The sequence below is a fragment of the Corvus cornix genome, chromosome 1A (genome assembly GCF_000738735.6).
Source record: "Corvus cornix cornix isolate S_Up_H32 chromosome 1A, ASM73873v5, whole genome shotgun sequence".
NCBI classification, from domain to species: Eukaryota; Metazoa; Chordata; class Aves; order Passeriformes; family Corvidae; genus Corvus; species Corvus cornix.
This window is the reverse complement of record NC_047057.1, coordinates 22,130,645-22,236,016: the sequence shown is the minus strand read 5'-3', so window position 1 is coordinate 22,236,016 and position 105,372 is coordinate 22,130,645. Positions and strand designations below refer to the sequence as shown.

The window sequence follows — 105,372 nt, the reverse complement described above, 5'->3', positions numbered from 1 at the left end:
CAGACCTACGGGTTCCTCTGCCCGCAGTTCCGCTCTGCCGCACCCGGACCCCGCTACACCCCTCGCAGCCGCTCTCGGTGGCTCACAGCCCGAGAGGCAGCACCGCAGGGGCGCGGCCGGGCGCAGCGGTGCGGAGGGGTGCGGAGCCGTGCGGAGCGGTGCGGAGCCGTGCGGAGGGGTGCGGAGGGGTGCGGAGCCGTGCGGAGGGGTGCGGAGCGGTGCGGAGCGGTGCGGAGCGGTGCGGAGGGGTGCTTTGTGCAGAGGAGCCCCCGCCGCGCCCCCGCCCAGCCCGCCCCGGCCCGCCCCGGCCCCCGGGCGGCCAATGCACGGGCGGGGAGGCACGGCCGGGGAAGGAGCCGGGGAAAGCATCAATCCCAACTTTCTCACCTTGAAGGGAACCGAGCGCTCCCGATGTGTCCCCTCCTGCCGCCCTCCCTGCCAGCCCAGCCTCCCCAGGAGGGCCGTCCGACGGCCCGGGCTCGCCGCGCCAGCTGCCCGCTGTCCCTCGAGGGGGGGAAACCCGAGTAGGGGGGTGCCGCTGGGGTGCAGTCCCCTCGGTCCCTGCTGCCGGGGCCGGGCCGCGGGCAGGGGCGGCTGCGCGGCGGGGCTTGATGCGGCTGCCATGGGGCGCGGGGCTCCCCTCGGACCGTGCCTGCTGCGGACACTGCTGCTGCTCGCCCTCTGCCCCGCCGCCGGCAGCACCTGGATGTGAGTAGCCGGGCGCGGGGTCGGGGTGGGAGGGCTGCGCGGAGCCCGTCCCCTCGTGTCCGTCGGGGCCCGGCGCTGACGGGGGGCTGCCTCTGCAGTTGGCTGGGCATCGCCGCGGCCGGCGGGCCCGAGAAGCCGGGCTGCGCCAGCCCTCTGCTGAGCCGCCGGCAGCAGGACCTGTGCGAGCAGAAGCCGGAGCTGGTGCCCGCGATCCGGGAGGGAGCGCGCCTGGGCCTCCAGGAGTGCCGCAGCCAGTTCCGACACGAGCGCTGGGACTGCCGCTCGCCGCCCGCCGCCCGCCGCGGGACCGCCGCCCCCACCGCCTTCGGGCAGCAGCTCAGCAGCGGTGAGTGACCGCCCCGGCGGGGCCGCTGCCGGCACGGCGGGGCGGGGGACCGGGGCTGCCCAGCTGCTCTGGGTGTGCGTGGCCACGGAGCCCCGCGGGGCGGCGACGGGCACCGTCCATGCGTCCCGTCGGCAGAGCCGGGCACAGCCGGGACGGGCGGGCACCGCAGCCGTCCTGGGAGGTACCGCAGGCACACGGAACGCACCCAGCAATCGAAACCTGCCCTTGTGCTTGCAACGTTGTTGTTGCTTCTTGTGATTTTTGCATCGTTCGTCCGTGGATGATACTGCCCTAGGTAGATCCACTTAACTATGTTGAAATGTTGCTCTTAGACTTACTTAGGCTGGGTTTATGCCCTTGTGTCATAGTTACTAAATGAGTGGGCTTACAACATAATATTTCGAAAAGGTCACTTGCAGGTAAAAAAGTCTGCTCAAGGCACCAAATACAATGTAAAATGCCTTAAAATGTATCATATGTGCCAACTTACGTGGTATTGACCGGCACAGCAAAACCAAAGCTGCTCTTTTTTTGCATAGAATAATTGCTGGAATTTCCACTGAAACAAGGATGGGTTTTTTGTATCAAATGTCACACCAAAAGCTTTCCTGCAAGTTGCAAGGATTCTGCAACTTTATTTTAGCTCCCTGGTCACTGATTGTGTGATGAATGTGACTTCAAGTATTGTGGTACTTCACTTGGTGTTCACACAATCTTCACTTTGTACTAAAACAGTGTAAAACCCTCAAGCATTAATCGTGAAAAGATAAAGTAAGGAATAAAAAGTGATGCATAATCCAAAAAGGAAAGGGAAAAAAAGAAAACGAGAGAAGTTTTCCCCACTGTATGGAGCTATATGTATCGTATGTTAGTCCTTCTGTTCAACAGGAAGGACTGTTCCTGAAGACCCATAAATGAGTGGCACTGCTGACCTACAAAGCTTCACTAGTGTGTGCTGTGGAAGCCTTTTATGATGGTACCAGCACCACAGACTAAGAAACAAACAGGAATTTTCCTGTTCATGAGCAGGAACTTGAGAGACTGGAAATGGTTTTCACAGCAGTGAAAATTGGCCCATTTCAGCAAAAATTCAGCTACATTTATTAACCACTCACTGACTTTCAATTTTCTTAGAGTATGCCTTGCTTAACACAGTTTAAAGCTCTGTGCCACATTATACCAGAAGTTTCAGAGAATGGGACAGGTGTAAGAAGCTCAGGCAGGTCCCTCCATGATTCTTCTGAGATATAGTCTAACAAGTAAAGGCCTTTCATGCTGCTGTCTTTCCCATGGCCAGCTTATTCTAGGAAAAGCACATGGCCTCAATCTTTGTGCTAGCCTGATTTCTGCCTGGCTTAAGATTTTTGGGGCTCTTTGCAACCTTTGTGAATTATAACAACATCAATGTTTACTAAATTTAGCATGAGGTAAGTTTTGGCCCTATACCAAAGTAACCTGGGATCATGACAACTTCTCTGAGATTTAAACTAACCTTTTCTTCTTCAAATCAATATTAATAGTGAAAAGCAGAGTGGAGAGTAAGGGGTTTGGAATGTGGTTAGTTTGGGATTTGATTTTTTTTATTTGTTACTAAAACTTAATTGACTTGAAAATTTCTGTGGCAAATAAAGTTCCTAATCAGATTTAGAAAGAAGTTACCAAAAATTGCACGGTATAAGTAGCAAGAAACAGCACCATTAATAGCATGGTCTTATGAGGAGGCCCTGAAGTCATTTTGGGATGTGAACATTCACTGCTTTGAACAAGTTAACGCTACAGACTAAGCTGTGATGACTTTAAACTTGTAACTGTTCTCCTTTAATAATCATCTGTCTTGTAAAGTCCCTGTCTATGGCCCACCCAGGAAGGTAGTCGGAGGGAGTTAGGGAGTAACATTCCCACGCCTTGCTGTGTAGGCACGAAGGAGACCGCGTTCATCTCAGCGGTGACGGCGGCGGGGCTCGTGCACTCAGTGACGCGCTCGTGCAGCGCGGGCAACATGACCGAGTGCTCCTGCGATGTGACCCTGCGGCACGGCGGCTCGGCCACCGAGGGCTGGCACTGGGGCGGCTGCTCGGACGATATCCACTATGGAATGGCCTTCAGCAGGAAGTTCCTGGACGCGCCTTTCAAGAACATCACAGGCAAGAGCGGGAGCGGGCTGGTGGCGATGAACCTGCACAACAACGAGGCTGGGAGGCAGGTAGGTGTCATTCAGATATGGCAGCAGCTGCTTGATCACCTTCATTGGCAAAATGGCATCAGCCAAAGGAGGCGGGTCCTTGGCTGCAGGTATTCATGGGGCCAGTGGCAAGAACAGCAGTAACATCACCAAAGAAAGCATGCGCAAACTCTGAATCAGAGCTGGTTTTAACCAACTAATCTCTGTAGGTTAAAATAAAATCCACAAAGTAAGTAATAGATCTACAGTGCTTAAATAATATATTTATCTTAATTAGATATTTGATATTCAGTTGCAAACTTGAAATAGTACTGTTATTAGCATAATACAATATGATTTTTGTCACTGATTATTCTGTTACTATCATGACCTGCATTTTTAATTCTCTCTAACACTAAAGGAGAAGGCCAGCTGGACACAAGGCCTCATTACTTATCCTCAGTCTGCAGTCCACACCTGAGAGCGCAAGTTTAACATTGTCAGAGGGGAAATCAAGAGTTAATATTTTCTTTAAAAACATGGGATAGAAATGACACCTCCAAAGTAGCTCATTGGTTAGGACATGCATCAAAGTGAAAGGAGACTGACTTTGGATGGTTTTTCTTCAGCCCAAAGGACTTCCAACCCAGGGTTGCTGATGAAAAGTGTGTGTTTTGCTGTGTGGCATTGGATTCTCCTTCCTGTCCTGCAGAGGATTTAAAATGGGGGCAGAAATAGCCTATACAGGGAGATGTGAACCTGTAATCTAGTGCTTGGAGCTTACATCTGGAATGGCAGAGATTTGGATTCTGATTTTTCCTTTAAAATAACTTTCTTTGCTTTACCTTGGAAATTTTAACTTTAATGGCTCTCTCTGGGCCCATAATACTTTTAATCTGTTCTACGTAGTGACACAGCTTTAACTAAAGGGAAAAAAAGAAAGGGAAAACCTCTGGTTTTGACTGCACATATTGATGGACTCCATTGTAACTCCAAAATTTCCTGTAGCTAGAAGCAGCATCAGTGGGTTTAACTGTAATCAACTTTCCTATTTGCATAGACAAGGAATAGCCATAGTAAGTCATCGTAAGAATGATACTGGTATAATTGAAAATTACTTTAATTTGAATTTTTACAGGTAATATGTGTTATTTCTTTTAAGCTAAGTAACTGGAAAAGCAGAAAATCTTTCAGATCTCTTCCAACCCAAACCATTCCTTGATTCTGTGGTACTATGACATAGACCCTTTTCATAACTGAAGTAGATGAAGCAAGCTTTAAACCTAAGTAAATGCTGAGAACAGTTACTGTGAGTTTAATCAGATGCCAGTCAGCTAAATCATCTCCAAGGAAAGGTGACTGGTATCTTGTAGTAGGAAATGTTAATAAGAGGAACAGAAGATTAAATTATTATTTCCTTAAAGAAAGACCAAAGTGTTGTTTATCATGTTTGTAGAGTGAGATAGTTAAGGCAGAAATATATAGTCAGCTTCCATGCATAAATACTTTGTAATTTAATGGCAAAATGTAGGATAAAGCAAATATTTTGATCACTGTCCAGAATGAAAAAGAATGTTTATTGTTGGTACTTGGGATTTCTAGAAACAATATTATCTGAAGTTTTAGCATAACTCTTCCTTTTTGTATTTTCAAATTTTAACTAGGAGATGCGAAAAATGTTGACCTTCATGTTTTGGGGCTTACAAGAAGGATGTTTTGATATCTTATGACCTTTTATAATAAACACTATCATGTATCATTTGGTGTCTTGCAAGAGCAGTCTAACAGGGACAATGCTTCTGTGTTTGTTTGGAGTTAGTAACAGAACTGGTATGTGCAGAATTCTCTTGTTTGTCTCCTGTTTCAGTACAAAATGTTATTTTACACTTCCACATCTCATACGTATCATATCAACATATAAAAATTTTAAAACTGTGTGTCTTTTGAGTTGTCCACCTATCTGACTCTCAGAAGATTCAGATTGCATCCTTATTCTGCTACAAGATAAACATTCATCATCTTAGCACAGCAATTTTCAGTACTTAGATGTGCATATGTGATTTGGGCTCTTCTGCTCCTCATACAAAAGGATGTGGGGAGTCAGGCACTATGGTTTCACTATCATTGTATTAGTATTATTTTACTGCTGGAAAAATTGCTCACTTTTCCACTTGTGGAAATTTATTTGATGTGGGACTTGTGTTCTCACATTGAAAAAGCCTGGCTCATTGGAAAGTTTGTTTTTACTGACATTTGTGGATTGGTAAGAGACTCACCAACAGTTTGGAACTGTTCTTAAGTGCTGCACCTCTGGTAGGACATGCTTGTCTTCATGAATAATCACATTAGTTCTACCAGTGGCTGAAATTGGGACGTTTGATTACACGCATCGGTTCCTATTACAAAACAAGTATTGGCAGTCCTTGTCTCACAGCTGAGAACAGTGCCTGCAAACAGAAAGCTTAATTGGAGATATTAAGCATTAACTGCCATTAGAGGGTATGCAAACCGTGATTCCATTGACACTCTTCTTTGCTGCAAATCAGTCTCTGCTTTCTGCCCATCTGTCTGTTGTAGCCACAGATCCCCACCCTGTGCTGCTCTTTCTGTTAATTGCATTGGATCAGTGAAAGGAAGACAGTTTAAAAATTATCTTTCTCTCAGGTTTATTTTTAAAAAAGAGCAGTGTTCATCCCTGTTCATCACTTAACCCTGCACTCTTGTTGTGCTTGTACCACCAAGACTGAGTGGCAATAGGGCCAAGAGGAATGGCTCAGATGGACTTGTGGATGACCACAGCGTTTGTGGACCCAGATCAGTTCCACACTGATCATTTCTCACAAGCTATCAGTCAGTTCTATAACCCACCTAAGAAAGCCTGTCCCAGCTTGCTCAGAACGACACATCTATCCACTAGGTTTCTGCAACAGTGCTCCTCTGAAGTTCTCCATGAAATTTTGTTTTACAGGGAGAATCCTCTCACTATTTCATGAATAACTGAACAGATTCACCCTATGCATCGAAAGTGTGAAACAGAACACTGGTTGTGGAGTCAGCCTGGAAGTCGTGGTCCCAGTAACTGTGCACCCCAGTCCCTGTGCACTGCTGAGACACAGGTGTGTGCTGCAGCTGTGTCCCACCAGAAGGCCACATTGACTCTACAGGCACCATCTTAGGTTTCCTTGCAACATCAGGAGAAGATGCCTAGTCCCTAAATTTTGCCAGATGTTCAGTTATGGGAGTTTTTTCATTGAAGTTCACATGGCAGACTGAGATCCAACAGCATGTTCTATGGTCAGACAAAGCAAAATCTCACTTCCCTGTGCTGGCAACCCAAAGTATATTGGAGTCCAGGCTGAAAATTTGCCCAACCTAGCAGCTGGGAAGCAACACACTGAATCACATTTGTAGTTCTTGCATTCATCTGATCATCCGTACACTGCTAATGTATGCTGCATTTTTGTATTTTGATATCAGTCTAAGACTTCAACATCAGTTTCTGCTCCTGTTTCAAAACTCTGTCTCCCTCTATTTTTGTTTAATTCATCCTCAGAGAAAGACTCTGAGTATCATCTGCTGGGCTACTTGCCCACATGGAAGTAACTCACCCTTAGCACCTTAGCAGACATGTCCAGAGCTTCCTCTGACAGTTTCTGGATCCTTCTGCCCTTAGTAAGTACCTTACTGTACTGCAGTGAAAACAAGGATTACATACGCACGATATGATTTAAAACTAATTTGAAATTCTAGTTACTTGATGAAAATAGCCAATCATTCAAAACTGGAAAAATACTGTCAAATTCTCTCTAAGTTGTGTGTAAAATTTATCTTTTGATATTGTGTTTCTCTTTTGCTTCACATTTTCATTAGGTCATCTGTCTTCTGACAGACTTTCTGTCCTTGGATTTTAAAATCTCATCTGCCTCAATCACTGTTACATCTTAATGATTAATATTCTGACTATGCAGTGATTTCCTTATTGACAGATTCTTGAGATATGAGCACAAGGTCAAGTCTGTCTATTAAAGAGAAACTAGTCTGTGTAGAAGAGATGGTAAGTATCTACCAGTATTAACTAGCAGTTGATTTGCCATTGAAAGAGTCTGTGTGCTCTGGGGTGAGAGTTTGCTTGTTGCAATGTTCTTATTTCTTCCAGTAGTGCAGAAAAATCTCCAACTGCAAAAGCAGCCCACAGCATGTGGAAGTATCTCCTGTGCAGGTGCATCTCTTCGCCAGGTGTAGTTTGCAAAGGCTAATGGCTGTCCTAGGTCAGGGCATATGCCTGCTCTTTATTGCTAACGTTTTTTGTGAATGTCTTGCGTGTTTGGCTTCCTTAGTAACCTCCACCAACAAATAGGTCCTGTTTATTCACCAGAGATGTGACTCCAAGCAAACATTTTGGTCATGTGTTTAATATTTGTAGAGATTTATGCAAATGCCAGCTCAGGCTTGTGTCAATAGTTTTGGGGCAGAATGTGCCAGGAGGCCTCAATGCCCACTGAAATCAATGGAGTAACCATGCTGGACTCATCCCAAACTTCGGTGACCACAGTCACCACGATGGAAAGTCCCAGTTTAGCACATAGGTTAGAAATAGCTCATTTGATTTACCCTGTGCCTTGACTAGTTTTGGAACTTTTGAGGACAGCATTTGTGCTGCCTGAGCTACCAATATGGAGTCTGGGACTAGAGTTTATTTCTGGTCCTGCAGAGGGCCAGTGGGGCTCGGTAGGATTTCCAGTCTCAGATCTCACTGCAGAATCAAATCTTAGGAACTGGCATAAATGACACTACTTTCTCAGGGGCAACCAGAGGAGGGTGATAGATTTGTCTTCTGTTTTTTTAATTCAGTTTGAGAAAGACAGAAATTGACAGCAGTTAATATTTGTGAAGGCTGTGGGATAAGCGAAGGTTTAGGATGAAATTTAACAAATATTGTGTCATTGGGGTGCTGGGGGTTTTTGTTTTCCCCATGTTTTGCTAAATAGTTGTTCCTCCAAAGAGGATTAATTTGAATATGCATTGGCCTTGATGCACAAGAAGTTTCAAGACAAACTTATTATTAAAATCCACACTCACTGTTTAATTTCCCAATTGCTTTTGATTTGCTTTCCTTTGGGAAAGGTCAGTAAAATGGAAGATTTTGGGCTTTCCACGCTATTAACCAATGGCCCATATGAGTCTACAGGATGGCTCCAGAAGGTACAGTAATGGAAATGTAAAACAAACCAAAAATTATGATATTTTGTCCTTGTGCTACATCTGTACACGTGTGATTTTTCAGTGCCTTTTTCAAACTCTAATGTGAGAGCTGTCACAAGACTAATTGTATGATTTTATACTATGACTATTACATGTTAGAGAAGTAAGTATTGTACTGATTGCTGAGTGTTTGAATCAGTCTCAGATAAAGAAAGTTACTGCTTGTTTTCGGATTTCAGTTATTTGAGGCTTGATCTCCTATAAACTGAGCCAAAATTGTTGTGTGTTACAAAAGCTTAACACAGGCTTCAGATTCCCATTGTTGGTCAGACAGTTACTGTTCAGCCCAGCCCTTGGTTCTGCATGGGCATGGAAAAGTAACTCATCTAAAAGTATTTTAGTGTTGGTAATGACTGTGGAGACCTTGCTAAAACATTGACAATTATAAAAGTAATATGAATGCAACTATCTAACTGTGTTAAATAGAGCCATTATGAAACTGGAAACACTAGGAACCCATACTAGAACTAGTATGCCTAAATTAAAAGAAGAGGGCTGAAGACTATAAGTGAGAAGCACACAAGATTTACTACAGAATACCTGAGTTGAAGACACCTCTGCTAAGCCATGGCGGGTCTTTTGACAGACTTTCTGTGAAGCTCAGAGACGTGGCCATCCTCCTGCTCCTCCAACAGAGTTTGTCCTGAGGTGCCTCCAGGATGTGCTGCTTTGGGTTCTGAGCCACAGTGGTTGCCCAGCCACTGTTGTGTGACCTCAGCCATTCCTGTGGCCTTAGTTACAAACTGGGTTGTGAATGTTTAGTGGTCTTCTTGGTAGCTGTAAGGTACCCTTAAAAGGCAACGCAACTGGGCACTTACTTGCCCAGTAAGTGTTTTCCGGCATAGGAGGGGTGCCGTGACCTGCCCTATCCCTGCTTTCCCCTTCTGCTATTCCCCGCTAGACCCTTTCACCCATAAGAGCCTTCTGCATTCCAGCAGTGGGAGGAGCAACACAGGACATGTCACTTCAGGTATTTAGGATCCTCCAGAATGAAAAGCCATCCAGAAATCACAGCTTTCATTGTTGTGATTCAATGTTGCTACATTATGGCCATTGCAAACTGCAAATGAAGAGCACGTCTGAAGATCATGCCTCTCGTAGTGGGGGTCCAGGATTGGAAACCTGGTTCCTAACATGTGCTCTGACTTCCCTGTTATGGAAATGGCAATGGCAGCTGTAATATCAAATACTTTGAGACCTCTGTGTTACCGATGTCAGGCAGCATTACTAATGAATGAAAGACCGCATCCAAATGTTGTTCTCCCTTTACTTTCAGGCTGTAGCAAAGCTGATGTCTGTGGATTGCCGTTGTCATGGTGTTTCTGGATCCTGTGCTGTGAAAACTTGTTGGAAAACCATGTCCTCCTTTGAAAAGGTTGGCCGGTTTTTAAAGGATAAGTATGAAAACAGCATACAAATATCAGACAGACTGAAAAAAAAGCTACGCAGAAAAGAGAAAAGCCAGAGAAAAATACCAATTGGGAAAGAGGACCTGCTTTATGTGAACAAATCACCCAATTACTGTGTCGAAGACCAAAAATTGGGGATCCCTGGAACTCAGGGAAGAGAATGTAACCGCACCTCGCAGGGACCTGACGGCTGTAACCTGCTGTGCTGTGGGCGCGGGTACAACACCCACGTTGTCAGGCACGTGGAAAGGTGCGAGTGCAAGTTTGTCTGGTGCTGCTACGTGCGCTGCAGGAGGTGTGAGACCATGACTGATGTGCACACCTGCAAGTAAGATGAAGTACAGGAAACATGGCCAAACCATCCACCCTGTGTGGTGCACACAGCTCCCGCAGGCGCAGCAATCACAGTTACCATGTGGGATTTCAGAGGGATCAGCCTCAGGGGGAACAGGTACTGCTGGACAACGGGTAGTCCAAGCATGCGGCGACTGAAACAACAGCTGAGTAAACATCAGGCTGCATGAGGGGACAGCTTAAAGAGCAAAAAGGACTCCTGATGACATGTTTGAACGTGTCACTCCATGAGCAGGGACAGATGCTAAACTTTTCAAGTATTTAAGAGCCACAACATCCTGAAGATCCATGTGGTGGGTAGGTACAGTGGAAAAATCTCAAGATCTCATTAGCCAGAGACTGAAGAGTTAAAAGAGTCCGTAAGACACATTAGATATAGTCCTTATGTCTGTGCTTTTAAAACTGGGACGAGATGGATCCACTAGATAGTTCATTTCTGCTGACTTCAGAAAAACCCACAAAGATAGGGAAAGAGTTCAGCTGTTGACCACGAAGCATTTGCTTTGCAGGCGTTCGGAAATCTGCGTCTGGAACTGAGGAACGTGTGTGACTGCAGAGAGCTCAGCAGTGTCTGCCTGGAAAGGGAAGGTCAAGCTGTGCCCAGGGGAGAGAGGCAGAAGCACAGCTTGGTGAATGTGAATGGGGTGCCAAATAGCAACCTTGGGATTTTTAACAGGCTGTCCTTCAAATACACAAGGGTCAGGCCTGAGAAGGGACAGAAACAGAGTTTGATATTTGAAGGAAATAAAACCCCCTGCAGGCATTTCCTCAGTATGTGAGCACACATTTTGTGAGTCAGCTGGTCATCACCCCACTCTTGAATTCTATGCAATAACCTGCCACATTCAACCATCTCACTGGTGGTTCAACATCATTATCAAAATTAACCACATGAGATTTAGCCCAAAGGAATCTGCCATAAAGCAAAGGATTTTTTAAAACATATTTTCTTTATAGAATCAGCAGCTAGAATTTTTCATTAGGTTGCATCCTCAGTAAGTTCAATGCACAATGTAATTTATGGATTGGCTCACAACACTAAAATATTTAAACTGTTAATGATAACATTTTCTCTGCCTCCATATGTTGGCTTGATTTTATTTTACATCTGTGAAAGGTTGTTTATTTTTATGCAGTGATTTAATGCCTGGCTTAAAAAGCATCATGTGAAAGGATTACTGTTGTTTAATTGTGCAAAGAACTATTTTTGATAAGACAAGAAAGTTTATATTTTGTAAATATTTAAATTATGGAAGCTATGTTAAAGGTTTCCAAAACTAATGTGATAAGACTACAGCTCTTGAGATTTGTTGGTTAGATATTTGTTAATATTGTAGTAGCCTTTAATTGATTTTTATTTGCATGTGCTGGGGGAAATTAGTCAGAGAACTGCATAAATGTTGGGGTTTTTTACCATCAGGGTGGTTATAACTGATGCAGTTACTATACACTGATGAGAAACTTACTGTGATTTTCTAAATGGTCAGTTAATTAGTATTCTGCATACTTTCTTTTTGATTATTCTCTTAAATGCATTTTACAAACACTGAAATCCCAGCTCCAGCAGTAAGTACTCCCACTGAAATCAAGGGAACTTGGAAGGGTTTGCAACCCCTTAACTTCTTCCATACTAACAGCCAGTTTTTAGAAACTTGGATAGTTTGGCTGAGGCTTTCAAAGTTACTTTGAAGAATCAATTTCCTAGCTGTCAATTATTTTCCCAGGAAAGATGGTGACCAGATTCTGAACTGTCTTTATTGAATGTGTAGGTCAGGAAGAAGGAAAACCTTCTGTGTTGTGGTATTTCACTGCCTTATGTGGATTATTTTAGGAACATCAGTTCAGCAACAATGAAGTCCTTTATCTGCTGGTTCTATTTGGACCTTTACTCCACATTTGGCCAGTCCATACCCATTGGTCTGACCAAATTATTACCTTGAGACCACAAAAGCTGCTGTCTGTGGGAAAGGTGCTCAGCATGCCAGTAAGGCACTGTCACAGGATGTTTCAACACCTTCTCTGTGAAAACTTGGATAGGGAGGACACATTATGGTGGAAAACCCTGAAGAGACAGTTGTGACCCCAGGTTGTTTCAGTCTTCCAGCAGTGAAAGTAAACCTACAAGTTCTTCAGGCTGTGCCACAGGACTGATTGGCAGCATGGATGGGAGATGACTAAACAGCACTAAGTTCAGACAGAATGGTATCATACTGAGACCATGCTTGGGATAATACAATTTTGACCATTTAAATAACCTTGAAATATTACTTGAGCTCAGCAGTTTGTTGGCTTTTGGGTTTTTTTTTCCTGTTTGCTGATTGTTCCATAAATACAATGCTAAGAAACACTCTAAACCTCTTGCACTGTAGTGCAAGATCAGCAAGAGGAACAGAATTAATTAGCTGCTTTGGCTGCCTTCAGGGATCAGAAACTTCCCAGAGGATGGAGTGATTTCTGTGCATTTTACATAGTAGACAATTAGTTGGACTATTACAGTGCTCTGTACTGATGCCTACTGATCTCTCCAACGCCCTGAAACAAAGTTTTCATATCTGCATTCTTCAAATGATAATAAAGAGACTGTGTTAATTTTATTAACTAATATACTACAAAACTTAACACAAGGTGCAGTTATCTACATGGTGGGTTAGGTCCTTTTGAGGCATCTATGAGGACTAAGATATAAAAGTAATAAATCAAGACCTCCACCAAGTTTTTCAATGGGATGATTCAGCTGCCAAGATCTGGGAACTTGACGCTGTACTGATAAAAACAATGCTGAAATATTCAAGGCTGAAAAGGATAACTAGAGAAGACTGCTGGAGCATTTGGTAGGAAAAAAACATTTGCAAGCTATGTTCCACAGAAGATAGCACTCTCTTCCACTACCATCCATCAAGCTCAAAGAGGAAACACAATTCCTCCTCAGCTTGGAGTGCCTTTTTTCATGGTTTTGCATGAGCCTGTAGCTATATCATGCTATGGACAACACCATAAGAAAGGAACAGACCTTTGAGGCAACAGGTGATTACAGATTTAGAGATTATAGCAATTGAAATGCAAGATTAAATGAACTGGTTTGCATGTTCTAGAGAGGGGAACATAGGGCTAGGAAGAATGTAAAAAGATACCCAAGTGGAGAGTCATCCATTTTTAACTTGCAGAAAAGTAATTGTTAATTTTCAGCTAAGAAGATTTGGATGGCACATGAGCCAATCTAGCTAGATGGACAGTTAAGCATAGGAAGAGATATCTGAGGAATCTGTTTCAACCTGAGTCTATGAGGGATGCCTTAGATCTTTGTAAAGTTGAAAGGGCTAACTACAGAGGCAGAAAGGAGGAATTAAAAGTGGCTTTAAACTAATGTTATCAGAAATGCAAAGAAACATTGCAAGTAGAGCATGTTCTCTCTTGCCATTCTTCACTTTTTCACCCCCAGGGAGGCAGGAGCAGGACACAGCTGAGCTCAGGTGTTTGTGCCCTGCTGGCCTGTTGCTCAGAGGGTGAGAAACAGGGTCCCTTGTATTCCTTGTACAGCATCAGGAGCCACTGACACCCCACGATATCACTGCACAGGTCAAGAGCTATTCTCACACCTGAGGCTGAAGCAGGAAAAGTTCCCATCTAGCCTCAAAGGTTTCTTCAAGTTTCTTTTGCAGGCCAGTTGTATTAAGATTAGGCTATGGCCTTACAGCCTTAAAACTGAAGAGGATTTCATCAATAAAAAGTCCTTTGCTTAGTCTCCACCTTAGCCATGACCCAAGTCAGGTAGGGAGGGACTGCAGCCCTTCCCATCCTTACACAGGAAAGTCAGTCAGCACTTATGATGGCAATTTCCCGTTCTGAAATTACCCACCTGGCCTCTAATTTTATTAATACACCTATTCTTGAAAAACACTCAGACTGCAGAAAACCCAAACAGTTCAGGAGACATTACATACACATCAAGCATTTAGCAGTCACTTCAATGTTTGAGGAAACTAAGTGCCACAGTAAGACCTCTGGAAAGCAAAACATGCTGAGCAAAATAAAAGCTTTTTCCAAACTGGCAACCAGGAAACTAAGGCTGTAAAGGGGTCTGTTTTTTCCAGAGGAAAAAAGAAGAAGTTGGATCATGAAAGACACTAGGAAAAACTGAAGACACATGAAAAACTGAAGAGACCCCCTTCAGTTTCTTTCTCAGGACTCCTGTTAATTCATATAAAGCACCACTAATAAAGCAGTTGAGAGCTGTGGTTTACACCGAAGTCATCTTCAGCTGCCTTGAATCCCAGCTGGGTGTTCCTTGGTCAAAATTTAGTTGAAACCTTCTTGTGTCCTTCCCCCTTCTCTTCTCACAGGTTGTGGGGTATGTCTACCTCAAAACGTAAAGCTTTCTCTTCCCTTCCCTTGCTGCTCGGTTCTTAACAAGTCTGCAAGATGCTACAAATGTTCCCATCACCTTATATAGGAAAATATGGATCCTGGAGCTTTGTCACACACAGGTATTCATGTACAAACACCTTCATTGTTGCAACTGATTTCCTACCACCAGCTGGAGAGGCCAGAATAGTCATCTTTGTGCTTGGCAACTCAAATGAAATGCAGATAGATTACCAGAAAGCCTCGCTGATAAAATTCAGAGAGTTCACCTCAGCAGCAGGATACTGTAACCTGCCCACTCAAGGCAGAGAGGGCATGGCCAGATCTTGCAGCAAGTGAATAGGTCATGACGATGGACAACAGCAAGGATACCCCATTTGTGTGGCCATTCCAGTACAACTTTTAAATATCTGACCAGAGTCCTATTTAATATGATAGCATACAGCTGTGAGGACATGCCTTAGAGAGTAAGAGGAATATTTCCAAAAAAATTTTAAGAATCAAGTTATTTAAGATGTAACAAAAATAATCCTACCATTTTATTGTTTTAAAATTGTTTAAAAGGTTTTTTGCAGACTTTAAAAGGTTTTTGCAACTTTAAGGGGTTAAGAGAATCATGATATATTTACTCAACTTGGATAGCTAATAAAGGCACATATTCTCCATTTAATTTTGTAGAGGAACTCTGAACTTTTTGATTTGAAGATGAAATATTCATTGGCATTCAAAGCCAAAAGAATGAAGACAAGTGTAGTCCAGGGAAACTACTAATGCAGCCAAATAGGGTTTCTTCCTCTTAAGACCCTGCTGAGTAACTTCAAAATTATTTTGATGTTATTCTGGATAGCAGCGTAGCCAATACTGGCATATACACCAACGGAACTGTATTTCTGTGAAAATTCCAGGACTTACACTGTTAGTTTTTCACAACAGCCTTAAGTAATGAAATAGAATTTCAAACTGATTAGAAAAGGGGATTTTACTTCAATGAAAAAATACATACAATTTTAACACATTCTCCTACACAGGAAAATCTGGAAGATTTAACAAAAGCAGTTTCACTGTGTCAGGTGCATTTTATGGAAGTTTTACATGAATATTGATGGAAACCCACATTATTTAAAAAGCTAGTTAAACATAGAGAACAACACAGAATCCAGTCTTACTCTGGTATCAGAGATTATTTATTTTCCTAACAAGGTAATTCTCAATATTGCTTGAAATTTTTAGTGCACAGAATTTGTCTCAGAAAACATCAACAATAATACCATTCCTAACACCTCTGTGTTAAACTCACTGTGGGCTCCTGAAAAATCCTTTTTGGCTTTTGCCCCATAGTACTACCTTGAAGTTTTTTAAGACTATACCAGAATTCATGACACAAAGCTCCAAGAGATTACAGCCAGTTCTATGTCAGCCCTAATTTTGTGAATATGGACACAGTCAGTTACACCATACTAATTTAGTTTCAGGAAAAGTTCAAGCTGGCCCTACTTAGAAGAAATACAAGTTTAGGAATAAAGCAAGGTCTTCTCATAGCTCTGATATAAACTAAAGAATAAGGCCACTTAAACTTGGTCCTTTTTTTTCCCCATTAATAAAAAGGATGAAGGAAACATCATCAGTTAGGTTTACAAGTCACACACTGCATAACCCAGGACACAACACTCTCTCTAACATTCCACTGAAGAAGAGATTGCCTCGGCTCATGAGAAGTAATGTTGCAGTAAAGGTGCACAACTGTGTACCCTGAAACAACCCTCACTAGAAGGCAGACTGCTTTCTAACAGGCTCTTTGTGATGAGAAATTTATTCCTGATGTTAGACCTAAAAGAGGAAGCTCTTCCATTAGGCACATTCACTGCGTGACCAGCCACTGCAGATGAACAGCCACAGGGAGAATCAACAGTTAAGCAGTGGTACAAAAACTGCAATAAAAAAGGAAGAAATTAGCCATATTAGCCATAGTACTGCTGCTTAACGTGCCAAGTCCCTTCTTTGAACACTTTCAAGTTAAGTACAAGTTCTTCCAAGCCGCTTTTAAATATCACACACATTATTCATATATTTATCTCAGTTCATCCCCAAAAGATTAAAAAAAAAAAAATCTATTGTGCTTTTCATGGCATATTATCATGTCTTCCTTTCATTCAGTTATATCATTATTCAGTTTTGATGGGGGACTACAAAATAAATTTTTGGAGCACTTGGTATTAGAATAACCAAATAGATTTAATAAAAATGGATGCTGCCATTAAAAAGGCAGAGGATAAAAAAAAATTAAAGCTCCTTATTAACGCATCACTAAAATCTACAATATTCCATTAAGTTTACGTAGTCACAGCAACATTGCACTGTTAAGAGGACAGTACATTTGTCAGGATCTGTTTATTGTCCACATACGTAAATCATTAGCCAGTTATCTACAAGTATCATTTACCACAGGCAAACTAAATACTGTGCTTTTAAGAAACCGGCGTAGAAACGATTGGATGTTTATTTTATTTTGGACATATTTACAAAAAGAATTTCTATGTGTTAGCAATAAATAATCCCAATATTCAAAATGTCAGTGCTCATGCACACACTGACAAGATGGCTGCATGCTTCAAAAATAATTTTTACAGTACAATCTCCTTCATAGCCCTCTCTCTAATAATAGCAGAAAGTGCATTTTCTTTCATATTCTTTCTCCTTTTCCTCTGTTTTCATTTAGTCTTGCTTCTGAGGGATACAGCCTTCCATCTCAACAACTTCTGGCCAGCCTTCATACTTGTTTGTGTCCTTGTTATTCTTTATATGCTATAAATGGAAAATATCAATCTGCCATTAATGTGGAGTCCTTTATCCTTTTGCTTTAACTCACAGGTTTAAGACATGTACTTATTTTCAGGCCATGGAAAAAGAAAAAACATCATGATTAACTTCTTGTGCTTTGAATCAAATATAACAATCTGTCAGTATTCACCATTTAAAGAAACTTGCTCAGACAAGTGTATGGTAAAAACAGTTACGCCATACTGGGAAAAAATTTTTAAATTTTATTATGGATGTTTGCTTAGGAAGAGAGAAGCAAGGAAATGACCAACTGCATTAAAGCATGAACCACTAGGTAAAAATAAATAAGGCTACTAAATTTACAAGGCAATGAAAGCAAATAGTGAGATTTTAAGGAACATTTTATTTTTCCACCAAGGAACCATCTGCAGTCAGGTAAGACATTATCGCCTCCAAGAGTCTGACACTGTTTCTGCACTTAGTTTCCCCTCCCTTGCAAAGCTGGCCGAAGAAAACACATCTTCCTTACTCTCCTTACTCAGTAATTAAAGGCAACATTGACACATGCTGAATTGTAACAGCTAAAGTATGGGAATATATTCTATTTCAAAATTTGGCTATGGCAGCAATTTGAGAGAAGATCAAAGCCAACAGCTGGGAACACGAACACCTTAACTATTCACTTATGTCTTGGAAGTTCACCATTATTAGTGCATCTAAAATACAACTCGGGGAGAAAGTTTTGAATTCTTCAGTTTAATTTAATCCATTAAAAAGATAAATTATCTAGTTACGGGCATAATAAGATCTATACCATATAAGATTTTTTTTCTTATTTATGAGTCACCAAAGAGTCCTTTGTGTGTTTAAAAGGAGGAGGCTACTCAAGGAAAAAGCCTGAAAATAACTGTGTGCCAGTACTGCAATAGATACCCATCTTGAACAAATGCATGGCATTTATAAAACATGCTATGCCTCTATTAATGCAAGCTGTTAAATTCCAGGAAGCTACATAATCACAAACCTGTTCAAATGGACTTTTGGTCTTAATTCCTTTTCCACCGCAGAAGACCCAGTTGTCTCTGAAGCCAAGGTTAGTAACGGATGTGCTTCCTAATTCAGCGATCAGTTTCCGTGCTTCCTCATTAAGCCTTGAAAAACCAGAGAAATTCAGTGTGTCAATAAAATACATGCCCTAAGAGCTTGCATTGCTCAGTGCACCAGTCTGCTTTGATCTTATTTAATATAGTTTAAGTCAGTCAATATTGGGGAAGATCTATCTTTCAGAATCAGGTAAGGTTAGTTCTGAAATCACCCAATGCAATGAGTGCTGCTTTTCATACTATAATCTCAAGGAACCAGGATATAAACCTATCACTGCATCAACAAAAGCCAAGAACCCTCTGTGGGAATTTATACATATATCTCCAGTCCTGTTAGCAATTCTCCAAGCAACTAAAAAACTCAGCCTTTAAGTAAACCTTGTTTGCAGGCTCAAGCTGAAGTCTAGATAAAGTAAAAGCTATATTTTAGATTAGAAGAATGAAATGACTATCTGAAAGAAGCTCTCATCTGCTTGGGGCAGTTAATTCAAAATTCAGAACGCTGCCTCACAGCATGGTTCAGTGCCTGTAAACCCAAGTAGGATAATTTTAGTATCAAAAGGAAAACAATTCTGTAGGATAAGTTATCATTCCAAAATCTCCATATAGCAGCTCTTAATTTCTTCCTTTAAGTTACTAAATGTGCCAAAGTTACTAAATGATTACCAAACAAAGACACAGACTTCTGATTACTACCCCCTATTGAGATATAGCTGTATGACTATACACTTTAGCCAAATTTATGAAAATTATTAAATACTGTGGAGGTTATTTGCCCAACCCATACTCCAACTTCCTCAAGCATTAGGGCAGCTTGATTCTTCACAATTTTGTTTCCAAGAACAGGCCTTTATATTTACAATCAACTACCAGTGGTAGTTGTAGTATTTCCAGCAGGCAATAGTTCCTGTCAGCATGAGAGGGCCAAATACAATTCTTGTTTAGCTGTATTCTATCTACATACAAACTTTCAAAAACATCAGCTGTAACAAGATTACTGAAGCAAAACTAACCCTACTTATTATCTAAAACATCAAAGAAGAAAGGGAAAAGGGTAAAATGTAAAGTAACAAAACAAGTGAACAGAACAACAGAGAGAAGATCCAACCTTGGTTAAAGCCCCAGTAAATTACTTCTTTCCTAAAAGCAGTGAATGTAAACACACTCGACTATTTACTGTAAAGCTTGCACACTGCAAAGTCAGGACTTAGTCACAGGGAAGCTGCTTCTATATCAAAAATACAAATCAGTTGAGGATAACAAATTGAACCAAAAGAGGAAAAAAAAATGTACAGACCACATTAACAAAAAAGTTAATTATTAGTAAAACAATGGAGGAAAAGGAAAGAAGTTTCAATTTTCACTGTGAAAAGCAATCCTTTGGATACGATGACTTAAGTGAGGAGTAGATTACAATACATATTCTACAGTAATTTTTAGTATCTATCGAAACTGACCCAAGTTGTGAAAGTTAGAAGATAATGCTTCAAGAGACCTAAACCCTCTTAGTCTACATCTAGATTAATAAATTGAAGAGCTTTAGGGTGGAACAGTAAAACACTGAGGCCAAAAAGTACAAGGCTCACACAAGTAACCTCTGAGACTTTAAATGTAAGGATACAGGCAAGGCTTGTTGGGAATGGTCTCTGCCATGCTGCAACCACCAAACTCCATCTTAGAGTTGATCTGAAGAAAGTGCTGGATGGAACAGACTACTTTCCACCAGAGTATGTTCTCACAATCACGTTCCTATGTCTGGACCTATCTGAACTTACTAGCCTAAGACAGAATGAGCTATCAGCAATAGAAAAATCAGTACACCTATATCTGCTTAGTTTTAGTTTGATCTTTATTGTGCCCAAATCACATCTGCATTAAAAAACTAATAAACTGGAAGTATAGTTTCAAATCTGTCACCTTGGAAGAACAAAACCTTGTTAAAAGTGATTGTGTGGTAATGTATTTTTTTCAGTATACAACAGCATGTAAAAGTTTAAGCAACATTTGCTGTTTACAATCAATTACATACTTGGTTGCACCATCATCGTATGTTGCCATTAACACAATCGTTCCATCCTGGATGGTCTTCAGAAATTCAATAAGTGGTGCCACATCTGAGAAAAAAGAGAACACAAAACTGTTTAATAATAAGCAACAATTCTGTATTTAAACATCTCCAATGCCTTTCTGCAATGACATTATTTTTAAGAATATTTGTAACGCTAATATATATATAATATTTATATATATAAAAAATATATAATATTTTTAAATATATCTTTATAAAAAGATGTTGAGTGAGAGAACGCTAAAACACATCAGAGAACTCTTATTTTATAGAGAGAATTTAATCCATATTGTGTAAAGACATAACCACTAGTGAGAACTACTCTGGGGAACAAGTCTGTTTGATTAACCACACCATTCCCTCCCACCTCAGCTACTTGTGTTTCTTTAAAGTTCGACTCTCCTCACAACTACAAAGGTAGAGGTGAAGCACTCCCTTAACTATCACCTTAAATCTCCACAGCAAAGGGTGTCTGGACAAGAAAGAAGAAAAAAAGACCAGTGTAAATGCACCTACCTCCTGCCCACATGTCAAAGAACTTAGTATCTAAAAATTCTCCCGTTTTACCTGAAGAGAAAAAGAAACATTTGGTACCATCAAATATAGCCAAAATTATTTTACAGAAAACATGCCCAATTCCTCTTACACTCTTTCAGACAAAGTACTGCAGAAGACACTAGATAAATGAATTATGGTAACTTTTTTTTTATGAAAACAGTGTGGTGGTTTGTGAAAAAGTGCAGGAAAAGGTAAGAAGAAAAAAGTGAGAAGATCCATGAAAGTGCTGGAGGCCAGGCCGGATGCAGCTTTAAGCAAACTGGTCTAGTACAAGGTGTCCCTGCCCATGGCAGCAGGGCTGGATCTGGGTGATCTTTAAGGTTCCTTCAAGCACAGACCATTCTATGATTCTAGGCAGAATTCTGATTTTGCTTCAAGGAGAATCTAAAATAAATGAAAACACCCACAGGCTCTAAAACCAACACAGTATTCAGTTCATATATCTGCCTTTTTCAAAAGCTGGTTTTGCAAAAATAGACAGTACAGCTATAGACTGCCTTTCGTGCCACATGGAAAATCAGAAAGATTAAAATTAGACTGCATGTTTTGCTATAGACTGGAAATTTTAAGTAGATTTGAACATCCAGAATAAATAGAACAAAGTGGACAATATATTATGTCTCATTACCTTTTTTTATTATGCTGTCTACAAAGGAGTATTTGATGGAAGGTGAAGTTTTTTTTAATATACACATTCATTTAAAGTTTGGAAGACAGAGAGAAAGACTGGAGCTATAAAATACAAAGATAGGTATTTTGGTTTTGAACAGATTGAGACAATTTAGGAAACCAACATAGGATTAGGAAGCATTGTTCAAGTTATGCCTTAGATGATGTAAATCTGAGTACAATCCACAAAAAACAAGAATTTATATTGCAGTGAAATGACAAAGTGCTATCTCAGTGCTACAAGGAATAGTTTCCTACACATTAAGGACAAAAGTGCCAGTGCTTACATTCAGTTCAGCTTTCAAGGTAACACACAGTTAAATTAGTTTGGTTTTAATGAAAATTACAAACCCTGAACACAATTACCTAACATGATGTATTTACAGACAAGATCTATAGACCAAATACACTGATTCAAGCAAGGAAATAATGAACTGGTCTTTCTGTATACTAACAAAACTGTTAAAGAAGCTAAAAAAGTTTCACTGTAAACAGAGCAACAGAAGAATACAGTCTACAGTTTAATTAGTGGCAGCAACACACAAGGTCAAAAGAAGTAGCATGCATCTCATCTTTTTCCATTTTTCGGTGCATAAGGAATTTACATGATGTATCAACAAGACAGTCATCACAGCACTCCACACTACTATTTTTACAACTCATTTTTAGAAACAAAAATGCACTGAGTTTTCCTACTTTGTAACAACAAGGTGTCAGTGCCAATATCTGACATTACCTCAGTATAAATAAGCTGAATACTTCCTTTTCTCCTTGGTGCTTGCCTTTTACCACCCCATAGTATTTCACCTTAAATTTCAGAAACAATTTGAAAATGAAGACAACAATCTGTTCACTTAAAATGTCACTTACCATTGACCAAGGCCACATTTATTCCTCTGCCAACATTATTTTTAACTCCACTCATTAAACTGAAACAAAATAAATATTTTTATTTTTAATAGGACAATCTTCTGACGTGAAATATTTCTGGTTTTTTAATAGGACCAAATTCTAAGAGATATATCGTTAAAAGACTGCATGTTCATGAGAACTTAAATTAAATCTTCTTGATCTGTGTTCTTAAAGCACCACTGAATTAAGAATACTACATCAAGTATCCCCAGTTGTATTGATTTAATTTGATTGCTTAATCAGAGTTTCAAAGTATGTCTGTATATTAAAACTGTCACAAAAAATAGTGTTATGTCATTATGTTATTAATGTATTAAAAAATAACCAAATATTAATTTGCGAAGCTCAGCACAGTCACATAACCAACATTTTAAGCCTTTTTTTGTAAGCACACAATGAACAAAAATGTGTTAACAAATTTAAAAGCTAACTGAACAGAAGCACTTAAAATCTACATGAAGAAACAAGAAAGGCAAAGCACTTAGCTATTCATACACACAACAGGAAGTCTAACCGCAAGAAAAATAGTTAGCACACTGATGGGACTTCAAGCAAAAGTTGCATACAGTCTTGGACTACAATCACACATCCCCAAAAAAATGTCACAATCTATGAGAGTAATTTATTGACCAAACTCAAGAGGGGCAAAGGGGCTGGAAAGAAGAGTCCCATTATGAAATGGAAACCCTTCAGAGAGGTAAAGAAGAGGTAACAGGAACGTTAAGATTTAGGTAGGATGCTGTACTGCCTTAGACCATGGTGGCTGTACCACTCCAGTGAGAGGAAGCTTCCAGACCTCCTCATCCCTGTTCACTGGCTCTGTGTGAAGAACTCTGTTCTGCCTTCAGACCTCAACTATCCCAGCATCAACACTTTGAAGCTAGGATTAAAAGAGGCAACATAAACATGACAAATAGAAGTTTGGAACAATTACATAATTTAAGATAATGAAGAAGCCTTCAGTTGAGATTAAAGAAAGCATCTGAGCAAAAGCATGTAAGTGCACACATGTCCTTAGTTACAAACATACTCTAACAGATGCTTTAATTTCATCCTGATCAGGATTTCTCTAACCTCTTTAGCTGGCTTTAGGAAGGGGCTGCACGTGTGTACAATCCTGTTATGTTCAAAACTTTTTTCACATTTTTTCTGCAGCAATATGATTTTCAGGTCATGTCTGAAGAGCTGTTCTAAGCAATGCCTCTTTACACACACAGCTTCCATGTCAGCTTTCTCATGCCAACCTCCTAGTGATAGGCTAGAAACAAGAAATGGTCTATCATAGAAGTATGTCAAAAATCTTCCTCTCTGGTGCTATCTTTTGCACCCAGGATGAAGACAGAAGCCAACATTTAGAGGAATGTCAAACTGAATAAACAAGTATCAGAAAGACTCAGTATTCAGAGCGGCCATGAAAGACTACCAGATAATGGCAACTCTTGGCACAGCGAATTTAAAAGGTTTTAAAGAACTAGTAATCAGAGATGATAGAGTTCATATTCTTCTGTTAGTCCCTTAAGTTATACTATCTGCCAAAAACTGTGATTTAAATTAAAACTCTAAATCAGTAAATTCTGAAAGAAAATACTTGAGATTTTCTGCTGAAGTGCAGAATTCAGTTCTGGTTAGTAGGGAACTCTAGAAGTATTATAGGCCCTGGAGGATCATTTCTGCTCTGATCATCTGATTGTCATGTCATGTCTGAGCATCCATTCTAAACAAGAAAAACATATGGCAAATAAAGACTGGAACATAAATGAATAAAGGCAATGAAGTTCTGAACAAATTCCTTTCCTCCTGCAAAATTTAGTGAGCATTTCTTTTACCAAAAAGAGTAAGAGCTTCCTTTCATTTTAACTACAAAATTATCTGTAAATAAATACCAGTCCAAAAATATCTAATACTGAGATGACTAGACACTGAAATTCCACACATGCATAAAGTTATAATGGATTCAGATAACAAAAGCTGCAACCATGAATACAAGAATTACTTGTTACTCAAGGAATGTAGTACAACATTCTGCTATTTGGTCACTGTGGCACAATCATGCAATTGGCTTCTTAATATAGTAAAACCGCAGGGAGAAGTTGCTGGCAAAGAAGTAAATATAGCCCCTTCTAAAAAGCCCATGAAGTAGCAACTACAATATTTAATATTTTGATGGTAAGTCCAGCAGGTTCTTTTTTAATTCTGATTATGGCCTCCCAATATAGAGCAAGGCTACAAATGAACTTGTATACAGCAGAAATCATGTTTCACATTAAAATATCTATATAATTAAAAAGAAAAATTGAGAAATTACTTGCATTCTGAATTGTATCAGCACCTTCAGTGCTTTCATAAGTCAAGTGACATCCTTACATTTAATACATAAGAAAAAAAATACGCTACTCTGTAAATATCATTTACAAATTAAGAAAACTTGTTCCTGCTGTCCTGTCTTGGAAGTATGAGGAACACAGAGTAATCAGAAAACAAAAAATCAACCTTTTTTTCAGGTGTGAGTTCACAAAATATCGCTAAAAAAAGAGCTACTTGAGAGGAAATGAGGTTTTTTCAGGACTGGTATTCTACTTTATACGCTTGAGACAGCTTGTGCACCATCACAAACACAACAGGCTGCAATGCAACAGCTTCTCACAGGAGGGCAGCCCTTCATCAGTTTTAGAATTCTTCCAAGCATTTATAGTCAACAAGTTGAGAGCTTTTGAAAGAGAAATAAAACCTCTTGTGAGCAAAGCAGGAGATCGTATAAAATCAATCAAATATTCTGGTGGACACTTAAACAGACATGACCAGTTCCCCTCTGAAGGGATTCAGAAAGATGTTTGCCAAGGAAAGCTGGATTTTAGAATCCAATAGCTGTGCACCAAAGTGCCCACTTAGAGGACTTTTTCCAGCAACTACTTTCTTTTCATCACTTTCTTCAGCAAAATATCTAGTAGAGGATTTTCTTTTTTTTTTTGGACAGAAATAACAAAACTCTTCTTAGTTAATCAGTCAGCAAGAACAAAAAACAGTCAAAAATCCCAAACTAAACAACCCTACAATCCTTAAATTAAAATATTACTTGCATTCCCAAAACTTTAAATCATTGAATCAGCTTAAGTCTTCACAGACGTTAAGCTTCCAATATTAGGCAACCAGAATGAGACAGTTGCACGTTTTAGAACACCTGCAGAAACACCGTGCTGAGAGACTAGATAAGCCTGCCCAAGGTCACCAAGCAAGTCACCAGCAAGAATGGAAAGCGGAAGGAGCAGCCTGTAGTCCCCACGTGCCAAGGTGAGCTCCTGCTGAGCACATGCTCCCCAACTACACTGGGATGCTCTGCTGCAAACTGACTCCCACACAAGCCAGCAAGCTTGAGCTAAGCCAGCCTTACAGAGGAATGCTAGTTAGTGCTAAAAATAGTCTTCTCTTTAAGATCACTTGAGACTAGTCTTACAATTAAAGTGATGGAAAATGCTACCAATACATTTTTTTCTCTTGTACATGAATTATCCTATTTACTCTATTATGTGGGGTTCTGTTGTTCACAGAGATGTTGCCATTGGCTCTAGAATTCATTAGCACCAGCTGCTGTACGTGCTGTCTGTACTAATATAGTGTGAGCTGAGAAACAGCTGAACTGGAGTAGTTTAAATGCAAGTGGAAAGCAAAGGCATTAAGTGTGACTGATACTAAAAACATTCTCCTTCTAATACTAACATTTATGTCTTTTCTGACATGTCACCTGCAAAATCAAGTGGATAGATTATGTTATAGAAAGCTGCACACTCTAGGTGACAATGAGCAGGAAAAACCTAAGAGGAAAAATAGAGTCTAAAAATATTAATATTATGGGCATTACTGAAAAGTATTCAGTTAAATACACACAGTATTATTGATAATACTGTGTCAAAAGTATTATTATTAAAAAAAAGGACTTAAAACCACACTGTGTCTCAAGCAGTTCTTTTCCTCATTTCACAATTATTTGAAGTTTATTAACTTAAGTTACCACCAGCACAGTTAAATAACTACTGATCGTTAAAATACTATTTTTCCCTTTTGAAGTCAACCTTCGAAGTAGAAAATATGTTCTGACATTGGTACTGAGGAAATACAGTTTAAAAGATTACTTGCAAAAGACAATACAATTATTCACTGAATTACTACTAGAGGCACAAGGACAAGTTACTTAGAGACACGTGTGCATCTGACTTGACAAAGTCTAACTAACCCTTCAGTCTGTAAACCTGAAACAAAGTGCAAGCTATCTTGCATGCATTAAAATAACATACGTTTCTGCATTTACTGCAGAGCATTAGGTGTGCTTCCCCAGAGACAAGGTTATAATGCAACGTGACTTTTTCATGGAGTCAAACTGTTTGCAAAAAACCCCTAATTTAAACTGCTGATTTTATGTGCAAAGTGATCTAAGTATTTGAAAGAGACACTTAGAAATAACAGGTGAAAATACTTACACATTGTCCTCTACACAAATTTTAGGTCCAACAACATTTGCTGCTCCACTTGACATTTTGAATGCAAAATGCTTTTCAGGACAAGCTTTAGAGATCCCACACTTGTATCTTGGAGGTTTTGTAGCTTGCAAAAGGAAATATAACAAGATTTTAGAGAGAACACCACAGTTAGGCTAACAGACAAATATCAGTTACTTTTCTGAAGGAATGCAAGGAAGAGAGCAAACACAAACACTATCGCCTCTGTAGTTACACAGCAGCTTAAAATAAACTAAGTTCCTGAAGCACCTCATTATTCCAACTTCTTGCTGTCACCCTGCTGCTTGTTCTGGCACTGTCATCAAAAGCCACAAGCCAAAACTACAAAACAGACTTTACCAGAAATTTAGGAAAATCAGGAGAAGAGGAAAATTAGTTTCTGATTGCATTTGAAGTGTAATTAAGACTTTCTTAACTATGAAAATTCATCAGTCTGTTATTAGTAAAAGCAAGTCACAGCAGTAATACATGCATATGAATACTCACAGTGTGCAGCTGCATCTAATGCTGATCTAGCTAAAATGAAAACAAAGTTTTACAAGATGTTACTAATAAAGTGTCATTTGCTATATAATATCCTATAAATGTAAAATCTTTCTGTACCCCTATATAAACAGGGTGGTTGAAATGAAGTATCAAACACACCTGAATATCATGGTCCAATAAAAAAAAACTTTTATGCATTAGAAGAATGCAAGTGATCAGGAATCCCACTCAGAAGCACTGCCTTAATTTATGACTGAGAGTCATTCAGAGTCACAGAGTCAAAAACCCATGGAGATCCAAAACCTCTGAGAATTTATGGAGTTCTGGGCATTAAAGTGAAATTAATTCCCTCCTGACAGCTTCACTGGGATGGGGTTCCTTTCACCTAAACTGGAAGCCTGCAGCTCAGGTGTACTTCAACCCAACCATTCATGACTCCCTTTTTTGGGCTACGAAGAGACGCGAGTGCCCCATCATGCCCACATCTGAATGACACCTCTGTCTCCTCACTGATTACTAAAGATGTCTCTGCAGACTGGTTCGGATGGCAGCTCACACTGCAGTAATCTGGAATTAAAGAACACAAACTCCACCCATGCACCAAAAATTGTTGGGTTTTTTTGGTAATGAAAAGCACCTTGAAAGACAATTCTGGTTCGAAATAGACTCTGAATTTTGAGACACCTTGACTGCTGATCTTTCTCTGTGTAGAACCTAGCCACATCTGAAATGTTTTGACTACTGCACATTCAACTTAACATGGTCCCCGCAGACGAGCAAAAGCCCACCCAAAACAAATCCTGAATCTCTTTAGCAGTACTAAGGCAGAGCACAGACCTCCAGAAACACGATTCAAGTCGCCTAGTTTATTACTCAACACTAAGAATGCATTTCCAGTAAACAAAGAGAAAGCAGGCAAAACTATGTATCTCTGGCAGACAAAAGAATCACTCATTAAGAGAGTAGGTTAAATATTTCATACAGAAAATAATTTAATACACATATTATATATAAAAAATAACAAGCACACATATTAAACACAGAATTCTTAGGTTGAAGAGCCTAAGGCAAAATAAATGCGATATTTTTGATAAAGGCTCAAGTAAATATTAATAGGTGTCCAGAGGAAACAAAGTCATCACTTACCAAATATGTGTCCTAAGTTTGCATCCATTTTTATTTCAAACACTTGAGATATGACATAAAACGTCAATAAAAATATTGCTATGACTACTACCAACTTTGCAGCACCTGTTAAGAAACAAAAAAAAAGTTTCAAAAAATTATCTGGAAATGGTAACATTAGTTTACCAAAATAAGCAACAACCGAAATGTATCAGATTACATTCTGGGGAACTCAGAAATAGGATGATCATTTGCAGACTTATTGAACAGAACAAATCTGAAAAAGATATCGGTATTATGGATGGATATTATAACGTAGGATGGATATTATAATGTAGGATGTAATGCACTGATCCATCAGGTTATCATACCAAATGCACACTTTGGTCTTAACTTTCTCCACCTTCATGCTTGTCTGACACCATAGTACACCAACTCAGCTGAGCAAGCCAGGAGAAACCAGACTTTTCCATGAAAATCCAGCTTAACCAAATGAATGAAGATGATCTACCTGACTGTTGTCCAAAAGCAAAATTCCCTCCTTCCCCATGCCACTTCCCTGTTCTTAGCCATGAGGACCTGGTTCCTCACTGTTCACAAATACTGTGTTTCCCCCTGCCCTCAACTTGAGCTACCTCTGTTTTAACGTATGGCCCAGACTGAGTGATTAGGGATCTGTTTATATACTGCAGCTTGGCTGCTATGGTCAGTCAGCTCTGAGTATTAAATTAAAAAACAAACAAACAACAAAAAACCCCAAACCCCAACCACCAGCCAACCAGAAACAAGCATTCTCACCTACTTTTCAAGAAATTCATATTAATGACATTCAAAAAGCAAGTTTGATGACTCAAAGGCTATTTTAAAATAAGTAAGAAAAAGCAGTACCTCTACCCTCCCCCTTTTAATATATTGAGGTCTCAGGTAGCTTGAAGCTTTACAAGCCTAAGTTCCTCCAGTGCTGAGTGGCCAATCTACTTCTTGGGAGAAGAGCTGTAAGCACACAACCACAGCAACTTACATCTGAAATGGAAACGCATGTGATACTGCCACAAACCTCACCATTTTTTAGCACAATTTGCAATACATTTTTACAGAATACTCCACTCTTAACTGATGGTAAAATAGTGACAGAGTAGAAGTTGGGTGAGGAGGCATCTGATCAACATCCTGCCTTCCTATCTCATTGCAGTATGTCAAACTGGTTGGAAGAATCAACCTTAAAGCATGCTTCTTTTTCTCAGATTGCCAGCCAAATACATCCTCTAGAAAAAACCAAACTTATATACTCCTGCAGATCTCAGACGGCTGCTGTGATAGGCTGTTCAGAAAAATCTTAAAATAGACAGATTACTCAGCCTTCAGGATGAGAGATGCTAATCAATCCTCCCAAAAGGCTAAAAAAAGATAAGGGGATAGAAAAAGAAAAGGAAGATGAAGAAAGACACAAGGGTTTTTTGTTTGTAGTTTGGTCTTTTTCATGTGTGAGCACATACATACTATGATGTAAGAAAACACAGGTGCAAACTTAAATTAAAAATATTATGCTGGAACTCCAAAGATCACTGCACTTGAAAGAAAGGGAACCATGCACTAGCACTGGAGAAACAGATGATCTGAACATATGGTAAAAAGTGAGGTAAAGGTTTTCCAAGCAACACTGCTTAAAACCACAAGATGGTACCAGATTTTTGGAATGTGTCATCTAGCAAGTGGCATTTAGAGACCATGTTGTTTTAGTATATAGTATGTGAGATGAACAAGAACTCAGTCTGAGGACTAACCATCCCCTCTACTCTCTATTCTGAGCTCTCCAACTGAATGGCAAGTGCTCCCTTCAAAGAAAGAGTAAGAAATCTCCTAGAAGGTTCTCCAAGCATTTGAACCAAAACTGGCATGTTTGCTACAGGTGAAACATTCTATAGGAACTGCCATATCTTCTTTGTGGGTTTTTAGCAAAAAAAACCCAGTTAGACAGAACGGGAAAAAAGCCCCGAAACATGTTTGGAAAACAATTTTCCAGGTGAATCAGGCACCTAAAAATTGGAGCATTTTCCAGTTCTTTATCAGATTTACTTTAGCAAGTTGCTCCCAGTTATACATACTGTAGTTAATAAAGCAAATTTAAGAGTAGTGACAGAAATTGACTAATTTCATGCATTAACAAGGTCTTGGAAAAGGTGTCATTTTCTCCTAGAAGAGGCAACAATTTCTCCTTCTGCAAAATAACACTGCAACTATCGATAAAAGTACAGTGCACTCAACTGAACTCAAAACTGTTCCATTGCTACACAGGCTATTCTACTGTGACAAAATGCCTAAATAATGTTTTCTTTTAATGTTGTATTGGCAAAGATGTTATTTTTACAATCACTATACCTTCTGTCAAGTAGAATTAGTTTCTCAAAGCCTGTACCACAGTAACTTACCTCTATGAAAAGGCTTTTATAGTTTTCAAACTCCCAGCAACCATTCAGGAAGTTTCAGGCACTTAAAACAGCAGATAGCAATTTTAGTTAGGGTGCAAGGCAGGGAAGAAATGGCTTAAGACAACCATTTGCCATCTCCTTATTCCCTCATCATCTTACAGAAATAGCAGCCGAAATACGTCAAGTCATGGCACCTTAAGCAGTCACTGCAGATCAGCTACAGCATTTTAACAAGGTGATTGCTCCTTGACCATCCGAAATTCCAAAATGAGTTTCATTAAACATCAATAAAGTAGAACAGCAGTGCCTGTTACGCCAGTTAAGTGAAGCATACCCTGACAAAGCTTGATGAGGATACCAAACTGAGTGAGGAAGTGGACACGTCTAAAGGGAGAGCCAACCTGCAGGAACACCTGGATAGGCTGGAAGAGTGGGCTAACACTAATAGTGAACTTCAACAAGGACAAGTGTAAGGTCTTCCACTCCAGAAATCACCAGGAGTAAAGAACAGACTGGAATCTACCCAGCTGGGGAGCAGCTCTGTGGAAAGGGACCAGGGCATCCTGGTGGACAACAAGCTCAATACAAATGGAGGGTGCCGGCAAAGAAGCCAACAGGATGCTGAGCTGCATTAACAAGGGCATCACCAGCAGAGAGATAAAGTCATATACCTCTCTGCACAGCACTTGCCAGGCCACACCTGTTATACTCCCTTCAGTTTTGGGCCCTGCTATTAAAAAAAGAAAAAAAAAAAAAAAAAAAAAAAGACACACATGGACAACCTAGAGAGAGTCCAATACAAAGATGATCAAAGGACTGGGAAGCCTGCCAGATGAGGAAAGGCTGAGACTGCTGGCTTTGTTTAGCCTTGAGAAAAGACTTACAGGAGAACTTAGTACCATGTTCCAGTATTTCAAGGGTGGCTACCCTTCAAGGGATGGAGGTTGCCTTTCTAAACAAGAGGCACAGTGGGTACAAGTTATTCTGGGGAAGATTCCAGTTGGACAAGGAAAAATTTTCACAATAAGAACAATCAGACATTGGAATAATCTCCCCAGGGAAGTGGTGGACTCCCCAACACTGGCCATTTTAAAATTTGGCTGGACAAAATGCTGGGCCATTGTATAAAGATGGCTAGGGTCCAAACTAGAGGAAGTTATAGCAGCACAAAAATTATAGGGTAAAATACAGCTGCTACTCCCTGGATGGAATGCTGTGAGCACACTCCAAACCTATCCCACAATGATTCCCCACACACAGTCTGCAACCTCAAGCACATGCTAACGGGGAACAGAGGGTGGAGAAGAGTAGAAACACCTTGGCCAGGCTCTGTTGAAATCAGATGGAATTTTGTAGCTGATAAACCTGCACAGCACCTGTCAACCAAGGGAGATAAGAGCAGGTATCTTGCTGCTGAACCAGTAACTGTGGTGAAATCACTCTCCTGAGATGAACTTGGTTCTTTGTAACTTAATTGTAATATTAACTCACACCATCATTCCAAAGTTATCTCCCTCCAAGGTACAAACACCCCTCACTGAGCATGCACTCTATATTTTATTGACTATACCTGTAACAGCGAAGCAAGACAATTTTCCACCAATGAGTAACAAAAATATGTATTACTAGAGTCATTCAAGATCCACCCAGTGAACAGGAAGTTCATTGAAGGGTCCCCATAATAGGACACTGACAGACTAGTTAGGCACAAGGGCCTTGGCTTTCCTGGCGTGCTGACAGACTAATCAGAAATCAAAGGTTTGAGGAAATCTCCACTTTTCACAAGACAACCATCTTGTCTAGACCATGCTTCTGCCAAGAAATGTCAGACCAGATGATTCTTCAGATCCCTTTTAACCTGGTATTCTATGATTCTATGACTTTAAAACCTTATTGTCACAACTTGCTATTGTTATCTACAGCAGTTGTTTCACAAATGACCAACGTGTGATTTTACTGAGCATACTTACCTGCTATTCTCATGTTTAGTCTTCAGCCAGCTAATGACACTATTGCATTAAAACAGCCACCTATGAAGAAAGAAACAAAACAAAGCAAAACAAAAACTAAGAACCACTTCACCATAATTACAGCCAAAACCCCACTTTTGTGATGAATAAAAAAAACCCATAGATTTTCTAGTTAATAAAATTAATGATGATTGTTCTGAATACCTATTTCTTAATGCTCACAGTTAAGGAAAGATTTAAGATAGATTTCTGATGTCTTGCTTTCATTTGTTTCTCCCCAAAGAAGTGTTCTGAAAAAATACTAATTTCATCTAATCCACTACAAATTCAGTTTAACTTTCAATCCTTCAATCTGTGACCTAAGTACTTACCAGTGTTCTATCTAAGCAGTCTTTAGTTTCCTAAAGCTATGTGGTAGAAGTCAACAACTCCAACTGCACTCCTTCAAAACCCTATCTGCTTCTGGGTGCAAGTTGTTATTTGGCAACATAGCATAGCCAACCATGCTTTGGAGAGAAAAGATTTAAGCATTTTGGTCTTTAGGATACTACGTAAACTGCATTCAATGGAACTGAAAGAAGGTCAACACTTTAACCTATGCATTACAGAAATGTAACAACACATTTGTCATTCACAGGTACAGCCAGAGGAATAACATGGTCAGCAATGACAGAAGCACCAACCCTAATACTCCAATTATTTCAGAATAAACTGAAAACCATTCTAAGCAAGCAGCACCTAAGCAACCACAAGCTTCACCACACAGAGTCAAAGTGGGCCACAAACTCCACAGGCTCTGCACAAAAGCTCCCACCTCCTCCTCCTCAAGCAATGCAGGGTCCAGGGGCCACACCAAATCTTCTGCCCTCTACCTGCAGAGCCAGGGCTGCTCCTGGCTCTGCACCATGCTCATGCTCAGTCCTGGTGGGCCCATGCTGCACTGAGTCTGGCCATTTGGCATGACTTTCCCCCGATTCAGGGATCTTGTTGAATCATCTACACTAAGGCCACATCTGAAAACATGTAATCAGCTATCACCCTAATCCAAGTAGCTGTCCCAGACCCCCATCACAAAAGCATCCCTAACCCTCTGCACTCCTATGCCATGATTTTGAAAACCATCAAAAACATTATCTTTAGGAATTATTAGAAAAAATGCTGTTATTAGAAATACAAATTATTTTGAGACAAGCACCAAAACACCCACATAGTTCTCATGGTCTATGCTAAGGAGAAAAAATTGGTATTATGTAGACAACCTTTTGCCTTCACTTAGTTCAGTATCTTCAAGTTCAGTGATTTGTGTCCAGATCCTCTTTGCCAAAGACTCAGTCATTCTGCTTTATCCCTTCAAGTTTACAAGAAAATTGTCAGCAGAGAAATAAACAGGGAAAAAAATTGCAAATACAGAAATACTTATTTCTATTTATTGGAATTTGAAAATACTTATCACCAAAGCTTAAAAGCAGACAAATGTTTCTGAGTGCTAATGTTGTACTGTAAAGGAAATCTCACAGCATATTATAGACCATAATATATCCATTTAGTTGTAGCCACATATATTATATCCTCATATAATAACTTCTTTCAGTGAAAGGCCAGTATTCATCTGTCTTGTAAAAAGGCAAAAAAGAATTCGTTACGGCAGATAAACCCAGTTTATTTCAAAGTCTGTGAACAGAATTATTCTAGGCTTCTTCCTCTCCACACACCCAGAAATATACCAATGTTACAATAAACACTGTCTGTACTTGGAACAACTACAAGCTTCTTTTAAGTCTGCACTGAAAAAAGAAGTTTCTTTTTTTGTTTTACTCTAAACAAAAACACACCACAAATTCAAAGCATGAAAAGAAGAATATGAACAAAACCAGAAAAAGAATCTAAGTGAAACAATCGTATGATCTAACCTTGACTGCTTTTATCCCAAAATCCCCTTTCACCCATCTCAGGGAACATTATTTGTTGCAATCAACGAATAAGAGTATGCATCCTTTTTTAGGTGTGGAATGTTTGTTTTATTTAGAAAAAGGAAAAATGAGTGTGCTATGCCTCAACTTGAGAGGAATTTACAAAATGTAGTGATTATTTTTCTAAATTACAATATCCTGAAAAATCATGGGGTTTGATTTACAGAATAATACAGTAGTGCTACAGTACAGACAAGTCTTGCACAGCGCTTTCCAGCTGCGAGAAAATAATTTATGGACATCAAGTCCTTTTCCTACACTGCATTATCTTAGATTTATTTTAAAAAAATCTTTCAAGACAGAACAGGAATAAAACAGGACAAGCCATGAACCCTTATGAGTGCTTAGAGACCATTACTCCACATCTTTGGTATTAAACCTCGTAACTGAAATTAGAGAACTGACTAAAAAATTTATTCGGAATTTTTAATAGTGCACATTTTAGGATCATTTAAAAACAAACAAGGAACACAGGACCACAACTAAGCTTGCTTAGATTCAGATGCACAAAACCAGTACCAACAACCTTCATTTGATTGCTTTAGAAATGGGCCAAAATAACCCAAACACTATTTTTCTCTTCTTTGATATAAGATTCCATCAAGCAGAGGCAGCAGAATTAGAACCTTAGTATCCTCCTGACTTATGAATGTCAAGTAATGCAAATAATGATTTATTACTACATCGTTCTCTGTCAGGCAGTACAAAAAGGCTCCCAAGTATCACTTATTAGAGGCTGAGGCAGGAGGTGCAGCCCATAGCAGGGTTGAGAGGCAGTGTCCCGATGAGTACAGCAGAACCCTACAGAGATGCAAAGGCCAAGGAAAACACAAAACAGAAGTGATCAACATCTCCAAGTTGCAAAGTAAAATGGCTGGGTTTGGGAAGCATTATATGACTCAAACACGGATTTTCTTTTACTTCAGAGTTTTCTTAGCACAAAACTTAGGAAGTTTATCAGTCAAGGTCAGCAGAAAGAAACCAGAAATTCTGTTGTGCAGCAGTGCCTTGAAATAAAAAGCTATCCACGAAAGAACCTGAACAGGAGAAGAAAAGAAGTTACAGGTTATAAATCCTTCTTGAATGCTGGTATGTCATTACCCAGTTCCCTGCATGGAGTTGCACATCTATTCGTGCAAAAAAGATTATTTATTCTGGATAGAAACTACTAGGGAGAGGATATACGGAAAGACAGTTGGGAGCTGAGGTTACTGGTTGCTTCTTTTCTGCATCCTTGTGCATCCCAAACAACCCCCATAGCAGTCTGAAACGCTCCGCATAGGGCACAGAAAACAGTATCTTACAATTTAAAAAAAAAAAAAAGTAAGAGAAAAACAACGGGCTTTCCTCCACCCTGCTCCACTTGTTGATTAACTTGTGTGCTATGGCATACTCAACACAAATACAAAAAATTTAATATATTAATCCACAGAACTACTGCATGTATTTTTATTCATACCTAAACTAACTTCAGTAAGTAGACCAGCAGATCCTTGCTTTTAAAAGTAACATGTGTCTCTTGAGGGAACCCTGCTAGGTCCTTCCCAGAGGAAGCTTATAACATGACTTCATTTAGGAAAATTACAAGCCTATAATCCTTCCAAGCAAATCATCATCATATTTTGTTAGATGATATCAAGTTTCTAACACACCAAGACTGAGTTCTTTCTACATTAATGTGTTAGACAGAGTGGTCATCAAGCAAGTTTTCCTCCTAGAATCATTGTGCAAGAGGAAACAGCACTGAGATAATTGACAAATTAACAGTTCTTATTAATACAGCCTCACTGACATAACAGTGAATGAAGTGCAGATTTCAGTCCCAAGCTGAATGCAATTCAATTTGGTTAATTCTTTATCAGGCTTTTCTTGACACTAGTCCAGAAATGGTGCCATGGGGTACACGTCACTAGGGCAGGAGTTCAACCTCTGCCCTATTTACTGTGCAGAAAGCTGTGGCCACTTGCCACAAACTTCGGTTTAAAAGAGGTTTCAAACACGATTGTAACTAATGTTTCGAAGGATAATAATGAAACATGTAGTCTATTTCATTCCCAGGATAATAGTATTTCCATTAGCAACTTGATAACGTGAGTGGATTACACTTACAAAACGGGTACACAAAAGCAAGCAAAGATGAGACGCCAGAATTTAGAAGGTCAAGAAAATTTTGAATTCTGACCTTAGCTGATTAGGAGGAGGTTCCAAAATCAACAACGACACTTAATAAAACAGAAAGTAATACACTTCAAAATGGACATCAAGCACAGCAAAACAAGCAGCAGAAATGGAGAAAGAGATTACAGCAGCACTCTAATATTGGGGTCAACAATGTCGTACTGCCACAAAAGTAACTGTTGTGAACTGCACCGACAGGACTGCTGTGTACGGAAAAAAAAAGCAATTACTCTGCTCTGCCTAAATAAACAAAAAATACCCTGCTATCTTGACTTTTAACTGAGACCCACATGCAGTTTTTTTCTAAGTCTATCTTAATGCATAATCCCCAAATGGAAGAATCTAGATAAGAATTACATGACCTATAAACCAACCAAGGGATAAAAGAATCAAGTCTGATTTGCAGGAACTGCGAATAAGAGAAGTAAGGATCAGACATCTTTATCTCTTATCTTCAAGGTGCCATTTTAAAATTATTTAGAAATACATTTTATTTTTTAAAAATACTATTATTTATAACAAATCTAAAACATATATTAAATACATTATTATTTTAAATATGTATTTTTAAAACATTTTTTTTTCTAAAAAACTGCTGAGAATAACCATTCTCAGTATTCCCTGGCTGCTGCTTACCTATTTGCAGTTATAATATTGAAGAAAAACAACCTTCCAGTTACAAGGATAAACAAAAAATTTAAAAGGAGGCTGTAAACCATCACAGAAGTCTGGAAACAGAGACAGTTTTTCTTAACAGAGATAGCCTACAAGGTGTGAGCTAATGTCCCCCTCAATATTAAGCCCACATTTCTATACTATTATACGCAAATCTGTACCCAGGTTATAGAATATTAAATCTGTGGCAGCCTGAGATGCTTTGCATTCAATTCAGGGGGAAATTTTTCCCCCAGACCAGGACTTAAGTGTTTGTATACTTTCTAGCAAGGTCAAATAATGTTATACCTGTTTTTGTATATATATGTTATTGTTAATATGAATAGCATACACTGTACTAGAATTAAACAAGTATTCAAAATTACTTAGTAAAAAAAAAAAAAAAGAAAAAGGCTTGAGCTTTTATTTTTATTTCCAAGACTTTAGTAGATTAGGATGTTGTCTTTTGTTTTGTTTTTTTGGCAGCACAAACTGCATTCCTCAATGATTAGCAGATGCATTTTATTCCTGTCAGAGAACAGCAAAAAATCTTCTAAACAAACAAAAAAATTAACTTTTCATCCCTGGTAAAATATAATCAATGAAACAACGTTGTGTTTAATCCAGCCTCTATTGATAAGATATTTCAGTGCATTGTGTTAAAGCAGCTCAGAGCAGTGGTGGTTTACTCAAAATTATACAGTGAATTAGATATGTCAAGGACAGCATTAGCTATTTTTATGTGATTTCTGGTTTTAAACCAGTGGTTGTGCCAACCTGAATTATATGCCATGGACAAAACAGCAGACACATTCAAAATCATTCAAGACTGTTTCATTAAAATGCAGGATGCATTTTCTTATCCAGATGATTGCTTACTTTTCTGCTAGGCTACGAATTGTTTTTCCAGCATGTTTACAAAATTAATTTAATTTGAAATTAGTGAAGGACACACATAGAAAATAATTATATCTTTAAAAAAGTAAACAGTATAACTCAATTTTATTGTACAATCATGTGCCATTTGTGTCTTCTGGAAACACAGGCTATGACCCCAGTAGTTGCTCCCTACAGGCAGCACTCCTACACCCCTATAAATTCTTTGAGGCTCTGGCAGAAATCCACATAGGCAAAAGGTGTGTCCACACAGAACAATTTAGAGACTCAGGAATACATATTTTCTCTTCTCCTTTGTGACAAATGGTACCATGAAGTAAAATTACTAATTTCTATAAAAATGATAACACCCAAATTGTGTTCTTCCATATACATATTAAGGTTCACCTTGGCATTCCACACAACTGAATCAGACCCAAAGTGTTTGCTTGTAAAAACAAGATTTTATTTTACTTCTATCAAATTATATCTACAACAAATAAATGCAGATAAATTTAGGAAATGAAACCCAAGCTTATTCCAAAATTAAAAATAGATAATTCAGTTACTGTTGCATATCCTATGTTGTGAATACCACTATGTGGTTTCACTTTTAGGAAAGGAAATACAAATGAGAAGCAGCACTGAGCCTCAGTGTTTTGATACTTGATGTGCAAAACAAACCTTTCCCAAATGGCATGTCAAATCACTGACCATGCAAGCTTTTGCTAGTGGCATCAAGCCGGTACTTTCACCTTAGGCAACACACAAACCAGCCAGTCTCAAACGCTGAAAAATTCTTCTGACTTCTGAGAGGCTGAGATAAAAGGACTAAGGCATTCATTCTTCCTACAGAGAATGAAACTCAACCCACATTCCTTTTGCAATTAAAACAACAAAACCAAACCAATCCAAGAAAAAAAAAAAAAAGGCAACACAACCAATCAACAACAACAAAAAGAATTTAGTCTTATAAGCACTCAATCCATACTTTGAAGACTCTTCTCAATTATTACACAAAATTTACTGGTCCATATAGTTAAGAATGTGATTAATGCTCCCTAAAACTCACACTATTTATACATGATAAAGTAAATCATACCACTGCTGCTGACATACCTATTGAAGAGAATCTTAGCTCTGTGTTTCATGGGGTTGGATAATATCACGTATTGCAGATCAGATAGATAAAATCCTCAAGGACAAATTGCTGAACCTCATTCATCAACTTACTTCCCCACTTCATCACAGCAAACTACATAAATCTCACAATAAGGATTTTAAGAGAATGAGGTACCTCAAACTATTTTGTAAATGAAACACTGCTGTAATTACCACCTGTTCAAAAGTTCAAAACTAATTATTTGTTTTCTGTCATACTTTTAAGAAACAAATTACCACCTTGACTTCATAAGACAGCAAAGTCTGTTCAGTTTTTCCACAACAGGAAGTAAATAAAGCTTTGCAACATATTTATCTATGGGATCACCAGGTCTCACTTGAAGGTGTTACCAGAATCTAGTAGATGTTTCAAATATACGACAGCTTTCACATCTTTATATCAATAAAAAATACCAAGCCTCTTGCTATAATATTGCATCACTATCAACAATATTATCCTGCCCTATAGAGCAATTCTCAACAGAACTACCATAGCAAAGGATATGTGCATGAAGAAAAATAAATGTACACATAATTACTGCGACTTCACAGAATGGCTCAGGTTGGAAGGGACTCCAGCGGGTCATCTGGTCCACTCTCCTTGCTCGAGCTGGGTCATCCCAGAGCACATTGCACAGGATCATGTCCAGAGAGTTCTTGAATACCTCCAGTGAGGGAGACTCCACAGCCTCTCTGTGTGACCTGTTACAGTGCTCTATCACTGCACAGCAAAGAAGTTCTTCCTCAGAAGAACTTTATTTAGGTGGAACTTCCCATGCATCAATTGCTGCCCGTTGCCTTGTGTCTTACTGCTCAGCCCCACTGAGCAGAGCCTGGCTCCATCCTCTTGACACCCTTCCTTCAGACACTGACAGACATTTATGAGGTCCTCTCTCAGCCATCTCTTCTCAAGGCTTAACAGGCCCAGTTCTCTCAGCCTTCCCTTCTAAGAAAGATACTCCATGCCTTAACTATCACTGCTGGACCTGCCCCAGGAGCTCCATACATCTCATGTACTGAGGACTTGATAGAACAACATACGACCACCACATAAATTTACCCGAGAGTATGGTTACAGAACATCATTTTATACTGAGGCCCATTTAAAATAAAGTTATCAAGCAAGCAAGGAGAAGAGGAAAGAAGCATTACAAATACTTCCTCTATAGCTCCAGATTTATTGCAGGAAAACCGATCGGCTCCTCTGCACTGTTCTTCTCCCAACCACAATAAGACTCTAGATAGTAGCTTTAAGGTGGCAGAATGAGATGATCATCCTTTGAATGAGATTCATTTACTGCACAGACCACCACAACAACCTCATCCCAGAGATGCATACCAAGACTACAAACATGGCAAGCCATGGAGTTTGTATATACTTTGCAAGGCAGAGAGGATGAAGACTACTAATAGTAACAAGGGACATCTCCACACGCTGTTGGAAATAAAACCAAATCTGTACTACCTACCAAGCATTTAAGCTTCTTTATCAAAAGCTCAGCATGATCTGAGGCTGCATGTTGGAGTTTTAACCTTTTCTCAGTAGCAAGCTGATCTCACTACAAAGCTGGGGGAAAGTACTCTCCAGTGACAGACACTGCTCACAGCACTGTTGGCATCCTAGTTCCTCTTGTTCCTAGGGGCACTGAAATCTATGCTCCACTGCAGTGCCCCTTGTCATCTACTCATCTCCCATGTGAGGTAGCATTTGGATAGGCTTTGGCCCTTTGCAGGATTAAAAGAGCATGTCACTGGCTGAGCAGAGCACCCAGCAGAGAAAGCACTGTACATCAGCTCTGGGAAGAAGGGCAGCAGCAGGCTCAACACACAGAAGGGCCATGCTATGCCTACAGGATAATGGGATCACACTGCATATATGAGACTGCTGTTGGTGCCTGACAACCTCCATGTGCATGAGGCACCCAGAAACAAAGCGCTTCTGTGGTACAGGCAAGTCATTGCTACTGGTCCATATTAGCACAGGACAGGCCATCATTTGTGAGTGATGAGATGAAAGACGCTTGAAAACGGAGAGGAAGTCAGTCAGTGACATGATTCTCAACAGCTCTAAAGTGACTCACTTCTTCCTACTGAAGATGCACAAGTCAGTCCCAAAACCTGTAGTTTCTAGACTGGTTTCTGAGCATCAAGATATCAAAACAAAGATCCACAACCTACATCTTGGCTAGGTGCAATCTTACAGCAACCACTATCAAAACCATAAGCCATATCTGAGAGGAATAATTTCACAGAAAAAAATATCTCGGGACAATGTATTCTTCTTATATTTTATATATTTACATAATTGGTACACTTAAATATTTAGTTAACAACTGGTATACATCCACTAACTAAAATCCAACACAGCCATTTTCTATCCTTTGATGTGTAATAATCTAAGCATCATCATGGATGGGGAAATCTAAAGTTATGCTGCATAGGAATTTACTGTATGTCATTACCTATGTAGAAATTTGCCACATCAGGAACATATAAATTCCTTTGAGGAACAGCATCCCTCAGTGATAGGCTCTATGCACAGCTGACACAAAGATGCTGATATGCAACCACTGCATACTCTAACAACTCCTGATGCAATCCCCTCTGAATCAAGCTGTTCTAAGAGAAATTCCCTGTTACAGGAACTCCTTTAATAAACTTCTGCCTGAATCAACTCAAATGCAATTCCAAAACCATTCACATGCCACTGATATTCAGCTGACCAGCAAGCACACGAGCAGCCACGGCAGTTCTGTCAACCACCTCCCTAGAAAGTACAAGAGTATCAAGGCTGATCCAAAAGCAGAATCAAGTGTCTGGGAACAGGTCAGCAGCTTTCTAGCAGCAGCAATACTAACAAACACCAGGTTAAAGACTTGTGAAGTGATAGCTCAACTAACTGGTGATACCACAACATATCAAAACAAAAAACAAAATAAAAAAAATTTTTGCTACTAGGAGATGGTTACTTTCTCCTCAGACAAAAGACAGCTGAAGAGAGGGTGGGAGAAGGGAAGGAAGCCAGCCAGTCACAAGAAAGCAAGTCTTATGAATGGGGGGGAGACTGTCATGTATTTCAATGTAAAGATGTTAACTGGACTGTCATGAGAACTAGCATGTGTTTGTACACATAAACACATTGTGAAACTTTCTGCCACTAATACTGACTCAACAGTCACATTGAATGCAGCGCAGAGTTTACTCCAGCAGCTCCTCCTGTCCTGATAATCTTCCAAAGTTCTCCTCTCTTCTACTAAGTCTGTTCCACACTCTCTTGGCACTGAGGATATATGAGGCCAAGGCTGGAAAATTCTAAGGTGCAGCTCAGTCTACAAATGAAGATACAAACTATTTTTGTATTACAAAGATACAGTACTGTATATGGGGAGCAAAAATAGTTGAACAATTCCAAAAGAGTAACTATTGTTAATGCCCTGTGAAAACTATAATGTGATTGAATTTCAGGAACCCTGGGTGAAATACCATTTAATACAGTCATCCACCATTTATTATAAACATCAATGAAATACTGAGGAAGGATAAGGTTTTTAAATTTGTGGATAACACCAAAAGGCATGCAGATGGAAACAAATTATAGGGGGGAATTAGAGCTACAAATTACCCAGAAAAATATTTATTTATTTTCACCAAAAAATTCCTCTCAGGATGCATATACCCTTAACAAAAGTATTAGGAAGCTATGCTTGAATCCATGGTTAGACAGAGAATTTTAGATGATTAAGCAGGAAGCCAGGAACACCTATTTATAGGTTACAGATGCTTAAGCTAAGAAATGAAATTTCAAGCAGCAATACCAGCTTAAAGTCACTTCCTCGTCACACTTCTGCTGTGTTCTCGTGTCACTACCTCAGGCCTACATAGTATTAGGAAGCATTGAAAATTGATGAGATAGGTGAGCTCACCTGCCAGGCTGCTCCAACCCATGTGATTTTGCTCACTAAGGAAACGTAATGCAGCAACAGAATGTAACTTATGATAGATTAGAGGACAACTTTCAAGAGTGTTGAGATGCCAAGCACAGCAGCATTGGGCTGCTAGTTTTGCTCACCCATGTCATGGTCTCACTTCAAGACTATCAGACTTCTGACATTAACAAAAATTACATATTTTCTAAGAATTTATGTACAATCTTGGTTGCAGACCAATGTGAGACTTCTCAGGAAGATCCTTCCAAACTGCAAAACGATTACAATATTTCCAGTACTGTTGACAGCAAAACAATTGTCACAGGGTTATACAGCTGGACACTGGCAGGTAAAACATAGAGGTTTACAATAATCATGCCTCAAGTCCTACACAGTCTCAGGAAATTTTAGTGAAAAACTCAGAACTGAACATACATATCACTTATATGACTCATGGACACACTGATTACCGATATAAGTAGAAAGACCTGCAGCCGTTACACTCACATGTCAACCCCCTGACTCCACTGGAACTACAGGTTCAAAAACCAGAACTTAAGTTCTATTTGAATAACAAGTTCTCTTTGATCAATTTAAAATTTTAAGAACAAGTTCTCTGTGTCTGCTGGGGATTCATTTTATGGACACCTAATCTTTACACTACAAAAAAATCTGTAAGCAGACAGGTATTTTTGCATAGCACCAATCCACCTTATGATCTTATTAAAAAAAAAAAAAAAAATCAGTTTCTTGTATGTTAGTATTTTTCCCCAAAACCTGAAAGCTAAACATTTAGGAATTCACTTTTTAAATATTAATTTTCCAAAGTTCCACTAAAATTTTAAATTCTTTCTACATTATCACTCTCTCCTTAAAGCACTAAGAGTTCACATTAAATGTGGGTGGTCAGTGGATGGCTGCACTCAAGAGCTGTGGCCAGTGGCCCAATGTCCAAGAGAGTAGAGCAGTGACAAGTGGTGTGCCTCAGAGGTTGGTATTGGGATGGTGATTAGACGCTGACACAGGTTTGCCAGAGAGGTGGTAGGTAACCCACCCCTGGAAGCACTCAAGGCCAGGTCTGGATGGGGCTTTAAGCAACCTGGTCTAGTGGAGGGTGTCCCTGCCCATGGCACGGGGGCTGGAAATAGATTGTCTTTAAGGTCCCTTCCAACCCAAACCATTCTATGGTTCTATGTAGAGCACATATGCCCTGAAGCACTCGGGCCGCACTTAGAGAGGCTGGTTCCGTGAAGCAACTATTATTATTTACTCTGCACTCTTACTGGGTGAAATGGTCAGAACTTCTGCAGAAAGACGGAAGCAACGGCCTGCAACAAACAGGTGCTTCCTCCATCCTGAAGTGATTAGATGTCATCACATGACAACAGCAAGCTATTAGCTTGTGAACAGCATACCTGCAGGCTTAAAGCAAGTCACAAAACTTGTTATGCCACACAAACAACTATGCAAATCAACAGCTGAAAAAGATTTCTTCATACTTAAAAGAAACCCTGTTGGGAAAACATGTGCTGATTAAGACACTCACACCTTGAGAAGTTTCAAAAGCTCTAAAAGAGAGAAAACAACACGACTGTTGTACAGTCATTAACTAGCCATTTCTGGTGTGGGTTTGTGGTTTTGACTCTTTTTCTAAATAACTCCCCAATCAGTATTAAATTAATACTTTGATAAAAGAGAGGAGCAGTCAGCTGGGTTCACCAGCAAAGCCATCATGGGCTCCAAGCCTGGGCAGCATTATAGGCCATGCAAAACATTAAAAATATCTGGAATATGCAAAGATCTTCACTCAAGTCTGGAGTTATTACGTTGCCATTTAACCTCTTTTAAATGTGAGAAAATGGGAAGATAAACAAGACAGGTGAGTTACACAGCCCCTTAGTGGCTCAAGCAAACACGTGGCTTAACATAAGATAGCATTTACCTAAGAGGAAAAAACCGTAAATGTAATTTCTGTATTTTTTCCTACTTCAGCAACTCAGAGGAGCCAGTAACCAAAGGCACACAGGCTGGTTCGACAAGTATCTCTCTGCAAACAGCACATTCAACTTCCTTAGGAGTTCATGGCTGCTCTCCGTAACGATGCATTTAGCGCTTTAGTTAAACAAGGGCTGAGCCCTATAACCCATCTGCCAACAGGGTTCGCGGCCCCGTACTCCACCGAGAAAGCCAAGGGAGCACCACCACCGAGCAGCAGCACCATCTCGTTTTCACCGAGCTGACTTTGTTTCAGCAGGAATGGGCTGCCACGCTGCCAGCGTTTCACGCATTTCCCTGGACCGGGGCGCCCTGCCGGCCCGACCGCCGCCACCCGGAGCCTCCTCCTCCTCTTCCTCCTCCTCCCCCTGCGCGGCCACCGCCGGCAGCTCCGGGCGCTCGCTCCCTGCCCCACCGCCGCCTCCAGACTGGTCCTGACCCCCTTGCCGGGCCAGGACGGCGGCGGAGCGGAGGACGGGCGGGAGACCCCCACCCAGCGCACCGCCCGGCTCTGACCCGCGGCCCCGGCCCGCCTCACCGCGCCCGGGGCGGGAGGGGATGGGGGAAGGGCCGGGCGGCCCTGGGAAGGGCACTGCGGGGGAAAGCCAGCAGCAGAGGCAGGGGCTGGCGACCAGCAGCTGCCCCGCGCAGAGGAGGGAGATGCCCGCCCGGGCGGCGGAGCCAGCGGCGGGATGCCCGGCGGGAGAGGCAGGGGCCGCCCCCGCGCAGCCCCGCGGAGAACGCGAGCACCTACCGGGGCTGTAGGGCGCGGACACTCGCGCAGCGTCCCCTCGGCGACCCCGCCGCGAAGTCTGCCCCGGCCCGAGCAGAAACCGAGCGGAGCCGCCGCCGCTGCGCAGCCGGAGGGAAGAAGGCGCGGAGGGCACACCCGCCCCCTGCCGGTGGCGGACCGGGGCTGCTCCGCCCCGCCCCGCCCCGCGCTGCTCCGCCCCGCGCCGCCCCGCTCCGCCCCGCCCCGCCCCGCCCCGCCCCGCCCCGCCCCGCCCCGCCCCGCCCCGCCCCGCCCCGCCCCGGGACTCGGCCCGCCAGCGCCGCGGGGGCTGCGCTCTGCCCTGCGCGGGAGCGGTGTCTCCGCACTGAGCGTGCCAGCGTGCCCCAGACAGGCTGGTGCCCGGGCCTGGAGGCACTTGGGCGCCAAGATCTTTCTGCTTGTTTTCTGTTATATTTTACATGCCTTTGATTTTTTTTTACTCAAACATACCAGAAGTTCTCTTCTGTTACCGAACAGAAATGACATTTTTTGTTTTAAAATAAAGTCCAACCTTTTTCTTTTACAAACATTATGATTAGCAGGACTGAGCCACTCTGTGTTATTGAATAAGAAGAAAATATAATCCTGTCTCTTTGTCCTTTTTTTTGGCACTGATTTTCCTCTAACCCTGCCACGAGTTGGGGTAGGTGGGGACGAAAGCAGGAAGAACAGCATTTTATTGTGTGGAAGATTTCTACTGGCCTAACTCCCTCCGCTGGACTATTGCTGGGGTGGGTATGGAAAGTGCTGGGGAAGCAGAGCTCTGTAAATTCCACTATTGTCAAACCAGCAAAAGAGCATTTTTACAAAATCAGCGTGGCACTGCTCTTAGCAGAGAACAAAGCCACACCCAAAATGTAGGGCATATCACACATCACTAGTGTCAGGTAGACAAAAGGAAGTTTCCATGTCTTATTTTAACGACTTCTGGTTAATAGGTCTCTCTTTTATTTGTTTTAAAATAGTGTACTTTGAAACATCCTTGGTATGGGATGGTTATTTGAACATCAATCAAGTAATTTCTTTAGTAAATTTTCACAACACAATGAGGTTTCAGGCATACTGTAACATCAAAATAAGCAAAGGAGTACCCAGTGGGAGCACTGCACAAGGAAAGAAGGTATTTATAGCTTTTAGTTCTAAATGGTAGTATAGATATATCCTGGTTTGACAGTTATCATGATATTAATATATTAATATATGAAATATAATATAATAATTAATATATGAAATTTAACCATGTTCCCCTAATTACTAGTTAGTGGCACTGTCTACAGTAACAGATTAGTAAGGTCATTTTGCTAACAGAGGCTGACTCCTTTGATAAGCAAATGTTTGCAATAGAAACAAACATTTTTAAAAGATTACATAAGTAGCAGTATCAAATTATTAAAAGAAGAAATAATATTATCTGCACAATAACCAACACCTCAGAATACATCTGTATCAAAGTCAAAGAAATAAGTTAGACTTGAGAATGGCTGCAGCTGAATCCCGTTGATAATTTACTTGGCTGAAAAGGTGCCACAACACACAGAAGGTGTAGAGTCACACTTCCCTGAAAACGTGGCAGCTGATAGAACCAAAGGAGAAGGGGTATGCCAGCCCTCCCAGTATCTCAAGAAGGCTCACAGGTCCTCTTTTCCTTTTTTCTTTCTAATTTGTCATGTAATTGTACCTTTTTCATATATTAAAATTGCTATGCCCATTAAGGTGTTCCATAAGAAATACCTACAGGAGTAAAATCTATACCTACAGGAGTTTGCTTTTTATTATTGTCTATGATGAACTGATCATTTTTTCTTCTGTAGATTAAGTTTGTCATGAAACAGAATGTGTTTCATAGCCACATATATTCTAAATGTTTAATTGTGACGTAACATATTCTAAATTTACAAATTTTAGTTCCAAAATGTTTACATTTATTTAAAAATAAATCAACAAAATAACTTGGTTTTATTATTACACTGTTTAGGAAAAATATATACTATACCTATTTATTTTGCAAACATCAGAAACCAAAGTATCCTAAGAATTTGGGCGCATTGGGCCTGAACAGAGATAACCTTGCTGGCCTTATTCACATCTTTGACAAATTTCTTTGCTAGTGTCTCTAGCATTTGACCTGAACTTTCTTGTCTCTCTCATAACTACATCATTTTACTAAGTGAAATAATCACATTGTAGTATGATTTTGGGTTTTATCGAGAATGAAAACATTTCCTTCATGTAGTTACAGGAAAACTAGATGTACTGTGTGTTTCATTTAGCATCCTAGGGATAACAGGGATAAATGAAAATAAAATAAAATACAGAAGCAGACCCTTTCAGGTGCTTTACCTCTGTTCTGTTGATTATTGCCTCTGGTAATAGATGTTCTGCTAATTAGTCATCAGTCTTGATGGTCATCAGTCATGGTATCAAAGCAATTTCTGGTGACTTTTAAAAGTACTATTTCCCTGTAAGCCTAAACTTCATGTTCATATACTATAAACTAATACTTCTGCCCTAGCAAATCTGTCCATGGCACTTTTGAATGAACCAGCCTCAGATTACTGGCAGTGACCCAGCTCTCCAAAATTTGGAATATCTGTGGCATAGAAGTTACTTTTCTCAACACAGTAGGCCAGGCATAGGAAACACTTTGCATTTTATAACACAAGTATTACAGTGCTGTGATAAATAAGATGCAACCCCGAGCCATATTTTAAATATTACAGAGAGGAAAATAAAAGAAAGAAAAGAGAAAACAGTTCCTTAGAGAATGCTGCAGGCAGTTTGACTTGAAGAAATTGGAAAATGTGATTTTCACCAAATTGTGAGCCTTTTAACTGTAAATAGAAACTAAAATGTATAAGTACAACATGAAGCTCATTCCTCTCTTCTCTCCTGCATCTTCCAAACATGTGAGCACATGTATGAAAAAATCTTCCTTAAAATGACATCCTCTGTTGGCTTTCTGATTGGTGTTATCAAGTTTTGTATAAGCAGTAGGGGTGTGTGTCTGAAAGAGAATGTAATATTTAGCGTTTGTCCAATGATGTGCTAAAATTTAAAATATATACATTCAGTATATATTTTTGTGACTTCTCACCCCATTGCAATCAAAAGTTAATTTTCAAGCAGCCAAAATAGCAGATCTGATATGAGATATCTGGGTAACAATGAGTATGGAATTAAATTCAGTGCTCCAGTTTTAGATAAGAAGCATCTGAGGAACATTTCCAACTGAGTTTGTACTCATTGAGATCAAGAACAAGCATCACCAGCTGGAAATTGTAGATGTCCTGGGACAGACAGACTACAGATTGTACTGTTCATGAGCTGCATTGTAAAAGGTCACGAGCACCACTCTGAACATCTTGTGACAGCATGAGAATTCTTCCACGCAATAAACCTCCTCCAAATGTAACTCTTTGTCATAGAAAACATATGGAGTTCGCCTCCAAGTTTATTAATGTTTCATTTTAGCAGGATATTTTTCCTCATCCACAGGCTCTTAACCAGATCCTACCTTTCCCGAGGCAGAGCTCCATGCATCGCTGCTGCTCTCACAAAAGTTCAGTTCCTCCCCTCCCTCCCAAGTCCTCGCTAAACTGCCTGTATCCATCAGTTGCACCACCCCATGTGTGAACTAGGCCATGACATCACAGCTATCCCAATGAGATTTTGTGGCTCTGCAACTGCATTCAGACCTCTAATCCCCCCTACTGATTCTCGCTGCTGCATGCATTCATGTACAAGCACGTCAGATAAGGCACCAGGTTGAGCTGATGTCAGAAAAAGAAAAAGATAAGAGGGCGTTTTCCCTTATTGCTGTGTATTTGCTTAAGTTGACCTCTTTCACCATGTTCTGTTTATTACATCTCATCCCACACCGCTTCCTTACTTGATTGTAGGCCATTATCTCCCTCCCTGTTGGTTTGTCATTCCTAAATTACAGCTCTCCTATGTTTGCCAGTCATATGGCGGAACTGCTTTATCTCCCCTTTGTCAGGAACACCCTGTTTGTTCCTAGCCATTGTTGACACTCAGATAAGATCTTATAAAAACTAGATCCCTGTTATTGATGCCAGTTGCATGATGCCAGTTGATGATCTGTGGTGTCTCTCCACTCCTCCTCAAGACTTGTCTTTCCTTTCTCTGGCAGGATCAATCAGAAAACTGCTTGGGCCACTGTGTCCTTGACCCTCGCTACCAGAGTCATAGAGTTATGCCTAATATGTTCACAGCTTCCCGTGGCCAATATCAGTACTGCCCATGCGGAAGAGTAACAAAGGATAATAGTCTAAGGCCCCACAAGTCTTTCTTCAGTATCTGAGATACAAGCCCAAGCAAGAAGAAAATGCCCTTTGCCAGCAGGTGAGGTCAGCCTGTGGGGACCTTCTTCCCCATAGCAGGGAGTCTGCCCCTGCTTTCACTTGCAGGTTCCACCTGGTATTGTTGTAGGTTCAGGCTTAGCTGGTGCAACTGTTTTCCTGGACCGAGCTCCTGGACCCTGCTGCCAGGACACTCAGTATTTTGTAGCAGCAGGTCTGCAGATAAGAGTGGGAGCCTTCCTCTTGTTGCTAGAAGCCACAAGTTTCCAGACTTCTTTCCCCTCACCTGTGTGAATGTGTGAGGAATGTGCTCTGTTTTTTACAACACATCACAAATGATGAGAGAGGAATTGATGGACAGTCTTTCCATGTCCACCCACATCTTAGTGCTTAATCAGGATAACCACTCCTCCATCTTACCAACATATAAACCATTGTCAGTAGTTATCATGTCTGTGTTTTTCGAGTGGAAAGGAAAGTATTCCATCTTCCGAGAAAACTCTCAGTGTGATGGAGCAGGACAGGGCAGCTCAGCAAATAGCTGCAGGGTAGAAACTGTACTCAGTTAGGCCTTTAGGTGTTACTATAATAAAAAATATTAAATCCTGTGTATCCAGAAATAGGAAGCAGCCTGTATAACTAAGGATTCTGCCAGCTTACACATTTTTCACCAGGATGGAATGACTGGACCTCATCCATCTGAGCTTCAAGTGATGAGTAAGATAAAAAGTGCAGAGGCGGTGGTGATCACTCCGTCCCTACTGTCATGCTTGGCTAGACCACAGAAAAGAAATTGCATCCTTAGCTAGGATAGATAGGCACAGCCCTGAAAAGGGGATTCTAGCTCTAATCACAGAGTTACAAAACTGGTACTGGAGGCATCTGACTGACCTTGAAAGTGAAAAAGAGAACTTGGACAGCAAACACACTTTGGGTGCAGCAGACCAAAATGCAGAAGGTTTCAGGTCAAAGGGATTTATCTAGAGACCAGACTAGGCTCGAGCTAGTACAGGCAGCTCAAATCTAATGAAAGGATCCCTGGCAACTGTGGAAACTCCAGGAACAGATACATGGCGATGCAGCAGAGCTTATGGCTCACCAGCCATAAGATCACACTGTAAAAATGATCTCTTCAAGGGCCAGAAGATACAGTACTCTGAGACTAAAATACTGAAGCTATGGCAGTTAGGATGCTGAGGTTAGAAAGCATTGCTTTGCAGTTGTGGGCAAAAGAATCAGAAACGTGAGAACTTCTGGGATGACTTGGAAGTTGTCGGCTCCTCTTTTAACCCATATGCCCTCTGATACTGTTCACTGGCTATCTTCACACTGGTGTTATGCCTCTATATATCTATGTAGCAATGGTATTGCTGAGCATCTCTAAGTAGCACAATAACTTTCACAGTTAAATGCAAGCAGACTCTGGCTTCGCCTGTGGCTGACCAACTCCTGTCTCAAAAGGTCCTCTGCCTGGGACAGAGGTTCAGCCTTTCTGAACAATAAAACAAATACAATTGAGACTCTATTCACCACAGGCATGGTGGTTTTCTGGGCACAGCAGTTTAGGAGGAAAAAATATTTCTCATTGGTTACTTCCTTCTACTACAGCGTTGATGTGGTCACTTAAACTCAGATGTCTTTGAAGGAGACTTATCTCAATAGCTAAAGTGTTATGGTATGAGAACCAGCCAATTTTAATAGTAGTCTCATTAAGCACAGTACCTTGTCAGAACTGACACCTCCTTTTTGCAGCAGGACAGTCCCTCCTTATACACATTTATCTGTTTCTCATGCTGCTGGCTTCAATAGTGTACAAGCCTAGTACCACAGATTTTCTGACAAAAGAATAGTGTTACTTTCACTGAATTTTAAAAACATATATATCCCATATGATACAACTACAGATGACTTTTATTTTTGTTCAAATAATGACACTGGAAGAATGTTTGCTTTGTTTTGCAGCAATGTGCTGTACAAACATCAAAGGAAAGAAAGAGCTCATAAGGTACAAGAAGATGCAGCTTGTAAGTTATTCCAAGGCAGGCATCCTTTTGTGCTGTGGTGTTTTGTGCTGTGCTTTTGCTGGGTCTTTTCACCCAGTTTGTTAAACTTGTGTTCAAGTTTCAATTTGAATACTAGTTTGTAGATTGTCCAGACAGGAAAAATCTCCTAGAGCCCCGCCTCAAAATGCAGGGGTGTGCACATCCAGAGGAAGGCAAACTTCTCCTAAGAAGCATGAACTTCTTCCATCAGCTCTGCACAGCAGGCCACGGCCTGTCTTTTGACCCTGTGTCTCTGTAGGAAATTTCACTAGTTCTACAGAGTGTGGCATTGCACATGTGCCTCACAGCATATGTGCACAAAATATCTTGCACTTCTTAAATAAAGGGCTAACAGCCCCTTCTAGAAACACTCCTAAAAAAACCCAGCAATTTTGGGTTTTGGCACTTGTATTTGCCTGAATGTGGTCTTTCTTTTTCTTCTTTGTTCGTTAGTTTGTGGGATTGTTTGGGGGGTTCTGTTCTGTTTTGTTTTTCTTCTTTTTTTTTTTTTAATTTTCAGCAATAAATCTTGTCAAAAGGAAAATCTATTAACTACTTAAAAGTAATCTAGGCAAGACTTGAATTCTAAACTTTTGTTTCTTGCAATCAGTCTTTTATCCTGCAAACAGAGCATAAAGGAAAGGAAAATACTGGAGGAGTGAAAGTCTGTTATGCTGTTGCACGGTTAGTTTCTAGGCAGGACATATTAAACTTAAAGTCGCATGACTTAGACTAGACAGAGTTGTTACTGTAACAGATTTTTGTTACAAAGCATCCTTCTTATGTACTTTCTTTCTCAAAGGGCTGTGTTTCTGTTAAAAAATCACTGAAGATATTTCTCTGAGTAAAATGGCTTAAATTATCCCTAAATCTGTTCCTTTTAGAATTTGCTAGAACTGACTGGTTGATCAGATAAAGACACACATAGTTTTCATAGCTGTCAGGAAGAAGCTGGTGGTCTCCTAATTCACCTTTCTACTTCCCATCAGAACCTCAAAACTTTCTTTTACACTCCATCTGGTGAGGGAAAGTCTAGTCTCTGTAAATCACCCATGCCATTACCTATCTATGCTTATGATCCCAACATCTGACCTAAACCTACCTTGTTGTAGTGCATGCTCATTTCTTCCTCTCATCTACAGTGATGATGTACAGAGAACCACCTATTTGCTTTGCCTGTGCTATTTTTGTTTGTGCTATTCTTGTTTGAAGACTTTTTTGTTTTCTCTCAGCCTTCCCTAAACAAAGCAGTCCCACTCCCTCTAATCCTTACTCACCAATCATGTTTCACAGACTTTCAGTCTCCTTCTCTGGATTACAATTTCTTTGTAACATGGTAGCCAAACCTCAACACGCCTCTCCTATTGAGGCATCACCAACATAAAATTATCTATGGCACACAGTACTCTTACATGATGTTTTCTTCCATTTTTGCCACAGCAATTTCTTTGACTGATGCTTGACTGTGGCTGTGTATGACCCCTGCATCCTCACCTGTGGATCTGCCACCCTGCTGAGAGTTTCCGGTCCTATATTTATGCAGCTGATTTTTTGAACTCTAAGTTGTAGCTTTTTTTATATCATTTCTGCTCTCTGTCAAGATCTTTCTGAAGACATTCCTGTTCTCTAAAACCCTCACAGGCTCCTACAGATTGGTTGTAGCTGTTTATTTAGCAATTCAATGCTCCATCACAGTGGGAGCAGTGTTCTTTACTAGGACAGGACAGGATAAACCACTGGGAGTAGCACAGGGATTTTGGCAATACATAGCTGAGTGCATTTTTCTTCCAGCAGTATTGCATACATGTCATGGAAGTTTCTTCCAGGTCTTGAGTGCCAAGATTGCACCTGAAAATCTCAAAAAAGGCAGAGTCCACAATCCCCCTACCATATTACAGCCACTGCATTTTTCCTTCTGCATGGCCTCTTTACTTGGTTAGATCACTCACCTAAATAATTTTATTTTTCTTTAGCATAATAGGGCCTCTGATGATTACCTGAGGGAAGATATTTAGTCTTTGTGGCGTTTGAAGAAACATTTCTTCTTTATTAACAGAATTCTCATTGATATCACAGCAAAAAATGTCATTAATCTGACATTTGCCCACCTACCCAAAAAATATGTTTGCAGTCACAGAGTGGTTTTTTACTTACTACCATTTTAGAATTGGAATAACTGGAAAATCCTACACTTTTTGAACCTGCTTTTGGAGCTACAAGATTTTATTTCTTGTAGCACTATTAGAAGCTGTTTAAGTGAATAAAAAACTGCTTACAGAGAGATATACCAGGATTTCCATAGGAAATACCCCTTTCCAGTATTTAGGACTAATCTGGTATTAATGCCTGTCTTTAATCAGAAGCAGGCTTCCAGTTCAATTAATTGTTCTGAACTTAAGAGCATTTGTGGACATATAAGAAATGTGGAAGTAGAGAGCAATTAATTACTTTCTGGTATCAGCTTCACTTGGTAACAATTTCCCTAACTGAAGCCTGAATGATGGAACTGGAACTTAGATTTCAGCTAGAGGGTGGGGTTCCTGGAGCAAACCCGCAGAATCAAATGCCACTGAATGTTCAGAGTGCTTTGCTCATTAACCTGATCCGACCAAACCATGTGGGAGTGGAGAAAAAACCAAACAAACCACAATCTAAAAAACCCCCATAAAAAATAACTTTATCTACTTCCAACAGAGAACAATCTGGCTAGAAAATTTCTGATGAAACACTTCTTCATTAGGGTATGCCATTCATTGAAATCAAAATGTTCCACAGAAGAATTTCCATTTTTGACCAATTTCCAATGGAATCTAGGCGGGTTTCCAAGACAGATGATCCTGCCAGTTCTCTTCTTAACAGCCATTTGGCTGGTTCTAGGACATCTTGAGCTTACAGACTGCTTTGCCTCGGTTTTGATGGAGTGCTGAGAGCTGGGAAGGAAGGACCCTCCACTTTGTGGCTTCTTGGCAATCCCGATTCCCCAGACATGTGGGGGCGAGGCTGACAGGCTTCCCCAGAGCTGAGGCATCATGCCATGAAAAGACTCAACACTCCTTGGTTTCATTCCAAATTTTGAAATATTAAAATCTTCTATTGTGTTAAAAAAAAATTGTATTTCTTGCTGATACTCTAATGAGTCTATATTCCAGATCAGAGCCTAATCCTGTAAGTATGTGCATATCCATTTATTACAAGCTGTGGTATAAAATTACACAGATATTAATGAAGTTCTGGCAGGCTGGCTATACATAGGCATGTAAATAACAAAGGCCACACCTGAACATAAGACAGTAGTGCCCATGGTGATGTGGTCATATAGCACTGCTGTTGCCAATGCTTTCCTCACAGTACTTGACAACTCACTACTTCTTTCAATATATATTCGAAGTACTAATATGTGATATTCCATTTTAGAAGCAAAAATCTGACATGGAAATGTTACTGGTTTTTCAGAACCACAAAACACATTTGTATAATTAGGTTTACTATTTCAAAGTCCAGCATATTCTATTAAGAGTCTTATTAAGAGTCTTAGATAATCATCCAATTCTGTCTTCAGCCAATGAAAACAACTTCCTTGCCTGTTCTTTTTTTAGCTTTCACTTCTCACATGCTAGTCTTGCACTCAAGGGATTTACAGCCCTTACAGCTCAGCTCACAGAGCAAGTATGTGTCTGTTTCTTTTCTATTCCTGTGTGATGCCATTGCTCCTGTCTCAAACTTGGCCTAAGATGGCAACATGGCCTATGTACTGATGCTACTTTGTCTTGGTGATCTACACAAACAGGAGAGTAGCAAACAGCTATGGAGATGGCAGTGACTTCAAAGCCACAGCAGATTTTTCAAAAAAAGGCTATTTGCTCTTCATGTGTTTCATGGTTGTTTGGCATTCTCACACTAAAATGTTTTGAGAAAAGCTCCAATACCCATTTTGTGATGCACAATGTCAAATATACAATTAGAGTCACTAAATGTGATGAAAACTACTAACAATCCACTAAATCAGGGTAACGAGTGGCCCACCAAAGAGTAGAGCTTCAGTCCAGGATGCCTTTTGGAAGCTTGATGACTGGGCTAACAGAAACTTCATATAGTTGTAAGAGCCGAGGTGCAAAGTTCTGCACTTGGAGCAGGATTACCCCATGTGCTGAGAATTAACTGGCTGAGTAGCAGCACTGATGGGAAGGGCTTGTGATGGAGGTCACAGTGAATGTGAAGCTGCATATGAGCCACTAACGTGGTGATGGGGGTAGGAGCATGTCAGGGAGTTTGTCCAGCCTGAACAAAAGCCAAGAGAATAATACAATTGCTGTTTTCACCTGTATAATGAGGGAGAGAGAGAGGGTTTAAAGGTGAGACACGCTGTAGTCCTGTGTTGAGTGGGAATGGACCAGTCAACCTCCACATTTCTATGATTCCATTAAAACTGTGTTTTCTAAAATTTTATTTGATTAACATTCAACACAATTGTCTAGCTGAAACTAAGACCCTGGAAGTTTCTTTATTGCAAATAACCAGGATATTATGGGAGGATATACCATGAAAAAATATGTTTTGTTCTAGTCATGGTTTTTCCTGACCTTTTTTCACAAATATATAGTATTAGCCACTGTCAAATACAGAGCTAAAGGGACCATTGACCTATCTACTAAGGAAAATACTGGTTCTAGATTCCTAAGGGAAATTACAACAGCTCATACACATTTGTAGAATGTAAACATTTGCTGAAGGTAATAAAAAGTCTGACTGTCTTCCAGTCAACAGTCACAACTGATAGACACAGTATGTTCAGATACTGCCTCTGAGGCAGCATGAAATCCTGGCACTATTCGACATCCAGGAAAGTTTTTGTATCAATTTCAGTGGAGCAGCATTTCAAGCATATAGTTTTAATCTATCAATTTATGAGAGTATAAAACCATGCTAATTTACCACTCACTTGACTAAAATAGAGAAGCATGAGCATTTTAGAAACCAAACTAAGCGAAAGAGTGTGCCTTCTGAAGGATAGATATGTGCTGGCAAAGATGAGGCATTGGTTGGATTCTCCATTGACCTAATACTGCTTGCACATATTAAATGAGTTTTAAAGGATCCCTGCTTTTGCTATCATGCCGAATATACTGCCACGTGATGAATATGGGGGAGATCCTGACTCCTTTGAAGTCATGGCAAACTTCCCATTCCCTCTATTGCCCAACACCTTGTATGGACACGACTGTAGGAACCACATGAGGCGAAATTTTGACAAATGTGAGCAAGAGCTGCTGGCTGTATCTAGTATCAAATTATCTGTTTTGTGGTGATTAAACTTTATTTCTTGCTTAGTCAAACATCCAGTCATGTTATGGGATAACAACTACTGTGCCATAGATGGAAAACACAGAGTGACTGGGAAGCAGATGAAAAGCTGGTGACTGTGCCCACCTCAAAACCGAGGCTTTTCTCTCTGTTACAGCATTCTTAGGCTAATCTACACTCAAGGATGATCTTATTTCTTGATTTTCTTTCCAAAATACTGGGTCCCTAATTTTCCTCTCTTTGATTTCAAAGTAAGCTGAATCAGTCCCTCTGTGGATACATTTTCATGTTATTCTGTTGCAACATTTTGTATTTAATGGGCTGCTTTTAAATAAAACTCCAGTTTATTTGTTAAGCAAAACCTCTGTGTGGTTTTGACTCAATCTGAAATTGTATGTGTCTTTAGGCTCCTGCCTAAATTTGTCTTGGCTTACTTCAACAGGTCTCATTTCTCTGTATGTTGCAGTGATTGGGAACTCACTGGTGACTTTTCTTGCTCTTTGATAGGATTTTTCAGTCTTAGAACTTAACACTTCTCCAGGATACAAACAGAAAATACTGGGTTCAAGAACAGGACAGGGAGTTATTTTTCCTAAGTCAACTACTTCACTCAATTGACTACCTGGCCAGACAGAAAAACACAGCTGAAAAGGCACTTAATAGGTATAAAGTTAAGTTCAGGTCAGTTTGGCACAGAGTGGAGAACCCCACCCAGATGAGTCAGAGATATCAGTGGAAGATTAGTTGTGCCTATCCTCATAATTTCTTACATGGATTTCCAGTCCAATATATCCCCTCAGACTTCCTATTCTCAGTTTAGTGTATACAATGTTTAAACTGTTTCCAAGCTCTCTTAAATAATCTAAGAACCTAAATTGGTTTGATTGTAATGTAAATGGTTATCACTCCCTGATTACACTGCAGTCTGGCATTATGACTGAACTTGCATTGGGACCACAATGGAAAACTAGTCTGCAGCACAGCTCTACCAGGCATTGCACACTCTTGCTTTACCAACTTTGGCAGTTGGTTACTGCTTTTATGAATCACCTTTTGAACTACTGGGGTTGTTGCCATTTGTCAAGGATTTCTACATATCTCAGTGTCTTCATGTCCACACGTCCAGGACATACAGCCACTTACCTAGTGCTTACTTGTGCTATAGTGTGTAGGCACAGCCTGAGAGGTTTATAGCATATGGGATCCACTGTGCAACTGATTTTGCATGCATTGGAAGTAAGACACATTTTGAGCGCTGGTTTTGCAGTACATGCCTTTAAGTTCACTCTGCACAGGCAAAACAGCTCTTTTGTGCCTGGGGTACATCAAGCTCCATACATATGCAGATACATATGATCTGTGTCAGTCTGAAAGAAGATTGCAGGGCTAGTAGGCAGGGTTGAAAAGATGACTGTCTGCCTCTGACTTCTTTGACTTCACCAGCAGAATGACATGCTGCCCAACACATGCCTGCAACATCACTGGTTTCAGGCAGTGTAGATCCTTTCCCAAAGGCTACAAGATCGTTTGAAATCGGAGGGCCAGGGTACTCATCACTAAGGAAAATTCTCATCTTAGAATTCATTCTTATTTATTCTTAAGTATTCTCATCTTAGTCTCATACCCTGGTAAAACCTATGTAACACTTCGCAATCACAGATTCAGAATAAATGACTATGCATGATTTGTTGCTTCTCTAAGTCCTGAGGTAGTACAGCATGACCTCCCTCTCAAACCTGTGTGACCAAGGTGGACATTTGCCACACAATCAGAATAGAGAATGTGTCGCATGAAGAGACATCACCTTACATGCTTGATAGCCAGTGTGTGGGACACTTTCTCAGATGTAAGACTCAGCTTCCTGTAAGGACACAGTGCTGTCCTTTTATCCCAGTGCTTTGAGAGCTCTCTCACGCAACACAAAGCAAGGAACAAAATGCAAATCTGTATATCAGACAAAACCAAAACATTAGGCTTCAATGCTGAAAGAAATGAAGGGACAGCTAGTGATGCCATAGCTGCTAAAAACTAATTTTGTTTTCTTCATATGCAAGCAAACCACCAAACCTGCCCACAAGAGCTTCCTCAGTTTTAACAAACTGTACATGTATGAGCATGGTACAGTATATTTCTACTGTAATAATTTCCATTGCATAGAAGGGCTAGTTTTTGAGTAAGCTAAGCAATAGGAGAATCATGTAATGGTTTGGATTGGGTTTGGGTTGACAGGGACCTTTAAAGTTCATCTAATTCTAACCCCCCTGTCACTGGCAGGGACACCTTCCTCTAGACCACATGGCTCAAAGCCCCATTCAACCTGGCCTTGAGCACTTGCAGGGATTGGGCATCCAAGACTTGTCTGGACAACCTGTTCCAGTATCTCACCACCCTGAAAGTAATCCTTTACTAATTTACTTCTTCCTAATATCTAACCTAAACCTACCCTCTTTCTGTATAAAGCTGCTCTCTCTAGTCCTATCACTACTTGTCATTGTATAAAGTCCATCAGAGGGTCTTACCAGAAACTAATATAATTACTGCTTATTTCTCCCTTTTACTGACACACATTTGTACTTGGAGATAAATTCTGTTGCAAGACATAGCTGTTGCAACACTGGTAAATACCACATGATTTTTTCCATTAGACTTGTAAGGAAAACTATGAAGCAATATCAATTCAACCCTAACTGCAGTGGCTTGAGATATGAAAGTCTATACATATACAGGTTTTTCCACTTTGTTTTGCCAAAGTACTCCAGTCTTGGAGGATGTAGAGCTTGTAAGTTGTACTGATCCCCAGCATGGGCCAAACTGAAAGTGTCAGCCTGGATGATTATTGTGGTGTAAACATAGGCCTGTGTGAGATAACTGACTCAGTTTTCACTTTAAAATACAGATTAAAAAATAAATTAGTTCAAATCATACTGTGCCTTTTAGATCTTCAGGCTAAGACCTTGAAAAAAAAGATATCTAGTTAATTTTTTGCAACTGTTGCTTGATGAAAGGAGTATTAATATGGTGGTAGTAGGTTACAACATTTAACACTCTAGCCTTGACATTCTTATTAAATATTTAATTGCTGGAAATGGTATACTTGACAAGCATCTGTGGAAATGAAACCTGGTTTTGAGAACACAAGGCTGATACTGTAAAAACAAGGATGAGGATATGGATAAAAGAAATATTATAAAGTTGGCACATTATTTTTTGTCTCCAAGACAAGATTTTGATTTTTTGATATTTATTTGAATGCATATTTTTGCTGTGGGGGAAAAGGTTTGTATACTCACTAAAATAAGTGCCTTTAGTACACAAACTGGTTTGGCTGGGGGGGGGGGGGGGAGTTGGATTGTATGTAAAACACTCCTTGTGTTTTTAAAGCAGACTACTTTTGAAACATGGTGATGTAAAAAAGGCAAACAGATGAAAAGATGGAGAACCTCACAAAGATACCAGTTCTTTTGTCCTTTGTACATGACCTCAGTATAATTTCTTTTTGCAATGATGCTATTACACTAGGAAACATCTCAGTCATTTTGCTTTTGAGAGTTAAAAGCTGGTGCTGATCTAAGTCTCTGTCGGAATTTTACCCTGACAAGTAGAGAAACATGGCAATTTAAGTATTATTCTTCTAGTTCTTGTATTAAAGTGCTATTTTTTCCTTGGAAATAATAAGAAATATGATAAATCAAGTAAATTGCCTAAGCACCTTTAGCTCTTTTTTATTATGTATTTGTTATACACTGCATTTCTCTATCCATATTTTACTGCAGCATATGGAAGCATTTAAACTTTGATTGCAGCAAGGCCTAGTAATACCTAGGTTTGGGAAAGGAATGCTCTAAGCTTCTGAGGAAGAACCTTGGCAGAGACTGCTTCTCAGAGACAGCCTACACAAATCTGTCTCTAATTGTTTCTGAGGACAGCAGTTAAATATTTTCTGTTCATTATATTCAATCATTTTAATTAGCGATCCCATGAATTTTCCTAGTAAGGGCAGAAATACCAATTTAAAGGCTGATTAAAAGGACTGTAGTCATCTTGAATGAAATCAAAAGCATAAAAAGTGGATGAACAATAAGCTGATCACAAATAATGACAGCATTGGTACCATACTTGGTATTGTCATATTTAAACAGTAGAATGAGGTTCCTGCCTACCTGCCTAGAATATACTAAGCAATTTATACTCTGTCTTATTCTTTCTTAAAAATTAATACATGCAGAATATCAAATCTATAAAATATATCACACCAACAGGTCTGCAATTTGAAGACCTCTGTTCACCCGAGATGGAAGTCAATCATTCCTGAAACAAGTCCCAGGAAACTGGCTTTGTGCCCAGTGACTGTGGTGGAAGCAAAAATAACTTTTTTTATATGTGCTGGTAAGTCATTTAGCATGTTCACCTCATTTCTTAATCCATTTGAAAGAAAAAGGGAAGGAATGCTTTGGTACTTCAAAAAACATGAGGCAAACACATACACACTCTGCTCAAAGTAATTGAGAGATGAAAGCTGTCTAGGGACAGATGACAGCCATGAGGCCATAAGGTGAAGTTAGTGGTGAGCTGCAGGATCTCAGGCAGCACATGCAGACACTCTTTGTTCCCTGCTACTGAGCATGTCTCGTGCCTGTCCCAAATGAGAGCCCTAAGGAGCAGTAAGGATTTCATTCTCTATCTGCTGGCAGTGCCTTCAGCTCTTCTGCTGAAAATACCAGCACAGATGCTTGTTAGTTGCAGAAGCTTTATTTTGGGATGAAGACATGTCTCTCTTGGAAGCTGGATGAAATCCACCTAACTTATTTTGCAGAACTAATTTCAGCAGACTGTATTACAACCTCTTTTGGTCACTATGAGCCTTACTTGACTCAGATGAGCAAGAGATTCAGATAAGAAAGAGAGACTTAACTGCACTTCTGAAGTTCCATTGCGATATCTATTCCTATAGGTATATTTCTATATTTGCTTTTAGCACCATTTCTGAGCCATAGTGATTTTTAACAGCTAGTTGCCTAATTTAACTCCCCAAAAAGAAACACAAAATTTTATGGTGTATGAGATGCAAAAGCATATCATTAGACATTTTTATTAGACCTACGTCCATCAATGTACTGGAAAGGATGAAGCAATCAGTTCTGCCTTGCCCTTGACCTTCCAGCACATCACTGATAATGGCCACAGTCACGAAGCAGCCTATGTGAGTCAATAGTTGATTTGTCCATCTCTCCATTGCTCTTTGGATGAGTTTGGATTGCTTTTGGATGAGTATTCTCTTTGTGTTCCTCCATATACAGACACCACAGAAAGTTTTAGATTGTGGTCTGCCCTTCTTGTTTCACACCAAAGTTGATGAGGAGTTCTATGTACATGCACTGATTTACTGTAACTACAGTGTTGCCTCCTATTTTTTATTATTTTCTTAGTTACTAGAGTTGTGAAGGCTTTTAGCCTGCCAAAAAGCCATGGTGAACAAGCAAATCTCCAGGTGTGCAAAAGATATCTGTGTCACACAGTCCATAGGAAGAAAATAACAAAAAGTTCAGTGTCCGTTTCTCGCGCTTTCACGTGTCGGAGGAAAATAACTTTAAGGGATGGGACTATGCAACTACACGAATTTATTGTTTAAAATAACAAACACATCAGTCGAGGCGTGAGGTTTTACATCACCTCCGAGTAATGGCGACTAGTCACAAGATTTAGGGTTACATCGTAATTTAAAACTTTCTAATCCAATAGATACTTAAAATGACACTTTGTTTTAGATTAATGACCTATCACCTGTGGCAATTCTCACTGCAATGCAGCCATGTCTTGACCAATAACTTCTCATGTCACGTACACACAGTTGTCTTTCTTATACCATCTACATTCTTAACTTAAACTATATAAAACCACACTATTATATTTTAAAACCCTTCACCAAAACACCCAGTGTACAATTTTACTTATGATGATAGGAACACAAGTTTGTAATCCTTTTGCTTAAAGTCCACAAATCTCTGTCAATTAAGCCAGACCTAGTCTCTTCCAGGGTTGTAAATCAAAGCCTCCTTTAATTGCAGGAGTTTCTACTCCTCTGTCTCCCGCAGTTCAGAATAAAGAAGACCTCATTTCCACAGTAAATACCTCAGCACTTCAATTTGTCCCTTAAAATAGAGGGAGATATTACGGTTTCTGAGATTGTATTGAACAGCAACTACAAACTAAGAAAGACTTTTTAGTGGCAACTTTTATGCACACTAAGTCATATCATGGAGTATCATAACTGTATTATGGAACATAGTCAATTTTTCATATAAGATAGGGGTATGAAATGAAATGAGTTCATGTCCTGCTTTGCTGGTAGTCTCTTAAGCTTTTGAAATTCCTTGACTATATTTACTATTTTGCAAGCAAATGAATGGAATGCTTATGAAGCACTCAGAGTTGAACCAGTGGTGCATTTGGTCCTGTACAGATGGCCAGAAAATATCAAACCACTTTCTAAATATTCAGTATGATGCATGATTCTGGAGTGTATTTTAGATAACTAATCTTACACAGCATGTTTGTCTTTAGTTTAAAGCAAAATGCCAATATTCTATGTGCATCTGTAATTTCTGGGTATATGACTTGCTACACAAAATAACTAACACAGAGTTGCAGCATCTAAAAGAATAATGCTTAGTGCTATGAGACTGGATGAAATAGCACAGAATAGCAAAGCTACAGTCAATCTGTTTTATGTACTATTAACATAATATAATGTAATAATTTTTGTTTGTATTATTGCTTCAGGACCAAGAATAGGCTGTCCTATATCCTTGGAAAAGTGCTACTATGCAAAATAATAAGAAGAGGTGTGGTCGGATTATTTGAGGGCTCAATGTACTTACAAAACCCTCATCTATCTGTGTGAATAATATGAAGTTCCATCAGCCCTGGGACACTTCTGGAAATAATAAATGTGTTAAAAATTTTCTTTGGACCCTTAGCTGAATTGTCCAACAAACCTTCTCAAATCAATAAATAGAAATAGGCATTTGCAGTTGGCTTGGCTGAATCACTGTTCAAAGATATTTCTCCCTCTTGTTGTAAAATGACCCTAAGCAACAGGCACTTCAGTTAGGAGACTAAAATAACTGAGATGAAATGTGTGAGCGGCCATCCAAAATTTGTAACATCCAAGAAAATATTTGCACTGTTATACTTGAACAGGGCATTTTTTTCTTTTTGTTCTGTATCCTTCTGTGATTGCAAAAGGTGTGCTAGCAGGGGTGCCCAGTTCTGCCCTGCTAGAACAGAGCTGATCACTTTCTCAAGAGGTAACAAACACTGGGACTGTAATCATTTCAGAGGCAGAGTAAAAAGGGATGTCCTCTGATACCATTTCACCCTCTCAGATACCTAGAGAAAAAAAATTCCTGATCTTGCTCTTAATTACTGCTCCTTCATTGATTTCAAAACCAAGCAGCACTCCAGGAAAAGCATTTCTGAAGGCTACTTTCCTGTCTCTAGCAGTCAGTCACTTAGCGTGCAGAATCGTGGCTTACAACCTCCACTACCTGAAGTGTGATAATAATTACTCAGAAAAAGATTTGTTTGTTTGCTTGAGAGAAAGCCTTTATTCTTGAAGTTGTCTTGATAGGAATGTCAAGAAAAGCCACAGGCTTCCAAGGTTGGACTGAATCCTTTTTTTTAATATCAGTATAAACAAGCTCCACATAATTCAATTTCTAATTGAATCTCTCATCTCAGACGTAGCTGCTTGGCTAATTACTCTGGAAAACTATTTTTTTTACTTGACCAGCTATTAAAAATGGTTACTTCTGTGATATTGCAACTTAAAAGTAATGTTATTTGGGAACTGAGGTGTCTTTATGATCTAATGACTATGAGAAAAGTGAAACCTCCGTGCTAGTAAAGTTTATTTTTAGTGCTATGATTTCTATGTTTACTGTAAGATAAATGCAAGCTTGGCATATCACATTTGGAAACATTTTAGATCACTTATGCTAATTTATGTGATGTGGGGATTAATCTCTGTCAGCTCTCAGTCAAAACCAGGTTGTCTGTCATTGCTTTTATTTATTGGAATGCAAAAATCTGACTGCAGAAAGCAGAAGGATTTCATGTGGGTGCTATCAAGAGAAGACAGATTGGTGGAGCTGTGGTTTTTCAAGAGAAGGAGGAATATGGTGGAACTGTGAAGTTGACAGAGGCCAAAGGTTGACTCCAGCTCTAGGGCATGACTTCAGCTAGCAACAAATGAATGGGCTTTTGGGGGGGGAGGGGAGGGAAGCAGGGTGTAGACCAAAAGAAAACTCAAAATGGATGAATAACCCATTTCTATTTCTTTCCTCTTCCTCAATACAAAGATATGGAACTTGATGCCTGATTGGAAAGAATGAGAACAATAACAAAGAAACACATTGCCAACCACTTTTGCTTCTACGAAGAATGGCTCATAACTCCACCAATTTTGGCTAGCTGCTCGGGAGGAGGGGATAGCAGTATTACATAAAAATGCTTCTTTTTCAAGAATATTTTGACTGATTAGGTTAGAACATTATGGTTTCAGGAGTTACCAGTCCCAACGGAAGTCCAAAGCAAATGTTTCTTGTGTAAAATTTCACTACCTGCCACTTACAGGCTGAAACCATTCAGATGCCTTTAGTGCAGCATGACAGGGGGGAACATAGGTGCAAGCACATCAGCAGATCAGTACTTGTGCAGGTGCAGGGAGGGAGCATTCCTTGCAGCATGCTGTGGGGACAGAAGCTCAGCAGGGCTATGCATCCACTGCAGCTGTGGATCCCAACAGGCAGAGCTCCTTCAGCTTCTTGTGCCATTTCATGTGGCTTCAGGCATGGATGCTAGTATCAGCTGTGTAGATTATACAGCATTTTTACTGGTTTTTCAGGTGGTTTTTTTTTTTTAATTTTAGTTGCTTGTGGCTCATGGTTGCATTTGTTGGGAAACATGGCTAAATGAGGGAAGAATCTGACAGGGAAGTTAATTGGAGTAGGGAAAGCACCATTTGCTGTGTTTGCCAAAGATTGACTGCCTTTTAAATCTCAGAATATTCTTAGCTCTGCAAGCCCCATTTCTTCTGTAATGCAGCAAAACAAACTGCTGCTGTGTGTAAGTTCACTGAGAGTCCTTGGAAGCTAGAAAGGAATTAGAAAGTAGAAGATTGATAATCTGAATGGCAGAAAAGTATTGGAAGGATGGCAAAAGAAATTAGAAGGAAAGACATTGCAATAACTAACATACATGTCTTGGTATCAGAAAACAACTTCCAAATTTGTGACTCTTCCTAGCATAGCATCTTATTATTACTATCTGCTTTTCCAGAGCTTCAAGTGATTAAATGAGCACTAGGAATGAAAGTTAAAAATTAGGTCTAGAGTTGGAGAATTAAAAAAGATAAAATAATTTAAATTCACATTTGGAACCTATAGGATGACAGAATTGAGGATCTCTGTGCAATTTTAATTTGCTCAATTCAATGTATAGACATTGTGATTGTCTTTAATAATATGAAACTGTAGCTATATTTTTCAGTAATTTCCCACCTCAGACCATGGTTTGGATTAAAAAGAAATTGCATTTTCTTTACAGAATTCTCATGATTGCTGTTAATAGAATAAGCTAATTCAAAAGCACTATTATAGTTACCTCCACAAAGTGACTATTACATTAGGTAGTATCATTATTCTTATTCTATAAGCAGAGGCAGAAAAATGAAAACCCAAATTATCAATACACAATATATGCCAATTTCTATTAAAAAAAAAAAATATCAGGGCCCTAAATTTTCAAAGCATGAGGCTCACTTATTGGCCAAGACAACAGGTTAAATGTAAAAAAAAGTCTAGAATCACAAAAGCAGTCTGTAGTTGAGGAAGGTTCAGTTTCCCAGAAAAGCACTCAACTATGAAGTCTTAAAGTCATCACTTGCCATCCTGCTTTTCCCTGGCTTATCCAATGCATGTCTCCTTATGTCTTTGGAAGCAGCCTATAGTCTCTACCCTTACAGGCTCCAGATTTGTCCCAGAGCATCATCCATTCCCTTTGTGAATCTGGAATATCTTGCTATTAACCTAAAATTAAACATGATATCATAACACACAGAAGGAAGAAAAAACTGAGATTGAATGAAGACCCCTCACTGGGACATCTTACAAGCTTATGAATGCTTGGCTTTACTGTCTCATTTTTTTCAATGGTTGTATAAGAAAGAAGGAAGCTAAATTGAAACAGGTTTCCAGAGAGAGCATGATCATCAGAATACTGAAGTTGCACTGATCTTCAGTGTTAGTAATAAAGCAATCATCAATTTAAATAATCTTACAGTGATTTCTGCATCTTACAGTAACTGCTGCATACTCAGATGTTCAAATGAGTAAAAAGAGAAGAAGTAATTACAATTTTCAAAGCACAGTGCTTTTTATTAATGGTAGAGGATAGTAGGCTACAAATTAATTCTTTAGCACAGTGTGATAATTACCTGTCATATTTGACATGGCCAAGTCTAATCCACCTCATACTGAAATGTATGAAAATTTTTTCACCATCTTCAGCAAGTGCAATGGCATCTCTGGATGGCTGTAAGGTTTTTTGGCATTTCACCTGAACAATGCAGATTCAGCACCTGCAGTTTCATATTACTATTGTTAGCTCTTTTGTCCTAAACACAGTAGTTTCACAGAGCTAAATCATTCTTTCATTTGTTTGTTTGAAGTGATGCTTTGCAGCCATTGTATTTTCATGTATTTTTAAGCCTATGTCCTGTAGTAGCTGAACAGACTCTGCAGAATTGTGAAGAGAATGTCCCGACCTAACTGCAGCTTTTCAAGGAGCTCATTGTTGTTCTTATTACAGCTGCACACAGAGAAAATTTGAAAGAGAGGGAAACAGCATAGGCTTATAACTAACAAGCCCCTACCATACCCACAACTACAAGGAAAGTACAACTGCAACAAACCCTTCTGTTGGAAAAATGCCAAGTGTGACAGACTGAGTCCAAGATGTCTGCAAACCATGTAATAATAAAGTTATTGCTTGAATAAAGAACTCTATAAGGTAAAAAAACCCCCACCTCTTTGTCAAACATTCCTACTCTGTGTTTTCAGGGCCATGCGGACTGTGTCTGATACACTCTCCTCTGAACACTTACAGAGGGACTCTTACATCAACGTGCAGGAACAAGGATTTACTGCATCCCAGGGCTCCCATGTCCATCTATCAGATGCAGACCCCTATAAACTTGCCAGCCCATTCCTGGTTCTCCCCAGGGAAACCTGTCCATCACTGCTGCAGGGAAGGTGCCCCAGCAGATGAATCTGACTGCAGGTATGAGTGTAAGGAGTGGGAAGAGAGAGGCAGTGCACAGTGCTGCTGCTGGCAGTTCCCATGTCCATGACTAGGGATGATACTTTACATCACCTTCTTTTCTAAATAAAACCTTATGTCTTCTTGTTTGTTATCTGATACAGACTGACCAACTCTATATTTCTTGTAATTTCTTGCTGCATTTCTCTGTGCTTTTTACACCATCACCATATTTTTTGCTGATTGTCAGATTTCTAGAAATGTGGCTAGGTCCTACTGCTCTGATTGTTTCCTGGACACTGGACGGCAGCCCTGAGAAATCACAGAATCATAGAATGGTTTGGGTTGAAAGTGGTCATTAAAGATCATCTAGTTTCAACCCCTCTGCATTGGGAAGGCACACCTTCCACTAGAGCAGGAAGAATCACCTCTCCTGACCTGCTGGCCATGCTTCCGTTGATGCAGCCTGGGGTACAATGGCCCTTCTGGGCTGTCAGCACACAGTACCAGCTCATTTTGAACTTTTTATCAACTAAATGAGTACTCTGTACTTCTTCTTTGTACGTGCAATGAGTTACTTGCACAATATTGTTTCTGTAATTCATGGAATATCATTACTGTAACTGAATAATTGACCTTGGCTGGCTGCCAGACACCTGCCCAGCTGCTCGCTTCTTCTTCCTCCTCAACATGACAGAAGAAGCAAATGCGAGAAAGCTCATGGATAAAGACAGGGAGATCCCTTGCAGTCACTGTCGCAGGCAAAAGAGTCTTGATTTGGAGAAGATTGATTTCATTTATTACCCATTAAAAAAGAAAGAATAAAAAAGTAGAGCAATGAGAAAGAAAGACAAAACCAAAGCACCACTATAGGCCTTCCTCCCAGGTTCAACTTCAATCCTTTTTTCCAAAATCTTCTAACTCTTCTACTTCGTCCTACCCCAAGTGGGACAGGTGAATGGAGAATGGGGGAGTTGCCATCTGTGCACAACTGCTCTTTTCTGCTGCTTCTTCCTCCTCCTCACACTTTCCTGTTGCTCCAGTGAGAGTCCTTCCCATAGGGTATAGTCCTTCAAAAACAGACTGGTCCATCATGGGTGCTGCAGCTCCTTCTGGGAAGTCTGCTCCTGTGTGGACTCTCCATGAGCCGCATGTTTCTTCAAGGGTTTCTTCACCAGCTGTGGCATAGGGAACGCCATGGGCTGCACTGTGAATATCTGTTCCATTATATTCTATGGGCTGTAGGGGAATCACTGCACCTCCTTCCTCGCCTTTTCTGATCTAGGTGTCTCCAGGGCTGTTTCGCATTTTCTCAATCCTCTCTCTCTGCTGCTCTGCAGGTTTCTAACCCCTTTTTAAATGTTTTCACAGAGGTGCCACCAGCTTGGCTAACAGGCTCAGCTGTGCATCATGTGGTGCCTCAGTTTTGGAACTATTTGGAACTGTCTGGCCAGTCAGGGGCAGGTCCTGGTTTCTTCTCAAAAAGACCACCCTCACAGCCCCTTGCTGCCAGTACTAGGGCATGGACACCCAAGACAGTTGCTGTGCAAGTGTGCAGTAAACCCATGTTGTCCAAAATGCACCAGGTTTCAGCATTCATCCAGCTCAACTCTGCAATCAATCTGTGACTGCATCTATCCCACCTGTAGTGAGTCAGTGTGCTGGTCGGGTGTAGTCTGGCCATGGCTCATTGCCTCCCAGAGGACTGCTCCTGCCCTTTCTTCCCACACTTGCAGCTGCATAACTCTCTTGCTCCAGCATGCCTCACAGCACAATACACTTTGAATATGATTAAATTTCTTAATCCAATGAAAAACTGTGCCCTTTTCGTTTGCAGAGTTAGCTTTCTGACAAGTTTCTTTCCTGACAGATAGGTAACATCTAACTTAGTTCAGCTGCAAGTTTAACTGTGGGTAAATAACCATGATCGGCAGTGTTCATAGTGTGCATGCACATTTTTTGTTCCCAGAAAACCCAAATGAAAATACAGGATGCTTTTTGAATGTGGAATGAGGACAGGTATGTATGATTTAAAAGAGTTGCAAATGCCCATGCCAGTCTGTTACAAACTTAGAGCTCTGGGAAATAAACAAGGTTGCAGGATGCCCAACTTTCCACATTATATTCCAGAAAAATTATCCCAAATTGCACAACACAATTCAAACCAGGCAAAGCATAATAGATAAGGAAGCCAAAAATCTCCAACTGAAGGCCCAGAGAAGGATAAGAGCTCTCAAGTATACGAAAGAAAAGGATTTGCTTTCTAGAAAAGGCTATTCAGCCAGGAGAGTTCCCCTGAGAGACGATATGATAGTTACCTATGAAATCATGAGTGTCACAGTGAATAGGTATAAAATGAATATTATCTTAGACCCCAGCCAAGGTGATAATACCAGTGTTTCCAAAACTTGAACATTTACAGGGAGAAGAGAGCGTCCCAGAAGGTGCTGTATATCTTACTCCTGGATGTCTACTAGCCCTATCCAGACAAGCAAGAAGCCTGGGTGGAAAATGGTGGGACTGTCTGAGGAGTGGAAATAAGGAGCAACTGGGAGCAAAAGAGCCAACAAGGAAACTCAGTAGATTCTTGGCTTCAGTATTGGTAAGATTCCCATAAGCTGTAACTTTTATAGCAGAGAGATGAGATAGTTTGATTTGGAGTAGGCATACCCAAAGTACTTAGACTAATCAGAATAATATGTTAATGGGTCACCAGGACCAGATAACATTCACCCAAGAGTTCAGAAGGAAATGAGATATAATACTGCAGAACTATTGGCTATCCACAGCACGCGCTGGAGGGGAAACCTGGAAGCTACTGAGCAGTGAGTATGACTCATGAGAAAATTGTAAAACAGGTCTATAGAAAGGAAAGAGATTGCTGAATACATGAATAAACACTGTCTATTGAAAAAGTGTCAGCAGGGCTGGAGTGAAAGGGTGTCCTATCTCCCTGGCCTGCTGGAATTATATCATGGGCAAAGGGAATAGTACATTTGAATTTCCAAAAAGCCTTTGACTAGATTACATGCCAAAGGTTACAAAAAACCCAACCTTACATAGCCATAGGATTACAGATAATGACCTTTTGTCTATTGGAGGATGGATAAAGGTTTGAAAATAAAGGCTAATGCTGTACAAAGTGGAAAAATATTGGCAGTGGACTTCAGTAGGGACTAGTATGAGGACTAGACTTATTCATATTCTTCACCAGTGATCTGGAAAGGGAAATGCAGCAAAATCATCACATTTCAAAATAATACCAAGCTCTTACAATAGGCAGTGAGGAATTCCAGAAGTTCACAAAACTGAATGGGAAAAAAGATACCTAATTCATTTCACCAATCTAAAAGAAAAGCAGTGCATCTAGAGAAAAAGAATCTAAAAGTCACCTATGTGGAGAATTCAGGACTCTCAGGATTCCAGCTCAGGAAAGTGATCTTGGAAATATCACAGTCATTTTACAAAAATTATTGACATAGTGTTCAGTATCAGCCCCCTAAAAAGCCAGCAAAATGCAGATCATTGGCAGGAAAGGTGTTGAAAATAACACAAGGAGCATAATTGTGCCACTATGTAAACTTCTCATCTTGCGAGCTTAAAACTCCTGGGTCCTCAAGAAAAACACAGTGGAGCTAGACAAGGTACAGAGAAAGGCAGCTAAAATGATTGAGGGGATGTCACAGCAGTCTTTTAAGGAAAGATTCAAAAGATTGAAGCTGTTCAAAAGGGAAATGAGGAAAAAAGGGAAAGGAAAAAGGACTAAAATTTACAAAATTATGAGGGTGGTGGAAAGGTCAATGCAGAAGTAAAATTTACTACATCTTGCAATGCTAGGGCTAGAGAGCACTTGGTGTAGCTAATTTTAAAAAGGCAAAACGGAGATACTATCACAGCCTTAAAAGGGAGTAGATAAATTCCTTAAAGGGAACAGGCAGTGATGTGTATTACCTTCTGACACCTTTTAACCAAGCCTTGTGGACAGTAGGCAACTGGTCTCTTCTGCTTTCTCCGAGTGGCATTTTCTAATGCCACTGTACAAGACAGTGTGGCCACTGATGGTTTATCCCACTGATCCTGAAATGGGAAGTTTCATGTATTCTTACCCCCAGCCTAAATGGGCTGGGCTAAATGAAGCATAAGGAGAAATTTGTCTTGTCATAGAAAACACATGCTAAAGCCACTGCTGTAATTTTTTCAAACCTCTCAAAAAAAAAAAAAAAAAGGAAAAATAGGAATTAAAAAGTAATTTCCTGTCACTAATTTCATGCTCCCCCTCAAAAGTGTCCTATTTCTGTCCTTTCCTTAGAATTTTATTCAGCATTAACCACAATGCAAGTTGTGTAATATACTCATATTGAATACTAATACAAAAAAACAGGAAGTACAATTAACATAAGAACATGACAACATTAATTAAATACTGCATTGCGCTCTTGAAGTCCCTCGTCCAATAAAATGGAATATTTTAGTTTTATTCTGTGCCCCACACAATAATGATCAAATGAAGTGAAACTAGGTATCAAGTTTTCATAGCTCTCTTCATCTCAGAAATGTACAGAAAGTTTTACTGTCCTCCCACTCTGCCCACTGCTGCTCCAGCTGATATGCAAATCAAATCTGCTCTGCTCCCTCACCAACTCTCTTCCCCCCACGAGAACTGATAAAGAATAAAGCTAGAGTTGCTTTCCTTGCTTCTGATTCTGTTGCTGAGCAAGCCTGAAACTTAACTTCTCACTTCTCTCTCCTATTCATGACCATGGAGAAAAGAAGGGAATACTGCATTATTTCCTGCTGGTACCCCTAAAACAAAGGAAATCAAAGCTTTCCTTTTTCCCTGCTCTCTCCTCTCTCCCACATGCTGGTTTACTTGCTGTCCTCCTATTAACCCCAACGAGATGGCACAGGTATATTTAGTTGTTTCATTATCTTCAGGTGTCTCTGTCCTTCTGTAATCCTCATCTATTCAGGGCTAATTCATCCTCTTACCTTAGTTGAATGGTTAGTTATGGCGTGTGTCCCCCACCTGCACCTGAAGTCCTGATCGTTCTGCTCACACTGAGTTGCCCTCAAAGCTGATACTGTGACCTGTGTTGCCTCTTACCACATCGCCAATCCAGTGTGGCCATGCAGCAGCAGACTCCACAAGCCCGGCCCCGGAACACCCCGCCCCTGCCGCTCACACAGACAAAGTGCAAGGGAGACGCAAGACCCTTTGTCCCCAGTGAATATTTAGTGTTATTCTTGTTGAGCTGAGCTGAGTAAGGGCAAGTGACTGGAAATGCAAAGTCCCGCCACTCCTGTGCTCAGGAGATTTAGATCACTCCGCTGGATGATGTTGGTTTAATTGTGCCGAAGCAGAATGGCTCTTTGAGTTCAGACAATGCCCAGCCCCGCGGAGAGCCCTAACCAAAGGTTATCTGTCAAGAGGAAGTTCACCCATCCTTGGTTCTCGGTTTCCTTGGTCCTGCAGAACGCAGCTTCTCGTATCAGACATTCCATTTACTCTAAAACTAGTCATTCATTCATCTGAATGCAAAAAAACCACCCCAGTATTCCAGGTGACTGAACTGCACTTTATTGAAGGATTTGTATTCTGCTGCTGAATGGAATGAGCAGTTAGTCATAGAGGCTTCACCCAGCAGATCACTTAAACAGCTGAGAGAGTCACAGCAAAAGGTGTCCCATCTGGAGGGACCCCGTTGTTTTAGAAGAGTAACTGTGTAATATTTTTGTAATTTGATGTTAAAATCAACTTTTTATAGCAATTAGAGATTTTTATTCCTATTCCTTATAGTTTATTATCTTTTATATTTATTAAGAAGTTTAAATGGGTATGTGGTATGTGAGGAGATGTGACCTTTATACTTTAAAGACTGTGAAACATTCCAAACCTTTAGGTAGAAAAGTAAATCAATTTAGAAGGTGATGTAAGGAAAAAGATCTTTATTTTAAGGAGGTAGTGTAGGACATTTATTATTATCTTTATTTTTTAATGAAGGATCTGAGCACATATGTCTCTGAGACAGAAATAAATGACAAAACTTTCCAGAAGCAAGAAATTCTCTCTGAATTTTCAGCATTTCAGTGCAGGTACCTTCAGACATTCCAGTGTGTTGTGTTCCACATTTCATTCTGTACCTCCAGTCTGTGTCCCATGTATTTGCCTCAGTACAAATGTTCATAGCAGAACAACTGCATAGAATCTGTTCCAATAGCAGTCATACCACCACAACTGTGGGAAAAATGTTCTTTTCATTTATTGCTCCGAGTGAGCAAAATGTACCTTTCCCTTTACTATTGTGTGTTGCACTGTTTATTTCAAAAAGAATCAGTGCTCAGCAACTCATGGCAATATGGTCATACTCCTCAAACAAATAATTTTTATGTTGCCGAGGGAAAAGTCTGAACAACTTCCAACACATCAGAGACAAAGCTGGCAAATCTGATATCACTCTAACACGTCTGTATGATGCTCAATACAATTCAAACAGTGGGCAGATCTTGCCCAGTAGAACCCAGGAAAGCAACTACTTTTTGTCTGTGTACAAAATTCTCATTGCAGCTAGTGAAACAGCTACAGCAAATTTCAGCTAGTTTTTGGTAGTATTTTGTGAAGCACAATACTGGTGTGAGCAGAAAATCATACTAGAATTAAATAATGGATTTTATTCCCCAGCTCCTAATTTTTGAGAGAAGTCTTCAAAACTTCTTTTAATTGAAAATAATATTTTTCAGTTTCTTCTAGTTTGAGTAATGTATGATGATAAAAATGAGCAGAATGCTACTTAAAAAAACTGTACCATTAAAATAGCTGTGAAATTTAGGTCTTCTCTTGTAATTACGCAGTGTACACCTAACATACAATGGTTTATGTATGTAATTAGGAAATTGAACTCCCGTGGGAGCAGAAATGCAGATGATGTATAGTGCCATTCTTAGGAAATAGAAACACTTCAACAGAAGTTTCTTGGTCAGGAAGACTGTCCAACAGACTGAACTGGTGGTATTTTAAAGACAGAGACTTACACTAATGCTTGCCAGAGTTAAAAACATAGATGAAATTTTGATTGTCTGGGCATACAAACTTTTGACAAGCATTTATCATGTATGTTGAACAAAAAATGTCTTCTATGCACATGTCAGAAAGACAAGAAAGGACATGAAAAAGGTCAATAACAATTTAGAAAAAAAACCCTGAGTCCTTGGTGTTATCATTATAGTAATTTAATAGTTTTTCAGGTGATTTTTGCCTGGTTTTTGTTGTCCAGTGCATCAGGGTGTGGAACAGCAACTGCAAATACAGGAGTACAGAGAACTACTGTTCAGAAGAAAAATAAACCCTACTTCCATTTTCAGCCACATCATAAGGGAGTTGAGCTAGATAAAGAATTCAGAGTGTGAGGTTTTGGTCTAGTACTTTCCTGCACTGTATGCAGTTGCTCAGACATATTTATTATTACATTGCATTAATACACTCACATATATTATTTTTAAAATAAGAATTGGGAAGATGATTACAAACGCAGCTGATATTCCTAGAAGTCTGATAACACTTACTGTTCTCCGTTAACTATGTCTAACCAAGAGTGAAACACAAAGATGGGACAGATAAATAAAAAGGGATTTCTCACTCTGGGACAGAATTTATAATGAATGCACTAAACTCTGTTAGGCAGCTGGAGAAACCTTGGGTTATAACAGAGGACCCATAAACGTCAGTGTTCTTAGAGGATCTGGGCACCTTGAAGTGGGGCTTACCACTTCCAGGCGTTAGGCAAGCTGTTCAGCACTTTGAAGAATGAAGTTTTACTTACTTGTACAAAAAACTCCAATTAGTGTGCATCAGATTCACAGGCTTGACAAAAAAAAACCCAGAGTAATTATCATTTGCCTACTTAGATATTGCTAAAGGTATTCTTATAGTGCAGAAGAGCTCCTATCTTTTGAAAGAGAAAATTTGTTGGTTTAAATAAAATGGATTTAGTGTATGGTTTATAATTCATAAATCTAGCAGGAATATGGAATTTGCCTATGAATTATATTTTAAATAAAAACTGAAGCAACAGAACAAACTAATTATTCATTTAATATGAATGATCTCCATAGAGGTAAAGATGTTTCTTCAGGTGTGCAAGGAATTAAACAGACACTGTCAAAGCTATGGACAAAGTATAATGAGTTTACAAAATCCATTCTATTTTCTTTATCTGTTCCCTGAAGCCACAGTGTTAATAACCACTTTCATTCAAATTTGTCTCAGGCCTATTTTCCCAGACTACCTCATTTTATAGATAGATAGATTTTTTTTTTTTTTTTTTTTTGGAGCAATTTACAAATCTGGAAGATCCTTATACAGTTTAAAAAGGAGGATAGGCATTCCTCATGCCCCTGAGAGTCCATTTCTGGGAGCTATCTGCAGTCATTTTTACAGTAATAAAGGGTTATATTCAGAACTGCTGGTAAGTGGTGCAGGAAGACAGTCAAGAATAAAGCCGGTTTGTTGGCACTATTCATTTTAAGAGAGACCAAGCTTTATCTTGGAAGCTCATAAAACCTGTGACTCCTGACCACACTCACTAAGGTTCTGATAGATTTTATATTGGCACGTTGTGTACAAATTAAGAAGCAAACTATATCCTCTTCCTAAGGTATACCCTGTGATAAGCACATTTGGCTGAGAGAGAGAATGTGGAGTTTAAGTAGAGCCAATTTCATTTAACTTATTAACAGCTGTGTCAGTCACCCATCTTTTTGGGCTGCATTCACTACCACTATGCTCTATACACCCATTATTTTTCTCAGGTCTGAAATGAATGCAAATTGACTTGCTAGCAGTTAACCTCACTGGTGTCAGTGGGTGCCTAAGCTGCAGGAAAAGGGTGAATCAAATGTGCTGCACGTGTCTGGGGCAGACATGACAGAGCTTCCTCCTTGCTCTTGTCAGAGGGATCTCTTTGGCACTCTGTCACACCGCACTGCACAAAGCAGTTTTATTCTCTCACAGCCTCAGCAAGGAAGGTAGGCTCAGTGACCTCTGTCAAACAGGCAAATGTGGTTTTCTTCCCCATAGCTGAAAATTAAATGTATTATTTTGTCCTCCTACTGAGTCATAAAAAAATCAATTTTGTGTCAGCAGCAAAGCTGCTCACCGAAGTGTTGTCTTCCCTGGCCGGCTGGGAGCCCTGAGGCTGAGCAAATCCCCCTCTCTGCAAGGATATCTCATGCATCTGCTGCCTCCGTGCCTGTACGCAGTAAGTACCTGCCCCCCTTTTCCCTCCCATCTCCTGTGCCAAGCCCTACCCAGGCGACACCACGCGACTGACCAGGGGCAAGGTGAGACAAGGTAGTGCTCTCCACCCCGGGGTCTCCTCTTTGCTCTCGCCTCTGTGCTTGGGACGGTGTCCCAGCCCTGCTAGTGGGGTTTCTCTCCAGAAGGGGCAGAGGTAGACGGGAGCGGGCAGGGGTGCAGGCTGTGTACTACACGGGCTGTGGGGCTGACTTGTTCTCTACTCTCTGAACCAGTCGGTGCAAATGGGGCCACTTTGTCACTGTTACTGAGCCAGTGTGGATTTTTCTAAAATTATCCACTTCACCTCTTTTCAAAGCCAGTCCTACTTATGAATGAGCTGGTGCTTATTTAGATCCTTGTTGTCAAAATGTAAACCGTGGGGATTGATCATATTCCTGGGACATCAGTGGAATTTAGCATATGGAAAATTTCTGGGGCTCAAAAACTTTTTTGTTTCCCAAATTATTTGTCCATAGTAGGCTGTGTAAAAAAATTCTTCACTAGATAATTTTTATCATTGTGGTTGCTAGAGCAGGAACTGACAGGGGAAGTGGCTTGCTGAAAACTATAAATATTGTTAAAGTTAGAATATAGTGTGATTAGACTCCATGTGTTCTGTAATCCTACAGCTAATTTATCTGTTAGTATTAAACCAAAAGATATTATTGAAAGCAATGGACATCCCATATCCGGTCAGCACTATCTCCACAGAGAATAAGATGAATCACATACCTACAAGGCTAAGTGGCAGACAAGGTATAGTTGCTTGTACATCAGTAGTGTCAATCCTTGAGAATTTAGCTCTAGTGTATTAATAAAAACAGAGGGCACTTTTATGTAGTATCTACTTTTCCTATTTTTAAAGTGCTCCATAAGTCAGTTCTGTAAGCTAATGGAATGGTAATGGATCAATAGTAATAGCATGAGAAAATGCCACTCTAGCACACAGAAGCCAGCAGATAAGCTGATTAATGCTCCACCAGTCATCTGGTACAACAGAAATAGCCATTATGAAAGAACTCCAGTACATGATATCTCTAGAAAATAAACACTTGATTCTGTTGGGCTTTGTTTGTTTGTTTGGGGTATTTTGTGGGCCTTTTTTTGTGTGTTTTTTTTTTTCTCCCACAAATGTTGGAATGTTCCCTAAAAGTATTTATGAAGCAGTCAGATGCATTGACCACACACAAGGCTAGAAAAGCAATTCTCCAGACATAACTGTTCTTCAGCCAGTGAGGGGCTTTGCTGAGAAATGCAGAAAGTGAGTCTTTCCCGTTTCCCTTGTCTCTTTGGTGTCAATAAGACAAATGAAATGTCCTTTCAGGAGTTACCTAGAGAGGAATTCTTTTGCTTATCATTGGGGCATGTATGAAAGGGCCATTCTGTCCCTTACTTTATGACCAACTGACTAATCTGTGAGTTATACCCAGGAGTGTGAAGAAGAACACAAGGACATAAGGATATGAATAATTATTGTCGGCAATCTTAGACTTTGGAAAACCAAACTGAGAGCAGGATTGAAAACCTCATTAAACATGTAAACCAAAACTGAGTCAAGAACTATTCTGAAACCTGAGAAAGCCAAATGACTCTCCAGCCAAATTTAATGGACAACACATTATCACTGACAAATGCTGAATGCTTTGCTAAGGGGACAGGAAAACCTTCATTACCTGAGGAAAGTTTAGGAAGAGTTGAATAATGATCATATGTGAATAGTGAATTACACAGTCCTACCAGTGAGAGTTCCTTACACCCTTCAGTTTTTCTTCCTTTTGCCCTCAGATGGCTGTCAATATTTAGAACAGTTTTTGGGCTCAGGGCTGTTTTCAGGCAGACCCCTTTCAAGCTGCCTGCTTTCTGTAAGGGACCCTTGGTGATTGTCCTGGCATTTCCTCCTGGTACTGTACCCTGTAGCTCCAGCATTGCCAGCTGCATCACAGTGTTTCTGCCTTATCATTTATCTGGGTGTGTCATACTGCCTCTGTGCTCAGTCTGTTTAGTATCAAGACTCTCTTATCTAACCCCATAGCTCTGGGGCAGAGCTGTTTCTGTTCTTCATTTCTCCAGGCAGTGCCTGGCTGAGGTATGTTGGCTCCACAGCCAAGATGGTCTCTGAGCAGCAGAGTCCAGGCAAAGGAAAGAGCATGTCCTCAGTCCAAAGACTGGGTTTCAGCTCTGTAAAGACACTTCAGAAGTGTCTGGGTGCCAGGGATATATCCTTCTGCTTAAAAATACATCTCAAATCTTGCCCTGGCCCTTGTGTCTAAACAGGGATAAGGCAAAGTGTTCACTCAGGTGTTTTAAAATAACTTACTTTTTTTGGCACCCTTCTTTTCATTTTTTTCACCAGCAACTCTCACCTCCTGGAAACTGTTGCTGCCTCAATTTCTTACCATCAAGAGCAGTAACAGCTGCACCCCCTGACTGTCTCAAGGAGATCCGCTGTTGCTGTAGGCAGTGAGGAGAAATTGGAAGAAGGTAGTTATGGCTGGAAGGTCTGTCTCTGTGTCCTACCCTCATCTGCCAGAGGCAGCAGCAGCAGTACTGTGGCAGCTCATTCATAGCCTCTGGAAGAGGCATCTGTCTCTTCAAGTGTCATTCATACTTGAATGACTATTGCATCTCTTCCAGGGAAGACACCAGATGGAAGTTTTCTGAATGCCAGATTTGACTACAGGTTGCCAACAGGACCACACTGGGTCAGACATGAGGGCTCACTAGTTTATACCAGAAATCCAAAGGATTCCTGGCCAAACCTCATGCTGCTTGGCCTGAAACCACGCAGAAGATGCCTGCCTATTTCATTCCCTCCTGTGTTTTCTCTGTAGATGGCATCAGAGCTCTCTCCATCTGTGAGCTGAAGCCTTCAGGGCTAATGATGCTTTTGTCATTTTCAGTATCAGGTAATTCTCAAGTGTTCGACTTTTACAATTGCCACAAACTGCTCTTTGCTGAAGTGGAACCAGTTGATTCACACAGCAATAAACAGAGAATGTCACTGGTCATCAGGATGCTCCAGCAGAGTCTAGATGTTACAATGGAGACCTGTGGTATGAGGCACATTATCTCCCATGAAATACTAGAGTTAAACAAACAGGTAATGCCTACAAAAATATGAAGTGTAAGAAGATGCTGTGAACTAATTTAGTCTTAAGCATGATGCAAAATTATGCTTACAGAATCAAAAATTAGTTAGCAGTCAATGTTAGAGTGCCTTTGGGTGTTCTCACTGCAGAAGAGCGTGAGGAATTAGTATCTTACTAACTCATTTTTGGTTTTATAAAAGTTATTTCCCATTAAAAATATCCCTTGAGGGCATGACCTACTAAACCACATTCTCTCATGCAGCCTGAAGTATTATCTGTACAATAACAATTCTGTCATTGGAATGCAAGACACCACACTATTTTGGATGATTAGTATCTACAATCATTCAGCCACAAGACAAGGATTCCTGATGAGAAAACCCATGAGCTTGATCATCCTTTTATTACCTGCTAAAATGTTCTCATTTGCCTTCCCTTTGCAAAATTTGGTTCTCAGTACTCAAAGAGATTAAATTTCAGAAAATATATTTTCACAAAAATAAATCTCTGCATTTGTAAGAAAGGGAATGATTTGGAGGGTAATATGGGGCTGTATCCAGTCGGCTGAAACCGACTCTAGGACAGACTGACAGGCTTGATTACTTACCTGATCAAGACAAGGTTGTGGCAAAAGACAGAGCAAGATGAACCCACTGTTGTAATGTGTTGCAATCCCATGTAACCACCTAATACAGAGTGGATACCTCAGTCCTTCCTGAGCAGGGAGCGAAGGAAGCTGTGTGGAGTACCCACCTGGAAACACCTTTTGAAGGTCTGAACAATTGCCTTCTCTGTGAATTTTCAGGACTGACTGTGTGTAGGCAAGGGGACAACTTCCTAAATAATGTTTTCTAAGACGGAAATGAGAAGTAATCTCTGCCAGCTGCCACAAGATTGGTGGTGGCAAAATTGTGAGCTAACCTATCTGGCTTTTTATGGTGACATTTCCCAGACAAGGCATCTCTGTGTCTTGTAGACAGAGAGCTGAGAATGTCTGCATTGCAGGGAGAAAGAGCGGAATGTTGTATCACCTTTCTTGTCTCTTCCCAGGAAACAACTCTGGCTCATGGATATTCCAGAAGGAACAGACTGGAACTGGCTGCTTCAAACTGGCTGCTTCAAACATTGCTTAGGGTAAAGCTATGTCCTGATGATGCAAATCAGGCCAGATTTTATTTGAAAACCTGCTTTTCCAGAGTGGTCTGGCTGACATACTATTATTCCCTACTCTTGGCACTTTCTTGCTCTGACTTTATGTCCTTTTGAAAGCTCTGACTTTATGTCCTTTTGAAAGACCTACACACCACCCAGCAGAGCCTGGGCTGCACACTGATCTATGCATACAAAGTATTCTTTGCTGAAGTTCACAGTATGCACTGTGGGTGCTGGACAAAAGAACTAGCTGTAAATATAAACCAGGAATAATTGTTGTTGGCACCACTGCAGCTCTCAGGGTGAAATTCATTTCACAGATCATCCACAGAGAGGCAAGCCCCAGAAAATCCTTGGATATTTTATTTGCAAAGATTCCTCTGACATTCAGTCATTTTAGGCAGTGCAACCTTATTGAAGACTTTTGACGGTTGTCAAGAGAGGTTGTTCTCTGGATTTATTTAAGTCAGATGTTGTAGTACTTGATGTCTTGTCTTCCCTTTTCCTTAGGAAACATTCTTAGGCTGCCACTGTTTTTACTGTCCCCATTCTGAATTTAAAATAACTCTTTATGCAAGGAAATGCAGGTGCAACTGTTCTGCCATTATAGGAACATTCTGCCAATGTAGGAACCCTGGGAGAAGCAGAGGTTTTGAAATGGAAGAAGAATGTCTTCACAGGACTGTTCCTTTCCTTGTTCCTGTGGCTGCTTTTCTGCTTGTTTTCACATATGAGACATCACTACAAGCTGTTTTCCTGTTAGTGAATTTTCCACACAATATTATCTCTGAATAGAGATTATTTTAAAAGCATCCATTAAAATTCAGAGTGCATTTCAGTGTTTCATCTGCTTCTTCATGCTTCTAGTTCAAGGATAGTTCTGAAATGTTACAGGATGTTTATCTTCATTTTGCTTGTGAGTGCTATATGTTCTCAGTACCATATTATTCAATAGGGAAGAGGGAAAAAATGAATGGAGTAAGGTAGTGGCTAGTAATCATTTTAATTTTTTCCTTAAAAGAATGGAGTTCTGACAACTGCTGACTTTAATCTGCTTCTGGCATTTTAAATTACATTGTTTTTCAATTAGAGTCCAAGAATGGAATGAAGCAGATTGCTGTCAGAAAGCTCTGACGAATGATTGGTAAACTTTGTGGTAATACTTCAAAAATAATCAATTTTATAGAGAAAATCATCACCTCCAGAAAATCCCCCAAATGGAGAAAAAACATAAGTTGAATAGAAAGATTTTGCAAAGTGCTTCAGATGGATTTCTTGAGCCTCTGTATATTATTGGCTGTGCAATACCCTGAGGATCACATCAGGATGCAGCCTGCTTGTGCTTCCCTCTACAGCACCCATCCTGCAAGCACAGAAAGCAAAAGGAAATTGTTATGCAGCATGAGGCCACTTCAAAATTGGCTCTTAGTTGTAAGGTTGCAATTACTCAACATGTTTTCCTTCCCAAAGATTCCTGATCCCCTTCTGCTTACATAAGAAAATTTCTGTAGATTTATATAGGATAAAGATGGAGCCATTATTTATCATTTATTGCAGTGTTTAGTGTTTGCCTTTGCTCTCTGGTTTCTTAGGTACTTATTCAGAGCCACTTGTCCTGCAGCAACCCCCTCAGCTCAGGACATTGTGCTCTCCCCCTGACAGCAGCAAGAGCAGTAGGTGGCCTGGCTTCCCAGTTCTTGTCTGGGCAAGGTGGCTTCCAGGCTGTGACACTCCTTCCTTCTCCCCTTCCTTCCCTGCAGTCCTGCACTCTCTCCAGCTGCCTGTTCACCTCTGTCTCAAAGCATCCTAAAAAAATAGTGGTGCACAGGTGACCCTGTGCCAACCCAACGCCAGGGCTTGTTTCCTGAAGAAAAACACAATTACAAAATAAAAGTGATGTAAGTTCTTATAATTCTTTATAGTAGATACAGCCAAATGTAGAAAAAAAATGACATTAAAAATGTCCACTAAGAATAAACCCATTTAGTACCTAGCAAGCTTTTATTCAACACTGGCAGTATAATCTCTTATTCTGAAAGGAAAGCTTTGCACATGCTTCTCCGTTTTCAAGAGCTCCTTCATTAATATTACTCCCTCATGTATAAAGTGAACTCATGACTTTGCATAATCACTCTCCCTCCTGTATGAGACAGAATCAAGCCAGCACTGCACATTCCATTACTCCTGAAGGGCAGCTTCCAGAGCTGCATTTTAATTAGGGTGATAGGTTGTTTATCTCTAAAGGTTCAAGTAGACTAGTGGGTTTCTGAACTTTAATAAGTTACTGCATGTCAGCCAAGACAGGTGACTGCCGATGTGCTTGCTCCTTCCCTGATACTTGTCAGGGAAAACATTTTTTCTTTCATTAACCTATACTGAAGTCTGAGCTAATGTGTTTTGCACCACATTTGTAGTGAGAACCTCCAGTCAGTTACCAGTAGCTTGTTAAACTGCAGGTGAAATAATCTTACCTCTTAGACCAGAGTGCTTAGGCACAGCTGCGACACGGCCCATCTCATTCATCTTCCTTAGGAGAGCTTGGTTAATGGGAAAGAGCAAAGTCCATCTTACCTGCCTTCTATTTCTTAAAAATGCATGAACCCCAGGTTAATTACATTGGTTTTCTGTCTTTAGGAGGAAAGATAGTTCTGTATATTAAAGATGAATCCACAGACAAGTAATTTCAAACACTTTGACTGTGAAATAGCATTGGAATTTTGACCCCTTTATCTAGTAATGCAGATACTGCAGTAATTTGGGATTGAAGCTTTCCTGCGCTACCTGGTGCTATTTAACCTTGCTTGAGCTTGTTTATTTATACAGAAAGTGTGGAAAGTAATGCTTGTCTTTCTCACAAGTCTGTGAGGAAGCTTGTACTGAATAATAGATGCAAAAAGCCCTGTGAATGTTGGCTAGAAGAAATAACATAAACGTGGGCTCATGTTAATTGGGGATTTATTTTTTAATGTCAGTCTACTGGAGTAGAACTTCCAGGATCATTTAGTTTTTCCGAGAAGACACCCAGCAATATAGCTGGAAGTGCTGCGCACACTTAGCTTGCAGTAAACCAAAACATATTTCAGGTTTCTTATGCTTGAATTCTAGAAACACAGGTGATGTCCAGCTCAGGTGTTGATTCACTGCATGACTCATGGTCTGAAGGTGTAGCTGTCTCTTGGAACAGATGCTGGGTGCACATGTTTTTTCTGCCCGCTTTGGAGATGTGTCTGCAAATGTGTTGGACTGCAGCTCAGACCAAGGTGTTTTGTGTGTGTGCTTCAAAGCCTATATTTAGACTGCAAAGATAAGAACCAGAGAACCCATCAGGGTGGCTAGGTAGACACACAACAAATGTACATGCCAGATAGCCTTTATGAGTACAGAAGGATAGGCTGTCTCAATCACTTAGTTTCAAATTCCCATTGTAGGTAGACATCCAAAATCTAGCTCTTAACATCTTGCCATCTAATCCTCAAGGAATTTTAAGTCCACAGGTACTCATGTTTCCTATGTATAGTATTCCCCAGATATTTGAAGTTTTTTCCTCATAAGTTTAGGCCTCTATAAAAGTTCAAGAACTTTTAACATTGACCCCCATAATGAGTTGTACAGAACTGTTTCTCAGATGGGGACTCAGTCCCGTAGGCATCTATGTTATAATGGCTACATAGAGCTCTTCCAAATACATGTCTGGAGCATGTGTTGGCAGTGCTATTTTCCTTCTTTATGTGCAGATGTTCAAGGATTAACATTCAAGAGGAAAGAAGGTGCTGCCTCTTCTGCCTCTTCTTCCTCTTCTTAGCTGCAAGCCTGAACTCTTGGGAAAGCATCTAGACTCTAGATGTATTTTGGAGATGGCGGGTTCATCAAAGCAGTGGGGCGACAGATGAGGATTGTGAGGATGAGTCAGCGATTTGATGATTCAGGCACCTGGAAGAAGACCTGGCCTCCAGTTTGTGCTCTAACCTGCACATAAAGCACTGAAGAGCACACACTGTTATACCTACCTGTAAAGACCTGATGGCACCGCAGGATTTAAAATCAGGATCCCTGCTGTTAGGTGGATGTTTTATCTGGCATTGCCATGCTGCCAGAAGACCCAGGTTCCTCTTTGGTGATAGCAAGGTTCACCTAAGAGCAAGGCCATTGACTGATGCTCACTTTAGCCTAGTGACTGATGATCTCTGTGCAAAGTGGGACTTCTACACTATCTGATTTAAAGCTAATTTTCATAGACATGAAGGAGTAGGGGAGCAATGCAAGGCAGAGGAACCCAGTAACCTAATCAGTGCCAGCCAAGCACATCTACTCTCCAAGCTACCGGCCCCACTGCCTAGGAGGCTCTCCCTGGTTCGCCTTACAGACTGGAAGTCTAGGGGGATTCCTGCCTCCAAGGGTGTGGAATCCATTATGGAATGCTGGCAACAGCATTTTTGGCATACAAGAGACTTAATGCGGGATGTTTAGGAGAGGAACCAAAAGTGGAGCACAGGGAGGAATCGAGGTCATTTGAGGAGAAACAAATGTGGAAAAATAGAGGTGAAAAGGGATAAAATGTATAAACAGGTTGTGGTGTCTGGCAGTGCCCTGTGCCTGATCCCCACAACAGGTGGGTGTTTTGGGGAGGGGGGTGGGGAGGTGGGTGTGGCAGGTCAGAGCACAAGCAACCAGACCGTAGTGGCAGCCTGGGGGTGCCTTTGTCCCAGTGACAGCAGCAGGGGAGACTGGGATCCAGAGGCAACTGCTGGTCATGTGTATATTTTCACATGTTTTCCACTAATGGGTTTTATCCTAATCAGAGAGAGAGGGGAAGAGTATGAGGCCTTTTGTGCTCTTCTTGCTTGAGTGCTGTGTTTTCTGTTGGTGTGGCCAGCCATGTGTAGACATCTGTCTCTCTATGCAGATATGTGCACATGTATTTTGTGCATGTGTGTGTGCCCATGGCACATGCTCAGCCTCACTACTTGCTGGACCTGGAACTAGGAAGTTGTGGCCTCACCTCGAATGGGCCACTGGATCTGAGAGCTTCTGAGAAGTACAATCCAAACCATGAGCTCAGAATGTGAGGATCCAGGAGGGAATATGAATCCCCTCACAGAGAACTAAAGACACCAGCATCTCCTTTCCAGTCACAACTCTAGAAGAAAGCTGTGAAGCTAGGACAGATTTAAGCTCTTCAGTGGTGCCCTGATTAAGGCAGCTAAAATTCAGAAGGAAGTTTTGGGGATGTTTCATTTTTCTGTAAGGGTTAGTCTAGGTGGCTACCCTTTCACTGAGCTCATTTCTCCAGACTGTAAGCTGCTCACTTGCTTTGAGGCAGTTGATTCAGCCCAAAGGAAGCTCTTACCTCTTGGCTCACATTACAACAGGCAATGCTATGATATTCTTTCTAAATGCCTCAATTAAGAAAAATTCAGACTTGTTTAGTCATGTAAAAACAGGGGAGGAAGAAAGGGACACATGCTGATAATTTTTTGAGTGAAAGAACTCAAAAGTATAAATATATATGAAAGTATATATATATAAATACACATATACAATATATATTATATTATATTATATTGTATATATATAAAAGTAGAAGCAACTTTTCTCAGGACTGTAAAATAACATTCCAACAGATGCTTGTGCTTATTGGCTGCTACCATCTCTATGAAAGTCTAGCCCTGCAGAAAGAACATACTATATATAAAATAAACAAACATATGCTAGTGCCCCAAACAAGTCACATGGAATTTTATTGCTTTACTGAAATAGTGAATTAACCAGAAATTTTGTTAAAATATGCAGGAAAACAAAATATACTGTATAGTATCTTGGTCTTGAAGGTAGTGGGAAAAGTTCCACCAAATTGTACCAGAGAAAAATTTCTTGATGAACAGAACAAGCCTTAGCTATCAAAAAGTACAAATAAAATACTGTTGGGAGTTGCTGCTAGTCCTTAGCATTCCATTAATGGAAAGGTTAACAAAATGTTTTGATTCAGTAACTAAATTAAATACAGTTATAAATAGCATGAGTGCTAGGGATTAACTGAATTATATATGGAGATTGGGAGTAGGGACCCATGGAGAAGGAGAAACTTCTAAACATTTCATTGGCTGATATTTAATTGTACTCTTACAGTCCTCCAAAATACAGTGGTCAGACTTTGCCTTTGCGTGCAGTATTTGTGGCTTGTAGTAAAAATTATAAGATTTGAATAAGCATTTGTTAATTTTTCCTGATAAAAGCAGGAGAGTCCATCTTTGTTGGTACAAGTGAAATCTTTCTAGCAAATGCTGGGAAGAATTTAAGAATTATACAAGGAGAAGACAAGCAGAAACAGTAGCTCATAGCATCTGGGAACATGGGGTTTTTTCATGTCTGGTTTGTGTTTGTGGTGTTTTTTGGTTATTAATATAAACTCACTAATAGACGTTGCTTTGAATGTTTACACGAAAGTGTAATTATGGGAGAGAAAGTCTGACAGGGAAAAACTTTCCCAAAACAAACATCAAGATTCAAGATTTTCATGTGATTACACATATAATTTTCCTTTAATTCAGAGAATTTAAATTGCTTCCATAATATAGTTAGGGTCAGCACTGCAAGTCTGGTTCAAGAACTGCCCCATGCACATTCCAAACTGATTACATCCACTTGCATTTTTTCTAATTACACCCACTTTAGGTGATAAGATCTAGATAGAATGAAAGGCAATATTTCCTTTAGAGATTGCAATCACTGGTGATTTTGTCTATTCATATGGAGTATCAGGCTCAGCCAGGTGCTGTCCTGAAACATGCTGAGCACTTCAGAATGCCAAATTGACTCAGCTCCTGCAGGAGCCAGCATTGCAGAGCTGGCAGGTGTTTGGCATGGTACAGGGCAAGTAGTGAAATTACATTTTAGGGCTTTTCCTTGTAATTACTTTGGCTCGTGGGAATCCCAAATCTTCTTTTTTCTTTTTCTTTTTGCAGAGGTCACAGCCACGTGAGGGCTAAGTGTAAACAGGCTGTTCTCATTTTATGAATGCCACACTTGTGGCCAATAATCACCAATAATGTGATACTGGCAGTTAGGTACATGGTTGTGAAAGTAGTAGGTACTGTAGCTCTACTTACCTTGAAATTAATTTAAACTTGAAGGGCTTCTCGGTAATTCCCTCTGCAGAAGAGATATAACAGAGACAGAGCCGATTAGTTTATCCTCTGTGGGGGAAGGCAGTGTCATTTATCCAAAGTGCTGAGAATTATCTCCTTGCACTCCACACTGCAAAACATGCCCTTCATTATTCAGAGAGACTAAAATCCTCCTAGACCCTGTCATATTCACAGCTTAGAGTGAATCCCTACTGGGTCTATACTATTCAGCAGCACCTTCCAGTGCAAAGTCACTTATTCACTTTAGAAAGCTAATTACTCTCATACAACAAACATAAATAATTTGATGTAGTTTCTACTGGATACCTGGCAAGAGTTTTGGTATAAGTTAAATTTTCCACCAAAATTCTACTTTGGAACCAGGCTATTTTCCATAGATAATAGTTTTCCTGAAGGATATACGTTGAAATCCTTATCAAGATGTATCATCCTCCCTCTTCTGCTTCCAACCCTTCCTGTCCCCTCAGAACCCTGCCACTGAGATTTGTGAGGCTACTTGGCAGCTGTGACCAGATGGATCTGGCTGTGGCCATGGGGAAGGGGATTCTGAGCTCAGTTACACCACTGGAGCATCAGTATGATGTGTTCTTTCACATTTACACCCATGGGGAATAAAGAAAAAATTTTTAAAATAATGATAAAGGGACAGCTTTTTTAACACTTTTTTTGAAAGTAAGAAATCCTACATTATCTATTTTATATCATCAAAGTCAAGATATTCTCGTGATTTTTGAGCCATGTTTTAGTCATCCCAGTTTGGAGGACGTGGAGATAGAGAGTTTTAGCAAAAGGGAATCTTGTTTCATTTATGAGGGAGAAATTATTATTACCAAAAACGGCTCCTAGAGTTGCATTATAATAATTTTATATTATTATCTATAGTGAGTGAAAGGAGGAGCAGAGGCTTAAAAGAGATCTTCAAAGCTTGCACCTTGAAATGGCAGGTAATCATTCAATGACACCAATCATAAAGGTCCCCAAACGGTGACAGTAGATTTGGAAAGGTCAGAAAAGGTGACCACGCCTGCACCGTATCAGAAAGAGCACAACACTTCCTGCAACAAACAAATTTCAAATATTGTGTCTGGTAAGCCAGAAGCATAAAAAATTAGAAACAGAGAAGGAGATAGGAAAGCTATGACATCAGGGCATTTGGTAGCATCTTACTAAAGGTTTCACGTTTCCCTCATGGTGTGGTTTAAGAAATAATTTTCCTTTCCTTCCTGAAATCCTGTGACAGTTTGAATTGCAAGAATATTTCCCAGACACACTTCTTAGTTACTCACAAGTTTCTCTGAACACTAGTTGATCTTTCAAAAAAATTTTAAAACTGGCTATTGACAAATGTTTTCCAAACACCTTTATTTATACTAGTCCCCAGCTCTTTTGTGAAACCTGCCCCAAAAAGTCCATGTTTCTTACTATTTACCAGACAGAAGTCAACATGAATTGTATACCTCAAGTCAGCAAAATTCTGGAGAGTAATTTGCTAGAGATGAGCCAAAAATTAGTGAACTTCTGGCTTGTGAAAATTGGAAGATGATGAAAAAGGAGCCTGTATCTTAGTTTCAGCTTATCTGAATTCTGCAGCTATGGAGAGATTCAGATAAAAGTGTCCAAGGTCACATCGGTTTCTTTGGGGACAGGGGGTCTGGATTTTGATCAGACTCTCCTCACAAGGCCCTTGGCAGCTGGCACACTCAGTACAGGAATAGCTTTGAAAAATGCCATTTATTTCTGTCCTCAGCATTTTCTTTACTTCTATTTAAGTATGATCCCGTCTGTGTTAAACTATTCTATTACTCAAACTACCATGTTACTACATACCACAATTATTAAACAAATTTATAATCCGAGAACCCTAGGGATGCACTTGAAAGCTACAGCCCACTTTCAGTAAGTGCAAGGATGATACATATCCTTTCAGCATATGAATTTTTTATTTACTACAGTGATATTTGAGAAAATTAGGAATCAGTATATGTCAGAACATATGTAAATGTATTCAAAATGGTTTGCTTTTTGTAAAAAAATCTTATAAATCTTAAGGAAACATTAATTCAATAGAGCCTAAATCATTTGTTTTAATGACTGCATCTTGTGACCAAGAATTGTTGGGACTCTCAGTGCCATCTAGTGATGTCTGGATGGAATTGAAATATAGCTATTTTCACAGTATTACATACATGTATGAATATATTCTATAATAAAAAACTCTTTTAGATTAGCAATAATATACTTTAAAAAATATAAATAACTCCTTAAATTCTGTTGAGCATGAATAACAGCAGAAATCATGCATATATGATGAAGCAGGAGACAGCACCCACCTGCTAACTTTGGCTCCTGCAGTTCCGTCCCTGCATCTTTCCTGGATCCCTGATTTTTCCTCCCACCTCCTTTTCTACTCTGTAACATCTATGCATTGCTTCGTCTTCACAGACACCTTGAAAATGTTAGTTTGCTAAAAAAACCCCAAAGAATAAAGTCAACAGAGAAACTTTTCAGATCCAAACATAGGTAAGGAATTCACCTTCCACTCAGAACCCGAGAATCACCCTAAGGTTACAGTCTTTATTGGTGACATTCACATGATGTGTTCAAGGTCTGTATTTAAAATATACAATAGCTGGTCTTGCTGTATAATCATATATATTTCTCTGGATTTTCTTGCAAACTGCTGAAAGTCCGCAATTTTAGTGTTTGAAAAAGAATTCTTTTCTTAGAATATGAAGACCTTTTATTGGTCTGTAATGTTATAGTGTCTGAATTTAAACCAGGGTTTTTTTAAACAATAATAGTATTCCAGTCTTATTTTCAAACCCTAGTCAGATGTAAATAATTCTTTGTTAACTTAGAATAAAGAATATGTGAAATGCAGATTCCTGTCACAACAGTCCACACAATCCAAATCCAGAGTGCAACTAATCAAATCGAAAAACTGGGTTTTGGCAGACTGATAAAAAATTCTAAAAGTGGATCTCTCTGGATGGTGAGTGCAGGTTTGCCCTGGCCCTGCTCAGAACTGGTGGAGCTCTTGCCTGAACACCAGGGGCTGAGCTGGGCTAGCCTGCCTCAGCACCATGCTCTATTTGCTGGAATATCTGACTTCTGCAGGGCAGGAGAGGTGTTTGGTGGTGTCTGAACCCCTTTGTGAAGAGATACCCTCTGTAAAATCTGTGCAAATGCTACAGTTTTGGCTCTTGGTAAAGAAAAAATAAACATACTAGCAAGAGCTTACTTTCACTATTACATTTAAACCATATTTCAGCACAATCACCTTAAATGTGACAGTGAAAGGGAACTCATCTCATAAATACTGGATGGGAGAAGAGACTGCTTAATATAGAAAACTTGCTGGAAAGATCATAAATTTTCCTCTGGAACACCTAAACCTCACTGATGGGCCAGGGATACAGCACTGAGGAAGGCAAACTGAAAACAGGAAGAATTTACCAGCTGTTTTCACATCCGCCAGACAAACTGACAAGAGAAGCAGAACCGCAGCCTGAGTCAATGTTCAACAAAGCAAGCTGTATGGAGGGGGTTTTTTGTAAAAAATTGCACTATGTCATCATTCCCATTTTGCCTTTGGAGACTGCCTTTGACAGGAAGGTGTTTTATGATTTAGAGTAATTATTCATGCTGAGAATCTATATCTCATCCACAGCACTGCATGCTGACACAAGCTGAGTATTAGATAAATTTGGGCTCTGAGTCGCAAAGTATATAAAAGCAGAATTTCAGATCATTTGGAAAATCTGCCCTATGAAAACAGGACAAAAAAAACACTGATGACTTTCTATTTCTAGCTTCCAAGACAAATAGCATGACTGAAAAAAGCTTCTTTTATCTCTGATGTGAAGGGATTTTATTCCTCCCTCTCAGATGTGTTCCTCTGATTACCAACGTGCTAAATTATTGCAATTCCCAGCTGATTTTCAAGACCAAATGAAAATTAAAATAAAATTTAGTGTCTGAATTGCACAGCCTTGAGGCAGTGCAGGTCAGCAGTGGTATTGACATCAGATGAATCCAGTCCTGTTCAGTGTTAAAAAGGGTCTATCTTGACCTTTAAAGCTAGCAAAAATCTAGGTCAGGCTTTTAGAAATGTTGGCTCATCTTTTTTGACCTCTGAGGCAAGTTCAATATCTCTGATTCAAGAGGAGAGAGACAGTATGGGGGAGGAGACCATTTCAGCTTCTTCCCTAAAACATGATCAGTGACAAAATGTTCCTGCAGCTGTGACAGGCAGAATCAGCAGGCCCTGCCACAGCACACAATACCAAAGAGGATCATGCTTAGCACTAAGCATAACACAAGTGTTAACATCTGCGGAGAGGAGAGGCAGTGGGATTTCTGGGGGCTGTAGATGGGGAGATCTGCTCACCTCCCTGATCCTGCAAGCTCCCTGTGGGGAACTTCACCTCCTGATGCAGAGGAAGGTATTGAGACCTCCTATGGTAAGGGAGGTTCTCCTCCCTCCTCACCTCATTTCCACCCAAGGTGCTCTGCTCTCATTTATGACAACTCCGCATTTCTCTTCTGAACAGAGAAACGTGATGAAAAGAGCAAAATGGACTGTGCTAAACATGGCATAGGACTGGATATGGGGAGCATGACATTGTGTGCCTTCCATTTCCACGTTCCCTGCTGTTGTCTGGTGGTGGTCTAGCAATGGGGTAGCACAGCATCATCTCTGCTGCCTTTCTCTGACTTCAGGGTGTGCCTTGGGTGGTGTGACACAGGTATCAACTTTATACAAGTGTGTCAGAAGAGTCAGGAATGCAGATGTAGCTCATTCTCTTGTCACAGGTGATGCAAGAAGAATGGGAACAAGCACTGAGGGCAACCCCATTTCTTGTGCAGTGCTCCTGAACACTCGTGAACACCTGAGACAAGCACCCAAATTGAGTTTGTTAGATACAGGTGGCTCTGAGAATGCACATGTAGTGGCAGCAACAGTAATGTGCTGTCATGTGCATGACTTGGTAGTAGACTTGGTTTACACATCAATGTTTCATCTGCATTAACCACTGTGAAAAGCAGACATTTATCAAATCCAGTTAAGCTTTCTAATTAACTTTGAACCTATCACAGCTAATCACAGCCACCAAGATAAGCCTTGTATCGCTTGCATTATGTAGATGTTTTTCAAAAGTTCATGAAAAAGTAAACATTTCAGAAGTAATTTCAGAAGGAAAATCATTGAAGTTATCCCATTGAATTTGATTGCTTTCTGAAATGACCAACATCTCAGCTAAGACCTTTTGTGAGTCTGTTGTTGGAAATTAATTAAATTTCATTAGTCTTGCATGTTTTCTGAAATCCATGGTAAACATCTATGATGTTCATATTCAGAAGATGAAGTTGCTCTCTTGGACCAGATTAGAGTTTCCTATAAATCCAGTATCCTGTTGCTGACACTGGCCAAAAGCTGATGCTCAGGAAAGACTAATAAGAGTGGGAGGAGCAATGTAATGTGTTTCTTGAGCACCCTCTAATCTCTAACCATCTAGCTGCTATACTGGAAGAGAAAGTCCTCTTTTCATGCCATTCATCACTGAACAGACCATGGCCAACAATCATCAAAATTTGTATTTTCTCTATTTCCATGACCTCTAAGTCATCTGTATTCTCTGTGCGCTCTTCCCATCAGTCTTCCCATGTCCCCTTGATGTAGGTGCCTTCATAGCCTGGTTGTATCTCTCTGTCTCAGAGACCCCATTGGTGCTTTTTTGCTGATTTCCTAATATGGATTTTGCACTGATGGACCCCCTTTCACCTCGAGGAACAGAAAGACATCCTCCTACTGCTGTCACATTCTATCTGTCAGTGTACTGTCGCCCATGTCGTGTTGCCCCTCTTGACAGTCAGCATCTGTTTCACAGGATACGTGACAGCAATACCACATGACTGTTTTTCAGTATTCTCTGGGCCCACTAGCAAAGCATGAGATACTTTCCAGCTTGCAGTGTCTAAAGTCAAGGGGAACAGATAAAACATAACAACAGAAATGGCTGTTATGATTAGAGCAAATTCTTTCAATGATGTCAAGTTCTGGATAATGTAATCAAGTTTACCCGGGAAAGAAAAACACTCCATGCCATTTTTCTTTTGCACTAGGAAATCTAGCAGGCAGAGCACATAATGGGATCCTTACCTAAAAATCCTAGTATTTAAAGAATAAGAAACCCCATGATTATAGCCATGATCTGAGTCAGACAGGGAATATGTCTTTTTGACAGCCCTGAAGGTGGCTGCCATTTCTGTACATAAAAATTAATGCAGCACAGGAATTTTACAGGTCTCAAGAAAACAAACAAAAGTCAGATGTCTTCGAAAAGCAGATATCTTGATGAAACCTTGCTGAGGGGCTGAGAGCATTTTGGGCTGTAAGTCACAGGAAAAACTAAAGCAGATGTTCTGACAAATCTTGCCGTTAATCAGAGCAGAAATGAGGCTAGTACTGTATTTCAGTTAAATCTATGCCTCCTCCATTTGATTTAATAACTTCTTGCCTGGCAAAGTGCCTGCTGTACAGTGGTTCCTTCCATATTTTAATAAAGGATAACTTGAGATAGAAAATTGAATATTGGATGGTAATACAATGTAGGGAATTTTGATGACCTGGTAATACAGTGAATTCAACTTTAATGGTTTGTGAATGACAACAAACTCCTCATATTAAATTAAAACAGAGCATATGTTTTCAATCTTGCACTCTCTACTGCAGTTTATAGCAAGAAAAGAAAATCCAAAATACAAATACTACAGAGGACATGGATTCCTCTGCATTAGGACAAACCAGGTATTTTGGAATGTTAATAACAGAGAAACCTAGCTCTGGTTAATTCAAATGAAAATAAACATGTTTGCACTTTGATCTGTTTTGCTTGGAGCTGCTCCAACTGATAAAAATGAAATGTGGGCTGCAGAGTTAACCTGTGCCACAGCTGCCAGGAGGTTTCTTTGTATTAGAGATGGAGCTGGTGGGGGAAGGTAGTTGTGTCCTAGCAGTAGCACAGCATTTTGGTATCTAATATAGAAGTAGGATTATATTTGATAAAGTGAAAAAAGGATTACAGTGCATCTGACAGTAGAGGGGGCTTGAAGGAAAATTGTTTGCCATGGATTATAGGGACATAATCTTTTAATGTCACCAGTAAATGTTGATTTTGGAGGAAAGATAGATCAAGTGCATATCAGCCTTTAGGGGGAGAGGGATTGTGTATGTAGGTTTCTGTCCTAAGGACCTAATATTATTTTTGTTTGCTTACTCTTGAGAAGGATGTTCCATCTCACAATGCTGTGTATAGGGTGTGGTACATGTAAAAATATCACAGCTGTAAATAATAGGCATGGAAACAAAAAATGCTTTATCTCTTTAGCTAATTCATTATTGATGTAGGCTTCCTACCAGAACAACATATTTTGGAGTCATTCTCTAATGTCTGTCAAGAGAAAAAAGATCATTCTGAGGCTTTTTTTTCTTGTTTTTAGATTTAAACCTTGCAAACATCAGGTAAGCAAAATACCTGATGAATATGTGAATAATCTGGTGGTTCATATTCTCTAGTCTTTAAAGGAAAATTAAGCAGAAGTGCATTTAAATAACCAGTATTGTTGCTCTCCTTCACCTCTGAAAACTCATTTATCCTCTAAAGCTTGTGTGAACAAGTCTTTATTATGGGGATAAAAAGTATTAGGTAGCAAATCCAGTAAAAGAAGGTGCAAATCCCATTGAAAATCTTGCCATTTATCTCTCACCTCCACTTTCTCAAGTTTTCTTCCATGCACACCTGCTGACAAGGAGCTCTGGCAGTCCTGATGTGCAGTCTGAGCACCTACCAGATTGCTGGGTGTCCCTTGGATCTCACACCTGAACAACAAAATTTGGCCCACCTTTGGTTATTACTTGATGCTGATGAAGATAGAAATAGCACACATATTGAGATGTTAAAAGCATAGCTAAGACCAGGTCAGAAGCTCAGGGCTCAGGCTGTTTTATCTTGGCTTTCTGACAACTGAGGCAATTGACCTAATTTTTGTGAGTGGCATCCATGGGACCAGGATTTTGCTCTGGAATTATCTGTTACTATGTAATTATACACAAAAGGATTGTAGGAAAAGTGTTTGAGGCCTAACTGGGAACTTCAGAACAAACAAATAAATAAATAGAGAACAAAGCACTCAGTAAAACCATGGTACCTACCACAGGAATCTAATTAATGCTTTCCATGCACAATCTACATATCTATATTTTGGCACTTAGAAGATGTGGACATTACATTACCATATAACCTGGCTGCATTATTTTATTTTTCAGCAGAACAATCCTTCTCATAAGGATGGGAATTAATAATACTGAGCAGGTAGTGACAGAGAGTCATGATGCCCTGTGTAAGGTCCCATTAGAGGCTGTTCTCATCTAAGCTGCAGGACTTGTTCAAGCACAATTTCATGGTTAGCAGAAAAATGGCCTTTGTGGAATTGTGCAGGACCATCAAAATCCATAAAGAACAAATTGGAAGAAGGGTTGGGTAATTCCTGCAGGACAGATGCACTTTTTTATTATACTCCATCCAGGGACTTCATTTACTGACAAAAATTGAGGGCAAGACTTCGAGAATCAAACCTTACTTCCAAGCAAAACTGCTCTACTCAGGTGTAGATGCTGAGGAGGCTAGCAGAGAAAAAATTCTCCACTTTTTACTGTCTCGTGAAAGTCTCCATTCTCACACAAGCTAGCTGTCTGATGGTTTGCTAGTTGGTAAACGTTTGCAGGTGCAAGGCTGTTGGGAGAACATAGTGGAATTGTTTTAGTTTACTGGGAATAATATTTTGAAATGGGTGGTTATACCTCTTAGCCTATCACCTTGGTAGATGGTTGACCGATGGGACAATCATGTAATTTCTCTTTTGCGATCCATGCTACAAAAAGATGGGGTTTTGGCATTAAAAGGTCAGCTTCAACTATCTTCTCTGATCTGAGTGCATATCGTTTTTCGCTGTCCCTGCGTGCAACAGCAACACTCAGGCTCTTGTTCATCACTACTGAAACCAAGAGCAAACCTCATGCTGACTTTTAGAAGAAAGGGGTTAAGATTACCTCATTTTGCAGATTACAGATGTATTTAGTGTTAGTTTTGAGTAGTAAACATCATTAGGAAAAGCAGCGAAATAATTATCCCAAAAATTTCAGGTTTTACCTAAAATATTTTACTTTTCACCTTCCAAAAAATTTCTGCACTTAATTAATCTAAAAAACCTAAAAAAATATTCAAGTGCATACATATTCTTCTCAAGTAGTCTTCTATGGTTATCCAAAACTTATAAGAAAAAATTATGCTGGCTGTTCATGATCAAGGCAACATTTTGCTATTCAGGAAATTTTTACTACAATAGCTAGACCATGAAAAATTGCTGTCAGGGTTAATTGGATTCCACTTAAGCAATCAGAACATAAATAGCTTTGATTGTCCCAGTGTTTTATATGGCAGAACGAGTATGACTAAGGTAATATGTAAAACACAACATTGATTCATTTTTCCTCTGGCAAAAAATGACTTTATGCTATTGCATAAGAGGTCATGGTAGTCTGTGTCTTGAGCAGATGTGATCCTCAGAACAGAAAAAAATTCCTGTTTAATATAATAAAAAAAAAGTGGACTCAAAACCTATCCATTTTCATTGACCACATTGCGTTTCTGGGATGTAAAGACCCACCTGAATACTCAATAGGATTTATCAGTTCCTGTGTACCTGAAAATATTGTGGCTTTTGTTATAGAACTAATAGAAATATTTTTTAAGTAGAAACTCTTCTTTCTAGTTTCTATTCTAGTAGTTCCTCATTCTTGTATGGCAGTACAACCCACCAATACAACAAAATGTTCAAACGTAATAATATCTAAATTACATTATAGTTTTTATAACTGAATCATGTATAACATGCTTTCTTAGAAGCTAAATGAAGGTATGAAGACTGTCTGGAATTAGGTCAAATATGGGTGATTGACAATAGATGCAATGGAAATTGCTTGCTGTACGTCACCCAAACACATCCAACCACAAAAGGCATTTTCCATAGCAATATACTGATCACTTAAAATCTAAAAAAATCCCAACTGTATTTCTTATATACATCCCAAAGACCAAGAATATTTATTTCCAACAACTAAAAAATATTTTGCATTTTGTGTTGTGGAGTGCAGGAGGTGACAGGTAAAACACAGAACTAGAATGTAGAAAAATACAAAAGACATTTTTCTTTGTAAGCACACACATGGAATTCCTCTGGCTCTTGGAAAAATTGAGCCATTCTACTCTTAGGAACAGATTTTTCTGCTCTGGTTTAGCCATCTAGAATTTAGGTGTTAAGGCTGAGCAAGGTGGTAAGACATTCCTTTCACAGCTACTGGAGAAAAACGGTCACCTTTGTAAAGTAACTTATTCTCTTCCTGCAATGGGCAGGGGAATCTCATTCTACGTGCTATAAACTTCCTGGGCTTTGGAAAAATGTAATAGAGTGTGGATCATATTCGTTCTGGGCAGACATTGTGATCTTACTGACAATAAAGAGAATTCCTGTTTTTTCCTAGGTTGTCAACAAATTACCACCAAATTTAGAAAATAAAATGCTACTGTTTTATGAATTACATATTAAAAATAATCCAAAATGCAATTTCTGTCAAATGCTTCTGGGTGCTATGAGGACTAGATTAATTTTCCACAGAAGTTAATACCTAGATTCAGGAATCATAATATTACTAAAATAAAATGTCTATTTTCCCTGCTATACTTTTAAACATTCAATAAGTCCTTGAATTAATTATACAGTGAGCAGAAGGCCTGAAAAATTATTGTGGAAGTAAAAGAAAGAGTTCAGCATATAAGGCAAGATTATAGAATTTAGCATTTGGTACACATACTCCCCCAAAAGGAAAAAGAGTACAAAAGCAGAAATATCTTGAATACAAGTATCTAGACATGGACTGGAAGATTGCCTATAGAAATTAATATCTCCAGGCACTCAATAACTGCAGTATTTGGTTACCAGACTAGATAAGGTGCTAAAGTATCTGCATTGTCATAGGTACATCTCACAGCTTCAGATTAGTCTGCAACAGAGTTTTTAGTGAAATTGGTTTTCTGCAAGAAGGCAGAACTTCTGATAGTTCTTTTGAGCTATGAAATAAAATTTTATATTTATGCTAGGAGCAACTGATTGCAAACCATGTTGTCCTGGTTTGTGATCTTGTCACGGTCACAAGAAGAACTGTACCAACACCTGCCAGCAGTGAGGCCCTGATCTTTCCTTTGTGACATGAAGCCATCTTCACTTCACTTGAATTTCTATTGTCGGGACTTTCCTGAGATTTGGTACAAAAATATTTAGTTAGTCAGCACGTGATTTACCAGTAGCTTGGTATTAGGGAATACATAGTGTGAGGAATTTCAACAGATTGTGGTGTTTTTTTCCTTCCCTAATTACCTTTGTGTATGGATTTTGGGTCATGATGCTGTATGATAAAATGCTGTTCTGGATAGTACCTCAGGAATCATTCTTATTTTTTCTGTTCCTGAAGTTAAAAAAGTAAGTGAGAGACACCCTAGGAGTATGCAGAGCAGCACTACAGATGCCATGATGTCAGTCAGAATCATGATGTGGGAAGGATCAGATTTGCATGCCTCAGCAGGGCAGGAGAAGAGCTGGCTGCCACAATGTCACTTTGCAATAGCAGCTTCAGCAGCATTTGGCCACAGGAGTGACCATGGCACCATTCAGCAGCAGCACCTGAATGCACAGCACCTTTGATAGCAACAGAAATGCAACGGGTGTGGTTTGATCTCAGCGGGGGGGGGGCTGGTTTATTGTATCTCTTCTGATGCACTGTTTTTAGGACAGGGGGCAAGGGGACAGCTCAGGGCACTGTGAGGTTGGGAGCCAGCAAAGCAGTTGGTAGAAGAAAGAAATGCTGGAAGTCTCCAGGGATGGCAGGGCTGCTTCCATCCTCCATTTCAACGCAACAGGCTCTCTGGTGAACAGAGCTCATCCACAAGGCTATTTCCATGACATTTAAGGGTTTCTGACTGGTTAGAGAGCTCCCAAGCAGGCAATTACATCAAAACGCTCACAGAAAATGAAGATATGCCTAAAGCAGTGGGGTCTGAAATGAGAGGTACACTTAAAGGATGTAAAGAGAAACAAACCTAGGGATTTAAACATAGAAAAATTGTAGAGAAGGTGAAATGAACCCATTGGATTAGACTTGTGTGTTGAGCTCTAGGCAAAAGCAAGATTAACTTTATTGAGGTCAATAAATAAACCTCCCATTCAGAAACAAATTACTTAATTTAGCTCTTTGGTGAGACAGAGCCATCTGTAATGCCCATCCGTCACCAGAGCGGTTCTATAAATAACTGCCACTGTTGCACTAAAGCAGAAGAGGATTAAAGCTCCCATTTAGCTCCCTTGCAGAGACAAAATAGAAGGTTTTTACTGCATGTGAGCAGTATAAGTTGTTGCTTAATGCTGGGTGAATGATGGCCATCACAAAAACCATCCCAGGACACAGTAAGACACACTTACTTTTGTCCTTTGGAGCTAATATTTCCAGATTGGTAATTTAAAAAGAAAACCTTCCTCCTTTTCCATTCTTTTTTAATCCACTTAACTACAACAAGCCCTGCTGCCTATTGCCCTCTGGCTCTTCAACCTATGGTTTGTCCCTCTGTTAAAGAATATTTCTGCCAGATCCATGTTATGAGTAATTGATGTAAAACATTTCTATCAAAAAAAAAAATTTGGAAGATTAGGGGACCAAGAATTATATTTGTTTCAAAACTACTGCCTGGAAGCATTGAGATATGTTCTAAAGGCAATAGATTTTAACAATCTTAGCAACAAGATGCTGATGAAAGCATATATGGCAAAGAAAATACAATAAAATACTTATGTACATTCTGATTTAAACAGTTTCAACTCAGTGGTCCTCAATTTTTACCATTCAAATATCTGAATAAAATGAGGTTTTCACCAAGCTTCTTATCCCCTGTACCTTGTACTTGGTCTTGTTAAACCTCATGACACCAGCCCACTTCTTGAGCTTGTCCAGGTCCCTCTGGATGGCATCCCATCCTTCAGGTGTGTCGACTGTACCACTCAGCTTGGTGTCACCTGCAAGTTTACTGAGGGTGTACTCAAGACCTTTGTCATTAATGAAGATAATAAACAGAATTGTTCCCAATGAGAACCACTGTGGGACACCACTTGTCACAGAATGGTTTGTGATAACTGATTTGCTGAATTTATACAACACAGTCTGCTTGTGTAAAATGCATTTTGTTCACCATTCACATGGCAATAAAGAACACTGAAATAATGAATTTTTCTTCAGCAAATAAATCTGTTTAAATGGTGTTAAAGTGAGAATTTTTCATTACAGAGAAAAGAATCTGAAAATTCTTTAAGCCCATAATATCCAAATTGCAGTCCTGGGGAGCTAGGAGCCATTCTTTGGCTCCAAGATCAAGGTCTGCTTAAATTCACACAACTAAACAGTTGTCCCCTCTCCTTCCATAGCCAATGTGGTCTTTTTCACACTTCTCCTTAGCAAAAATTTCTGGCCCATCTTAGTGGCATGCACACCACCTTAAATGGATTGCAATTGCTCCCAGGAACACCAAGTAACTAAATTGTGAGCAAGCATAAATAGACTATTTGCTTTAATATCTAATTCAGATATGGGTTATTCAGAAATACAGTTCTTGAGTCAACTGGCTTTAAGTCTTGACCATATCTTGAATATTAACATTAAAAGTATTTCATTTGATTTGATTTAATATAAATATTAATAATATCTGCTAATATTTAATACTGGGGGAAAGTGTCTCCCTAATTCAGAGAGACATCAAATAATATATTTTATCTCTTTTTCATTAATTTTTAGTTATATCTTTCTTAGGACTGTTAAGTTCTACCTAGTTTTTGATCAACATTTTTATGGTGATAAAAAATAAAGCCCTTTTATTTCTATTTTAAGTGGTTTCCATCCTCCTTTTCCCTCTGCAACTTGTTTCTGTCCATCAGCTAGAACAGGGACATTTGATTTAGAACAGCTGAGAGGGTAGAGATTTCTGGAAAGCAGTGCAGAACAAGGGCAGGGAAATCTTATCAGTGACTCTCAGATCCCCAAGATGTGCAGATGAATGTCAAATCAACTGGCTGCCTGGCTGCCTTTTAATCTCTGGTGAATGGTTAGTAGCAAGAAGACGGTTTTAATCTTTTTATTCCGTATCACTTTGCAGCTGAGCTCTGTGGGCAAAATGAATAGTCAACATTTCAAATCACAGATGGAATTGTTGCTCTGAAGCTTTGGCTTAAGTAGAGACCAGTTTTGATAACAAGTTGGTAAAGCTTTCACTGGGAGAAAGTCGGGGTTGGCATCCTGCCTGGATCACACCATCGTCAGCAGAAAGATTTCCATTCACACCAGCTGCACTAAAGCTCCCCACAGAATCCTAAAGATTTTTTGGTCTGAAAGTGATTATATACTTCTATATTGAAGAACTTCAGAGTTTACTCAGCCTTCAAACACAAGAGTACCTAAGAGGTAGGTGGGACTTTAAGGCTTCAGGACTATAATTTTGTACCACTAAAAGTTTTGTACGACTGCTTGAGTAGAAGTGGCAACGTAATCTTGCATCTCAGGAAGTTGGGATAGACAGGAGTGTTACATTAATTGATGATAATGGTTACCAGTTTTCACTGCAGAATTTAAATGCAGCAAATGCATCTCAGTTTCTGCCAGTATTTGAATGCCAACAACAGTATTGTGCTAAAGCAGTTGAGAGATTAATAATTTCCCTTTCCACACAGCACCTAACCTCTAATACATTTGCTCCATCTACCAGTGGTGCAACATTTATGAGAGTCTTAAGGAGCAGTCCAAGGTGTAGTCCACAG

At 39.9% G+C, this 105,372-nt stretch overlaps 2 protein-coding genes and 2 long non-coding RNA genes across 6 annotated transcripts in view; 3 read left to right on the top strand and 1 right to left on the bottom strand.

Moving 5' to 3' along the window:
- The first annotated feature begins 301 nt into the window (after positions 1-301).
- Positions 302-15,272, top strand: WNT16 (Wnt family member 16). Its single transcript, XM_039570339.1, has 4 exons — positions 302-708; positions 807-1,054; positions 2,971-3,257; positions 9,754-15,272. The coding sequence occupies exons 1-4, from the start codon at positions 323-325 to the stop codon at positions 10,216-10,218; spliced, it is 1,386 nt and encodes a 461-aa protein (XP_039426273.1). The 5' UTR covers positions 302-322; the 3' UTR covers positions 10,219-15,272.
- Positions 15,273-15,764: 492 nt separating this feature from the next.
- On the bottom strand, positions 15,765-74,732 carry FAM3C (FAM3 metabolism regulating signaling molecule C). Of its 3 annotated transcripts, XM_039570342.1 has the most exons (11): positions 46,726-46,871; positions 34,471-34,559; positions 33,212-33,271; positions 28,834-28,938; positions 27,688-27,717; positions 27,163-27,286; positions 22,649-22,707; positions 21,068-21,118; positions 20,513-20,597; positions 18,405-18,531; positions 15,765-17,404 (listed from the first exon to the last, which is right to left on the bottom strand). In XM_039570342.1, exons 3-11 carry the CDS (start codon positions 33,222-33,224, stop codon positions 17,315-17,317), a joined length of 684 nt encoding a protein of 227 aa, XP_039426276.1. In that variant the 5' UTR covers positions 33,225-33,271; positions 34,471-34,559; positions 46,726-46,871; the 3' UTR covers positions 15,765-17,314. The 3 variants fall into 3 exon arrangements, with proteins under 3 accessions (XP_039426276.1, XP_019139146.1, XP_039426275.1); XM_019283601.3 differs by lacking the exons at positions 34,471-34,559; positions 46,726-46,871 and adding an exon at positions 74,714-74,732; XM_039570341.1 differs by lacking the exon at positions 34,471-34,559.
- A 3,806-nt stretch (positions 74,733-78,538) lies between these two features.
- On the top strand, positions 78,539-84,090 carry LOC120412001. Its single transcript, XR_005604633.1, has 2 exons — positions 78,539-78,978; positions 83,156-84,090. It is a non-coding gene; the product is annotated as an uncharacterized LOC120412001 (long non-coding RNA).
- Positions 84,091-104,824: 20,734 nt separating this feature from the next.
- Positions 104,825-105,372, top strand: part of LOC120412000 — a 21,314-nt gene continuing 20,766 nt past the window's right edge. The window contains exon 1 of the long non-coding RNA XR_005604632.1: positions 104,825-105,019. This is a non-coding gene — a long non-coding RNA (uncharacterized LOC120412000). The remainder of the gene's footprint in view (positions 105,020-105,372) is intronic.

What these genes read in the sequence shown, in the direction of transcription:
- WNT16 (XM_039570339.1), top strand. Translation starts at nt 323, where the DNA reads ATGCACGGGCGGGGAGGCACGGCCGGGGAAGGAGCCGGGGAAAGCATC. An exon ending in CGGGCAGCAGCTCAGCAGCG is followed by an intron (nt 1,055 to 2,970) that starts GTGAGTGACCGC and finishes CTTGCTGTGTAG; the next exon opens with GCACGAAGGAGACCGCGTTC. An exon ending in ACAACGAGGCTGGGAGGCAG is followed by an intron (nt 3,258 to 9,753) that starts GTAGGTGTCATT and finishes CTTTACTTTCAG; the next exon opens with GCTGTAGCAAAGCTGATGTC.
- FAM3C (XM_019283601.3), bottom strand. An exon ending in ATTTGTGTAGAGGACAATGT is followed by an intron (nt 22,708 to 27,162) that starts GTAAGTATTTTC and finishes ATTTTGTTTCAG; the next exon opens with TTTAATGAGTGGAGTTAAAA. An exon ending in CTTTGACATGTGGGCAGGAG is followed by an intron (nt 20,598 to 21,067) that starts GTAGGTGCATTT and finishes CTTTTTTCTCAG; the next exon opens with ATGTGGCACCACTTATTGAA.